We start from the raw sequence: 119,504 nt of genomic DNA, 5'->3' as shown, positions 1-119,504 counted from the left end.
GCATCATTTCATGTACCTGTTTGCAATTTGTGTATCTTCTTTGGAAAATTTCTATCCAGGTATTGCCCATTTTAATTGGATTATGTACCATCATTCTTGACGTATATGAGTTCTTTATATATTTTGGGCATTAACCCTTTATCACAGTTGACTCTTTTTCTCCCCCGCCCAAACACAGGTGACTCTTGAACAACATGGGTTTGAACAACTTATATGTGGACTTTTTTCAATAGACCTGCACAGTTCAATTGACCTGAGCTGTGCTGTTCAAGTGTCAACTCAGCAATTGGAAATCAGTGTATGCAGAGGGCTATTACCAGGGGATTTCTGACTGTGTAGGAGGTCGATGCCCCCAAAACCTACATTGTTTAAGGGTCAACAGTACATGGTTTGCGAATACGTCTTGCCATTCTGTAGGTTGTCTTTTTGTTTATCTGATCGATTCTTTTGCTATGCCGAAGTTTGTTCTTTGGAATGGTCCCACTTGTTTTAAATTTTGTTGATTGTGTATGGGTGTCATATCCAAAAAATAACTGCCAATACCCAAGGAGCTTTTATCCTGTTTTTTGTTTTGTTTCATTTTTTCTAGGAGACTTGCTGTTTCGGGTCTAACGTTTAAGTCTTTAAGCCATTTCGAGTTAATTTTTTGAATGGTATAAGATACCCAATTTGTTCAGCAGTGTTTATTGAAGAGAACATTTCTTTTTTAAAATAAAATTTAAAAATCCTCACCCAAAGATACATTTATTGATTTTAGAGAGGAAGGGGGAGAGAGACACACACAGAGACAGAGACATCAATGTGAGAAACATCAATTGGTTGCCTCCCGAACTCGCCCCCACGGGGATCTATCCTGCAACCCGGGTATGTGCCCTGACTGGGAATTGAACCTGTGACCTTTCAGTTTATGGGATGACTCTTCAACCAACTGAGCCACACCAGCCAGGGCGAAACTATCTTATTGAGTATTCTTGCCTTTCTTATCAAATATTAGTTGACTGCATATGCATGAGTTTATTTTGGGCCTCTCAATTCTGTTCCATTGGTCTATGTGTCTTGTCATATACGAATGGCCTTTATCATATTATGTTCTTTCTATACTGAATCTGTTGAGTGTTTATCATGAAGAGATGTTCAATTTTGTCAAATGCTTTTCCTATATCTACAGTGATCATGATATTTTCTTTTATTCTATTAATGTGATTACCACATTGACTGACTTGCATATGCTGAAATATCCTTGTATTCCAGGGATAAATCCCACTTCTTCATGGGGAATGATGCTTTTAATGTGCAGCTGAATGTGGTATCAGTTATAATGTCTTTTTCATTTATTATGTTGTTGATTTGGGTGTCCTCTCCCTTTTTTCCTTGGTTAGTGTAGTTAAAAGTTTGTCAATTTTGTTAATCTTTTCCAAAAACCAGTCCTAGACCCTGGAAAAGGCAAGGATATGGATTTTCCCCAGATCTTCTGGATGGAGTCCCCTGCCAAAACCTTGATTTTGGTCCAGAAAAATTGATTTTGGACTTCTGATCTCCAAAAGTGTAGAATAAATGCATGCTGTTTTAAGCCACCAAATCTATGATGATTTATTACAGCAGCCACTGAACACTAATACAGACTAAAGAGTCTTGTACTTATTAGAAGGACGTGTTCTGTCTGAAATTGCATCTAGTTTTATTCAATTTCCATTTCTGATATTCTAGTAATCTTGATCCTACGCACCTAGCAACTGAAAAAGAGGGATGTGGCCTTTGAGCTTAAAGGTAAGCCTTTTCATTAAAAAATCCTTTACTGGCCTCCTATGTTCCTCACTTGCCATCTCTTCTTCATTTACTTGTCACTGTACCCGTTGCCATACCTTTAATTATGACCGTACCGCCAGTGTTCCTGGCCTGCAGGCTAGGTTCCAGACGCACATGTCCAGTCGTCTGCTGTGAATTTTCAGCTGGGTAGCTCACTGGCATCTTGCAGTCAATAAAACTAGAAATGAATTCATCTTCCCATGCATAGACTTATAAACAGAAAACCAAATCACACCAGAAAATGAATGCTTCATCCAATAAGGTATGGTAAGAATTTTGTTGTGTTTTGTTTTACACAATAATGGAAAACTAGAAAAGTACCTTATTATTTTTTGGGGTTTTACAAATGTCAATTTTGAGTAATATTTCTTTTCCAACATTTCTTCACTTTGCCTTGTTCCACATGGACCATCCTAGTCATGTCACAAATGACTGCAGGAATGGAAAATATGACTTTTAAACTATTCTGTATATGAATGCTAACAAACAATCTTCTCAACAAGTATCAAAAACTTTATAGTTATTTGTCTATTTATCCATTATATGCCATACCAAACGCTCATTAATCCTGCACATTAGAAAGTGCTGCTTTGACACAACATTGAGGTTTTTTAAATATTTACATCAATTTTCTTGACATATATCCATACACTAAAATGTACCAATTAAAATTTTTAAAATTTCAATTCAGTTGACATGTGAGTGAAATACTATGGCATTTGTCTTGCCTGACTTATTTCACTTGGTATAAAGCCCTCTAGGTCTATCCATGTTGTCACAATTGGCAAGATTTCGTTCTTTTTAATACTCGAGTAACATTCCATTGTACACACGTACCGCTTCTCTATCCGTTTGTCTGTCGAACACCTCGCTTGCCTCCATAGCTTGGCCATTATAAATAACACAGCCCTGAACACAGGGCTGCATATATATTTTCAAATCAGTGTTTTGGATTTCTTCAGGTAAATACCAACCAGCGGAACTGCTGAGTCATGTGGTAGCTTTTAAATTTTCAAGGAACCTCTGAGCTGCTTCCACAGCGGCCCCGCCGCCGCCCAGTCCCACCAGCAGTGCCCAGGGTTGTCTTTTCCCCACACCCTCCGGCACCTGCTGTGTGTCGCTATATGGTGGCCATTCCGGCAGGTGGGAGGTGGTGTCTCACTGCGGTTTTAACTCGCATTTCCCTGCTGATCAGCCACGGTGAACATCCTCATGTCTACTTCCACCTGCAGGTACTCTCTGGTGAAATGTTCAGGTCCTCAGCCCATTTTTATTTGGATTTGGTTTTGGGTTTTTTTTTTGGGGGGGGGGGTTATGTTGTATGAATTCTTTATATATTTTAGAAATTTACCCCCTATCGAATGTATCGTTGGCGAACTATCTTCTACCATTCAGTAGGTTTTCATTTTCTTGATGGTTTCCTTGCTGTGTAAAACCTGCTTAGTTTTACTTAGTTCCATTTGTTTACCTTTTCTTTTGTTTCCTTTGCCCGAGAAAACATACCCCAAAATACTAAGAGTGACGTCAAAGAGTTTACTGCCTACGCATTCTTCTAGGTTTACGGTTTCAGGTCTTACATTTAAATCTTTCATCCATTTGAGTTTATTTTTTATAATGTGTGAGAAAGTGGTCTAGTTACATTTAAAGATGTTAATTCTTCCAACCCATGAACGTGGTATAGCTTTCCATTTATTTGTATCTTCTATGTTTTGTAGTTTTCTGAGAACAGGTCTTTTACCTCTGGCTAAATTTATTCTTAGGTATTTTATTTGATGGAATTGTAAATGGGATTTTCTTAATTTCTCTGATAGTTTGTTATTGGAGCATAAAAATGCAACCAATTTCTGAATATTACTTTTGTGCTACTTTATTAAATTCATTTATTAGTTCTAATAGTTTTTCTTTAGGGTTCTCTTTATATTGTATCATGTCATTGGCAAATGAAAGTTTCACTTCCTTTCCAATTCGAATACTGTCTTTTTCTTCTCTGATTGCTGTGGCTAAGACTTCCAATACTATGTTGGATAAAAGTGAGGAAAGCAGACATCCTTGTCTTGTTTCTGTTTATAAAGAAAAAGCACTCAGCTTTTCACAGGTGAGTGTGATGTTAGCTGTGGGTTTGACATATACAGCCTTTATAATGTTGATATATTACAGCCTTTATGATGTTGATATATTACAGCCTTTATGATGTTGATATATTACAGCCTTTATGATGTTGATATATTACAGCCTTTATGATGTTGACATATATTTCTACTTTGATGAGAGTTTTTAATCAAGAATAGATGTTGGACTTTGCCAAATGCATTTTCTGCATCTACTGATACCATGATTTTTATTTTTTTAATGTGGTGTATTGCGTTGATTTGCAGATGTACCAACCTTGCATCCCAGGAAAAAAAATCCCACTTGATCATGGTGTATCATCTTTTTAAGGTTTTGCTAGATCTGGTTTGCTAATATTTTGTTGAGGATTTTTGTATCTATGTTCATCAGGGATACTGTGCTACAATTTTCTTTTTTGTAGTGTCTTTGTTTGGTTTTGATATGAGGGTAATGCTGGGCTTATAAAATGAGTTTCAGAGCCTTCCCTCCTCAAGTTTTTGACATTTTTTTGAGGATAGGTAGTAATTCCTCATTGACTGTTTGGCAAAATTCACCTGTGAAGCCATCTACCTGGTCCAGGGCTCTTATTTGTTGGAAGTTTCTGATTATTGTTTCGATTTCATTAGTAATTATGTTCACACTTTCTGTTTCTTCCTGATTCAGCCTTGGAAGATTGTATGTTTCTAGGAATTGATCCATTTCTTCCAGGTTGCCCAGTTTGTTTGCATTTAATTTTTCATAGTATTTCCTGATAATCCTTTGTACTTCTGTGATATGGGTTGTCTGTTCTCTTTTGAGTTCCATGTGCACTTGAGAAAATTAAGTCCATCTGGTCTAATGTGTCATTTCAGGCCACTGTTTCCTTGATGATTTTGTCTGATCTATCCATTGACATCAGTAGGGTGTTCAAGTCCCCTACTATGACCATATTACTGTCAATCTCTGCCTTTATATATTTGCTTTATATGCTTAGGTGCTCCGATGTTGGGTACACAGATGTTTACAAGAGTTACATCCTCTTGTTGGACTGACCCCTTTACTATTATGAAATGCCCTTCTTTGTCCCTTGTTATAGCTGTTGCCTTAAGTCCATTTTGTCTGATATGTTTTGCCACCCCAGCTTTATTTTTGTTTCCATTGGCATGAATCCCTTCACTTTCAGTCTGTGTGCCTTTCAATCTGAAATGACCTTCTTGTAGGCAGCATATGGGCAGGTCTTTTATTTATTCGTTTAGCCACTCTCTGTCTTTCTATTGGAGCATTTAGTCCATTTACATTCAAAGTAATTACTGATGCAGATGTAGCTATTGCCATTTTATTAACTGCTTTCTGATAGGTTTTTCAGTTTTTCTCTTACCCTCTCCTATTGCACGTTGATGGCTCTTAATTTCATGTCTGAATTCTTTTCTCTTTATTTCTTGTATGTCTCTGGTAGATTGATTTAGGCTCAGAGAAGTTTAGAGAATATAAAGTTCTCATTCAAGAAGAGAACTCCAACAATAAGATTTGGATTTAGGTTCATCAGATTGCAATGCCATCAAGAATTTCTCTAACCATGACAAAACACAAGAATTCCCAGGACAGCATTTTAACAATGATGGCTGGTAGTTTATAAACACTACTGACTTGAGAACGGCTAATCCAAGCAAGGGCGAAACTTCAGTGTGGCAGCTGACCTCAAGCAATCCTTCTCAACAGATTTTAAGTACTTACATCTCCTAGAGGTATAACCACCTCAAATGTGATTATAATCACCTCTCTTCTCTCTATAGGAAACTGTTAACATGTTCAATTTGAGATATCAAAAAACATTTAAAATAAGCACCACGAAATGCACCTGTAGTTTAAAGATTGAGTTTATTAGGCGAGTAAGTGGTGTGCTATGCGTGGACTGTAAAAACCGCGCAGCTGACTCTGCTCATGGTCAGGTGCAGAGAAGCAGGCGGTGCCAGTCTATTTTGTGGACACTCTTGTTCTTTTGTTCCAAGAAAAGTTGGCGCCATAAGACTTGGACTTGGGTTTCGGAACCTTCCTCTCTTCAACGTCATAGCTCCACCCTACAAAACAAACACAGACTCACAGGACCAGAACTGCACAGTACACCCTAAGAACACAGTGAGCAGAGCTCATGTGCATAAATTTAATGTTCATTTATCATCAGGAGTACATGTCGACACATCTGAAATATAAATACTTACTTAGTAATTTGTTCCCTTGTAATCCTGTGACAAGAGGATTCATTGTCTGAGAATGATTTGCCATCTCTTAAATTAAAGGTGTAACTCACAGCTCGATTTCTCCCTGCTCAATATTCTTTGCTCAACTACTGATGGTTATGTATTATATAAAAATTTCCACTCCTCTGTGTGGTTTAACATGTGACTTTAATAACTGCACTGAGAAGCACTGACCAATATAAACTGTCCCACTGTTTTCTAAAAGCAGGAGCCTTTACACCAGTTTGGAGCTCACTCAAAGAGACACAGAAAAACATGTACATACCTATCGGTATAAGTCACAAGGTTGGAGGAGATTCCTGGTGCAGCTCCCTGGACTTTGATAGGCTACTGATTAAACTCAAAATGTTTTACCACATTTGTTGTGAGGGCTATCAACACTGGAATCCCATGGAAGCACTTGACAATGCCCATTCTTAGGCCTGACCTAAGCCCATTGGATCAGAAACTGGTGGGAGCCCGGGACTCTGCACTGTAACTACTGACCCCAGGAGACTTCTATGCTCAGAAGTTTGAGAACCATTGGTCTAAACTTCTTTCCTCTTCTGAGAGGCCCTGTGCAGTGTTTTATAATTTTGAGAACTAGGTTATTTATGTCTATGTCTTCTGCTTTAAGTCCAGTTTTTCTGTTTTCTTAAGATATGGAGAACCACCAACCCTCCGCCTTGAACTCTGATTCAGTGACTCCTCCATCCCTAGTCCACGCAACCTCTGTAATTTCCAAGTTTGCGCATAAGACGTGGACTTGGGTTATGAGCACTCTGTAAGACCCATTCTCCATCCCTGCAGTTCATCCTTCTTTGTAGAACTTTCTTCAAACACTCATCCTGAGACAGCTGACTCATGGCTGAATGATGCAGTCATGTGCAAAGTGTCCGAAATGAACACTAGGTGGTCTGATTAAAAAGCTCCTTCATCTCGTGAACTGTCATGAGGTCTAGCGCTTCATGGAGACTCTAGCATTTGCTGCCATGAAGCTTGCGTTTCAACAGCCCCTCAGAATTCAATTTTGCCACAAACGTGAAGTCTGTGAAACTCAGATCATCAAAGCACACTGCCCATCTCAGTGTCCAAATGGGAAAGAATCGATAATGCCACTGCTAGCACTCCTCTCCACTTGCTGCAGGAAATGGGTAAGCAGGAACGCAAATGAAACAAATTACTAAAAAATACAAATTAAACATCAGAATCTAGGAGAGAAAATAGTGACTTAACTCACTTGGTTAACATAACCTTATTTTCAGAGTAGAGAAGATGCTCTCAGTACCCGCTGACCCATGAAAACAAACAAAATCACAAAGCTGTATCTTGCGTTAGGAGGATCGGAATAAAGTAAGTACACTGACAAGTGGTTATTAGCACTTCAAAAAATTTACTAAAGGGCCTAAGAAAAGTACCTGCTCCTCCGGCTGCCAGGAGGGTTAAACGGCTAATTCCTGTGAAGTGCTTGGGGAGCCCCCGCACTTGGCCCACTCAGGTCTGTGGGAAAGGTGCTGGCCCACAGCTTCAGGAGCTCGCACGGCTCCCTTCCCACGCCCGAGGAAGCAGGGCAGCAGGGGTGCGGGGAGGGGCACTGAGCCCGATGCGGGGCGGGCCCCCCACTCCCTGAGCCCGGTAAGCCGGCGGAGATGCCGAGCTACGGTTTCTCCCTCAGGTCTGACTTGTGACTTCCTCACAACACACCTGCACGTGAAGCGTTAGTGTCGACAGCACCGGGTCACCCTGGAAGCCATGCGCCTGAATCTGTGACGCTTCGGGTCTAGCGAGGTGCGCTGGGCGCAGGTGTTAACTATGCGGGGCGTCGGTGAGCACGTCAGCACAGCGAACGGGCCTGACGCCCTGGCTCGGGCATGAACTTCTCGGGCGCTCCGTCAACAGCGATGCCAGCCGCGGGAGCGCCCCTCCAGGGCCGGTAAGCTGCAGCAGCGTGTAAGCGCATTCACCGAGCGAACAGACCGTGCTGACCCCGCCCCGCCGGGGCGCCGGAGGGAGACGCGGGCAAAGCAGAACATCCCACCGCGGGCGGCCGGGAGGGAAACCGGCGAGGGTGGGCTACAGCCGCGGGGAGCCACGCCCACGGCTGAGCACCGGCGCTCAGGCTGCGGCGACCCGGACACCCCGCGGGCCGGAGCCTGCCCCGGGGCGCTGCGGGGCTGCGCGGGGCTCGGCGGGCCCGTCCCTGCCCCCCGGCCTGCGCTGCGCTGAGCGCTCCGCGGCTTCGCCGGCTCTGCAGCTGGCGTCCCGGCGGCCGCGCTGTGCAGACCCGTCTCCCGCTCCGTCGGGGGAACCGCGCCGAGGGAGACGAGCACGCAGCCCGCAGCCCGCGGGGCCGGGCCGGCCGGGTCCGAGCCGGGCGCCCTGGGGCCTGGCGCCGGCCCCTGGAAGAGACCCGCCCGCCCGGCGGCCGCCTCCCCCGCTCCTGTTCCCCTGACACCTGCGGGCGGCTGGCGGCCGCCGGGCCCGGGCGGGAGGGGCGGCGGGCAGGGCGTGTCCGGGGCACGGCCGCGCTGGGCTGCCCGACCCGGGCTCCGGCGGCCTGTGTCCTGCTGCAGCCCGGCCTCGCCCGACAGACACCGCGGACGGACGGGGGAGCGCGGGCGCCCGCGCGTCTCGCACACGCACCGAGGCCACGTTCTCGGCGCAGGGCTCCCCGTCCTTCAGCCCCGGGGGGGGCTGTCTTCCCGAGCGGGGCGCGGCCCCACCAGCCCCGGCTCCGCGCAGCCCCGCGGCCTCCCCGCGCGTCGGGGGACCGGCCGGAGCCGACAGAGGCCCCGCCAGGCCCAGCACCGCGAGGGGGGCGCGGGCAGCCTCCGCAGGGGCGCTCCCGGCCCGACCCCACACGCAGCGCGGCCCGGGGCGGGGGGTCCTGCCCGAGCGCCCGGAGCCCTCCCCTGGGCTCCGTGCTGGCGGCCCCGCTCGGCGCCAGTCCCACGAAGAGCACGCGGCCCACGGGCGCCGGCCTGCCCGAGCTGCGGACCCACGGCGGGCCCGGGGGCCGGACCTCAGGGCGGCCTCCTCGGCACGGAGGGATGCCTGCCGCTGTCCCCGCGCGCGCCGCTGTCCCCTCGCGGGCGCCCCTGTCCCCTCGCGCGCGCCGCTGTCCCCTCACGGGCGCCGCTGTCCCCTCGCGGGCGCCGCCGTCCCCTCGCGCGCGCCGCCGTCCCCTCGCGGGCGCCGCCGTCCCCTCGCGCGCGCCGCCGTCCCCTCGCGCGCGCCGCCGTCCCCTCGCGGGCGCCGCTGTCCCCTCGCGGGCGCCCCTGTCCCCTCGCGCGCGCCGCTGTCCCCTCGCGCGCGCCGCTGTCCCCTCGCGGGCGCCGCTGTCCCCTCGCGGGCGCCGCTGTCCCCTCGCGGGCGCCGCTGTCCCCTCGCGGGCGCCCCTGTCCCCTCGCGCGCGCCGCTGTCCCCTCACGGGAGCCGCTGTCCCCTCGCGGGCGCCGCTGTCCCCTCGCGGGCGCCGCTGTCCCCTCGCGCGCGCCGCTGTCCCCTCGCGCGCGCCGCTGTCCCCTCGCGGGCGCCGCTGTCCCCTCGCGGGAGCCGCTGTCCCCTCGCGCGCGCCGCTGTCCCCTCGTGGGCGCTGCTGTCCCTCGCGCGCCGGCCGGGGGCGGGCCGGGGCCAGGCGGCGGCGCAGGCGGGACCCCACTGCCCTCCAGCTGCACGCGGGGCACACGCTCAAAACGCCATGGGGGGGGCAGGACAGCAGCCTTTCAGGAACTTCACTTCAAAACCCCTCTACTCTGAAGTTCCCACGTATCTAACTAATATCTGGGGTGCGGCAGGGTGCGGTTCAGAAAGCCCTAAAAGTATCTTAGATCTTGTTTTAGAAAACAAATGGAGAGAGACTGCTCTGGATGCACTGGCAAAGCCACTCTTTCCACAACAATTACGTGAAATGATTCAGACAAGCAAGGAGCTGATCATAACACCTCACAGGAGCCGCGGCCGCCACACCTCGCACAGGCGTCTTTGATGGGACAGTTACCATCCACCTTAAATTCAATCTTTCCCAGTGCAGCTGCAAAACGAGATTAATATTATTTCCAAATCAGTAATTAGAACCACGTTACTCAGAATTTGCCACAAAACAAACTGGTTTGTGTTCCAAAAGTACATCTGCAATGCAGTCAACAGAAATTCGAAACACATTTTTGTAGAGAAAAAACTATACAACACGGATGGGTGTCCAAAACCCACAGACGGGCCTGGGTGTGGTGTGTACATGGCCCGGACCTGCTACCCAGAGCACAGCCGGGGCCTCACCGAGCACCATGGAGAACACGGTCCCCACCAGATTTCCTGGTCGCCCAGCAGTGAACCCCAGGAGCTCCCCCTCCCCCAGGAGCCCTAGCGGTCAAGGTGAACGTTTCCCTGGCCACGGGCTGGCAGAAACTTCTGGAGGAAAGCCTGGTGCCTCCACAGGAGACAAGGCGCTCTGCAGCACACCCGGCCTCAGCCCTGTTCCTTGTTACTCCGCAGCTCTGTGAGCTGTGGGCACACGTACAGCAATCTTCACTATTTGCAGAGTTGGTATCTCTGAATCCAACCACTCACTAAAATTTATTTGCAAGCCCAAATATTTACTATGCTTCCGTGGTCCTTCAGACATGGAGAGATCAGGGACAATTTGTCACCCAGCACATGTCCCCAGCCGAGGTCAAGCAAGGTCGCGCTCTGCCTCTGTCTCACCTCTCCTACTGTAAACAAGGGTCTTTTCATGGTCTACTTTTGGCCACATTGTGTCATTTCTGTGCTTCTTGCTGGGGATGGCGCTGTTTAAATGGCCCCCAGGTGTAGTGCTTTCTAGTGTCCTGAGAGCAGGAGGGCTGGGACGTGCTCCTGTGTGTCAGATACGCTTCATTCCCACACAAGTTACAGGCTGCTGGCTGTGAGTTCAGAAACAGAAACACATAAAAAAGCGTACTGATGGTTGGACAAAATATTGTGATCCAAGGCTCACAGGCATGTAACCGTGTATTTTCCTACGAGCAGTATTTCAGCATTCACTACCTTAGTGTTTATGGTGCTTTTACACAATATAACTATTATGAATGACAGGAATTGATAGATGCATAAATTCTAATTGATAGAAGTATAAATTCTGCCCTGTCTGGTAACTCTCCCCTCCCCAAACCCCAAAAAACCAGTTTTGTTTCCATTTGTAACTCATCTAAACATTTCTTTAAGTCTATATAAATTTGGGCTGTACTGACTTTCCCTATGAACTGGTTATAACATCTGTCTGGCTCCCTCATTTCATGTATTAGTCCTGATTTTATCTTGGGAAACACTTTTAGAATGGTTGTGGTGGCTCCACTGAGAGGCCTCTAACAGGCCACCAGCCAGCGCCAGGCGACCTCCACAGAAGTGGTGCCCTGGTTCTGAGGCCCAGGCACGTCTTCTCTTGGCTCCCAGAGGTAAGCACACGAGGACTTTGCTGACTGTTTTTCTAATTTTAATTCTGCTCTCCACTACTCTTGGGAATTGGTTTTACAGTCTGATTATTTGATGATTCCTTTAAATAGACTAATGGTTTTAGAGACTCATTCTCTGTTGGGTGAGGGAAAAAACAGAACATCTGGTTTGTTCATCTTTTCTATTTGAGCCCAAATAAATGAGGAATTTCACTCACTGAGAGGAGAAGGTTCTCTAGCATGGACCAGTGGGTTTCATAAGTCTGCTTACTCATCAGTCCATGGCTAAAATCTTGGAATTAAAGTTACAAGCTCTATGTGACTATATGTCCATCTATAGGTCTGTTAATTCGGAAAGGACTTTGCCTCTTACTATGTGTGTAGGTAATATTTTGCTACCTCCAGATGTTACTAATGAATTATATTATAAAATCTCTTTAAGGGGCTCTGTTCTGTGCTTAAATAAATGGATTATTCCTAAAATTCTCTAAAAACAAGGAAACTGAATTTCTAATACTTCTAATGTTCTGTAATTAGAAAGTATCCTTATAGGACCTAAGAAACATTTAAGAATTCAAGTTCAGGTGACACAGGTAAATCTTTGGCAAACATGACAAATTCAATAATTTTGGTTTAATAAAAATAGCTACATTTTCTCTAATGTATCAGTTTAAATATAATACAAGCATTGATTTTTATTCTACTTATATATATTCCTTCTAAACTTATACAAGTCTACTGATCAAACAAGCTAGCATTACTTCTGTTTAATGTTTACAGTCCTGAAAAATATAAATTTGTGTTTATCCAAAATGATTCATTATTCTGACAGTTGTATTTTGACAGAATTATGATTTGTAGTATGTCACCATGAAACTGATTTCCAAGATTTTGGGTCATTTAAAACCTTAGCTATTAATGGATAGTATCAGATATATAAGACTATAGAGCACTGATGACTAAGCAAGATGTTAAGGTTATGTACTTTGCTTCCCATCTTTATATGCCACAGAGAGGCTGCATCTTTGGGTTTGCTGACGGACACGTTCATTTTCCCATGTGGAGAAGCTGGACTATAAAGAATGCACGAGGCTGCAGATAGTGTGTCTCGTGTACTTACGAGTTTTGCTGATCTACTAAAATGCTGGTATGTAAATTTTCAATGATCTCTGTTTTCTCTATGAAATCAAAGTAACCTTGGTTAAAAGACATAACTAATCTAATTAATCTATATAAATCGGACTCTACCAGCAACAGCAATGGCAAGGGGGGATAACGTCACATGTAAGGGAATGGAATGTGTTTTGTCTACGAAGGAAAAATAGCAAGGTCGTCAAGTAAAATGACTGCCTCTCCCAGAGTGAGACAGACTCACGAAGGACAAATCCTGAAAGGATAGAGAAAGTTACGTCTGATTTGCAAAGAGGAAATTTTATTTGTCTTAGATTACAGAAAAGTCTGAAAAGCTATGAAATATGTTAAAATCTTAGCAAAGTTGGGTCAGTTTTGATGGGCTTGTTTCACTAGCTGACTGCTGGTTGCTTTCACCTACATGAAGGATTGCTCTGTCTGTCTGTCTGCCTAGACTGAAGGTCCTGAGGCCTATTGGAACAGCCCTATGTCCTGCATGCTAACTGTAAGTCCTTGGTGACTTATGTAAGAGTTGAGGTTCTGCCCTGGCCGGGCAGCTCAGTTGGTTAGGGAATGGCCCCCATATGTCAAGGTTTCAGGTTCGATCCCTGGTCAGGGCACATACAAGAATCAACCAATGATGTGTAAATAAGTGGAACAACACATCAATGTTTCTCGCTGTCTCTCAAATCAATTATTTTAAAAGAGAGCTCAGGTTCTTAACAGTCATAATACCATCAAGGTTTATGTGTAAGTTTCACTGTCACTTGACGTGAGCAGCCGCACCGTTTCTTGGACATCTATGACCCTGTTCCTACCCCAACTATTCAAATCTGCTGACAGCTTTTCATGTCTGTCTCCCCCAATCACACCCTAAAGGTAAAATAAAACATTCAGAATATCTTTGCACCTAAAACTATCTTTGAGATTCCCCAGAGGGTCTCTGGAAAGCCACAGGGATGGACTCCTTCAACCTTATAAAGAGGGGGGTGCTAGAAGTAATCAACTTACTGGACACATGGCTGATAAGCTTCATGGGAGGAGCTGTCCAGTCGGAAGGGAGGCCTCACCGTCCCGAGGTTAACTCCGTGGGTAAAATGCTAACACAAGTGTTTCGGAAACTGGGTGCTATGTGCTAAGTACAAGGATGTATCAGTGCCCTACTGTCCATGACACATTTTAGATGTCAGAGCCGTGGTGCCGCTGTGCCTGGCATTAGACAACAGGGTAGGCTATCAGTCACTTTTTCAGTTATTTTAAAAAATATTAACTTGGCTGCATCTTTACTTCTTTAGTTTGGATCCTATATCTTCTAGGCCAGTACATGTTAATAAGGGGAATAATCATCACTTATTGATGCAGTTTCACTTTTATTTAAGTATAGTTAGTATACAATATTATATTAGCTTTATTAGTTTCAAGTGTATGATACTGTGATTAAAAATATTTATATCTTACAATGTGATAACCCCACTAATTCTAGTCATCTATCACCAAGTAAACTTACCACATATTATGGACTACATTCCCCTTCACCTTTTCCCCCCTTTCCCCAATACCCCTCCCCGCCGGCAGCCATCCCTTTGGTCTCTGTTTTTGTTTGTTTGCTTTGTTTGTTTTTAGCTCCCACATATAAATGAAACAGATAATTGTCTTTCTCTGACTCATTTCACTTAACATAATATCCTCTAGGTTCATCCACGTTGTCTCAGATGGCAAGGTTTCGTTCTTTTTTAGTGCTGGGTAACGTTCCACTGTATACATATACCACATCTTTTTGTTAATCCCCACCCAAGGATATTTTTCCATTGAAACTTTCAGAGAGCATGGAAGGGAGGGGTGGAGGGAGGGAAGGAGGGGAAAAGGGAGAGAGGGAGAGCGAGAGAGAGGAGCATCGATGAGAGAGACACATTGATTGGTTGCTCCCTGCACACACCCTGACTGGGGCTGGGGATCAAACCTGCAACCCAAGTAAGTGCCCTTGACCAGGAATTGAACCTGAGAACCTTCGGTGCACAGGCTGGCACGCTAACCACTGAGCCCACCAGCCAGGGCTATATAGCATCTTCTTTATCCATTAACCTATCAACAGATACCTAGGTTACTTTCCTATCTTGGCTGCTATAAAAATGCTGCAGTGGACACGGTGCATACATCTTTTTGAGTTAGTGTTTTCATTTTCTTCAGATAAATGCCCAGAAGTGAAGTAGATCTAGTTTTCTGAGGCATTTCCACACTGGTTGCACCAATTTACACCCTCCAACACTTGTTGTTTGTTGACTTTTTGATAGCAGCCTTCTGACTGGGGCGAGGTTACGAGTTTTACTAACACACAGGTGTTCAGGACCTACTCACACTTACCGAGTCTCTTCTCTCGGTCCTCGATATGCTTTTGGAATTGCAATACTACATGTTTGGCACATTCATGGTACATTATGTCTCAGGGTTATCATGTCACATCTCAAGATTTTTTTCTCTGTAAAGATTATGTTCATCCATTTTTGTAAATTAGACGACATCCACTGTCTTCTCTGAATAGGCTTAAAGGACTGTTTACAGATATCCTGTCTGCGTTTTGGAATGACTTGCATTATTACGCTCATATGCATTTCACTTCCGAAGTCTATTATTAATGTCAACTGTAGCCATTGTTAGTCTTCTCTCCTTCATGGACAGGTCTGCTTTCCTCTGACGCTTTCCTGAAAGCTCCTGCAATTAGCTGCAGGTGAGAGCTCTGTCTTACAAAGGAGCCCTCGGGGAGCCCCAGGGGAGGACTTCATTAGGGACCTTGATACAGGCTCCTAGGGCCCACAGTGAGGGTCTGGACTTTCAGACTGCGGCTGCGAAGCAGTCAGACATCCAGTGGGACCGGAATGAACTACACAGGACGGAATGACTGACCAGGGATGACTGTGGTTTTTGTTTGGAATATTTTTGATATGGTTTTAAAGTTCTATTTTCTGGACATATAATAAAGTCCTTCATCTTTCTTCTTGGGGTAGTTATAATTCATTACAACTTAGTAAAATCTGCTTTGTAAACTAAGATTTATATAATCTGTAAATGATACCTCACTTTCCCTGCACCTCAGCTACCTATTTTAGCAACATTGTTGAATATTCCTACTTTTATGGTAACACAGTTATTTGTAAGTGTTTGGTAACGGTGTGTACACCATTTTATTAGAGCATAACTGGGAACAAGAGTTATGCAACCAGAGCCCTAACAGAAGGACATATTTTGAGAATGATGCTCATTTAATCAGAGAGGAACTAAAGCTGGCCTCCCAGAGCCAAAGCGTACAAAGTCCTTCTAGGGGAAAGTGGCCTGGCACCGGGCTTATAAAGTCCCCTCAGGCAGTAAGGAACCTCAGGATATTGGGGGACTCTGAGGGAGAAGGAATTTGCCCAAATTTGCATGTACCACAGGGGAAATCTAGTGGCAAGTTATAGGCTTGGTTTTCTAGTCTCAAGAGGCATTGAAAAGTCCAATTTGAGATTCCTTATGAAAATTTTCAGCCAAGCAAACTTAAGAAAACCTATGTGGTAAAGGGGAGCAGAATATGTCACCCCAAAATATGCCCCTTTGGCCTAAGGATTGCCTTGGGCTGCTTTTTTTTTAAAAAATATATTTTTATTGATTTGAGAGAGAGGAAAGGAGAGGGAGAGAGAGAGATAGAAACATCAATGATGAGAGAGTCATTGACCAGCCGCCTAGCCTGCAACCCGGGCATGTGCCCTGACTGGGAATCGAACCCCGATCGCCTGGATCTTAGGTCGGCGCTCAACCACTGAGCCACGCCCGGCCGGGCAGGGCTGCTTATTTTTAAGAAACAGTGAACAGAGAAAAACCTCTGGGAGCTGAGTGAACGTGGCCCTTTTGTGAGACATCGAAGTCTGCATTTGTGAGGGTTGCACACGCTGAACCAGAAGACCAGAGGCAGACTAGATCTCTAGAAATCTCAGCCAGGACTGAAATCTGCACAACCTCGTGCCTGTTTACAGTGCCCAGGACCTCCCTTAACTCACCCCCCCACACACCACCTTTTGTCTTCAGCTGGAGACAGATGAGGGCCAGGGCCATTCTACGGAGTTACTCAGGTTCCCCGTCTCCCACTTAAACGGGGCGTACGTGTTACCACACTTCTGTCTGTTACCTCACGTTGTGCTTTTTATTGCGGCGGCATGGGGATCTGTCTCGGCAAAGAACCCAGAATGGTAGAAGGAAAATTACTTTGCCTCCCCTGCAGTGGGATGGGGGAGGGAAAAATTTCCCAGTTCTTCTGAGTTCCTCTGGCTAGTTTAAGAATTAAATGGACATGAGACAGATTCACAGGAGGAAATGGCTGGAGCTACCACTTAAATAGCATCTTTAGCTAAGACAGTAGAAGATCTGGGGGGGGTCAGTCAGGGGAGGTGACAGTAAACGAGGGTAAGGTTGTTGCTCAGGTTTAAGTCGTTTCTCAAGAGTGGGCCTCGTCCAGTTACAGAGAGGGACACGCCCTTACAAAGGTAAATGTCTGAAAGGAAAACTTCCACGTGGTCTCCAGAGCTGCTCCCATATTTGATGTTTCTTAATGTTAACCAACCCAAAATAATTCTTATGGCAGAAAGACATATTTGGGGGTGACAAAATACAGTGGCAAATTAGCACTCTTGCCACATCTACATAAATCATCGGGCCAAACAGTAGCCCAATCTTATTTTGGGATCATGGATTTCTGAGGTTTTTTTAATCAAAAAGGGAGGAGGGACACAGAACAAATTTTGTCTCCATGGAAAACTGATCTTCTCCAACCTGACCTTACCTGTTACCAGGTCGTAGCTTAATTCCCTGTCTTTTGGCTCTTCCATAACTTTCTAAGTTGTACAACCGACAGATATGCAAGTATGCCCGGTGCCTTACTGGTTAGCGATTTAATTGCCTCCCTCTCCAACCCCAATTCTGTCTCCATGTGCGTTTCTTTTTTCTACATTCAGCATTCCTTTTTCCACGTAAATCTGTGCTGTTTTGACTTATACTTTGTACTGGCTGTGCCATCTACCCAGTTACTTTACAACAAACGAGTAAACTAAATCCTTCCACACAGATGTTGTATCTGTAGGAGAGTCATGACTCTTATCTTCATTTAAAAGTTGTCTTGCCCGGCCGGGCATGGCTCAGCGGTTGAGCGTCGACCTGGGATCTAGGCGATAGGGGTTCGATTCCCGGTCAGGGCACATGCCCGGCTGCGGGCTCGATCAATGACTCTCTCATCATTGATGTTTCTGTCTCTCTCTCCCTCTTTCCTCTCTCTGAAAGCAATAAAAATATATTTAAAAAAAAAAGAAAAAAAAAAGTTGTCTTAACATATACATGGGTGTGAGGTACCCTCATTCAAAGGTGTAAGTTAGGTGGAAGCCCAGGCCTTGCTGGGGAGTCCACCTCTGGGTACCTGTAAATCCTGCCTGCAACCCCAATGATCTGCTCATCTCCCTGGATCAGGCCTGGCCAGTCTACTTCCCCCTCCGGTGACTGCGAGGTGGGTCCGCCCTACAGACTGCTGGAACAGAGTGCGGTTTCATAGCTATCCTCGGTCCTGCTATTCTTGAAAGAAACTCTCCATTTTGAGGATTTCAAAGAGTTTTAACAGCTTACAATGAAAAAACTGGGGGGGGGGGGGTGTAAAAGAGAATACCTGAGAAAATCACAAGGTTTCTGATCGGATCAAACAGGGAGGGGTGGGGAGGCGTTTCTGGTTCATGAGCATGTAAATGGTATGGGTCCTAGCCTTTTACCACTGAAATTCTCTACGGTTATCTCCCAGCTCCTCTCTCAAACATGCAGCACCCCACCCTGGACCCCATCTTCAAACAGCAGAAAAAACCAAGTGGTGAGAAAGGTGGGTCTTTTCATTCCACAAAGATCTAAAAGTAAGATGCATCTACAGTTCAGGGGACAACACTTCTTTTTAAAATATGTTTTAATAACTTTTTCAGAGAGAGAGTGAGAGGGGGACAGAGGGAAACATTGATGGGTTGCCTCCGGTACGCACCCGACCCGGGATCGATGGAACCTGCCACCTGTTTCCTTGAACTGCAGCATGGGGTAACGGCTCCTGCTTCATGCAGTAGTGGTAACGGTTAAAGGAGAGGGCAAGTACTCAGCACATGTCTAGCTCATAACTCCGCACTTACGAATTCGGCTTTTGTGGTGACGATGTTCACTACCTGGGTCTGAACGTGATGAGAATGTTGTCAGGGGAGAGCCTGAGTCTGAAGGCTCGTGCTGTAGAGAGCAACACACCCTCACATCGAGGGAAATGGTCCCCACCTTTTTTATTTCTTGGCCATTTACAAGTAAGGGAAACGAAAGGTAGGGTTTTCATTTTCACAACAGTCCCCAAGTAAACAATTCTTTTTGTGTGTGTGGCAGTTTTACCCTAACCTCCTGTTTCAAGATGCTACTGAAAGGCAAACATTTAATGCTCATAAATGGATACCCGTTGCCAAATTTTACTATCCAACACAGAGTCCTCTATATCAACAATCCCCCCAAATACATATGAATAAGGCACTGGGCTAGACAGGGGCCAAGAAATAAAGATATATATGCGCTGGTCCACAGGCTGTGCACCACGGTTACTGAGCATTACGGACTCCACTCCTCATTTCGAAGCAGGGAGTATGTTTATCAAAGGCTGAGCACAGCGGAGCACCAGCGGGCCAGCTCCCTGTGAGGCAGACAGTAGTGGAGGAGCACCCAGGTACCGGCCTCTTCCCCCACGAGTCTAATATACTAGTGCTTCTGGAAACTTCCTGAGGCCTTAGCTGACAGACACTGGTTCACCCAACATTCAACAGCACCACCACCGCAATATGGTGTGGGACGTGAGGGTTGGAGAGATCTATGCACATGCCCTTCCATTAGCCACTTATACCAGAGAGCCAATCAGAGCGGAAGGGATGCCAGGCAACGAAAAGACCCCCTGCCCCACGATTCTGTGTCATTCGCTGGTGTTTGTTTAGAATTACCGCTGCCATAACTACAGAAACAGGACTTGGCTGCTTAAGGATACATAATGCTAAACACTAGATAAATGTGGCAGAGCACATGCACTAGAGTGAGTGCAAGCAAGGGTGAAATAGTCACAGAGGACTTGCCCAGGAGATGAGAGTGGCTCCCATTCTTGAGGAGAGAAATACACTTTAGAAGGTCAGTACTTTCACCAGATGTGAGTGTCCATTACACAGGCTCTGTGCTCAGTCCTGGGGACAAAGTGGTGGCTTAGACAGATACGACTCCTGCTGCCTTGGACAGTGAAACTCCTGATACACTGCTAGGCTGGAGTTGTGTAAGGTACAGTCCACTCTGCTTTTCCAAGTTACACTGTCCATCGGCTGTGAGAATGTTCCTCAATTTTCTCTCCTGGGGATACAGACACCGGACTGGAAAAGCACCTGGTTTGAAAAGCGGCAGAGGCTAGTTCACACCACAACTCATATGACAACTGCCGCCATGTGCCCCTATGACCACTCAGGGAGACACTGACCAGAGATTTAACAGTTCAATTAGATTTCCTGTTATTAAACTCACAGACTGCAAATGAAGACTTTTAAAGGAGTCCCACATAAAATATGGCAGCCTACAAATATGGCCAACATCATGGATGAGCTCTAGTCAGTGAAGGGACATCATCACAGGGCCCCAATATTCCACTTGAGCCTGTAGGTGGCTCTAAGCTGAAGGCCACCCTCCCCGGCAGAGACAGAAACACGTCCACCTCTCCCTCAGCCACCTAAAGACTCCAGACAGGTGGCTCAATGCAGAAAAAGAGCTGCCTACCCGCAGAAATAACTTTTATCTGAATGACCTCCCTACAGGGCACAAAGAACACCTGCTCTTGGCGTCCTGTCACCCGCCCCCACCCCCCCAGCCCCAGCCCTGCCCCGGGCCCCAAGCCTGCAGCCGTGTACGACGTTTGAGCTAGTTTTCCTCCTGTTACTCTTTTCTTATGTCTGTTTTATTATTAGGACCTGCAAAGGCAGACACAATATTTTTCTCCCCAGCAACAGTTTAATAAAGAGAACAATGTTAAATTTAAATCAAAGTAATGTTTAAAGACTATGAGCATTTCTGAGAACAGTTACGCAAGTAAAGAAACTTCAGCCTGGCTGGTGTGTTTGGTGGGTAGTGTCGGGCTGTGGACTGAAGGGTCCCAGGTTCAGTTCGGCTGCAGGCTCAATTCCCGGCCCTGGTCTGGGGACCCGCAGGAGGCAACTAACCAACATGTCTCTCTCACAGCCATGTCTCTCTCTCCCTTCCACTCTCTGAAAATCAAGGGAAACAATATCCTCAGGTGAGGATTAAAGTAAATTAATTAATTAATTAATTAAATATTTTCACATTTGCCAAAAATAGTTCTATTGAGGAATTCCACTTATGTAATTTTTTAAAGTTTTTGTAAGTCCCCTACTGATAGGATAAATGGATGTACTGCTATATAGCTACTTAACTATGTTCTAAGCACTTTATTTACTTCTACTTAACTCATTTAGTCCTCTCAGCAGTTCCCACCGTATAAAAGATGTCGGGCGCTCACCACAAATGGAGCTGACAGGACTGGGAGATGCTCTGGGTGGATGGGTGCGTGAGAGGCTCGGACATACTGGCCACTACTGTGGACTTTATAACACTGTGCACTTAGACTAAAGTTACAGAACAGCCTGCGAGACGATCGAGTGGGAACACGGCAATGAAAACTATTTTGAAATAACTGAAGAGCTATTAGGTAGAATAACAGACATGGGGGGCTTTGACTCAAAATAATAAAGAAAATAATAAAGGGGTGTCAAAACGGGAAGGTTCAATGAGAGTTTAACACCAAATGTTAGAGATTTTGCAGAGGGGCTCATAAGCAGGGCAGGAGTTGGACAACTAGGTTTATTTCCTGCCTTACTTCAGATCAGAGCAGTCTAGCTGTCCCATGCTTTGTGGGAACTCTGTTTTAGATTTTTTTTGGTGGTAAAATTCTTTTTTTTTTAAAATATATCTTTATTGATTTCAGAGAGAGGAAGGGAGAGGGAAAGAGAGATAGACAGAAACATCAATGATGAGAAGGTCATTGGTCGGCTGCCTCCTGCACGCCCCCGACTGGGGATCGAGCCCACAACCCGGGCATGTGCCCTGACCGGGAATCAAACCCTGATCGCCTGGATCCTAGGTCGACGCTCAACCACTGAGTCACGCCCGACCAGGCTTGGTGGTAAAATTCTTAAAACCACTGGACTAGGTACACTGAAAAATTTCTCTCAACTCAAACTCTATATCCTGACTGGTTTTGATTAATATTAAGAACATAAACTCATTTTATTTGTTAAAGCCAAACAGAAACAGACCAAACATACCATTTTTTTCTGCGAAGGCAACTGCGTCTTCTTTAGTACTAAAGGTTAGAACCAAGTTGGACAAGGGATCAGCCCTGTAAAAAACAATTTTTTTTACAGGATTTAACATTAAGTTTTGGCTGGAAAAACAATATTTAAAATAACGTAAAATATTTAGACTATAAACAGTTGCTATAATATCAAACAAGTACAGTACTGATGAAGTATCTTATTTCAAGTAAACCATTTAAAACTGTTAACTGTTTGACATCAGATTGCTAACTCCTCTAAGTGTAACCTGTATGTTTTGAAGGGGACCAAAAAGTTTCACCACCCCTGAAACCATGCCTTTTGGGATATTGATTTTAAGCTGGTTATTATAAAACAATGACTCAGAAAGCAGCTCTGACCCTCTTCCTGCTCTGCCCAGGAGAAAGGTGGAAAGGCCTGCCGCAGGGAGGACATTCTGGACATCTGCATTAGCCCAATTCAACGAGGGTGGCAGATGAGGGGCTCTATATAGGCCCCGGTGGCTCACTCCTTCTGGGCCACCTGAAGGAACTTGCCTGCCATGTTTGGTTCACTCTTCCTGTAAATTATCCATTTTCACAGCTGAAATCTACGGTCCTGTTCTCCCTTTTCTCATTTGTCCAAAATGACATATGTGCCCTATCTTGTCTCACTGTCTTTGGAATTTTCATGCTTACATGAATTCCTCGTGTGCACGTATTAAAATTTGACTTTCTCCTATGAATCTGACTCTGTTAATCTGATTATTAGCCCAGCTGGAGGAACTTGGAAAGTGGGAAAAAAGAAAGTTTTTTAAGTCCCCACATCTCTCCCGAGCTTCACCTGTTCCTCCCACTTGGGAAGCAGAGGGAGAGCAAGGCCTCAGCACCCAGAGGTCCCCCCAGCTGCACCTCACGGTGCACCGTGAGTGCCGATCTTTTCCAGAAGTCTTCTGTACCCTACCCTCCAACTGTACACCTCTCTCTTCCCAGTCTGTACTCAACACAGTTTGTGCCTATATTTTTAGATTTTATTTGTTGAATTCTTTTACTGAGATTCCAATTTGGGTAATGGCAGATTCACCTGCCTAATGATAAGTTCTGGACAAAACAACTGCAGGAGTCAGAGAGTGACCAAAAACAGGGAAGAACGGAGGATTCAACCTTGGAAAGAAGAAACCACCCTGGAGTAGATCAAAGTTTATATACTTTCCCCTAAAGGTGTTCTCCAGTCCAGATGGCTAGGAGCACAAAGAACTCAAGCAGAAGAAAAGCCAGTCCTATCAGGTCTGGGATGGTGTTTAGGATTGCCAGAGCAGCTGGAAATGTAGGGATAAAGCAGTGAGAAAGAGGGGTGCACAGGGCAGGGAGCTCCCCACCTGCACAGGAATAAGCAAGGCTCTAAAACAACTGCTGAGAAGGCTGAAAGAACCAAGCAGAGATTTCAGCAGCTGTCTCCCTGCTCCAGGGGAGAGTGAATCTGGAGTCCCAGTTAGAAGCGGGACTTGGGAAACACCTGAGCTTTCCATCAGAGCCTCAGGAAGGCCATGCCTTCTTATTTTTACCACTACGCTCCAGGACTAAGACCAAGGGTAAGACTGGGGCAGACCCACCCTCAGAATGCAAAAAAACACATCCTCTACCATTGCCATCAATAATTTAACTGTCTGCTAGAACAAAACTCATCACATTGCCACTGCTATCCACTGGATAAGCATAAGGACTAGAGAATCAACAGGTTATTGCTACTTTTTAATATAAACGGGTTTCATTATTAACTGATAACTGATGTTTCGGGATTTACTGGCATATTAACAAGCCGTGCATTCACCAAAAGATCTTTACAAGAACCTCCATTTTAGTATTATGCATAGCAGCCCCAACTGAAAACTAACCAAATGCCATCAGGAAATAGTGCAATGGATGAATCCTGCGTAAAGATGGGCACGTTAAAATCTCACGCAACTTAAGAAAAGGTCGTCATAACATTCCAACCACTGCACATTGACAAACTGTTCCTTATAAATTTCGTTAGTCTTACAAATGTGATTTACAACAACACTCCATATATTACATAAAATATAAAATATAAAGATGCAAAATACCTAAAAAATTGTCTATACGTCATCTTGCCAAGTAAAATGTAATTCTATTTAAATTGCAATGCAGAAGATGTTTTTAACAAAAATTCTCCCAGGTACATCAACAGGAAAGAATGTTCTGTATCACACTTTTCTAAAATGAGACAATTTAAACCAGTAACTCTTTACCTGGAGACTGGACACATGTAATATTCTAGGAATCTTAGTGAGAACGACGCTTTCCAGCTTACCTGGCTGTATCTCTGGCAGCAGCTTCTTTTACTCAGCTAGAGGCAGTCCTGCTACCTAACCTGTGGGCCACATTCCACAGTGGAGACTTAGGTCACTGATTTCACTGGCCCACAGAATTTATAACTACTTCATCCCAGTGCACTGCACATTTATTAATCACAAATCCAGGAGCCTACAAGCTTCCTTCAAAACCTCTAATATATCATCTCATCTAGCCACCTCCTCTGACAAACAAAAACATACTTTATGAAGTTTTATTTTAATTTAAAAATAAGTGAAGTGTTAGTGATTATTAACACTACTTACATAGTGTACCTTAATGTGCACAGCTTGGGGACATACTAACAGTGCTCACATGTCAGCCGTTTTTATCCAATAAACTACTCTGAGAACGACTGTTCCTATGGTGGATTTTGCTGGGCCAACCTTACATGAATGTTAAATATGTATATTATATATAAATATATGACCATGTCATAGAACGCAGTGATGCCTACACAAAAAGCACTGTACATGAAGAAGTTTTAAAATCAGCATGTCTAGAAGGAAAATCTAGATGGAAAAAGAGCTGGGAAGCTATTCAGATGAAACCCAGGTACTCACGTGGATGCCCAGCCCATCAGAGGGTTTTCCCAACGCTCCCTGGTGTCGAACTCCAGCTTCCACTTCTTGGTGTTGTTCACCCCAGACTGCATGTTGTTGCGAGCCGGGACAAAGATCCTGACCTTCCTGGTTTTGATGTGCTCCTCGGGGACGCCAGTTAAAGTGGTGATGTCCTGCAGAAAAGAGAGCAGACACATTCCAGCAACCAACAGACGCTTGAATGCTGCTTTCTGTGTTCACACAACTCTGTTTGGATTCATTTGTACACTGAGTTTTGTTTAAAGCTTCCTGGCTTATTTCACTACTCTGCTATTTTACACTATAAACTGCTGCCTTCATTTACAAAAGAAATACTGGGGGATATAGGGTACAGTGGAAAAGGATCCATAAAACATTTTTAGGTAACTTCTGAAGAGTGTGCTGGTGGAAGAGCCCATAGTCAGCAGACTCTTATTTCATGAGTGGTGCAACTGGTCAGCACAGAAAGAATGTGAAGGTATATCAACAGTAAGGGCTATTGAAAATGACTAAATTTTAAATAAAAAACTCTATTACCTATGGTTTCTCTATCAAACTGACTACAACAAGGCATTCCATTCAGAGGAAGGCTTCAACCTTTTTGCAAAGAATTAAAATCAATTAACAATTCTAATTAGCATTTTGATTTATCTGCCTTTGGTGAAACCTGCTAAAAAGTAAATGATATATCCAATCTATTTCCAAAGGTAAGCTAAAAAAGTGTACAATTTTGTAGAAATGTGATATAAAAACAATGGTAACATACTTGGCTCTTTTTTATAATTCTATCCAGTATCGAATGCTCAACTAATGAGTGCATACAATTCTGATGCCCCAGGTTAGATATATTTATGAAATTACAGTAGCAGAGAGGACACAAAACAATAACATAATTCAGACGGTAGGTCTCCATTTAGTAATAAACACTTCGGTTTATCAAAGTTCACAGCAGAGCCAACCACATCATTGAAGCATTTTAAGTCATGCTTTGCTTGCTGATGTACGTGTTAAATACCTGGTTAAGACTTCCAGTCAGTATGCTGGAGTAGGAAAACGCAACACTCACTTCCTCCACAAATGCATCAAAATTACAACGAAATTACAGAACAGCTGTCGCTGAGAACCACCTGAAAGCTGGCTGAACAGAAACCCTTTAATAGGGCTACACAGAAGCCACGTGGAGATGGGTAGGAGGGGCGGAGAGGCGGAACAGGCAGGTCCCACAGGCACAGTGTGGTGATTAAGAATTGGGAGGGTTCTCTTGGCTGCAGAGATTCCCTGAGGAGGGAGGGACGCCAGGAATTCTACTTCTGGGTGTTTATCCGAAGAAACCCAAAACAGCAATTCAACAAGATATATGCAGCCCTGTGTGTCCATCGCAGCATTATTTACAACAGCCAAGATATGGAAGTAACCTAAGTGTCCATCAATAGACGGGTAAGGAAGAAGTGGTATATATAATGTAGTATTACTTGGCCATAAAAAAAATGAAATCTTGCTATTTGTGACAACATAGATAGACCTAGAGGATATTTTCCAAAATGAAATAAGTCAGACATAGACAAACACCATATGATTCATATGATTTCACTTATATGTGGAATCTAAAATACAAAATAAACAAAACAGAAAAAACTCATAAATACAGAGAACAAACTGATGGTAGCCAGATGGGAGAGAGTTTAGGGGAAGAGGTGAAGACAGTAAAGGGATTGAGAAGTTACAGGCTGGTACTTGTAAAAAGAGTGACGGGGCTATGAAGTACAGCTAAGGAATATAGTCAATAATATTGTAATAACTATGTACAGTATCAAAAGGGTACTAGACTTATTGGGGTGATCACTTTGTAAGATATATAAATGTATAATCACTATGTTGTACGCCTGAAACTATAATAATTATGTCAACTGTAATTGAAAAATTGAAAAATATTTTAAAAAAGAAATTGGTAAACATGTAGATAAACAGAATGTTGCCTGTAAAAAATTATTATAATAATGTCTAATTCATGGGGTTTTAAAACAATTAAGATGCTGTACAGCAGTAGTAAAATGAATGAATGAATGAATGAATGAATGAATGAAGTGAATGGTTAAAAAGAACAGTTTACATGAAAATGATTATACCAAACTTGTGAAAACCAGAAAATTGAATCCATTTTGCAAGTTTTAATTTCATTGTAATATAGCCTCTAATTCTAAAGGCGAATGCTTATTTGTAGTAGCACCCTAATCGATGCTACGGACCACAGAATTAGTATAAATGCCTAGCGCTGCAACATGTACTGGGAAAACAGTAAGGGTACTTCTGACTCAACTAGTCTTTCTACCCACAGCCTAACAACACAATTCTCTGAAGTTATTTTAGCTGATAGCCAATCCTCTGCTTAGCACAGTACCTTTCTACCTGCACCAATAATTAGGTGTGCTTTGTCAAAACTTGTCTGTTTGAGAAACTATCAAAATGATCCACATACACACTTACAGAAACATGCATTCATAGTACTTGGCTACATTTTTAAAAAGTTTCTTTGCCCAGCCGGGTGTGGCTTAGCAGTTGAGCGTCGACCTAGGATCCAGGCGATCGGGGTTCGATTCCCGGTCAGGGCACATGCCCGGGTTGTGGGCTCGATCAATGACTCTCATCACTGATGTTTCTGTCTCTCTCTCCCTCTCCCTTCCTCATTCTCAAATCAATAAAGATATATTTTTAAAAAATAGTTTCTTTTATAGAGGATGGAATAAAAGCAAAATGAGTGCAACTGGTGCATACTTGTGAAGATATGAGTACGTTTTCATTGTCTTGGTTTTAAATTGATTTTTAGAGAGAGAGGAAGGGGGAGGGAAAGAGAGAGAAACATTGATGGGAGAGCAGAACACTGATCGCTGCCTCCTGCACATCCCTCACCAGGGATGGAGCCTGAAGCCCGGGCATGTGCCCTGACCTGCAATCAAACCAGCAGCCCTTTGGTGCACAGGGTGATGCTCAACCAACTGAGCCTCACAGGTCAGGGCCTAATTGGTAATTTTTAATGGTCAAGTTCAACTTCAAAGAAAAGTAATTACCAGTATTGACCTTCTAAAACATATTCCTCAAGAGCTTGAAAAGGACTCAGCTCCTGGGGAGTCCTCAATACTTATTTCCCTTTTTAATTCAGTATAGTTTTGTAATCTGTCATGCTAACTTCTTATTTAACATGTTGTATCTTTATATTAACATGTACTGTTTCCTCAGCTATAGTTTAAGTGGGTATAAAGAGATAATATGTGTGTTACAAAATTATGGGGTGAGGATTCGTTTCCAAATTACACAGTAGTCCTTCTATTATGAGCTGAATTTATAAGAGCGGGAACTATACATTGGCTACTCTGTAAATTAAGATCTATAGGAAAGGAAACATATTATACTCTTAACACTAGTTACCTCAGGAAGGTAGGACCATAGGAAACAGGCTTTTTCTTCATAAACCTCAGTAAGTATGTTATCTATATGCCAAAGTAATTAAGAAACAAATAAAGCTTTAAAAAAATGGAAATAGTATTTCTTGATTTAGGATGGAAAACCCCTTTAAAGTAAGAAGCTACCAAATGTTGCTAAGCTCTTTATATTTTGCACCCCTAACTACCAGCTTCCAAAAATTATGGCAGTTCTTTATTGATACCTTCCCCTGCTTTAAAGCTGGCATTTGAACAAATGAGTTTCCGAGTTTTGCAGCCCAGGTTTCTGACATACAGTCCCTGCGTGTGGGTGGTGCCGCTGGACAGAGCTGCTGGGGGACAGGATGGAAGGCTGGCAAGCTCACGTATCTGACACAGAGAGGGCACCGAGCTCTGAAACTCCTAGTCCCTGCAGACACACTCTCAGTCTAGACAGACTGATCTCTCACACTTTAAAAAGCATTACGACACTCTATTGTTATCACTTCATCCACGCAGCTTCAGCCGGTGACAGAAGAACCTATCCTTTCAGGACATTTCAATGGGCCAGAGCTCCCACTCCAAGATGCCCATGACACAATGTAACACTTGACAAGAACCATGAGGCACTGTGGTGACTGCTTCCTGTGTCATCAATGCTTTGCTTTACCTCAAAGTTCTCACCGATCTACCTGGGACTCAACCCTTGCAAAAAATAAACAAATAAACAAATAGACAAATAAATAAATAGAATCTACAAGTGATTTAAGCTATACTGAACTAATGATATCCTCTCTTGATTCCTACTTCTGTATTGCACTAGGGATCATGGGTCATTTTTTTTTTAAACCTGCTTACAAGGATAGAAATGCTCTGAACATGTCAATATTGCCTTGTACAGACTTCTCACTTTTTAGGTATAATAGAAAACTTGTAAATAATACTTCCTAAGTTTTCTATGATTACAAAACATTAAATCAGATAAGGTATGAGAAGCCTTCAAGTTGGCACTGTAAGAACCTTAAGACTCACCAGTTATAATTACCTGAAAATTCGAAAAAAGCCAGTAACTTTATAGATAATATACAGAGGTTTATTGAATTTTAAAACTTTTACTTTTTAAGTGGTTGGGTCAAACATGAAACCTATATTCCCTTTATTAAGGAATGTCTCCATCTTAATAAAGTTTCAGAAACACAATCTCATGTAAATATGCCCTTTTTAGGACAGTGATGAATCCTGACTCAGAGACTAAAGGGCACTCAGACAGAATTACTACTGAAAAGATGCACATCACAGCCCCAAAGCTCTCCTCTCTCAGAGCCCCTCCCACAGTGCTAACTGCAGAGCTCAAGGCTGACCTTCCATGCTGCTAGTGAATCTGTGGAAGAGAAACTTTAAAAACCACTCAGAAAGTATATGCCAGTCTATGCAAATGAACTTCATTCTTTTATATACCAATTTTCATGAAAGAATATTAGTTTTCTACATAGAAATTGTATGACTCGCTTATCAACTGTTCCCATTTATCTTGTGTGAATTCGACTTTTTTTTTTAAACAAAAGAAGCTAGGAACAAGCAATGGGAAGTTGGTGTCGAAATGCAGACAAACCTCCCAGCAAGCTTCTCGCAACCCCCAGGATCTGAGCCTTGCTGGCCGCTCTCTTTTCAATACCAGAATTTCACACATTTCATGACTATTATGACTTCAAAGCATCAAATTTTCATCATTGTCCGTCATCTGCCAGCTGATTTGTATACGGGAGTTCTTCTGCGTGCTCTCCGAACAAAAGCCTCCTTACTTCGGTGGCTGTAGATCAAGTTTAAAGTTCTGTTTGTGACAGTGTGTCTCTGGTAAATTAGGGGAACACTGAAGGAGTGCAGCTGCTCGGCAGGAACCTCCTCTTTGGCACCATTTCACTAAATAAAAACTGAATAATTGGCTTCTGCCTTTATTAAACCACAAAAATGCCACTGGCCTTAGTAATTACTTCCGGTTGCCCCACCCACTTAACCTTAATAGTTTATGCTTGTCATAGAGAAAAATAAATGAAAAAGTGTTTTGCCAAGGGTAAATTTTTGATAGGTCTCTCAGTATACTCAAAAGAACCAACATTTTTACCAGGCTTTTTTTGGTAGTAAGTGCACTAAATTGCTTGTTATTACAGATCAATGTTGAAAAGTTTTAATAGAGCACACATATCGAACACTGCAAATGTTGCTTACAGAAACTTGTTCTGTTGGGGGCTATTGGGTACCAATTATGTGTTTAAATTTATTTTAGAACTGAACTGATCTAAATTTGGTGACTGCATTTATATTCTACCTCAACCATAAAACATGTTAAAAGGAAAAACCATCTTAGGTCTGCAATAAAATCTTAAGTACCCTACAGATACCTAACCCAAGAAACACTAAATGATTGCATAAACAATGAAGGACATTTTAGAAAGTACATTTTAGCTTAAAAAATACAAAAAGTTCACAGCACACCTGTGTACTTACTTACCCTCCACACAAGAACTTTAAACACCTCTAAAGAGTCAGTGGACACAGTGACTCAGATACACTGAAGACAGATGCACGCTGAAGTGGGAGCCCCACCAGCCAGGGAAACGAGGGCTGGAATGTGGCTTCCACTATACTCTGCATGCTGAGAACCTCCACGGAGCCAAAAGTTACATTTTAAATGGGATGTTGTTAAGATAGAAACAGATCGTACAAGTGATACTGCTAATCATATAATGAGTAAAAAATTAAGTAGTGAGAGCCTTTACTCCCAGGTGATCCTTCTGCGCAGGACAGGGCACAGCAATGGCTAAAGGCAGGGTCGAGCAGAAACTGGGCCAGAATCCCAACTCGCAACTGCGGGCAAGGAGGGCTTCTCCTCATTCCTCCCCGTGAGTGAGCCACACGAGGCAGAAGGACCAGGTAATGTAAGTGAAGTGCTCACCGTGCTCAATAAAAAGCACGTGTCTCGTTAATTCAACATATTTTTCAGCACCTAAGTATTGGACGTTGGACTCAATGCTCAACAGTATAGACAAGCCTCTGGTCTCATGAACATTACTTCTGCACTTCTGAAAAAGGAGTGAGCAAGCAATAAAAAGCTGGAGTCAGATGCAGAAAATCTTCCTTGAAAAATATGAGTTAGTTGTTAAAGCTCAACAAAGGATTCTGCAATTAGACTCGGTAAGTTGCTTCAAGTCTGGAGGAGAGAAAAACCTAGATTTTCTGCTTAAATAAGGGCTGAATGTAATATTCCATTTCTTGTATATGTCAGAAGCACTGAGTACAATATACGTTAAGTGAATTTGTTTAAGCAGCTACACAACCACATGCTGAAAAGCCTATGACAGGCACAACAGTGCAGGAAGTGGGTGTAATTTACCTGTGTTCATTTCAATTCAAATGGAAAGACGCTGCTATGCCAAGAGATCCACGCCAGGGCTGCAGAGGATAGAGAGGCTTTACTCCTCAATTTAAGAGGCTTATAATCTGTGCACCCACAGGAGGGGAAGTGGGGGTAACCACATAATCGTACTATGAAATACGATATTGGCTGACTGAGGAATTATGATTCAGACAAATATGGAGGAACCCAAGCTCCACCACTTGTCACTGTGTGGTACTGAGGAGGGTCACTGCCCTCCTTTAACAGTGTACAGCCTGGCCAGTGTGGCTCAGTGGCTGATTGTCGACCCATGAACCTGGAGGTCACAGTTCGATTCTGGGTCAGGGCACATGCCAGGGTTTTGGGCTTAATCCCCGGTAGGGGGCATGCAGGAGGAAGCTGATGGATGCTTCTCTCTCATCACTGATGTTTCTCTCTCTCTCGCCCTTTCCCTTCCTCTCTCTGAAATCAACAAAAACATATATATTTTTTAAGTGTACAACAAAACCTACACTATGGCACTGTTTGGAAGGACCAAGTCAGGACACGAAGTAAAATACAATAAACGCCACGGGAGTCAAATAAGAAACTGCATTTGGTTTTAAAAGTGAAAAACTTCAAAAACACCAGACCAAAGAGGGGGGCAGAGATGGCTCTTTCAGGGCCTTATTGTTTTATAAAAATAATATGGAAACATTTTAACAATACTAGAGACAAATTAAAAAAATATATATCCATGTGCTTAACACCCTAGCAACTGTTTCCTTAGCCCATTACTCGCCCATGACTATGCAGGGACATGTCCAATCAAGTTACTGTGCACTGACTATTTTCAAGTATCATATCACAACTTTTCTCCATGTAGTTACCCAGTCTTCATATGTCCTGTTTTAATGGCCTCATTAATAATCAATTAGGTTGATGTGTCACAATTTCTTAGCCCATTCCTTTTTATTGAAAAATCAAGTTACTCTGTTGTTACTGCTTTTTAAGTATAGACTGCTGCAACAAGTCTCAGTGACCTGAATCCTCTAAGGTTGGTCACTGCGGATAGAACTAACCGCGTCAAAGGTTGTAAGAATTCCCATGGTCCCTGACATGTTAGTAAACCGCTTTCCAAATGGGTGGAAAGTTCTATATTGCCGCCCACAGTGCAGGCCAATTTCCCTGGGTCCTCTCAAGGCACAAGAAACAGGCATATACTACCTTGGCTTGAATTTGTTTAGTGTGGATTCTTCCAGACAAAACTATAAAGGAGAAAATGAGCTTGAGTTTTTACTAGTAAAAACACAAAAAAATGTACGAATTTCCTCAAAATTGGCCCAAAATGATATAATGTTACTTTATAAAGGCTCCTAGTAACACATAAAACCTGTCAGAATATACCTCCAGAACACCATTCGGATGCACAATCTCTTTATAACAGGAGGGAATGGCAAGTACTTTCAGATTTTTACTATACGTGGCTGTGGAGCCCCAGGACAAGCCACCCCAGGGTGGTTCTTTCAGGACAGGTTTTATTTTAAAAAGATGCTGTGAAAACATTATAATAATATTAAAGAGAAATTTTAATCTGGTATACAGATTACTTAAACTGAAGGTAATTTTAGCTACAGGCTGAAGAGAAACTTCTCCCCTCCCTTAAACCTTGGAGAAGAATTTCCGTTGGAGGCTTTGCCCATAAGACTATCAGAAATAACTTCCTCTGACCTATTGGGCAGGACAGACCTCTATCTACTGAAGGTCTGCTCTCCTTATCACCCTGCAGTAACCTTCTGAAGCCCGGAAAGCACCTTACTCCGCCCTAGCTCAGGAGGTCTTACATGCCTCAATCCCTCTGTCTATCAGAGCCGCTCAGGTATGCAGGGTCTCTGATTTCTCATGCATGGGGGGTTCCCGTGCATACAGCATTAACTCTGATTTTCTCTGGTCATCTGCCTCCTGTTGATTGGACTATCCAGCCAGCCAAGAGAACCAGCAGAAGGAAAGGGGAATAAATATCTAGAAGAGATATCTGTACATCCATGTTCATAGCAGCTTATTTACAACAGCCAAAAGGAAGAAACAATACATGCACCCGGTAGGTGAATGGACTGACAAAGTCTGGCATATACACAGAATATTATATAGGCTTAAAAAGGAATAAAATCCTGACACATACTGCGACATGGATGAACCTTGGAAATATTATGCTAAATGAAGTACACCAGTCACAAAAGGCCAAATACAGTATTATTCTGCTTATATAAGGTACCTATAGGCAAATTCAGAGAGAGAGAAGGTATAATACAGGTTACCAGGGACTGGAGAAGGTAATGGGGAGTTTCTGTTTGGTGGGCCCAGAGTTTCTGTTTGGGTAATGAAAAAGTTCTGGAATGGGTGGTGGTGAAGGTTGGACATTATGAATGTGCTTAATGCATTTTAATACCACTGAATTATACACTTAAAAATGGTTAACATTGTAAATTCTGCATTATGTATATTTACAATTTTTAAAAAAGAAAATGGAATGACAGCTTTCAAAATAAAAACTTTCAACCTAGAATTCTACATCCAATAAAAAGGTTGTTATAGATTAAATGTCCATAACATGTAGTGCTCCCTACCCCCCCATCCTCAAATTCATATACTAAAGACTTAACCCCCAGTATAATGGTATTTGGAGATGGGCCCTTCGGGAAGCAACTGGGGTCAGGTAGGTCATGATGTGGGCTCCTTTCAACAGGATTAGTAACTTTATTAGAACAGACACTAGAGTGCTTGTCCACCCCACCCCCACCATGCGAGGACACAACCTTAAGGCAGCTGTCTACAAGCCAGGGAGACAGTCCTGACCAGACACCAACCTGCTGGTATCTGGAGCTTGAACTTCCAGCCTCCAGAATGAAGAGAAAACATATGTCTGTTAAGTCACTCAGTTTATGGCATTTTGTTACAGCAGCTGAGCTAAGTCAAGGTCTTTCAAACACAGAGGCAAAAATCAAAGCATTTACAGATTAAAAAAAGCTCAGAGACTTTGCTCCAATAGACCTGCACTACAAGAAACGCTAATGAAGTTCTCAGGATGAAGTGAAGAGATACCAAACAGGAATCTGTGTCTATACGGAGGAATTAAAGCATCAAAAATGGTAAATTTGTGGGTAAATAAAAAAATGTTTCTTGTTTCTTAATTTCTTTAAAAGATAACATTGTTTATCGCAAGATTAATAATTTACTATAAGGTGTGTAACGTAGAATAAAACGTGTTTCAACATTAACACAAAACATAACCTGTTTTAAGATTCTATGTCACATGTGAGGTGACATATTACTAGTTCATGGTGGACTGTGCAAACTTCAGGATGTATATTGTAATCCCTCCCTAACAGAACCGCTAAAAAAGGTACAGCTAAAACATCAGTAGAGATGAAATGGGTTCTAAAAATGTACTCAACCCAAAATTAATATGTGAAAGAAATCAGAGGGATGAACAGGCACTGATTGTCACACTAGATAAAATACAAGCCAGAGGCAAAGACATGTGCAAGGGACAGGCTTTAAATATAGGCTCACAGACAGGTTAAAAGTAAAAGGGTGGCACCAGGGTGGAGGGACTGGGTGAAAAAGGTGAAGGGATTAAGAAGCAAACAAACAAAACAAAATAAAAACACACCTCACAGACAACAGATGGTGAAGACCAGAGGGAAGGGGGTGGGGAGGCAGGAGAGGGTAAAGTAGGGATAAATGGTAATGGAAGGAGACTGGACTCGGGGTGGTGAACGCACCATACAATACGCAGACGATGGGTGTATTATAGAATTGTACCCTGAACTATAATTTTGTTAATCAATGTCACCCCAATAAATCCCATAAACAAATAAATAACTTTTTAAAAAGGAAAAACATTAGTGGAAAAACTGAATATACTTTGTAGTTTATGATGTACCAATATTAGTTTCTAAATTTTGACAAACGTAACATGGCAGTGTAAGGTGTTAATATGCGGGGAAACGGTGATGGGTATATGGAAATTCTCTATCCTATGTCTGCAGCTTTTCTGTGAATCTAAAATTATTCCAAAACAAAAAGTTATAATGAAATGAAAAGCAAAAGGGTGGAATAAGGCGTCCATGCAAAGCTAAGATTAAGACGACACGGACAGCTATACCGACGTGGCTGACGCGGACTCTGAATAGGTCAGGCCCGGGAGAGGAGGGCTGCTCCACGAGGGTGGACATCGACTCGCTCAGAACACCGAAGGTCCTCAACGCTCATACGCCTGAGTGGAGCAGCAAAACAAGCGAAGTGAGGACATGATGCCACCAAGGAAGAAACTAGGGATAGCTGGAGATGCTGACACGTCTCTCTCGGCAACTGACAGAAGACGGAGGCAAAAATACAGGGGTAAGAAAATTCGAATGACACTATTAACAACCTAAAGCTTACCTGAAGTTTACAGAACAAAACCCAAACTAGAAAAGGCACGTTCTTCTAAGTGCACATGGAACACTAATCAAGACAGGCCACATTCTGAGCACTGAAAAAAGCCTTGCCCTGGCCAGTGGCTCAGCTGGTTAGCGCATCGTCCTGACACACCATGGTTGTGGGTTTGATCCCTGGTCAGGGCACCTACAAGAAGCAACCAATGATGCATACGTATGCAGAACAACAAATGGACGATTCTCTCTCCCTTTTTCTTTCTGTCTCTAAAATCAATCAATAAACAAAAAAGAGGTATATCTTTCCATTTAAAGAAATATTCACAATATAATGCAAAGAAAGTAAAAAAACAGGACATCAAACTATAAAGCGTGATTTGTGTTATATACAAATACGCTGGAAGCTAGTGTGTTTAAATATTCATATAATAAGTAAATTCACCAAGACTATGAGATAAAAGGTGATTTTAATTTTCTTTATACTTTAACATTTCCATGTCAATGTTTCTACAATGTGCATGTTTTACTATTAAAGTCAATAAATAAAACTTTTAAATTATATACAGTTTAATGACCAAATGTAATATGAATAAGACCTTCAGAAACTCCTTTGGAGTCATACAGTTTAAAATTCCCACCATTAAAAGTAGGTGGTAAGTGACCAAAAAAATTCTCATTGGAATGATAGTTACATAGCAATATGTCTACATAGTTGTCAGAATCTAAGTAGAGTACTATCATAAATGATTTAGTAAAATGCTGTTAGAAAAGGCAAGTCACATGACAGAAACTGCTAAATACCAACTATACATACACAAATATACACAAATAAAAACACCTAATATAAGACCATTGCAATTAGGGCCAATAGTTTGCTCCAAGATCCCCTAGAACTCAGCACCTGAATAGCAAATGTGAATGAGAACAGTATTCAATTCATTCAGATTTAAAGATAATTACAATATAATGTTTAAATCATATCATTTCTTTTTCCAGTCAGTAAATGTCTTTGAAAGTCCTGTATATTCCCAAGGGGGGAAACAAGACCTAAGGGAAACAAGCCCTTGGCAGGCAGGCAGCTCTCCCTCCTCCCTAGACCTGCTGCGCCTCCCCCACCGTTCCGGGAGAGAGGAAGGAGAAGGAAAGGGAAGAAGGAGGGATGAGCTTCACAAGAATGGAGAGGAGGAGGGAGGAGGGACAGAGAGGAGAAGAGTGAGAACCGTCAAAAACCTGGCCGGGCGCAGACAGAGGGAGGAGGGAGAGAAGGAGCCGGCTGCTGGAAGGGCCCGTGAAGGGGGTGGAGGACAGCATGCAGCCAGAAAAGGAAGGACAGAGACTGTCCCCTATGCTGTTGGCAAAAGGGGAAGAGCCACAGAGACAACTTCCAAGCCCCAGGGAGAACGAGGGAGAAAGGGGCATGGAGAGCCACAGTTACGGCGGGCCCGCCATCACCACCTCCGGGACACCAGCTGAATTCGGGCAGGCGCTTAGACAGGTCTGTGCCTTGTCAGCACCAACCTTGTGGACAGCAGCTGGGCATCTCCACCTACTCCCCCCTTTTTGGGTGGGGGTCACGGTGGTGTGGAGGGCTGTGGAGCGTGGGGGATTCTATGAAGGAGATGAATTCAGTATTCCAGGTCCCAACATGACCTTTATCAGGACACCATTTCAAAATCAGAAGTTTCATAGAAGAATCACTGAATTGTATGTATGTACGTATGTATACCATATGTAAAATCTAAAATACAAAGACAGCCCTGGCCAGTGTGGCTCAGTGGTTAGAGTGTCAGAATGAGCACCGAAGGTTTTTCAGGTTCGATTCCCGGTCAAGGGCACATACCTGGATTGCAAGTTCTATCCCTGTGCATGTGGGAGGCAACCAGCCAATTGACTGGTTGGTCTCTCTCACATTGGTGTTTCTCTCTCTCTCTCTCTAGCTCTATTTACCTATCTACCCTTCTCTCTCTAAAATAAAAAATAAAATAAAAAAATCAATGGAAAAAATATCCTCAGGTGAGAATTAACAACAACAAAAATGAGCACTTACAGCCCAACATTTTAGTACATCTGTGTCTGCATGTTCAGAGAAAGCCAAGATCATTTTTAATACCTATTTCATTGGTGGCATTAAAATAAAAGACCCTCATTAACTAATATGTAATATACTCAAAACTGAGAGAAGTAAAGTGTTACACATGACATAGAACTGAGCGAAAAGCCTCCTCAACATCACTTCTCAGGTGCCTGGTGAAGAGGCAGCTCTGTGGAGGCCCAGCACACTGCGCACAGCGAAGCTCACTGTCACCACCCTGCTTTCTACATGCCCTCCTTTTGTAGGACATGAGTGACACCTGCAAGCTTGAAAGTGGTATTGTGAGGAGTAGACTCAGAGCACAGGTCAAGCCCTCTCAGATGAGAGTCGACGTTTGCTGGCCACAAATTCTGCAACCGGCATTCTCCTGGCCTTGGCTCTAACATTTCCCACAGACACACGATATAAAGAGAAAACTAATCGTCACCAAAAGACAGTACTTCCTCTCACCCCTGCTTTTGTTAAGGCTGGACATGAGGTTTTAACAAGTTCAAGGTAGGTATTTGGATGAATTCTTGAGTTTTGAAATTATCTGGCAAATTGGCCAATTAAAAAAAGCTATATAACCAAAAACAAATACTCTCTTTCTCCTACCAAAGAAAGAAACAACAACATAAAAACCAACCTCCATTCAAACACAGTATAAAAGAAAGCACCAGGTATCTAGTACTCTGAGATACATCCTGATGCTCTGATTATAATTATATTCCGTTAAATGAATGAAATTACACAACCAATTTCCAAGGAGATAATATACAGCACATGTACTTTGAGTTAAAGAAAAATATGTGTCTTCATATATAAATTGGATAATCACTAAAAGAACAAAAAATATAACATTCAAACAAATATTATCAATTCTACTTAATGAGAGCCAAAGCTCCTATATAACAACAGGCACAAATTTTAAACTCTTGAAAGTGAGTGCCCAGTCTCTACACAATTTCCATACACAGCAGGTGGCAAAGCGGGAAAAGAAGTGACCGAGGGACTGTCCTCAGAGGAGGCACAATGGGAACTGTGGCACAGCACCAGCTTAAACACACCGAGGCGGAAGATGCTGTGGCTGTTAACAGTTAAACCTTTACTACACTTTGCTAATTGGTACACAGAACTTTAAAGCTTCTGAAAGATAAAGCATTCAGTCAGTGCAACTCTCCAGCACTGCTCACGTTGGATGCAGAACAAAGGGGGAAAAATTGCCTTTAATTGCTGAAGAATCACAAATAATGGAGGTGGCTGATCACTGTGGAGCAAGAGCTTTTGTTCCTTAAACAACTTTAATATAGAAAGACCTTTCTCTATTTTAGGTCTCATTGGTCCTTGTCTACATATAAAACCTAACATTACCATTCATTTCCTCTGTAAGTATTTAATAAGTACAAGTTTTATACAGCGTGATGATATGTGAAAATTAGAAAACAAAGTTCTGTATTATCAATATATTTTATTTCAAATAATTGTATATAATAAATGATCTGATGTGCTTTAATTAATGTTAAATGCAAGAGTTATCTGAAGTTGTTTTAATACTAAGGATATGTCATCAATGAGTACAAATATTTCTATTTTAAATGATCAATTAATTCTATTTAGATACATTTTCAGTAATTTTAAGAGTATGTTTACCCATAAACATAAAAATCAGCTATTTTAATATTAGTTCATATGGTTAGGTATACATGTCATGTGATATGTCATGTGTATGAAATACAATTTAATCTTCTAAACATGTAAGCAATCATATACTGTGTGATTAAATTTACTGGTTCATAATACATTTATTAACCTATCCTGAAGGTGTGGAAAGAACATTTACTTCTAATACTAAGTCTTAACATTTTCAATTATTTGCGTTTGTGTTACTTTTCAAAATGAGTATCTCCCCCACCCTCTCAGACTCCCACCTCTAGTACTTGAAAAAAAGCCAATAAAACAATGGCCATTTCACTGTAAAATTCACACGTCCAAAATCATCAGTCATTACTTCTTCCTTAGAATTTTAAACAATAGTATTGCTACAATCTTAAAGGCTAGTCACCAATTTTTTTCCCCTTGGTAGCTTGTAGGTAGTGTAAAAAAAAAAGAGAGAAAAGTACACATTGTGTTTCAAAAATAAAATTCTACTTCAAACTAACATTTGCAATCAGTGCTTTTTCTCTGTTTACTTTAATAGTCTCATCTAAATAAAAGAATATAAATAAGCATCTGTAGACTGAAAAACACGCAGAACATTATCCCATATTTAGTGCAAGTCTTGGGAAAAAGTACCTCCCATGCTAAACTGCCACCATGGAAGGTCCTCAAAAGCTGCTATTCTTTGATGTAAAATGAAATACTACTTAGTGAATAAAACATAAAAACTCCTGTCTACCCTTCAAAGAGACATATCCTTTGACCCAGTGCTCCAGACTAAAGCCTTGAAATTTTTGCACAAGAATGCTGCACTAGCAAAGTCCAGACAAAACAGACACTTGAGATGCGAGGAGGCTGGATAACCCCAATCACAGACACTACGCCTTCCAATAATCTCGCAGAGATAGCGCTGCCATACACCAAAAGAAAGTAATCTCACCAAAAGAAAACTGACCCCTTAAAAAAAAAAAAATAAAGCAACCAGTCAAAGCAAATGTAAGCCTTTTAACTTAGGTTTATCTTTGTGTGCAGGTCACCTCTTAATGACCAATTTTTAATTCAAGTTTGCAGACTTATAAAAAGTTTTCATCTACAAACTTTTAGTGTGTTAGGCGGTAAAAACAGCACAAAACCAATACCTGTGTAGCAAACATAATTGTTTTATTTTGGAAGGCTTGCAAAAAAATCATTCATTTTTACAAATTTCTTACAGCAAGTTCAAGCAAGCAATGCAAAAATGTAAAACCTATTAAAGTGACCAAAAAGTTCTATTAAATGACTTGTTGCTACTTGCAGACATTCTAAAACAGCAATATTATCACCCAGTTGGCAAAGTGTGCTGATACCACGTGCTTAATCAAATAGCAATTACTTATTGCAAGTATCAACACGTAACAAAGCTTTAACTGCTGTGTTGCTGCTATTCGGAAGAAATTGTCAAGCAGTAAAACAAATTGGCAACATTCAAAACACCGACTATTTATTTTAGATGCACATCTAATTTTTAAATAAAGATATTAATATAGACTATTTTAAATCCTCTTAGGATTTTACATTAAAGGGCTTATTACTATAAAGTAATTTCTCAAAACAACTTAGAAACGACAGCTATCCTTCCCCATCCCACAGATTTGAGATTTACAGATTGCTAAACAAAGTTTCCTTTTTCATATGCATTTATATTAAGGATGCATGTATGGCTACAGTTAATTTAAAACAACTAGCGCTTAATAGTTTTTAAACAAAATAACTAGGAACCTAACTGAAAACAAACCATTGAAAGTGCTGATATAAACACTGAAGCATAGTGCCTGGCACACATTAGGTGCTCAACATGTATTTATAGAATAAGTAAAGAATGAAGGATAGCTGGCAGCCAACTTATTTTACAAAAGTAATATATTAATGTCCAAACTATTAAGGCTTATTTCACATTATTTTTACTAATAAACTGAAATAATTCTTACATTTTGAGGGGATTCTTGTATCTTTTGTATTTAAATTTTAACTATAGTAGTAGATAGTTAATCTAAGGTAATTTTGACAAACAGGAATCAGTATTTTAAAAATGAATAATAAAAATGATGACAAAGCATTTCAAAATCATACCTATGTAGGTCTACTCTATTCATGCTTTGGTTGTTTTGTGGGGAGTGCCTACTCCAAATCTTTAAAGAATACGGAAAATTTAACTCCTCTGTCTCATCAAACGTACTGAAAGGAGACCGGGGTGGGGGTGGGCAGCAAAGGGAGAAAAGTCTCTCCCTTAATGAAGCACAAAGGCGAAGCCGCTCTGCACCCACCCTCACAGCAGAGTGGCCCCCGCAGACGCCGGCAGAGCAGGCCCTCGCAGGCGCCCCTCATTACCCGCAGGAAGTATCACGGATTTGGAAATAATGGTGCAAACACAAAAAGGGTTTTCTGAACATTGTGCTTCTACATCAATTGACAAGATTATTTTAAGATGCTGTCATCTACTCTTTTGATACTTAGTTTTTTATTCATTACTACAGTAAATGAAAAGGGTATGGCAGTTTACACACAGCAAACGGGACATTTCTTAAAGTTGACTAATTAGAAATTTACCATGTGCTCTGCTACAAAATTCATTAGCAGTAATCTAGGAAATACTACAATTTTATTCTCTGAAGATTTGTCCTCTAACAATGTCAACACTGTATAGAGTTCAAAAATGATAAGCCCTGGCAGGGTAGCTCAGGTGGTTAGAGCACCTCCAGATGCACTAAGGTTGAGGGTCTGATCCCCGGTCAGGACACACACAAGAATCAACCAATGATGCATCAATAAGTGGGGCAACAAATCATGTTTCTGTTTCCCTCCCTCCCTCCCTCCCTCCCTCCCTCCCTCCCTCCCTCCCTCCCTCCCTCCCTCCCTCCCTCCCTCCCATCAATAATAAAAAAAAAAAGGAAATGCAAAAATATAATAAAATGAAAGAATAGATTCTTAACACTGGAAAATGCTAGGCAGATTTCTCCCCTTTACATTCTCTGCCTAAAAAAGATAAAGCACCTGTTCTGTTAATATACACTTGATACCCAAAATAAAACATCTTCTTCTTTGTACTTATAATGGTACTGACATCCATGAAACACTGTGAAAATTCCTTTAATTTCTTATGTTCTATATATTAAATTCTGCCTGTCAAATGTAACATTAAAAAAAAAATTAAACTTTACTTGGTAATATGCCCTCTGAGCTAATCAGAGAATAAGAGTTACCATAATAAACGGGGTGTTCGTAAGATGGAAGAAATGAAACATGACTTGATAACGGTACAGATAAAAATGGTCTGGGGCTTTAGTTCTCCATGGAGTCCCCATAAGGAAGAGGAATGAGAACCTCAGTTTAAGCTGCCTTCCTAGGACTGCTGAGATGAGCAGGGATGGAGGTCGTAATCCCCAGCACGCCCTGCTCCACACATCTGGAGAACCACGAGAAATCCTGGCAGCAACAGTTTAAAAGGGATGCCATCAAACTGCAAGCTAATCAGGATGATGAATTAACTAGAATTCATCTAGAATTAACTAGAATTAACTGAATCAAAGCCCTGGGGATATTTAACCCAAAAAAGAGAAGTCTTGGCAGAATGATTCTCAAACATTTTGGTCTCAGGACTCCTTTACACTCCTAAAAATTACTGGGTGGTAGGCATACAGTGCAATATACAGATGATGTATTGCAGAATTGTTCACCTGAAACCTGTATAAGCTGATTAACCAATGTCACCCCAATAAAGTTAAGTAAAAAATACATGAAATAAAAATAAAAATTACTGGGACCCAAAAGAGGTTTTGTTTTATATAGATAATCTGCATGTATTTGTCATATAAGAAATTAAAGCCCTGGCCGGTTTATCTTAGTGGATAGAGGGTAGGCCTGCAGAATGAAGGGTCCCAGGTTCAATTCCAGCCAAGGGCACGTGCCTGGGTTGCAGGTTTGACCCCTGGCCCCGGTTGAGGCATGTGCAAGAGGCAACCCATTGATGTGTCTCTCTCACATCCATGTTTCTCTTTCTCTCTCTCCCATTCTCTCTGAAAAGCAATGGGAAGAATATCCTCGGGTGAGGGTTAAAAAAAAAGAAAGAAATTAAAATGGAGAAAAATTTAAATATATACTTAGTTTAAAATGATAAACCAATTATATATTAACATCGCATTATTCTGAAAAATAATATTTTCAAAAACTAAAAAGTTTAGTGAGGAGAGTTACACTGATGAGCTTTTGAAAATCTCTAATGAAAGCTTAGAAGGCAGGTTAATTCTAACATCTGCTCGTGTTCAAACTGTGGTACTAAGTTGTCTTGGATGAAATAAATGAAGAAAATTCATCCTCACAGATACGTAATTAGAAAAGAGAGCAATATTTTAACGCTCGCACTGGTCTCTCTTGCCCTTTCAAGTTCTGCCCATGCATGACTCTGTAACATCACACACTGGCCACAGATGCTGGCATGTTCCCTCACACACTATCCTACATTGTATTCATGAGCGTTGCCACCGGTCCATCAGAGCAGTCTCCACTGGGAAGTTGTCAAGCCCATCAGGTCGGTGGCAGAATCAAGTTCTAAAAATTCTCACTTTTACTTGGAAGCTTGACATTCATCACAGGTAGCACTTCCTTGAAGTAACAGGCTTATTTTCTAGAAAATGTCTGCCATGGACTGAAAACTGAATAAGCATAGCTTGTCATCTGTTATTGTTTTTTCAATTAGAAAGTGCACCATGAAAAGAGTGGCCAGGTTTGGTGTGCACCAGCCACTCAGCAACACACGTGGCTGCCCTGAGACACCCATGGGACGCGGAGGCAGCAGCAGGCGTGTTTTATGCACAGTACTTCTGTTTGGCCACATGGGGAAAAAAGATGAATATGCAGGGTGGAGATTTTTAAACATTAATAATTTGTATTGCTTCATCAAGGGTGTTAAGTGAAACTGGCTTTAATAGTCTTTGTATGATTATGAAAATGGTTTGCCTTTGTAGACCTTCTACACGGGGCCTTGGGCTCCTGCCCAGGCCACTCTGAGAACCACTGTCCTGGGGAAGGCTTGCAAGTCTCCCCTCATGCTCCCGGCCTTCACCCTGCAGCAAATCCAGCTTTTATCAAGTTGATTACTTGTGAGAGTCCCACATAAGATTTCTCTTGAATGAAAAGCTAAACAATTTTTTAAATGAAAAATAGATTTAATAATATAACTAGGTAACATCTAAAGTTATCCTCTGGTTTTAAATTCCTAGCATCCAAAATAAACACTAAAACTGATCCCCAACTAAGTTTAGTCCCCATACTTACAACCTAGATTTTAACAGGCATCATCTGTATTAATTTTTAAAGTCCATTACTTAAGATGTCCAATAGGAATCATGAGAATGGCTAATTCCCTTACCACACAATTAAAATTCTAGCTTCTATGCAATTTCAGGTACAAATATAACTAGTGTTGAGTGGTTAACAAAAACAGTATCCTAAGTTAATAAACTGATTTACACTATATAATAGTGACATTAAAATGCTGTTTCCACATCTTCTTTTAGAACACTCACAAGGAATTACTTCACATTTTGAAATATTTTCATCCTTAATACTGATACACACCTTTAGAATCATTTTTGTTCAAAATGCAAATATAATCAATTCCAGGTGCTCGACATTTCTGCAAGTACCACCAGCCCTGGCCTTGTCATTACGCTACTTACTGAGCCCTCCATCTGGCAGCATGTGAAAACAAGGCCTGAAACCCCTACTAGCATTATGGTACCTATGTGATTATTTAACACTTTTGTCTTAATATAAACCTAAATGAATGGCTGTGGGTTTCAGTTATCCATATTAAATATTACTTCAATAACTATGAGTAATTAATTATACATAAGACTTCAATGGGTTTTAGCTGGAATACCACACCTACACTTTGACTAGCACACACTTCAAGAAAGACATAACAAAGCTGGAGAAAATCTATACAGGGCAACTAAGTTCATTGGAAGTATGCAACTGATTTGCGAGACGATTAAAAACACAGCACTCAAACGACAGGTGCTGGCGAGGGTGTGGAGAAAGGGGAACCCTAGTGCACTGCTGGTGGGAATACTGACTGGTACAACCACTATGGAAAGCAGTATGGAGGTTCCTCAAAGAATTAAAAATGGAGCTGCCTTTTGACCCATGATCCCACTTCTAGGACTATATCCTAAGAATCCTGAAACACTAATTTGAAAGAATATATGCACCCCTATGTTCATAGAAGCACAATTTACAACAGCTAAGATCTGGAAACAGCCCAAGAGCCCATCAGTAGATGAGTGGATAAAAAAGCTGTGGGACATTTACACCATGGAATACTACGCAGCTGTAAAGAAGAAAAATCTCATACCCTTTGGCACACTATGGATGGACCTGGAGAAAATTATGCTAAGTGAAATAAGCCAGGCAGAGAAAGAAAAACATCACATGATTTCGTTTATATGTGGAATCTAAAGAACTTAATAAACAGATGAACAGAATAGATTCAATGATATGGAAGCACGAATCAGACTGACGAATGTCAGAGGGATGGAGGAGGGAGTGGGTGGAGGGGGAGAGAGTAACCAAAGAATTTATACGCATATATGCACAACCCAAGGACACGGACAATGGTAGGGAGAGGGACTGGGGAGGGGGATGGGATGGGGTGGAACGGGTCATTGGGGAGAAAAAGGGGCATCTGTAATATTTTAAACAAACAAACAAAAATTTAGCCTGGCTGGGCGTGGCTCAGCCGTTGAGCGTCGACCTGGGATCCAGGAGATCGGGGTTCGATTCCCAGTCAGGGCACATGCCCAGGTTGCGGGCTGCAGCTGATCAATGACTCTCTCATCATTGATGTTTCTCTCTCTCTCTCTCTCCCCCTCTCCTTTCCTCTCTCTGAAATCAATAAAGATATATATTTTTAAAAATTTTTTAATTAAAAATAAATAAATTTAAAAAACAAAACTAAACAAAAAAACCCAGCTGTAGGACCATGGAATACTACGCAGCTATAAAGAAGAAAGAACTCTTACCCTTTGGGACAGTATGGATGGACCTGGAGGATATTATGCTAAGTGAAATAAGCCAGGCAGAGAAAGACAAACATCACATGATCTCACTTATATATGGAATCTAAAGAACTTAATAAACTGATGAGCAGAATAGATTCAATGACATGGAAGCACGGATCAGACTGACGAATCTCAGGGGGGTGGGGGGGGAGGGCGAGAGATTAACCAAAGAACTTATATGCACATAGGCACAACCCAAGGACAAGGACAATGGTGGGGAGAGGGACTGGGGAGGGGGGTGGGAGGGGTGGAAGGGATCACTGGGGAGGAAAATGAGACATCTGTAATATTTTGAACAAAGAAATTTTCAAAAACATTAAAAAAAACAAAAAACCCCAGCACTCAAGGCAGCCTGCATACCTCTCCGGTGTGCTTCACAGCACCTGGTCGGACTGCTGCCCGACTTATGTATTCTTTGAACGGGAGAGAACAGAACTTAGAGGTATTACTTGTAAACTCCACAACATTTGAAAGCTTTATAGAAAGTGAACCCCACAATACTGAAACAAGAAGGTAATCTCTTGAGGCTTAAAAGAGACAGCCGCTGGGAAAATGAAGACTGTGTCCTCATTAATTATTGGATACGCAGCATGCGCCAGTCCTCCTCCCGCCCCACCCCGGCCTCAGCTCTCGGACCTGAGGAAACACGCCGCTCTGGTGAAGAACAAGGACATGGCACTGAACGCGAACTCGGGACTGGTGACAAGCAGCCAGGCAGAGTGACCCAGGGCCCGGAGGCCCTGCAGCAGAAAAAAGAACAGCAAGGTATAGGCACCGTTTAGCTGGAGCTAAGGGGGCAGAGACAGTGCTACAAGACAAACCGGGAGAGGAAGACCTCGAAGCCCATGGCAGGACTTTAACGTTTACTCCCAGGTCAGCAAGAAACATAGAAAGGTCTTTCACAGGAGGGTGGCAAACCTGCATTTTAGTAAGACTGTTTTGGTTATGCTTTGGCTCCAAAGTTAAAATCAACCAGCCTTAAATATGAGATATTTAAGAGACTTCCTTATCTGTTCACTTATCAATTTACTTTCCTATTTGGATCCTTAATGGTGCAAGAAGAAATTTAAGTGTGACCTATTATTTAAATTATGCTCAATTATCAAAATTGAGTGATAAAAGAATATACGAGGACTAGGGAGGGAGTAGTTAAGAAACAGACCCATATATCTGACAATGGTAAACCAGATAAAAATGAGAGTACAACTACACATTTTTACTACAAGTCTTAGAACATTTACAAAATGTATGCTATTGTACAATATAAGCATCGATAACAAGTTGCATCTAAAATAACACCACACACCGAAAAATTTCATGTCATGGTTACCAAAATTCTGTCCGCTGGGATTAACAGAATGTTACTTATTCGTTGCTAGTTGTAATCTCTCGTGCATAATGTGAAATGGGACATGACACACAAAAACAACTGATTCCAGAAAAACTCAATATACTTAATTTTAGATGGTACTGATACCTTACAATTTAATTAAATAGGAGTAGAGCTGACAAAATAAAAAACAATGCATGCATTACAAAAATAAAAATGTTCTAACTGCTACTTATAAACACCACAAAAATGGAAGCCTTTTGTAATTTTAATTTCTTAATACTTGTATGACTTAATATTTGTGTATAATGTTTAACACAAGTTTCCATTATCTTTCTGTGACAAATATTTCTTAAAATAAATTTCTTAAAATTTACATACAATCCAGAAAGTCAAATTCACGTCACTTTCCTAGAAGAACCCATGACACCCCTTAAAATCTACTGTACAAGAACCCTGAAGGCAGAATCCCAGCAATGTATATAAGAAAGTTCTTACCAATTTTTCATCAACTGTTATGAGCTGCGTGTCTCGAGTTTGGTCCTGCGCCAGCCTCCACGTGGAAGTGCTCAGCAACCTGCAATGCAAGATTTTAAATTAAAAATGATCCATGAACGGGGAAAAGAGAGGCAGGCAAATGTTGCACAGACAAGCTACTTGAACAGTATCTGTCCTATGAAACAAAAAGAAGAGGGAGAGATGAGGTCACAGAAGTGCTTATCCCCCATCAGCTGTGTCTGCTGTTTCTCAGGCTCACTGGAGAGCTCACCGCAGGCCGCACTGCATGTCAGTCCCAGGTTCCCGTCACAGAAAGGCCACCAGGGACAAGCACTGTCCTGCTCCCTGCGAGTGTGCAGCGAGTTGGCATGACCAGGAAGAAAAATGCAGCTTTACCAACCCTTCTGGAAAGCTGATTCCTAAATGAAGGCATCAGAATGAAAAAGAAAAATCTCAATCACATTCTTTTTAAAATTTATTTATTTTAGAGAGAAAAGGAGGAGGGAAGGAGGGAGCCTTGATCGGCTGCCTCCTGTGCACGCCCCTGACCAGGAATCGAACCAGCAGCCTTTTGGGAGACGGTGCCCAACCCGCTCAGCCACACCGGCCAGGGCTCACTCATACTCCCAGTGGTCTAACGTAAAAGTTATAGAAGTAATGATAACAGTAGAGTTTCTTCACTCTAATTTCAAAATGAAAGTAGTTTACATAGAAATGATTTATATGACTGCTTTTATTAATGTTACTAACTTGGTCCTGAATCCCTCACAGAATGGAAGAAAGTCTGAATGGTTAAAATAGAATATTAAGTCAGAAATAAGGGGCACACTGAAACCTCTATGATCCTATTAACCAATGTCACCCCAATATAGTGTTTAAAATACTAAAACAAAGAAATAAAAGGGGCACAGAATCTAGCTCCTTTATATTAGCATCTTCCCACAATCACCCCAAAGAAATTAAAGCTAACAATTTTTTTTATGTCATGTATACATTACATTCTGTACTAGTGAACTGTCATAGCTATTACTATTTGTGACAATATACATTTTAGAGTTTTCCAAAATATTAAGCAATCCTATGTAGATTTCTCTTTCAAAAGTAAGAGAGTATATACAAGTATAACTCAATATTCCAAAGCAACTGAATATATAGTATTCAGCTCTGCAATATAATCACTATCATTATTTTGATGCAACACAGTCAACAATAACTAATACAAAATTTCAACAGGTACAATGTACAGCAGCCCCTCCTTATCCACAACCTTCCTTTCCATGGCATCAGCTCCCTGCTGTCAACCCCAGTCCAAAATTATTAAGTGGAAAATTCCAGAAATAAACAATTCATAAGTTTGAAATTATACACCATTCTGAGTAGCATGATGAACCCTAGCCTTCCTGCCCAGGACATGAGTCATCCCTTCGCCCAGCATAGCGAGCCCCCTTCGTCTGTCACACAGGCACGGGTGTCACCTCACATCATCACAAGAAGAAAGGCGAGTCCAGCACAGTAAGATATGTTGAGAGAGAGAGAGAAACCACACTCACATAACTTTCATCACAGTATATTGTAATGGTTCTATTTTATTAATAGTTATTGTTGTTCATTTCTTACTTTGCCTAATTTATAAAGTAAACTTTATCATAGATATGTATTAATAGCAAAAAACAGGGGACCTCCTTGTGGATCAGAGGGGGGACTACTGTACAGAGCTCTACAGAATATCTATTTACTAATAACATCACTTAAAGATAATTCATAATACAAAAGGCTTTTTGCTTTATGAACACATTATTTTTTTGAAATCTGTCACTTATTTCCCAAAATTAATATAATTCTTTATCACTGCAAATATGCTGCTCAGAAATACCAAATACACTAACATAAAAATTACTTTTAATTACTTATACAGAGAGTTAAAATACATGTTCTGGTTGTTATAATACTTTTTTAAAAGTATAAATAAGCACCTTTTAAAATCCCTTTGCTATGGAAATCATTAAGAACAATAACATGACAATAAAAGCATTTTGAATACTTTTAACCAAATCCATATAGTTCAAGAAAAAAAATTAGGTAATAAGAAAACCCCAGAGAACTTGAAATATTAGAAATATTAGAAAATATAGCTACATTTTAAGAAAATAAAGCCACATAATTCCTCTAATGAAGTGTTAGATCAAAATAGTGCAAATTATTAGATCAAAGTTCTATAATCCAGCCCTGGCCAGGTTAGCTCAGTTGGTTGGAGAGTTCGTCCTGATAAGCCAAGGTTATGGGTTCGATCCTCCATCAGGGCTCATACAAGAAGCAACCAATGAATGCATAAATAAGTGGAACAACAAATTGATGTTTCTCTTGCTCTCCCCCTTCTCTCCCTCTCTAAAATGAATAAAAATTAAAAAACAAAAAACCTCTATAATCCAAGAACTGTGCAATTTTGGACTACACATCGGATTTAAACAATTTTCTCTTAAATTATATAATAAAATCTTATTGTATATTAGTCATAGCCCAAAATAAACATATACTTTAAGAATATTTTTTATAATTTTAGATTAACCTCCAACTAATCATAAAATAAAGCTACTATATCATTTTCTATAAACAGACATTATAAACAAATACACAGACAAAATACTCTCATATTTTTATCAGACTATATTTGAAAGGTAACACAATAAAAGATATAAGATGTTAAGTAAAGTAATACTAGCAGAAAGAATTTAAAAGCACAATTAAAACTTTTTATAGGGAAAAACTTTTAAGATAGGCTAGGTTACAAAGAGATCATAGATAGGAATTTTTGACAATATATTCATATAATTTATTTCAGGAAAAAACTGCCTAAGTAAAAAAGCACACATAATATATGTGTGTATATATGCATTTATGTAGGGCAAAGGGGAGGGGTCACTTAAGTAACTGCTCCCTAAACACAGGGACAGCAATTATTTTTTAAAAATCAAATCTCAGATGTGGAAAAAAATTTTCCTCCAACTGTAGATAGTTAAGGTAGCAAGGATCCAGAGTTCATTACGAACATAGCATTTAATTTGTTATACCTACAAAATATCATCTACACTTAAATTTATATTAAATGTAAATTATATAGCAAATATCTACTTGCTGATTAGCTTATAAAAAGTCTTTTCAATGAAATGGTAGGAGTAAAGGCAACATTTTAAATAATATTAGAGTATAAAAACATTATTAAACAAGATACAAAACCCAGAAAGTATAAAGGAAAAATGACAGAAGCTACTACATAAAAACTTCTATACCTAAGAAGCTGTAAATGGAGAAAAGACATTAGAAAATATTTTCAAAATAAGAAAGAAAAGGCTCAATACCCAAAATAGGTAAAAGAGCTTCTACAAATCAGTAAGTAGGGATAATTCTTAAGTTTCAAAAGATGGAGTCAAACAATGAGAAAGCAAACCACCTAATTAAAAATGGGAAGAATACTTGAAAAGACATTTATCCAAAGATCTACAAATAGCCAATAACACAGGAAGACATGGTCAACATTACTAAGCACTAGGGAAATGCAAATCAAAACCACAATGAGACACTGCTTCATATATATTACTAAAAAAAATTAGTGTTGGTGGGATATAAAGAAATTAGAACCTTCATACATTACTGATGGGAATATAAAATCATGCAGTTGCCATGAAAAACAGTATGGTGGTTCTTAAAAAAATTAAACAGAATTACCATATGATCCAGCATTCCACTTCTGGGTATATACCCAGAAGAACTGAAAGGAGTACTGGGATATCTGTACACCAATTTCATTGTAGCATTATTCACAGTAGCCAAAAGCAAGCATTGCCAAAATATTAGTAATCAGATTTTACTGGGCAATGTATCATAACACTAGAAAGTTAAGTGCATACGTAGAGGTGACTAATCTTCAGTCATTAGTAAACAAATGGTAATTTTACTTCACTACTTAGTACCCATTTTTGAGAAACTCAGAAATTTTATTTGCCTCAGGAGTTTACCTATCCACTCATTTGTTTTGTTAGCTGGCCTGTTCACATTTCTAGGTCTCTTAAGTGTCAACATTAATTCTAAGCCCATAGGATAAACTCTAAGGGCTGTGACTGTTATTATCAATTATCATTATTACAGTGTACAAGTCTTTTATTATATTTACTTTTTCTGTAAAGTTTCCTGTAAGAAAATGATATGGATATCAAGAGATCTTATTTCTAACTCTGGTTTTACTACCTACTAGTTGTGTCTATGAGCAAATCACTTAACCTCTCTGCATTTCAATTTCACTCTTTGTAAATTTGTAAAATGAGAACTTGTTGCTCTCAAGTTTCATTTAGTGATGAGTTTGTGATTCTAATAAGTGGAACTGAGTACAGTTCTAGTTTAATAATCCCCTATGGAAATGCTACATAATAATTTCTCAACTCATCATCTGTTTTTCTGTAAAAACCTAAGGAGTTACAACTTTCAAGAACATACACACTGCATTTGTTTATCCCGTCATCTGCTGGTGGACAGTTGGGCTGTTTCTGCTGAAGACGCTCATGTGCATGTTTTTGCAACTCATTTGGGTAAATAAATCCCTAAGAACACAATTGCTGGACTGTATGTTCTAATGAACAAAATGAACTAACAAGCAAAATAGAGACAAACTGACAGCTGTTGGGGGGGAGGCTGGGGGGTAGGGATTGAGCAAAAAGAAAAAGGCGAGAACTCATGGACACTGATGGCAGTGTGGTGACTGCTGGGGGAGGGGGAGGAGGGAATGGGGCGATGGGAGGAGGCAACACAGTGTACAGATGATGTGTTGTGGAACTGCACACCTGAAACCTACATAATTTTGTTAACCAGCGTCACCCCAATACATTCAATAAAACGGAGAAAAAAAAGACTTTGTTTAGCTTTGTAAGAAACTGACAAACTGTCTTCAAAAGTGGTCGCACATTGTGCACTCCCACCAGCATTACAAGACTTACTGGTCATCTCATTCCTACCAGTGTTTGGTGTTGTCACTGTTTGGGATTTTACCTGTTTTAATAGGTGTGTAGTGGCATCTCAGTGTTTTAATTTTCAATTCCCTGATGACTTACAATGTTAAGGCACCTTTTCATATGCTTATCTGCCATCTTCATATCTTCTTTGGTGAGGTGTTCGTTCAGACCTTTTGCCTATTTTTTAATTAAGTTGTTTATTTTCTTATTGTTGAATTTTAAGAGTTCTTTGTATATTGTGGATACAAGTTCTTTATCAGATATGTGGCAAATATTCTCTCTGCAGGTCTTTCCATTCTCTTAAAATGCCTTTCACTGAGAAGTTTATCATTTCAATAAAGTGCACTCATCTGTTTTTTCTTTCATGGATTGTGTGTTTGGTGTTGTAGCTAGAATCTCAGCAGCAAACCAGTTACCTAGATTTTCTGTTATGTCATCTTCTACAAGTCTGGTAGTTTTGTTTCTTACATTTAGGCCTATGATCCATTTTGAGCTAATTTTTATGGAGGTGCAAGGTCCAGTTCCACTTGTTATTGAAGAGGTTATCTTTCCTCCACTGGACTGCCTCTGCACCTTTCCCAAAGCTCTGTATTTGACTGTGTACGAGTCTATTTCTTGGCTACCCATTCTGCCCACTGCTGTGTTTGCTCCTTCGCTCATTCCACACTGTCTTGTCGCCGTGGCTCTGCGCTAAGGCTGATGTGTCAGTCCTCTGGCTTTGCCATTCTTCACAATTATGTTCATATTTGGGGCCTTTTGACTTTCTATATATACTCAGAATATGTTTCTTATTATCTACAGAGTAGCCTCTGGGGTTTTGCCTGGGCCTGCACTGAATCCTTCGATCAAGCCGGGAAGAACTGACCTCTTACGAATACTGAGTCTTCCCATCCATGTACATTTATTAGGATCTTTTTATATTTTTTCATCAGTGTTTTCTACATATACATCTTGCAAATACTGTTTTTAACCCTTCAAATATACTCTTCAAGAGACTTAATAGTGAAAAAATAAAAATAAACCATGTGTACTGGAAAACAGTATCTGAATAAAAATAATATTCCTGTCTCAAAGTTTCAACACTATCTCCCTTTGAAGCAAAGTAACCTTATCAATACGAATAGCAAAACTCTAGCATCATTATAGCAGTCTGAAAACACGACTCCAAATCTTTTGACAACCCCCTCCCTCCCTCCCAGCAAGAGCCAGAGGTCTCTGTTCCCCTCTCCTACAATCTGACCTCTGGGACTGCTGAACCAATACACTACAAAAGTGAGGCAATGCATGTTTCCAGGCACAGGCATTAAACACCGGCAGCTTGCACTTCCTGTCTCTGAGAACATTGTTTCCTGGGACATTCACTCCTGTAAACCAGCCACCACATCATGAGGATATCCAAACTGCCCCACAGGGAGACCCATCTGAAGAGGAAGCAGCAGCCACACCACTTGGCCAGCTGTGTCAGTGAGCTGCAGGATCTCTAGCCCAAGCTAAGCCATCCCAGCAGACATCATATGGAGCAGAGATAAGCTTCCCTGCCAAACCTGGCCCAAACTGCCGATATGTGAGCAAAACAAGTGATTGCTGTTGTTTCAAGCAAGGGAGTGCTGGGGTAGTCTGTGTCTAACTATAGATAGCAAAAACGTTCCTGTAAATAATTGAATATGGCTTTATAAACATTAAAACTGAACCAGAAACTTCAAAGAACCAGAAATGATCTGCTGGACTTCTAGACAAAGTAAAATTTCTAATCCAATAGAAATTATCAATTAATCCTCGGCCTTTCATTAAAGCCAATTATGTTTGTTGTCAATTTATTGCAAATTGAATTAACCCAAATTCACATTAAGTCAGCAAGTGTTCAGTTCCATACTAAACCATAAGAAAATATGAATAAGACTTCTAACTGGAATAATAAAATAATAATATATATGTAGTCTCTACGTCACAGTAACTATCTCAGACTTAAATTGTGTAGATATCTGGGCGCTGGCCAGAAGTTCAGTTGGTTAGAGCATTGTCCCAATGCCCCAAGGCTGTGGGTTTGCTCTCTGGTCAGGGCACGTCTAAGAATCAACCAACGATGCAACCACAAATCCATGTTTCTCTCTCTCTCTCTCTCTCTCTCTCTCTCTCTCTCCCCCTTCCTCTTTCTCTCTCTAAAATCAACCAATAAATTAAAATTTCAAAAAATGCTTATATTGCCCTGGCTGGTGTGGCTCACTTGGTTGAGCCACCATGCACCAAGACATTGCAGGTTCAATTCCCAGATGGGGCACGTGCCCAGGTTGCAAGCTCAATCCCTGGTACGGGGTGTGCAGGAGGCAGCCAATAGATATTTCTCCCTCATCGACGTTTCTCTTTCCCTCTCTCTCTCAAATCAATAAAAATATATATTTTTAAAAAATGTTGATATTGGGTCAAGCACCTTCAAGCTGGTCTTGAAACTTTTCAGTATCTTGAAACAACAGAGAAAATTTAAAATGCCTTTAACATACTGTACTCGCTAGAGAGAAACGGGAAAGAACGAACTGTTACTGGGAAAAATAAAGCTGAGGGATCAAGGGTCTACTTTAATATTCTGGAAATTATGTGAAGTAAAAGGAAAGAGATCCTACAAATGCTTCAAGTTCAATGGAAATAACTGAAGAAACTTTATATCCACTCACAAATAAGTTCTCTGATTCTAATTCAGACTTATCGCAATAATTTCTAATCTTTATGTACAGTACTTAACAATATCTTTAAATGTGCAACTGGTCAAGTCAATAAAAAGCAATAATCTCCTGCTCACAGATGTCCTTTCCCCCATTCTTCTGAGCCAGGTGGGACTTGCAGCGGGACCTAAGAGCAACTGTGCCTCTGGACACAACTCAAGCCAAAACCTTAAACTAACCCTTTGAGAGTCATCCAACAGACGAAGGAAGGATTTGTGCAAGAGCGTAGGGTCATTACGCTCACATCCCCGACTCTGAAGCGATCCTGAGGAGCAACACGGAGGAGACAGTTGGCAAGGCTTACAAGTGTGGTACCAGAGGAACGGAGAGTGTGATGGAAAATGTCAAGGACAGGAGGAAACACCCCAGTTAGAGACTAGGTGTCGAAATAAACAGAATAGGTGAAATAAAGGGAATAAGGGATACAAATCCCTGGCAATGATAATATCTGTATTACAAACCACCACAGAGTACGAGCAGCCCCCTCCAGCACAGGCTGAATTACGGGGCCCTGGAGGGGGCGCCTTCAGGGAGGAGCTGACTTACTTGTTCTCTGGCATGTCTTGTAAATAACTGGAAGCAAATTTTCCACAAAGATGTCAATTATTAATCTACAAATTAAATATAATAATTAAAAATTCCAACAGAATTTTTATAAAATTAAATGATTGTCACAGGGAAGAAAAAATTCACAAAAATAACCAAGAAAATCTGAAAAACAATTACAAGGAAGGATCTGCCTTGCCAGCTAATATGATACAGTAATTAAAATATGGTATTAGCACAGGCACAGATAGACAGATCAAATACACGGTAGAGGTCAGAATATAAAACCAGACTCTACAGATCTATAAATGCATTAAATAATAAAATTGCAGCTTCAAATCAGTGGTGAAAGGCTAGACTATTCAACAAATGATACTGAGACAACTGGCTGCCCTTTCGTAGAAGAAAAATGTTTGAATCTTCAAAAAATATTTACGTCATATACCAAAGAACTCTAGATGGATCGATACACACACAAGCACATTGTGCTGCACATGCAAATCACTGGAATAAAACATAAGACTTCTTTATAAGTTTCAAAAAGAAAAGTTGTCTTAATCAAGACATAAAACCCACAAGCTATGAAAGAAAAACAACTTCTGGATCACAAAAGGCACTGTAAACTAAGTAAGGAAACATCAGAGGCAACAGGTACAGTATGCATGGCGGATAAGACTAATATCTAAAATATACTAAAGAACTTAGAAACCAGGACAGAAATCACCCAAAAAAGGGGGAAGAGTAGATACAAACTGGGTAGATATTAATACCAACTACATCAATAATCACTTTAAAGGACCATGGTCTAAATATACTAACTGAAGAGAGGATGTGTCAATATGGATTAAAAAACCAGGACCCAACTTTATGTTACCTAAAAGAAGCTCACGTTAAATATAAAGACACAGACAGAGTAAAAGTAAAGAGGAGAGAAAGATACACCAGGCTAAGAGTAATCAAATCTTACTGCAGTAGTTATTTTATTCTCAGACAAAGTGCACTTCAAAACAAAAGCAAAAATTATCAGGAATAACAAACAGCATTGCATGGAGAAAAAGGGGTCAATTTTCCAAGAAGACATGAACAATCCTTGAGGTACGTAAGCCAAACAAGAGAATGTTAAAATATGTGAGGCAGAAGCTGAAAGAACTCTCTGCAAGGAGAAACAAACAAATCCATCAGGAGAGCTGGAGACGCAACACTCCTCTAACAGTAACTGACAGAGCCAGCGGGCGGGGTGTCAGGGAGGACATAGTTGAACGGAGCAGCCCCATCCATTAACTGGACTTAACTGACACTTATGGAATACTTCATCCAACAACAGCAAAAGACAGATTCTTAAGCTCGCATGGAACATTCACCACGCTAGGCCACATCCTGGGCTGTAGAACACACCTTAACAATGTAAAAGAACAGAAATCATACAATGCATGCTCCCAGTCAACAGCAGAATTAAGCTAGAAATCAGTAACAGAGAACTGGAAGATTCCCAATTACTTGGAGATTTAAAAACATACTTCTAAATAACTTCTGAGTCAAAGAAGAAACCTCAAGAGAAATTAAAAAATATTTTTAACTAAAAATAAAAGTACAACTTTTAAAAATGTGTGAGGTACAGCAAATGTTAGTAAAGTCCAAATTAATAATCTAAGTTTCCATCACGGGAAACTATAGAAAGAGAGCAATATAAACCTAAGGCAAACAAGAAAAAAGAAAATTACAGCACACACACACACAGCAGTTCTATACACACACACATAAAGCACCCAGACTCGTCAAATTCACAGAGACGGAAAGGAGAGTGCTGGGTGGGAGGATAATGGAGAGCTATTGTGTAGCAGTCAGAGGTTCAATTTTGGAGGAGGGAAAAAGTTCTGAAGATACATGGTGGTGACGGCTGCGCAACAATATGAATATGCTTAATGTTACTGAACTACACCTCAAAATGATTAAACGGTACCTTTTTATTATGTCTATTTTACAATTAAAATTAAAAAGAATATGCCCCGTGAAAAAACTGCTGAATGCTGGTTTACACCACCAATAAAGAGGAACACACACAAGCTGGTCAGAGCTGAAGAAGAGCCACACTGTGCTCAGAGAAAGCCTCTTCACGTACGCACACAGGATTGCTGTGTGTGTGTCGCTCTTCATGAACTTTTAGAAGACCAAACTGAAGCTGTTGAACTTCAATATGATTATTTATTTGTATACTCACATAGCATATTTTCCCAAATTATACACTTTTTAAAAAATGTCTAGTGCCTATGTGATGTAAAATAAGTGATACTTTGTTACCACACTTAACACCAATTACCCATCACTGCATTGGCACCATTATTCAACACATTTTGCATAAAAATAGTTGAGAATTTTGAATCTTCACTAATAGACTTGTTACAAATAAGCACGAAGAGCATATCTTCACTATATTTATGAAAATGTAATGCACAAAACAAAAGGAAAAGCAAGCCCAGATGAACCCATCCACTCCTTTGGTCAAATAAGAAACTACTGGACACTTCCAATTATCCATCCAGTCCACTTTTCAGCATCAAGATCCTCAATTTAATCGCAGTAGGATTACTTCAGAGCTATCTAGTTAGCATCTTGTCAGAAAATGATTCTACTAATTAACATTCTCTATGTTCCCCTCAAGGTGTCAGTCATTTTGGCTGTGCACCAATATTCCAGCTTCCCCACCAACCACGTGGTGAGATTACAGCCACCGCTCTCTCAAGTCCAGTGTGGGCACATGACTTACGTCAGCCAATGAAATATCAGAGGAAGTGACACTAGCAGAAGCATTAAGAGTCACTGCACAATTATCTGTAGCTTTTCCTCTGTCCGAGCAGTCTGGGTCCCCGGGAGAGGACAAGTGGAGGGCCAGAGCTCCCAGCAAGGGACATGCAGCAGGAACAAGAAATAAATGTTTGTTGTTTTAAGCCACAGATATTTTGGGGTTTACATCTTGACTGATACAGCTTAATAAGCAATTCTCGATCTGTGTACTTTTCTAGGGAATGCCATACAAGGCCTTAAGCTGTACAATGTCTGTTTCACATTGATTGTTTGAGGTCGGGAGTATTATAGATTGAGTTTACTATTTTCAAGTGAATCAAGATGTCACTCGTAAAAAGCTACATTTTTGGTCTTTAAGGGCAACATAATTTATTTTCTTATGCCTTCAAAGCTTAGGTGTCAAAATCCATTAGATAATTGCTTCACACCAGCTTAATACCATGTTTTGCCTTGGACAGCTCACCTCATTTTTTAAGAAGGCTGCGCATTTTACCTTCACCTCGAAGCATCTCAACTCGTTGCTTATTTGCTTCAATTTAGGAATCTTTTCCTTTAAAACTTCTAACTGCCATAAAACCACTGGAATCATGTTTGTATCATAAATATATTTAAAATGAAATAAACAATACATTTGATCACACACAAAAAATGCTGAATTTATAGGACATGAGAGCTAAACAGGCCAGCATCCACCATCTGGCAATGTTACATGCGAGAGAAAGCTAGCTGGTAGGTGTTTACTCTTCAGTTCAAAGACGGTATGTCCGTCGGCAAACCTGGCACTCTTGGGCAAACTATTTTTTAAAGGCTGATGATTACACGATTAAAAATATATTTAGAAGAAAAAAATCACCAGCATACATAGATGTTTTTTAACTTCATGAAACAATTTGGAAACAGCAGACCCATGTTAAAATTCTGGATCTGCCACTTAAGAGCAATGCGATCTTGAACAAATTACTTCACAACGCTGCACTTCAATTTCCTTGTCTGCAAAAATGAGGATAATAATACCTCCTAGAATGACGGGGAGAATTAAATAACATGCTAAGTAATTGGCATGGAGGGTTCATTTCGTTTCCTCTAGTAATACACATGACCAGTTTGCTTAGTGGCAACAGAGGAAAGGGAACCCTGAAAACACTAACAAACACTTCTTTTCCAGATTTTCTCTAAAAAATGTGCACAGCCAACTTTTCCTTTTCTGTCCAGTTAACCACAAAGTGCTCTCAAACCCACTGTTCTACTTCTGTCAACCCCTCTTCCCTGTTCTATGTAACAGTCCCCTAACTGGCCTCCGCTTCCACACAGCCAAGAAATTACAACCAAGCACGCCGCTCCTCTGCCTAAAATCCTTCACTGGCTATCGGGAACTTATCTCAAGAAATGAAAGTATTTAGGGAGCAAGTACCATATTTATAATTTACTTTCAAATAGCTTAGGAAAAAAATATGTTTATATGTGCATTTTGCTCATATACACACATGTGCGTATACACTCCCACACCTGCATTTTGCTCATCTTTTACACACGCGACGCATAAAGGCAAAAGTAGCAAACCCAGCCAAATAGTAACAACGTCCACTCTAAGTGGTGGGTTTATGGATTCCCTGTACTCATTTTTGCATGTGTGAATATTTAAGTAAGTTGTAAAATTAAAAGCAAAATGAAAAATATGATGATCTGCTTCATTTGCAGAAAATGGGAAAGAATAAGAATGTATTTGCTTGAATGTGCACAAACTCCAAGCATAAGAAACTAGTAGCAAGAATTCCTTGGGGGTGGGGCGAGCAGTGGTCAACGAGCAGATGGGGTCAAAGATGAGAGGAGGACCCGTGCACATAATTCACCTACATACACAGAACTCTACGACTATGTTATCTATTCAAAATAGTACACTGAAAAGTGATGTTGACCACATTTTTACTCACTGCATATGGTTACCATGATGATTAAATGAGACAACATATATAAAGCTTTTGTAAGTACTTGGCACTTGGTCAAGGCTCAATAAATGTCAGCTAGTCCAGCTGTTGAAGTAAGAAAAAACATCTTCAGTATTAATAGTACCATCTAATGTGTACAAGTTAATTTTAATCTATACCTTTTGGGGATGGTCAGTTATGGTCTCCAGAAGAGGCTACTTACAGACATAAACTTCAAATACTGTTATCAAAATTTGTATCATAAGATTCTTTTTATTGGCATAAATCAAGACTGAAATTATTTTTCCTTGATAAATGAGTGGTATCTGAAAAACTGCATGGACACCACTGAACAAGGCCACAACACAGCAGGCTCAACTGCTAGAGCCTTAGACCAGCCCTCAAGGTCTAAAGCTCGGGCTGGGCCCGAGAACTCCCACTTCAAGAAAGACACCGCTGCCTGCCTTCACCAGTCCTGTCGTCTGCCTCCTGCTACTGTTTACCATCGGTGTGCCAGCATTCTCATCACAGGGCCTGTGACCACCTGGTCAGGGAGGCCCCTGGTGTCTGACCTGACCACAGACCATTCCTCTCACCAAAATTTATCACTAGCCTTTATAGTTTACCAATGTCTCAGCTCATGGGACAACTGAGAAGATGAAATGGGATATGAATGATGAGCTCCTGATATATTCCAGGTAAAATTATTAGCAATCATTATTATTTTTGAGAAAGGAATGTTGTTAAACTAACAATAAGATTCTATTTAGATGTTTTAAGTTTTTATTAACTTAACCCAGAAATTGATGCCAATTCTAAGACATGGATTCAACTACAAAAAAATGTTCAGATTAAAAATAACTAAACAATAATTAATTTCCCTAAATAGCTACAGTATTTGTTTGCTATCTCTGACCTATTTTAGAGCAACCAGCTTTTGAAATAAGGAACAAATCAAAGAAAGATTCAGCAATAAATTAATGTAACTATAGGTGAGTTCTTAATAAAAGGAAAACTGAAAATACTAGTTAGCAAAGCAGTGTCCCTTTGAAATACAATATTTTAAAAAAATAATTCATGCCTATAAACTGGAGAGACCTATTAATTTGTTTAAATCAATTCAAAATAATTTTAAAAATAAGTGTAAAATACAGTCTAGACTTCATCACCTCATAAATGTAGCACAACAAAATATACACATACAAGGACACAAAAGGCCAGGTAAGTGTGAAGACACACCCTGCACCTCCTGGGGGTTAGCCGGATGAAGACAACAGCCACCTGTGGTCAGTGGACAGCTTCACGGGCCTTCACACCACTGAAGAGAAGCTCAACTAGCACTACGAGGCTTAGCCACATAAAGTCCCAAACTGGACTGCTCAACCTGAACAGGGTCATTAAAACTCCCACTGGCGTCCCTAAGCAAAGTGCTTAACCAAAACACCTAAGTCTACCACTGTAGATAAATATTGTCAGAATTATAAACACAATTTGATTTCAATCGCAAAACTAACACAATCAGTAAGACAATGAGATATGTAACCAGTACTTTTTCCAGTGACTTTCCAAAACATTCCACCTTTTAAAATATATTCACCTAAAGATTTGTTTTAGAAATTAAAGTATAATTGACACATAACAGTACATTAATTTCAAGTGTATAAGATAAGGATTCCACATTTGTAGCTACTGTGAAATGATTACCACACTAAGTCTAGTTACCATCCATCACCATACAGTTACAATTTTTTTTCTTGTGATGAGAACTTTTAAGATCTTCTCTCTTAGCAATATGTTATACAGTATTATTAACTATAATCACTATGCTGTACCTAAAGATGTTGTTACCCTTAAGATATTTTGGCTATGCTGATGAATATCCAACCAGTCAATAAAATACTCTTTGAAGAGATGTTTGAAAAATCTAGAAGAGTTAATACTTATTGACTACAAAATAATGTATCTATGTTCAAAGGTCCAGGTGGACTCTGCTGACCATATACATTTAAGAATGTATACCAAGATTCTAATTCCTATTCTCAATTCACCAATCATCTATTAAAACATCTATGTCTTCTGCATAATGCTACACCCAGTAGCTGGCTTTAAAGACTTCACTGGGGGAAGGCAGACACACAAGCAATAATTCAATGTCACTGCTCTGAATGCTAGTGGTAATTTCTATAATAATGGTATACAACAAGGTGTTTTGCTATTTGAGGAGGAACAACTGTGCACTGGGGAGAGAGGGGTGTGGTGGGATGCACAGGATGGTCAGGAAAAACTTCCTTATCAACGTGGCCTGTGCTGTCCACTTTGTTTCCATTGAGTATCCACTGTTACAGGATTGAGAAGGGAATTTTAAAAACATATGGCATATTAATTCACATCTAGTGCCTATTATGTGTGGTACAGTCTTGACAAACATGTTCATAGTTTATTTTTAAATTAGGTATAACACCACAAAGCCAGTAGTTTAGATTTTGGTTTAAAAGTCATGAATTCTTTATTTTTTAAAAAATGTTTATTTTTCCACCAATGCTTCCTATTGTGTCTCCTCTCAACTCCCTTCCAGTAAATTAAACAAAATGGGAAAATTTAACAGTATTTACAATATTCCAAAATGCCTTAAACCCTAATAGATTCCATTTTTATTTGCTTTTATTTCTAAAATAAATAAAATTAAACAAATTTTACTAGTTAAGTACAATCATTTGGTTTAATGTGGACTACAACAGCAGAATGTTAATCCTCGATCTCAAAGTCAGGGTTTATTCTGTGTATCGAGCACTTTGCCATTCCAACATCCACAGCGTAATAGCCACATAACTATCTATTACAGAAAAAAAGTTACTTTACCCATGGCAATTACTTAAATTTACAATACATTTCCATCTTTCCTATTATTTCTTTGATGGAAAACTTTAAAGTCCTAGTAAAATCCCAAACTGCACAAAAACCTTCCTGACAGAATCCCACTCAGTTTTACTCCGTAAGACAGAGTCTGCAACACTATGATCTGATAAAAGGCAGAGGCAGGGAAAAGCATGAACCTGTAAGTCATCATTTTTCAGTGACCTATGACAGCGCTGTGCATGGCAGCTACATTTAAAACCCACGTAGTATATAACAAGGAAAACAAATATCTCAAATGCTATCCAGCTTAAGAAGATGCTGTGAAATATTTTTATTTCTGTATTATTTCTATGTTATTTCAAAATTTCTATATTATTTCATAATCAAATGAGCACCCAGCTATTTACTGAGTACCAGCTTCATGCTAATTGCTGTGTTACACTATGAAAACACAGAGGTGAAGAAGAAACAGGTCCTGCTCTCAAAGATCTTAAGTCTGGTGGGAAACAGAGAAGGGAACAGGCCATCACAATGGAACCTAAGTACTGGCAAGAGGTAAGCACAGGGGGCTCTAAGATCACATCCTAAGCTGTGAATTCAAATAAGGATCCTTAGAGAAAGTGGTGCTTAAAGTGCCACCTAAAGGCTGAAAAGAACTTAAGGAGGCAAAGGGTGTGGAGGTATGTGGGGGCAGGGAAGACAGCGGGAAGGCAAAATTAACTGTCCACTCGGACAGAACCTGAATTATAAGAGAGCAAGCGAGCATGTGAGTGTGAGTGAGCGTCAGGATCGCAAGTAGTCCAGATCCCTAAGACACAGTCTTGTATGGCTGGAGACTGAGCCAGAGGGACTGATGCGAGGATGAACGGGTAGAAGGTGTGAGGCGGAGAATACGCAGGCACACTGGTGGGAAGCTCGGGCTCTAACCCACAGGCTAAGGAACTACAGTTGCAGTAAGGATGGAAACTGAATGATTCAGGAAAAAGAGTACTAGGATTGAATGGCTCATTGACAGAAGGCTGAGAGAGGAGACAACAGTGATCCACAGGTTCCTGGCTGAGATAACTGGTGGGGGGGGAGGGGGAAGAGTGTAGCAGAGGAGATAACCACCAAACTGTGTCAGACGCAATGTGATCGACATGCCCGTGGGGACCCCGAGTGGAGGTCCCAGTTAGTTCTAAGGGTATAAAATTCAAAAAAAAGGTACAGTCACATCTTACATGAAGAGCAGGTCCTCAAGTCAGTGTGCTAGGCAAAAACTGCAAATAGTAAAATTATCCTTGGAAATCCTTTAGGAAGCCCCACTGACCCCCCGCCCTGTGGAGACCCACATACCGTCTCGTAATAACCCAAACCTCTAGCGCTGGAACACACTGCCTTTTCTTTGGTTGAGTACTAAACGATCACTAAGTAGAATAACGAGAGAATGAACTTGAATTTCTAAATGTTTTAAAAATATTTTCTACTCTTTTAGTTGCCATGTATATGTGCTGACTTCCTTGAGTGAGAGGTGTGTATGATGCAGATGAACTATACACGCGCAGGCTTTAGTGTAAACAGACGGCAGCTAAAGCCATGGTAGATGGCGATACAGAGAGAGTGCTCAGGTTCCTATTGCGGCCATAGCAAGTCACCACAGGGCTGGAGGGACGAAACAGTAGGGCTTATTCTCTTAAGAGTTCTGGAGGTCCTCGATGCAGAACAAGTCTCCCAGGGCTCATATCAATGCGTCCTCCAGGCTGTCCTTCTGCAGGCTCCAGGGAGAATCTGCTCCTGCCTTTTCCAGTTTTGGGAGGCTGCTGGCACCCCTGAGCACATGGGCACAGCACTGTCTCTGCTTCCATGCATTTCCCTCTCCTCGGACTCCTCCCACATGCTTCTCAGAGGAACCATTGTGATTACCTGGGGCCCACTGGGATCATGCAGGAAAACCTCTCAAGAGGCTCAACTTCATATCTGCAAAGTCCCCAGGTTTCGGAGATTAGGGTGAACATATTGGGGTGCAGATAGTCAACACAGACAGTATGCAAAGAATAAGATATTGGTAATTCTCTAGCTCTTAAATTGGATGGTGGGTCCACAAAAATTCACTTTGCCGTCATCCTTCTTAACATGCACAGAGGTTACATATACTCATGTGTATGTAAGCTTTATGTAACATAAAACATTTAAAAAAAATAAAGAGCTATATATCAAACTCAGAAACACTGACAGTTCAAGGAATGGGCAAACGATGATGGGTGTTCAAAGAGAACTGAGAAGGAGGAAAAATAAAACAGAAATCAAAGGAAGTATCTTTCAAGAACGAGAGTCGTCGTTTTGGACTGCCAAGGTCACGTAAGATAAGGACTGAGAAGCGTCTATTCATTTAGCAGCAGGGTCACTGTCAACCTTGATGAAAGCTATTTCAGTGGGATGACGGGTGCTGAAAATAGGCTGCATGGAGCTGCGAGGGCATGGGAGGTCACAATCTGGAAAAAGCCAGGTGCAGGCCATACTTTTATAGACTCATGAGTAAAATACTGTTAATAAACAGAGAAAAATCCAAGATGCTCTGGTAATCCAGAAAGGGGAGCTAGAATCTAGGAAAGATTTATGAAGTGAATAAAAAAGGTGGGGAAGGAAGAAAGGAACAAAAAGAAAGAGGAAGGTAAAAAAGGAGCCACAGAAGAAGTGGTGGTGGTGGTGATGATGATGATGATGATGGTGACGACAATGGTGTTGTTATTGCTACAATTTATGAGGCACTTAATGTATGCCAGGCACTGCCCTAAGGACTTCATAGACTTTACGAAACAGATTACTATGTCCATGTTATAAAACAGAAAACAGACACAGAATAGGCAGAGAGAGAGGATACGTCAGAGCTAGGACTCCAATGCTGGTAAAGCCAACTTCAAATGTGTGCTCCTAACTACTACGTTACACTGATGTGTTGGATCCAAGAGAGCAGTTCAAGTACGACAAAGCTAATACAGTCAAAGCTAATAACAGGAGTTAATAGAAAATCTCCAGAAAATAGTTTTTCCCAAAGCTAAAGTTAAAGACAATAGTTAGAGATTATTAAGGGAACTGGCCTCATCAACAGTTTGAACTCAAAGCCAAAAGATTATATTTGGGACCAAAATTAAAACGTGAGCCCTAAGGAGGGGTGGCCTACAAGCAGTACCTAAGATGTACTTAAATCATGAACTTCATCAGCAACTGAGGGAAGAGGAAGCTGGAATCTGTGAAATAACCTCAGATACATGTTGTGTCCATCCAGGTGCTAACTATGCACTAAAGTGGCTGAAATATGAATAAGACGGAAGACAAGGCTGCACCACAGCAATCAGCCAGAGATGTGGGGCAGGGGCAAGAGCCTAAAAGTCAACTGTGGAAAAAGTCTCTGTTTTGAGTCATTGAGGCAGTATTAGTGAAGAGAAAATGTACACTCACTCAAAGAGCATCATCCAGGTTACTGGCCACTAGCTGTATTGTTACATTCTCAAAGAAAGCTCTGTAGGTATATCTTTGTTTGCTGGGGTGTTACACACATACACAAAGCCCATCCACAAGTAAAAGGTACTGTTAAAAGAATGAAAAGATAAAACAAAGTGAGAGAAAATATTTGCAAACCATAGATCTTTAACAAAGGACTTGTATTGAGAATATTTTAAGAACTCATGAAGCTCAACAAGAAAATAACACATATAGTTCAAAGAAAAATACTGGCAAATGGAATATATTCTAAGGACTCCCGAGAGGGAGTAAAACACTGAGAAATGTGGGCATTAACAAAGGGTGAGCAAGCTGGACGCGCCAAGGCTGGAGCAGGCCTGGGGAGAAATGAGTGAGGGAGGGCTGGTATCTTCCACGGTCTGAAGGGCTGACATGTGCATGGGCATGAGTGGGTCAGAATTTCTTTATATAGCATAAAAAGGAAATATCATTTGCAACAAGTCTAAAAGTATAGAGGGTTTTCTTGGGCTACCAGAAATTCACCATATATTCCTCAACTGCTAGATAATCAAGAAGCAGGAGTTTCTAGAGATTCTTGCATTAAATAAAGGTGGAACAGGAGGATCCTAGAATTTTGTTCCAACTCCAACATTATATGAATCGATCAACTCTAACTTCTAGTTAACCTATCAAAGAAGAAGGCACCAAACATCATAAAAGGTATCCCTTCCTGCCAAAATATCACCTTTCATTGTGCAAAAGTAAATATTATAAAGTACTTTAAGTTCCAAATTTTAAAAGAGACTAAATAAATAATAAAATCTTAACAAAAAACATATTGAGACCTATTTAAATCTATAAATCTCATTTGTACTAAGGATATTAAAATTAAATTTAAATTACTAATGTCTAATTAAATCTCATTCCATTAGAATTAAATGACAAAAGATATAAAAGTAAATTTCATGCAAATTTATATAAGTATTTTAAAGAAATCTCTTGAAAAAGAAGTGCTCTTTCACACAAAGGGTGGTAGCCCTCAAAAGAGCCAAAACATCTGCATTCACTTTAAAGCTCGTCAAGACAGACTGACGTTTTTAGGAGAAGCATATGGCTTGCTGAACAGTCATCTAGAACAGAATCTTTTGTCTGGTAAGCCCTATTCAAGGTCCATTTACTTATGTATGGAGTGACTGAATAAAGGGAAAAACATATTTTTGAGTCCTAGAAAATACAAAGAAATAAACTCTTCATCTAGCTTTGTTAAGGATACGGCAAAACATGTTACAAAGGCAGCCAGGTCTTTCCTTTCAAAGGCACTGCTCTCAACATCTGAACAATCCTAAGAAATCAATGAAAGAAAAGAACTCTAGAAAAGCATGAAACTTTCTCAGAGAACTACATCCACCAAGACCACCTCCCTAAAAGAAGTATTTCCATTTTAAAGGGTGAAACACTTTCTTCTCAAAACTTCGAAGGGCAGAGTTCAACAGCTGCGCTGTATTAAACCTGAGCCCTTCCAAAAGGAAGAACCCGGGTCTCTGGAGAGCAGCAACTCGGCCTGCTGTCTCCAAAATTCTCAAAATGCCTGCTCTGCCTCAAAGGAAAGTTTCTCCAAGAAAAAGCCTCTATCCAGTCCATGTGCGAAAAGCATAAAACTTACTTTAGATGAGGAAAATATGCAAAGATGGATGCATTTTTGTTTGTTTCTGGAAATTTCCACCCCTCCCCCAAGGAAAAATGCATTTTGAAGTTGTTCAAGATATAGGATGGAAACTTTTTTTTTTAAAAGTAGTTTTCAGCCCTAGCTTCCCATTAGAATCACCAATAAAGCTAAGCCTCAACCTAAACTTACTGAACCAATATATATCGGGACCAAGGCATCTGCATTTTGTATGCACACAACAGGTGATTCTGAAGCACAGCAGGGTTTAAAAACCACTGAAACAGATGGAGCACGATCCCATAAGGAAAAACCAAGTCTAATGAGTAAAGGCGGGAAGAAAAGGTCACATCTGAGCAACTAACTGGTTCTAAAGAACCTAAGGTTTTATTCACATATCAAAACACTCATACCAGACAACAGAAGGGGATGCAAATAGAACTCTGAGCTGCTCTCGTGCCACCACTTAAAGGACAGAAGATCTAAAACACTTTCCTAAATATCATCCAGATATTTAGATGAGAGTTGCTTTGAAAAATGTGGCCACTGAGTAATTCAGGTACAAGAAAGTTCCATGAGAATCCCGGGTAACGAAAGAAGAAACGTCATAATAAGAGCTCATGTGCTAACGTAATTATCCATCAGCCTTAAAAAAGCTCAAGGCTTTAACCAAAAAGCAAACTTCAGCCATCAGCAGAGCTTCATTACCCCGGCTTCATTTTACACACAATTCCAACAGGTCTACTTGCTTGATACTCAAACCCATGATAAACCCAAAGGGTAGTGAAACTGCTAGAAGAGAAGCAGACCCGTCCAGGAAGGACCCAAAACATTATTAAACAGCAGGCCCAAGAAGTCAGAAAGCTAAAGACACCTGATAGTTTTCAGGCAGCAGAACACAGCAACTGTTTTTCCTAATGACCACTGGAGCAAGACAATGAAAAACTATGTTCAGTTTTCCTGTAATGCATACATTACAAGTATTTTGTTTAAGACAGTAAGAAAGTATAAAAATCAAGTCACCTACAGAAAGTCTCTCACCAAAAATAATTACAAAATTTACAGGAAAAAATCCTAACTGAAAAACAAACAAAAGGAAAATACCTAATTTCTCAATTGGAGACTCACTGTATAAAAGGAACAGTGGAGCGAAAGTCCAGAGCATCAGATAGTCTCTCAAATAAAGAACATACTTTATACTAAAAAGGAAAAGAAATCAGGGAAAATACTGATTTACCACTATCAGACATAGTATTTCTCACTGCAAAAGTCACCATACCCTTTAGACTGCTAACCCAGGCTATTTCCTAGTTAACGAGGAATGCCTCGGAGACGTTGCGGGCCAGGTCCAGACCACCACCGCAACAACGCAGGTAGTAATCTTTCTGCTGGTGGAGGGTCTTGCCTTCAATTTGTAAAAAGCACATCTGTGAAGCACAATAAAGCCATGCCCAATAAAACGAGGTATGCCTGTAAACTGAAAAATCTGTTTCCTCACCAATATGTGTCCTCACCTGAAAAAACTGAGAATAAGAACACCTGAGTCCACAGGATTATTATGAAAAATACAGGAGATAATGTAGGTAAAGGCCTTGGCACAGTGGCTAGTATACAGTAAGAAATAAATGTTAGATGCTATTATTAATTTGTGCTCAGAATAAATACCATAAAAATGAGTCTCAACTTTCACCAAGGGATAGGATATATTTTAGAAGCTCTTCCACTTGAACTGTCTTACTCTGTCTCTGCTGACGTGTGTTACCTGGGAACAGAGATGCTCTGTTTTTCTCCACTAGGCCCCATGGCTTATAAACTTCTAAAAACTCCATGTAAAGTAACTTGCAGAGAGCAAGTCTAATAATCAAATTTAGTTACTACTATTCCAAAAAGCTCTCATGTTTCATGAGTACCCTTTTCCAAATAAATTCATTTCCACCTCTTTTAATTTGAATACAAAAGAGGAGTCAGGACTCTTGCCAAGGAAATGTATGAGTACAAAAAATATATATTTATAAGACAACTTTAATCCAGAAGTAAACAGCTTTGGGTATTTGAATATCCTAAACTCAGACCATCACAAATAATTAGAAAAGAGTAGGTGTAGATATTTCAGACCCACATTTATGGAGGTTAGCACCTACTTGGCCTTCACGGATGTGTCTGTTCATAGAAATACTGCTGTGGCTTCCTCCTTTTCCTCATAACCACCCATCTCTAAATATGTACTTAGTCATCTTCATAAGCACTTACCTGGCAAGTGTGAGCCATTACACTAGGTGCCATTTAGTACAAAAAATAAATAAAAACTGTTTTCCAGCCTTCTGAAAGCCTGTGACCTCACTACTGATACATCAGCCCACGTGTTAATACCTGCTCATATACGTGTGTGTGCATGCATGTGTGTGCGTACAGAGTCAGTACAGGTTGTCATGCTGGTGTGTGTGTGTGCGTACAGAGTCAGTACAGGTTTTCATGCTGGTGTGTGTGTGTGTACAGAGTCAGTACAGGTTTTCATGCTGGTGTGTGTGTGTGTACAGAGTCAGTACAGGTTGTCATGCTGGTGTGTGTGTGTGCGTACAGAGTCAGTACAGGTTGTCATGCTGGTGTGTGTGTGTGTGCAGAGTCAGTACAGGTTGTCATGCTGAGGCAGCCAACAATCCGAACACCTTCGTGACATACCCCACACAGAGGCTTATTTCTCAGTCATTTTATATATTTTACGCAGCCTACGAGAATCAGCTTCTCTCTGCTGCATGCTACCTTCACCCCAGGACCTAGGCTAGAGACCTGACTCAGGATGCATCCATCTCACAGCAGAGGAAAAGGAGAGACCCGGTGAAACAGGGACCGCTCCTCAGGCTGTTGCTAGACAAGTCACTACATTTCCAGTAACATTTCACTGGCCAAAGAAGTGACTTGGCCAAGGGGCAGTGACATATAATCCTGTCCTAGGAAATGGAAGCCAGTATTTTAAACAGTAATTCCATCCATCACCAAGATTAAAGAACAATGCTCAGGCTTGAATTAACATAAATTCACATTTACTTAGGTAAGGTTTACTATGTGCCAGACACTATTCTAATATTTATTAGTATTAAAACATTTACTTCTCCTAAGAATTATTCAACAAAGATACTGCTACTGATGAAACAGGCCAACTAATTATGGGTATTTTTTAATGAGGGAAATAAGCCAAACAATGAAATGGATTAGAAGGCACTTAAGAAACACTTCAAGCTCACAATACTTGGCTTTGATATGTTCCAAAGGCAGCAAAAGTAGCTGCCCTTCAGAGAGGAATTTGTTTATCCAGCTTACCTGAAGTAAAGCCAATCTACTGGTTTTAAATGTCCTAAACGTTTCCCAAATTTGGGCTGAGACACTTTCTCAGCAAGGTGTAATATACAGAGAACTCTTGTCAACCTTAGGACCTCTTCCTCATTGGGGGTTCCTGCAGCCTCATAATTTCATACTGGCTTATCTAATGCAGAAAACAAATAAACAAAAAACCAGAAACAGCAACAGGGCAGAGCTATAGGTTGGAGCACAAAACAGGCCTGAAAATATACCTAGTAACCACCACAGTCATTCACACCTGCTGCAGACCCTAAGGAGCTGTGAGGTGAACACAAGACTCAGTCCAAATTCAGAAGTGATGAGACAGGGCAGGATGAGATAAGTATACATGAATAGGTTAAAGAAAACAAAACAAAAACCGCTGCATCAGATGTCTGCCAGGAGTCCTAAGTATTGCTATTTTGAAACAGGGTGCCATTTTATCTGGCTTTCAGGTTAACATCTTCAATAGTCAAACTTACCCTGGACAATCCCTTAGGAAAGTCAGGGAAAGGAAGGATCCCTGCAGGCCATTTATCAGGGTTTCCCCCGCTCTCTTCAGTCCAGGGAAACGAGAGGCAGGAGGAAACTGAGACTCGCTCTAGAGCAGGACTCAGCTACTAGATCAGCTGAATCACCTGCTTTGTTCAAGTAATTTTTCTCTCTCATGTGTATGTTTTGGAATTTTTGGTTTGCTTTTTAAATTTTTTACTGATATAGTATCATTAAATTTATAAGTTAACCGTTAACTGTTTCTTTCCTTCTACTGATAGCTCCTTTCTCCAATGTTTATATTTTTTCACTACTCTCCTTACCAAGTGCCTTACTCCCTTCATCTGAAACGTCATATCATTTGCAACTGTTTTCCACACATTATTGGTTCTCTTTCCACATTCAGTCTTTTCAGATCATTATTCTCAAAGCACAAGGAAGGACAGTGCTTAAGGACGAACAGCAAATAACACGTAAGGGAAAAGGCCACACATTTTCCTTGAAATGAGATGAACAGCATAAACTCTTTGGGTAAAAAAAGTGGTACAGAAAGCAAATAAATGTGTCATTTGACTTGTGTTTAAAATTTGTTTTCCTTGGCTTTTAAGTTTTTTACAGTGTGAAACAAAAGTCATCTTATGTGACCTAAATTTTTATTTTCTTTCCAAATCTCTTCTAAGACGTTTGCAAGCAGGAACTCTTTAAATCTGGGTAAGTAGTATTAACTATCGTCAAAGTTTCCAAAATGTAATAACTTAACTTCAACTACTTTCCTGGCTGGCATACGGCCATGTTTTGATGAGCCATGCACCAGTGGACCCTTCAAATCTGTTGAAGGGCAACTGTGGATACCTTATTATTTGGGAATGCAAAGTGAATATACATAATGTCTAGGAGAGCAAGCACTAAATTGAGTCACCTCTAGTCTAGCCCTACGTCACCCATGAGGCACCTGACCTTAGAGAAATACTTTCCTTTCTTCAAGTCCCCCATAGGCAGAAGTTAACTGCAAACTTATTCCCCTTTCCCCAATCTTAGCACCCTTATTTTTCAATGACCCCGTTATACATATAACTCTGACGACCACCTTCAGGCCTTCCCATAACCCACTGACCTTGCCCAAAACCCACATTTAAAACCTTCATAAAAATTACCTCCAAAAATCCTTTCTAACTCCAGTTCTAACCCTCTGCATTCCCTGTTTATTTACTACAACACTGAATTAATTAGCATCTTAACCACTCCCATTAGTCCCACGCCCCTCACATCAGTCCACCCAGTCCTTCGGTCACTGTTCCTATCATATAATCTCTATAGAAGTCCTGGTTTGTGTTTATACTAACAAGCTGTGAAACAGCAATAAGACACCAATTATTCACAGACAAGAATGTGTATGTGTGTGTGCTGTCGTGTTAGGGCTGCAAAAAATTGGGAAAATAGGGAAATCGAGGATTAAGTAATGTAGTCTGTAGACATACACACAAAAAAATCACCATCACAAAAATGCTTCAAGACAAAACAATAACAACAAAAACTTCTGAATTACTGCAAGGCTTCAATAAAATTCTGGATGGGGACACCCCCCAGCATAACGACCAGCCTTCAAAAAATTAACTTCCAATATTTTCACCAACATTGATTTCCCACCAAGTGTCCTTCCCAAGCAGTCGGATGCGTAAATCAATGTTTCAGTTCAGAAACCTAATCAACACCACTGAAAGCAAAGAGGACTTCACCCCCCGGTAAGGACCGGAGTGACAGGCCAACAGGTGACTTCACTGCCCAGGTAAGGACTAGAGTGATGGACATGCAGGTGCATTCACCCCCAAGTAAGGATGGCAGTGACAGGCCGGCAGGTGCATTCACCCCAGGTAAGGATGGGAGTGATGGGACAGCAGGTGAATTCACCCCTCACCCCAAGTAAGAATGGGAATAGTGGGACAGCAGGTGACTTCACCCCCAGCTAAGGTCAGGAGTGACAGCCAGCAGGTGCTTTCACCCTCAGGTAAGGATGGGAGTAACAGGACAGCAGGTGCTTTCACCCCCAGGTAAGAATGGGGATGATGGGACAGCAGGTGACTTCACCCCCAGGTAAGGTCAGGAGTGATGGGACAGCAGGTGACTTCACCCCCAGGTAAGGGTGGGGGTGACGACCAGCAGGTGACTTCACCCCCAGGTAAGGATGGGGGTGACGGCCGGCAGGTGACTTCACCCCCAGGTAAGGTCGGGGGTGACGGCCGGCAGGTGACTTCACCCCCAGGTAAGGTCGGGGGTGACGGCCGGCAGGTGACTTCACCCCCAGGTAAGGAGGGGGTGACGGCCGGCAGGTGACTTCACCCCCAGGTAAGGTCAGGGGTGACGGCCGGCAGGTGCCCTCCCCCAGGTAAGGAGGGGGTGACGGCCGGCAGGTGACTTCACCCCCAGGTAAGGAGGGGGTGACGGCCGGCAGGTGACTTCACCCCCAGGTAAGGTCAGGGGTGACGGCCGGCAGGTGACTTCACCCCCAGGTAAGGTCAGGGGTGACGGCCGGCAGGTGACTTCACCCCCAGGTAAGGAGGGGGTGACGGCCGGCAGGTGACTTCACCCCCAGGTAAGGAGGGGGTGACGGCCGGCAGGTGACTTCACCCCCAGGTAAGGAGGGGGTGACGGCCGGCAGGTGACTTCACCCCCAGGTAAGGAGGGGGTGACGGCCGGCAGGTGCCCTCCCTCCCCCAGGTAAGGCCGGGAGCGGCCGCGGGCAGGGAGACCCGGAGGGTGCGGGCCGGGGAGCCGGGGAGACTCCGCCCCTCCCCTGGGTCCCGCAGCCGCTCGGGGACGCCCGCCGCAGACCTGCCCGCGGCGCAGGACGAACGCCCCGGAAACCTGGCGCCCCCGCCTCGCCGCGCGCCCGGCTCCCCGCGGCCTCCCCGCAGCGCCGCCCGCGGCCGCCCCGGGCCCGCCGCTCAGGCCCCGCAGGAGCGGAGGAGGCGCCGGGAGCCTGAGGAGGACGCCGGGCAGGCCCGTTACCTGCTCGGGACGCGGAGGACGGCGGCCGCGGCCCCCCGGCCCCACAGCGCGCGCCGCAGCGCCTCTGACATTGAGACCGCCGCCATCTTGCCGCCCGCGCCGGACGGCGCCGCGCGAGGGACAAACCTCCTCGGCCGCGGCCGCGGCGCCGGGGGCGGGGCCGGGGGCGGGGCCTGGGGCGGGGGCGGGCTCCGGCTGAGCTCCGCGCGGCGTGTGCAGAAGAGGGCGAGGCCCGGGTGCAGGAACGTGCAGGGCCGCCTTCGGTGCAGAGTGTCCCCGAAAAAGCAGCGTTTTTTGTTGTTATGACTGCTGATTTAATGAAAAGGCCGAAAGAAAAGCCTTGAAAATTTACACACCTGCAACTCATAATTGTTTCAAAGGGCTCCGGGTACTGAGGGCCGAGCCCACTGGAAGGGCCGGGGGGCCTCTGGCTCTTGAGAACCTAAAGCAGTATTTTTGCAAAGTGTTGCCAGATTGAGGGCGCAGGACCCCGGCAGGGCCGGGCCCCAGTGCTGTGCGGTCCCTGCACCATCCCAGCTTCCAAGCGGAGGCTCTGCCCCGCGGCCTGGCACAGGGTGCTCATGATTACTATTATTTTTCATGTGTGGATCTATAGGAGAGACTCATGGAGCATGATTTTTAATGTCCCTGTATTCCCAGTAATTGCTGAACCTGTGATCATTATGCGCAGACACCAAGAATATTATGAACGCTCCATCCATGTGAAGCAAGAAACTATCTTCCGAGACATGTGTCGGAAACATGTTTGTCATGTGGGCTGCTGACCCAAAGAACAGTGATTATATAAAATACAAAGCAGGTTGGCTTGTGGTTTGTTTGTTGGTGTTTTTAAAAGAGATTTTTTAAAAGACACACAGAACGCTGCTGCTTTTAGAATTAAGCACCCAGAAGCATAACCTTTATTAAAATAATAGGATTCACAGGAGGATGGGGAATGACTCGCCTTCAGTTGTGGCCAATTGAAAGAAAACTTAATACGTAAGGAAAGGGGGCAAAGAAAGAGATTCAGCAACGTAGCACCTAACACCAAAGAGAGAAAGCCATGTCCTGGGGAAGACAAAATGCACAGAAAGAGCCCGGCCTGCGCGGCTCAGTGGTTGAGCCTCGACCTCTGAGCCAGGAGGTCACGGTTGGATTCCCCGTAGGGAGCCAGCAGGAGGCGGCTGATCAATGACCCTCTCATCATTGCTGTTTCTGTCTCTCCCTCTCTCTGAAATAAATTAAAAATTTTTTTTTAAATGCACATAAAAGAAGTCCAGGGATAAATGTTTCAGGGACTTTTCTTTAAAACTTTTTATTTTGAAATAAATGATAGATTTCATAGGAAATTGCGAAACTAGTACAGAGAGGTCTGTGAACCCTGCGCCCAGTTTCTCCCGTTGATTACATCTTAAGTAACTCTAATAGGGTATCAAAGCTGGGAATAAAGTCAACTACTCTGTTTCCTTTTTTATGCAAGTGCGATTTCTAGACTATTATGTCAATGGGCTCATGCAGCATCTGACTTTTTGAGATTGGCTTCCGTCATTCAGCATAATGCACTTGAGATCCACCCAAGTTAACGGCATGCATCAATAGCTCATTTGTTTTTACTGCCGAATAGCATTCCATGGTGTGTTCATCAGGATTTTCCAGAAAAACAAAACCAGTAAGATAAAGACAAAGTCCCCTCACCTGATTTGACAGGCTCTATGTGGTCTGTCCCCCACCTTCCTCCCTAGCCACAGACCGTCTTTCTTTCCTGCCTAGAGCCTTCCATAAGCTGATGCCTACTGGAATGACCTTCAGTGTGTCTCATCTAGTCAGCCTCCCTGCCTTTAGGATCACAGCTGGGCCAGGCTGGTGTTGCTCAGTGGTTGAGCCTCGACCTCTGAGCCAGGAGGTCGCGGTTGGATTCCCAGTCAGGGCACATGCCCGGGCTGCAGGCTCAATCCCCAGTAAGGGGCATGCAGAAGGCAGCCGATCAACGACTCTCTCTCATCATTGATGTTTCTCTCTCTCTCCCTCTCCCTGACTCTCTCTGAAATCAATAAAAAAACCATTAAAAAAATACTGATCACGGCTAAGAGTCACTCCCTGTGGCAGAATTTGTAGGTATCTTATAGGCATTTCCCACTTACCCTTCCTTGCTGACTGACTCCTACTATAGTTACTAAAAAATATCCTACACTTGCTTTCCCTGCAGCTAGGACATGGCCAAGGGGATGCGAAATTCCTTCCGGGAAAACTGTCTTCTGGAAAAAAATGGACACACAAAGAGAAATGGCTCTTTTCCTGACTTTCGATGCAGTTGTATGAGCCCACAGTGCCCAGAGCTGTGGCGTCCTCTCAGCGTGAAGGGACAAAGCGTAAGAGCCCAGCCAGCAGGAAAGGCAGAGAGAGCAGAGAGAGGGAAAGAGCCCAGGCCTCCAGTGGTGGTGCTGAGCTTCTGAATCAACCCTGACCAAAATATCTCCAGACCTTGTTATAGGAAATAAGCGGCTTAATTGTCTAACTCTGATTGTTAGATATCCTGCAGCAAAAACATCCTTACCGATGCTCTTACACAAGGAATACTTCTCTGGCTTCCCTGCCCCACCGGCCCTGTCTCTCTCCTTCAGAGCACCTCCCATGCTGCAGTTTTAATGCAGTGTCATCACCTCTTTCTCCAAAATGCAAGGTAAGTTCTCTGAAGACAGAGATCATGTATGTTTTTGATGATCATTTTCCCACTTCCTAGCCTGACACATAATAGGCTACAAAGAAGGTATGGAATGAATGAATGAATGAATGAATGAATGAATCCAACTGAAAAATTTTAAAGGGTTAAAAATAAGTTGGTGAAAGTGCCTTTTCTTTGGTTATTTTTGCTTAGAAAAAGCTTGTACACATTTTTTTTCAATTACAGTTGACATTCAATATTATATTAGTTTCAGGCATACAGTATAGAGGTTAGACATTTTATATAACTTACAAAGTGATCCTCCCAATAAGTCTAGTGTCTGCCTGACACCATACATAGTTATTACAATATTATTACCTATATTCCCCATGCTGTGCTTTACACCCCATGACTATTTTGTAACTGCCAATTTGTTGTACAAATTATTTTTAATGTGATTGTCTGCTCAGGTCTACAGATCCTATTGGTTTCTAATATTTCATCTTTGGTCAAGTGCCATTTTCTGAAGATCTCGGTGGGATGCTGGGGCTAGGGGCCCAGTGTTGCTGGCAAGAGACCTGAAACCATGAATCTGCCTTTTATTAGGCTTGCATTTTAGAAAAAAATTTAATAACCCCTTTCATTTCCTTATTTCTCACATTTCAAATACAGGATATAGGCCTTTCAGGAACAGCAATGATTTGCTATGTGCATTTATTGTTTTTTACAATTTCACTGAAATCATAGATTCTACCACTAGGCTTAGTAGATGTCTAGGTCTAAGTACCATTTTAATATTTCAAATAGGGGTATTAAAATGTGAATCAATTTTACTTTTTGTTTGTGTTTCAAGCATGGTGGCCAAAAGAAACATTTAGTTTCGTCTTTCTGATGGCATGTGAAATTTACAGTGGATCTGAAGTTGTCTGGTTTTAATAAATTTTTCCCGTTGCACATGGGTCTTCAATAAAGCATCCAGAAGAAAATAAATTAGAACCAGACATTTCTATCAGAAGTTTCACATGCAATCGCTAAAGGCATGAAAAAATTTCACCATCTCTTATTGGCTACGAACTAATATTTTAAATCACATTTTATTTTTTGCTGCTAATTTAATTGAAAACCTTGAATTAATACATTATCATCTTATAAAATTATTATTTTATTTGGCATGGCTGCTGAGTCTTTGGCAACAAGTGGAATAAGTTCTACCTATAGTGAAGACCTGTCACTTGAAATTATTTCTGGAAACTAAAGGGGACAAGCAACCAGAGTTCACATGCCCCTCACAGCCTGGCATCCCAATCCTAACTTCTCAAACTTCATGTGGAGAAAACCAAACTAATTATATTCCTTCCTTTTCTCTTACCCAAAGCAAATCTGTTCCTCCCATCCAGAATTCTCTATCTTGGCAAAACACTACAATCTTTCTTCCAATATAAGATGTCGTCAACTGTAAAATGCATCGTTATTTTCTGTACTGTTAAATAAACTAAAAAATGAAACAAACCATTACACAACCTACTATATATTGTGTATCCTGGTTTCAGAGAGGTAAAATGTGGGGAAATGCACATTTTTAGCAGCAAAGAATATAGTAATTGCCTAACCCAATGTATTTTTCTTCCCTTTTTTCTTATTTATTATTTGTTGGTCTCTCTGGAATAAAGCTTTTATTTTTCAGCCTCTCTCTGGGTAGGAATAGCCATATTACCAGTTCATTTTCTTACAGTGAAATGTAAGAAAAAAGTATCGTGACAACCAGAAGCCCCCTTTAAACATAGACGGCAGCTGCACCCCCTTTCCCTCCCCCTTCTGTCCATTTCCTCTGTCATCCTGCTCCCTAGGTGTAAAGGCGAAGACCCAGACCATGAAGACGCGACGTCGGCGATGAGCAAATAACGAGGTGGGGGGGGCCTGGATCCGCCAGCCATCCTTGCATTCCCAAGGACGGCCAGCCCTCTGACTCTCCATTTCCCTGCTTTGCACTCTCTTGATGAGGATTTCCCCCCCTTATCCAGATTAAATTCCACGGCCAGTGATTACCATCATTTTTTTGCTTACACTCACAACCCCCTACCCCTCTCACTTTCTTATGCTCAGGGAAACTGCCAGCTCAGTCAGATCCAACTCTTCTATCCTGCACCTGCACCCATGCGGCTGAGCACAACTGGAGAAAAGCACCGAAGCACACTGATTTGGCTCACTGGGCCATGAACCTCAAGTTGGTCCTCAAATTGGCCATGGTGTTAAACTTTCCTACGTTCTCTATTCATATTTTCTCCCCCGGTTCGTTTCCTCACTTCATCAGGCGACTCACTCACACTTCCTTCTCACTCCGCAATCCGCTGTTACCTCCCGTCCTACCCTCACTTCTCGCCGAGGACTTTCACGCATCGCTGAGGAAATTAAATGAATCCAAAGAACACTTCTTCAGACAACTGTGCTCGCATACTGTCTTCCCCGGGTCACCGTAGGTGGGCCAGTCACGCCCCCATTGAAAGGGAATCCGGCCACCTGTACACTGGGTCCATCCTGAACCACCTGCCTGAGAGCCACCTGCCTGAGAGCATTGTTCCAGCACATCAACCTCTTCTTTCCTCCATCATAAATCTCCCACTGGTTCCCAGGACATTCTTCTCAGTTCACAAGCATGTGGTCACTCCTCCCGTTCATTTATTTATTCATTATTTTTTAAAAGATTTTTTTAATTGACTTTTTTAGAGAGAGAGAAAGGGAGAGAGAAACATCGATAGGAGAGTGAAACATCGATGTGACAGTGAAACATCAATCCAGCCCCGGCGTGTGTCCTGACCGGGAATCAAACCTGCAACTTTTTTGTGAGCGGGATGACGCCCAACCAACTGAGCCACACCGGCCAGGGTGGTTTATCCCATTTTAAAAACACAACTTGCTGGCATGGCTCAGTTGGTTGGAGTGCTGTCCCATGCACCAAAAGGTGGTGGGTTTGATTCCTGGTCAGGACACATGCTCAGGTTTCAGGTTCGATCCCCAGTTGAGGTGTGTGTGGGAGGCAACTGATTAATGTTTCTCTCTCACATGGGTGTTTCACCCCCCACCTCTCTGTCTCTCTCTCTCTTTTCCTCTCTCTAAAAAAAAAAAAAAATCAATAAAACTTAAAAACACACAAAACCTTATTATCTTGACTCAATTTATCCCACCATCTACTGCCCCATCTCTTTGCAATCACAATCCTCTAAAGCACTGTCGACGTACACTGTCTCCAGCTCCCCCATCTCTCCCGCCACGCCACTGAAACTCTTCTTTCAGGGACACCAGTACCCTCCCTATTGCTAAACCCAATGACCAGCTCACAGACTTTATGTCATCTGACCTATCATTTGCTACAACTGATTCCTCGGTTCTCAAAACACTTGCTCCCCTTGGTCTCCTGGTCGCCTTGCTTCTCTGGCTTCCCTCCCACTCCATCTCTCAGGGCCTCGGCAGGCTCCACGCCGGTGCCTCCTCTCCCCAAACGCGAGTTCATGTCCGAGTGCCCGGGACTCGCCCTCGGGCCGCTTCTCTTCTCCCTTGACAGCCCCGATCCGATCCGTCCCATGGCTCTTAAAGCTCGTCTCTTTACCAACACTTTCTTAAAGCTCATCTCTTTACCAACACTTTCTTAAAGCTCGTCTCTTTACCAACACTTTATCTCCAGCTCTTTCTCTTCTAATGAATTCAAGGCCTCTCTTTCCACTTGTTACTCAATTCCTCACTTGGAATCTCTTTAATAGACACCACACACCTGCCAAGGCCAAAACGGAATTCCCGGTCTCCTTATGATCCATGATCTGCTCAACCCCAGCCTTCCCCGCCTCAGCCAGCGGCAACTGGATTCTGTGCGTTGTTCAGGCTTTGGAGTCAGGCCTGACTCCCTCTCTTGGGTGTACTGGCTCTGAACCACGTTGGGATGTTTCTGAAAAATGGTTCCACGCTACAGAGTTCCCGAAGTCCCTGCGCATGAGATTAGGCAACTAACGAGCTCAATACAGGTACCAGAAACCACTCTAATGACTTTCAACCATGAACCCTGGAAGACGTCCAGAAGAAGAAAATAAGAGAAAAACAAAATTTGTGCAGATATGAGAGAAGCACATACAGGTAACTTCTCCGTTAGGATTACAGGGCAGTATAATCCCTAACGGCCGTTTGCAGGCTTCCAGCCACAGGAGGACGACCAGGAAGACCTGCTGGACACCAGGAATCGGGCCATATAAGGAATTAAAACTGCCCTCAAAACACCTGATCGCACACCGCTTTCCATCCGCAGTCCAAGCCCACCGACCCAGCCCCGAGACCCGCTGACCACAAGAGCTCCCCACCAGAGACTGCCTGTAAGGACGAGACCCCAGCCCCTGGGGCCCGGGATCCCCTTGTCTGGGTGCTGTGTAGCCCTTCCCTTTGGACCCCCCACCCCCGATCCCCTTTCCTTAAATAAGTTCAGTTTGTCTTAACTACCATCTGAGGTGGCTGTTTAGCTGCCCGAGCTCCGCCGCCGACCTTAACCTCTCATGCTCGATGCCACGCCTGAAGACTCTCGGCTGCGTTGCACATCCCTAGTCAGATATTCTTAACACCACTGGAGAGCTCTCACCCAATAAGCTCCTTAGGCTCTACCTTCAAGCCATAGCTCTCCCAGGGCTGTATTACTACTCACGGGCCAAAGCTACCACCACCTCCTGCCTAGAACACTGCCAGAGACGTTCACAGCCTTTCTTTTCTCATTTTTGCCCCTGGAGTATATTTTAACACAGCCGCCACAATAGTCCTTTTAGAATATCAGGCAATTCGTGCCATCCCCTTGCTCAAACCCTCCAGGAGGTCCTCGCATCCGAGATAACCTGGCTGTCTTGCCTTATCTGTCTCCTTCCTCACCCCTGCTTGTCTTCAACAAGCCAGGCCTTTTCTCACCGGAGGGCCTTTGCAGGGATTTTCCCTCCGCCTGGAATACACTTTCCCCCAGATAGCCACACAACTGACTCCCTCCTCTCTTAAGCCTCTGATCAAAGGTCACCTTTTCCACGACGCTTTCCCAAAGTAAGTCCCACATACTTGCCTATCAGTCAATGTCCTTCCAGGAAAACAGAAACCACTTTAGATATTTCAAACGGAGGAAATTTAATTCAGGGCGTTGTTTACACAGGTGATGGAACTGCCGAGGAGCCAAACAAGGGAGCTCAGGAGACAACTCAGATAACAGGCTCAGCAGGAGCTGCCGTCACCCCTAGGGCTGAGCGCCACAGGGGATACCTGGTGTTGGGGGGGCAAAGCTGGGGTCTCCCAGTGGGATCTGAAACCAGAGCAAAGGATGCTGAGTGGGGGCTGGGACCAGGGAGGGGCAAACAAGTAGCATAGACTCAGGGGAATGTGCCAGAGACCACCCCCGAGGCGGAGAACGGGAGCAGGGAACTACCACTCTAAGAAACATACGTTTTATTTTTCTCCTGAACCCATAAAAGAAAAGAAAAACTTTAAAATACCTACTGACAAGGAACAAAATTAGATTTATTGGTCATAAACAAGACTAACCCAATAGTAATTAGTAAGTAAGATCATGTTTATCTCCAGTAATTTGGCACCATGGACACAAATCTACAGGGGATCATCTTTCAGGTCTTCTTTGGAGCTCCATGTGCTATTTCAATAAACTTGCGTGTTGCTTCGCAGGCTAAAGGTAGAATAAGACGTGATAAAACGGGTAACTAGTCAATACAGAGTTCACTTTCTTTACTTTTCACATTTGCTTGGTGCTTGTTCTGCTCCCTATGGGGCTGGCAGGTCGTAAACGTGAAAAATGTTTTTAAGAAATGCAAAAGGAATATCAGTGCTGGGTAATCAAGAGCTGACTGTACACACACACACACACACACACACACACAATTTACTATAAACATTTTTATAGTTCATTCAATTTTGAAAAACTGCTTTCCAAACGTGATGGTCGCCATGCTTTGTGGAATTTATTGAAATGAAGACCATGATAAAAGCTGTCAACAGTTTTTCCAAACAGATTTTGACTTGATTTTTAGAACTCTTCAAACCTAATCAGGAGAGAAGCTAGCTGGGCCTCTCCTTTCTCATTGCTCAGGAGTTTTGCTAAAGCTCTACTTCTTTTCCGGCACTAAAGGGCTGAGCAAGAGGAGCCACAGCATTATATCCCCGGGAGGAACATTAATTTCTGGAAGACATCAAGACTCCAAAGCTTGCCTTGAAATCATCAGGCAGCCTCATGGCCCAGTTGCAATAATTGGCAGCGATCGGGATGGAGCTACCCCAGGCCGCGGCAGGGCTTAGCATACTAATGGCCCTTTGACACCAGGAGCCATTCAGAAATCAGACTTTGTCAGGCCCAAGAATAGACCACTCACCCCCGGCAGGAAGCACTGGGCAGGCAGACGTGACAGTAATTCCCCGTCAGATAAAACTGAGGAGTTGTTTGGGTTCCATTGTCCGTGAAAAGAATTCCCCAGCCTCACGCCTACGACATTCTTTCTTCACCTGCTCGACCCTCCTCCGCGTTGGAGTGACGTGTTTGGGACAGGCTGAGGTTAGGGATTTTGAGAGCCCGGGTGGTTCTGAGCAGGTCCTAGAAATGGGGAGCGGCCCCTTGCTCCGTCTGCAGAACCCGTGAGCATCACTAAAGGTTGCAGGCGCAATGTGGGCGGAGCGCGAATGGAGACTCGGGCCTTTCCCGCCCTCCCTCGGCTGGTAGGGGACAGAGACAGCGACGAAATACAGCGGGGGTCACCTGCTTCGGAGTCGTTTTCCTCTGTGCTTACAGGGCTTTCAGTGACCTGGTGCAACGTGCGAAACACAATGAGCGCGTCAGGGGAAGGCGGCCCGTGAAAGCGCGGGAGCAGGGAACTCACACGTTAACACACCAAAACTAGTTTGAAGGGGTTTCATGGGCCGGCGGGCCGGCCAGGAAGCCCCTGGCTCCTAAATTACAAGTGGCCCTCAGCTCATTCCCTTTTTTTCTTTTTAAAACAGAGGACAGAGAGAATCTCAGGGTTCTACGTTTATGGCTACTCATTCCCCAACTTCGCTATGTACTCGGTCCCTTATTTTGCCCAAATATCTTTTGTTTGTATCATTCCTCACAGGGGGGAATATTTATTTCAGGGGGATTATCTCTCGTTCTGTGGGAGAGGGAAACCAGGTTCGAATCTGGAGGCGTCGTCAGGGGGCCATGTGGTCCCCGTCATGTCTGCGTCCAGAGGACGCGACAGGTGTCTCTGTGGGTCCAGCACCGGCGTCCACTTTTTCAGGCTCCAACAACGTAAACGTGGTACAAAAATAGGATATTCAGATACAATAATTTACTACCATGTAAATTTTAAGGTAAAAAACCCCTTGCCACTCTTTCTTAAAACACCCCTTTCTGCTAGAAGTCGATTCGTTTCTTTTCCTGTAACTTTTATTTTATAACACTATGGTTTATGGTGAAAAGAAAAATAAAATAAGATCATTCTTTGTGACCCAACACGTCTCGCTGGACCCAAGAAATGAACAACTGCAGAAGAAAAAGACTCCTTTAAAGTTCCATTTAGTCCTGAAAACTTTCCCCAGATGGCCAGCTCCAGTTTCACTCTCTTGCAGGAAGATATTATTATTTTAGAGCTTTTGAGCAGTAACTGATTCACAACAACCCAGAATTTATTTTTCCTGATTGCTCGGTTACCAAAAATTCAAAAAAAGATTAATTTTTAAATTGTAATTGGGTTGTTCTGATCCCCCTGCCAAGTTCCCGCCTGGCTTTAATCTGTCGCTGGTCCCGGGATCTTTATTAGCCACGCCCTCCTCGCATTGGGATCTACTGGTAATTACACGCTCCCTTTTGAACGAGGCGAGTGAGAGAGCCCAGAGTGATTAAATGCTTTATTAGAAGTTATTTTTCGTAATCTCGAGGATCGTGAGAAGAGTTTTCTTAGCAGAGAAAAATTCATGTTTGAAGGGACATCATCTGGAGGGTTTATATGTATCATAAGTTTTGTTTTGTGGTCCTGCAAGAGGAGGGACCTATACTTTGTTTTAAAATTAAATTTGATATTGTGGGCAAGTTATGAACATCTGGGGCTTATTCGCCTTCTAACAAACATCTGTAAACATTTTAAATTTTACAAAACATCTGCAGTAAAGGTGTAATTGTATCAGAATACCAGTAAGATTTCTGCAGACACAAAGTCCTCCAAAACAAAAAAACTATATCAGTTTTGTACCTGATTTGTGGATGTGCTGAAACGGATACTTGGGAGCTCTGTCTCACTCACCTTCCCAGTCCATAGTTTACTTTTAAGTACCATTTTGACTTTTAGGACCTGAATGTTGAAGACACCTGGTAACACAGCTAGTCTGTCGGGGACACTGATTTTGCTCCCTGTGTTTCCCAGACCAGCTCTTTTCTTTCCTCAGTGAGCCACCCACCCCGCAGCCCACCAGGCGCTCGCGCCAACCGCGAGGAGCTGTGCCCAGCGTCCCCCTGGCGCATCAGTTCTACTCTAGGATAGACAGACGCACACCCAGTTTTGTGTTACGATTACACGTATATGATGAGACGCAATGCAAAGTTCTCATAGTTTTTTAGATTAAACATAAGACTTTAAAGAAATGTCAAGATTGTGGAGACCTTCCAGATTCTCCTCTCCAGAGTCAGGGTGCCCAAGTAGAAAAGTGTCAGAAATGCCGAATTAACACACAGAAATGTGCAATCTCCCCCCCCCATTACTAACTTAATGGTAGTTCATATATCCGCCATTATCTTCGATGAGTTTTCCTCCAGATTCTAGCTCTGAAAAACCCGGGCGCTCACGCTGGGGCTTTTGAACAGGACGAGACCTGAGATGCAGAGTGAATTCCCTGAAACCCAAACGGAGCGGTGAGGGATATTTCTAGGATGTTGTTCCTGAGTCACGTGTAGAGAAGTAATAATGGTATTATTTCTTTTCTGTCTTTTATTTCCCTTTAAAAAAAACTAAAAATGTTTTCCTACTTCTAAATATATATATATTTTAATTTGGGGGGGGAAACAATATAGAAAAAGAAGAAACTAAAATTCACTCAGGTCTTACTCCCCTGAGATTAATCCTGTTTGTTGAACGGAATATTAATTTGATGCTAACTGTAGGAGCGACATCCTCACACACACACACACACACACACACACACAGTACTTGCTGTGCTTGCTGTCTTATTACTTTCTTCTCTATAATAATGTTACAGACAACAAATATGTCTCTATTGTCTTCTTTGATAGCGGTCCACTATTTCTTGATGCAGTGCTAGGCTATTTACTTAATTTCTTACCCCCCACACCAGTCTCTTGAGACTGAAGCTTTTTCAAGTTTACTCTAAAAATGACTATTTCTGTCACTTCATGATTTTTTGACTGAAGAATGCAAAAGACAGCCCTCGCCCATGCTCAGGAGTTTTTTATATCCAGACGCGTATGTGTGTTTGAAACATGCGTGTATCCTCGACGTAATACATGCATTTATTTTTGCCTCACTGTCCATTTAAAATGGCCCCGTCCACAGATGATGTTAACAAAACACAAATACCTTTACCAAGCAAATGCATCAAATAATAGGCTATTTGCAAACCAAGGCTGCCTGTGGGCCCTGCTCATACACAGTCACTTCCCCAATGACGTCCTTGGGAGCCGCGCCCTCCGCCTGCAGGAAGCAGGCCGGGCCCGGGTCCCGAGCGGCAGCGCAGTTGCTGGGCGTCGGGGGCCTCCCTCGGTTTACTGCCCCGGCTCTTTGTGCTTCGTCTGCTCATGGAGTTAGTCATCTGAGCTGAACTCCCCCTGGGGAAACAACATGCAGTTTTCTGCATAATCTCTTGAGGTTAAAGGCTTGGAGGTATCTGTCCATAATGGAAGGGGAGAGTCCTTTGACTACAGTTGTCTTAATCCTGACGGTGTCTTGTGCGTGGTGAAAGGGAAAGCCATCATTTCTTGGGAGGCTCGCGAGACAGGATCTGTAAGAGGTTTGCTTCTCGGTGGTTATGGAGTAAGGCTCTGAATAGACGGAGTTAATAATTACTAAATAAGCACAGGCTAGATTCCCTTTGACTCTATTCTAAGGCTAATTGGTGCCCTCAGGTTATATCTAACCATATGTGATAGCATTTCGTAATAAAAAAGGCATTTGTCCCGTTGAACCACAAGATGTCTTCAGTTATGTGGGCTGAGCACACGACTCTTAGCTGGATTTGGCACATTTAAAAAATATCTTACTGTAGGGGGAATTTTTTTCTTCACATTATTTTATATAGAGATAGCCTTTTGCTCAAAAGGCTATATTTTGTTACCAGTATCTTGATGTTAAACTAGAGTTCATACAGGGCTTCATTATAAAGGGAATCATAAAATAATTTTGTGCTGTATGTAGCTGGGTTTAACACAGAATCAAAGGAACACTTTCTTCTTTGTTCCTCTAATGGTTCCCCAAAGAAAATCCACAGGCTCACGTCTCTCCTTCAATTACCTAATGTGCAGAACATTGTCAAATATAATTGATATTTTTAAGAACATAGAAGCCAATGGAGATACTGGATTTCTCTCTCTAGAACGCTTTTTAAAGAAAAAGAGGCTTTTGCATTGCTCTAGAGTGCAGCTGCTTGACTTTAGGTAATAAAATGAGCCAAGTGACTTCTTGGGTCCCCTTTAGCCTCATAACAGGGTGATCTTAGCTGGCCCTACAAGCTTCACTTATCTCTCTCTTACTTTTAATTTTCTCCGGAGATAGATGGATCCTGGCAAACATAGGGGTTTAATCGCAAATCTCAGAAGTTTAATTTCCAGAGTCTAGTTTTGTATTCTGTCTTGCTTTGGCTCTGGAGATATAGCCAAGCAGGATTGTAAATATTTTGGAAAGTTTATTAGAAACTCTTCTCTGACTAGTCATTTATTCTTTCATTGTGAATCAAACTCCAATCCACAACTCATATGATTACACTTGAAAACAGACTTAACTGATTATTAAAGTAATGCATGTTCATCAAAAAATATTCAAAAACCATCAACAAGTATAAATAAGAATATCCATGTCCTCTCAGCGATAACCATGATAGGCATTTCGATACATTTTTTCTAGCCTTTTCTCCATATGTATAAGTTTTCATACATCTATAAGGTGAATCTCCTGTTTGTCCATATTTAAACATATTTGTCTAAGATGGATTTCTAGAAGTGAGATTGCTAGATGAGAGCTGGAATATTCTGAATGGTTTTAATTCACACAACCACATTGTTCTGAGAGTTGTACCAATTTATACCCTCACTAGCTGTGGATGCGATGCATCTGTTTTTTCGGCTCTCTTGCCTGCACTGAATATTTGTTGTATTCGCTTTGCTAATTTGATAGCTGTAGTGGGCTGAATGGTGGCCCTCAAAAAAGATAAATCAACATCCCAGTATCTAGAGCCTGTGAGTATCACCTTACATGGAAAAGATGTGATTATGTGAGACATTTGAGAGCAGGGTTTATCCTGGATTAAGGTGGGCCCTGAATGCAATCACATGTGTTTTCATAAGAGAGAGGCAGAGGAAGTTTTGAGACAGACATACAGACGAGACAATCTGAAGACGGAAACAGAGGCTGGAGTGATGGGGCCACAAGCCCAGGGATGCTGGCTGGCAGTCCCTGGAAGATGGAAGATGGAAGATGGAAGACACAGATTTGCCTTGAAGCCTCCAGAGGGGAATGTGGCCCCGTCAACACCTTGATTTCAGACTTCAGGTCTCCAGAACTGTGAGAAAACACACCTACTATTTTAAGCTCCCAAGTTGTCATTATAACAGCCACAGGAAACAAATGCAACAGGTAAAAATTATATTTCAGTGTTGCTTTAATCTGCGTTTCCTTCACCAGAGACACGGTTTTTTTAAATTTCATTTATTTAATGGATAATAAGGGTGAATGGAAATAGGGCACAAAGCAGAAAGAAGAGAAACCAGTTTGGAGGCTGCTACAATATTTTAGAGGAGGAAAGTACCATGACTTGAAACAAGATAGGGGAGCCAGGACGCAGAGAACAGATCGGGAGCCCGCGGAGGTCTACAAAGGCAAGGGTCTGTGATGAGCTGCACAAGACTGGGGAGAGCGAGGAGGCGGGTGGCTGTGCCGCTTACTCAGGGAGAAAACACTGAAGGGGACGGAGCAGGCGTGGGGGGAAACAGAGCATCCAGTCAGGGTAAGTTAAGGTGTCGGTGAGACACGTACCCGCAACGTCTACAGCGCTGTTTGCCCTAGTGTCTGGGGCTTAGGACAGAGACCTTGGCCTGAGCCAGGCAGCGTAAGTCACCAGCATTTCGAAGCTATCAACATCTGAGACTTTTCTAGATGTGGTGTTGAAAGTACAGAATGAACAAGGCTGGGACAGAACCCCGGGCGGGGAACAGCGTAAGTTGGTCTAGATAAAGAGAGTCTTTGAAATTCGATTGAGAAGATGCTGAAGGAGTAATAGGGGAGAACCAGAGAAGAATGGGTTTTTTTTTAAATGATTTTTAAATCCTCACCTGAGGATATTTTTCCCATTGCTTTTGAGAGAGTGGAAGGGGGAGAGAGAGAGAAACATCGATTGGTTGCTTCCTGCATGGGGATCGGGCCTGCAACCAAGGTATGTGCCCTTGGCCAGAATCAAGCCCAAGACCCTTCAGTCCACAGGCCGACCCGCTAACCACTGAGCCAGACCGGCCAGGGCTGAGTGCTTTTTAAGTGCAGAGTGGTCAGCAGCGTGGAGCCCACAGCGTCCAGCTCGTGGTGCCTCCGCAAGGCGCCTGGGCTCTCAGGCTGAGGACCGATCTTCCCGCGCAGCCCGCAGCCGGAGATGGAGCGTGACCCGGGCGTGGAGCAAAGTAAGGACTCGCCTGCCCAACACGGGCCCCGTTAACGAGCCACTTTTGCCCCAGAGTTTCCTGTTGGGCGCCAGTAACCATTCACGTCTGCATCACCATCGGAAGGCTTTTCATGCCCAAACCCTGCTTCTTCCTGGGAGGGAGGGGAAATTTCCCCTTTTTTCCCTCCCTTAGTTCCTCTGGCTGGTCTAACAATCAAATCGACATGAGAGAGATTAACTGGAGAAAATAGCCAAATTTAATTACATCTGTGCATATGGGGGTTCCCCAAGAATAGGAAACTAAGGACAGTTCAGGGCAGCTGTGGCTCCCGGGCCATCCGGAGCTAAGGAGACGTGGGCAGTGGTTTGGGACTTCAAAGGGGAGGGAGCCAATTCACATGGAAATAGAAAAGCACATGTTTGGTAAATAAACGTTTGCTGGGCCATCTGTAACAATGGGACACAGAGAGGACTTTGATCAAACGGGCCTGGCGAGGTTCCTCCCTGTCTCTGACACACGAGTTCATATTAAACTATAGTTATCTGTGATGATAGCTCCCTGGAGCTGGTCCTCTATCTAAATTCTTTTAAGCAATGCTGGGGAAGATCAAAGGTTTTTCCTGAGTCTTTCATTTCTTAAAAAATAACCAGCTTAAAATAATCAATATCTCAAAGAGGCGTATTTTGGGGTGGCCAACTCTGTTTCCCTTCTCTCTTGCTTTCATATTTCATAGGTGCTATTTCCAAAGAAACCTGGTGCGCTCTCCCATCTGCCCACCTCTGACACAGCGATCTCGCAGGAAAAGTTTCCATAGCATGAGAGCAGTTAGAGGAAGTTGGAAAGTAAATGCACAGGACAGTTCAAGGCTTTTTAAAAAATTTATCTTTATTGGTGAAAGTATTACAGATGTCCCCCTCTGCCCCCATTGACCTCTCCACCCTGCTCTTACCCCCTCCCCAGGCCTTCACCACACTATTGCCTGTGTCCATGGGTTATACATATATGCATATAAATTCTTTGGTTAATCTCTTCCCACCCCCACCCCCTTCCCTCTGAGACCCCTCAGCCTGCTGCACTCTTCAATGTCTCTGGGTCTATTTTGTTCCTCAGTTTATTTTGTTCATTAGCTTCTTCTTAAAGAAGACCCTTCAACATTGCATGTAATACTGGTCTGGTGGTGATGAACTCCTTTAGCTTTTCCTGGTCTGTGAAGCTCCATATCTGACCTTCAATCCTAGATGACAGCTTAGCTGGGTAGAGCAATCTTGGCTGTAGGTGCTTGTTTAATGATGAGAGGAAGAGAGGCTAGAAGCTGGAGGGGACCCCGGCCAATGAGTGCTTCTCCTTAAGATGGCACAGGCATGTGATGTTTCAGTCTGGTAACTGGACGTGGGTAGAAAGAAAGGATGACAGCCCGAGGCCCCCAAGAAAAGTCATGGGGTGAAATCCTGAGCACAGGCGGGGGAGTGAAGCTGGGGCAGGAGAGCTCCCTCCTCCACGACGAGAGGAGGGCCGGAAGGAAGGGCGTGCAGGTAGCTGGCAGATGTAGCAGCAGGTGAGGCCATCTGCTGAGAGGGAGGGCAGAGGTGCCCAAGGAGCGCAGGGATGGTTAGGGGCAGCTTCGGTGCAGGATGGGCAACGGCGAGCCCGGGGAGCTCTCCCGCGGAAGCCAGGGCTGGTGGAAGCATTCGCTCTTGTCGCTCGAGCCTGTGAGATCTGCCCAGCTACAGACAGATGACACACCAAGTTTGGATCGGGAGAGGAGAGGGTAACAAAGGGACTATTTATATAGGTTTGGGTGGCAAATGAGGGAAATTGGGAGATTTAGTGCAACAGCCCAGGACTGGTAACTCTGGGCACTGTTATCACCCCCAGGAGTGAAGTAGGAAAAAGAGTGAACAGTTACCGGGACTCAGAAAGTTAGGAAGCTGGGCGAGAAGCCTGGCTTTTAGGGGCAGGGACTTCTGACAGGGTGAGAGACACGGCCATTCACAGGGCCTCACAAGTGGGAGCTGGTGGGATAAATACTTGGACCGCACTATGCTTAATGTCTTCTATCTCTTTGCTGGCTAACCCCTACCAGGAGCCAGAGAGCAAAAGAGTCTGTGTTGTGATTCACCTCAGGGTGAGTTTGAAGGATTATGATGTGCCCCACCATCTATTGAAAAGTACTATAAAGATACTAATAAAAAAACACACACGCAGTGTTTTTTTATTGGCTCAGAAATAGGTTTATAGAAAAAGCTGGTGAGTCTAGCAGTAGGACCAAATTTATACATGGGCATTTATTATATGGTAAAGGTATATTAAAACCAGTAGAATAAAAGATGATATTTAAACAGTTAGCTAGTGATTTAGAAATGATAATTAAATGTAAAGAAAAACCTTGAAAAAAATATGTGTATATATTTATATTTAATTGTTTCGAAATTATCACAGAAACTAGAAACTGCATTAAATTATAAAACATCTTTATGGAAAAGAATACAACTAACAAGGTGAAAGATGAATAAAAATTAGGAAAAATTCACAACACACGTTCAAAGATTAATAGACCTAGTGTGCAAATGAATAAATCTATAAAAAAATAGCAATTCAATATAAAAAAATCAGTGATAAGTTTTAACAGCACAGTGATACATGAAGAAATACATTTGGTAAATAAATATGAAAATACATTCAGCTTCATATTAATAACCAAAGATATGTAATAGAAAACAACTGTGAGACATAATTTCTACATCTATATAAAGTTATTTATTTATTTTTTACTTTTTAAATTTATCTTTATTGTTGAGAGCATTACAGGTATATCATTTTCCCCCGCAACTGACCCCTCCACTTTGCTCCCACCCCCTCCCCAGGCCTTCACCCTGTTATTGACTGTGTCCATGGGTTATGCATATATGCATATAACTTCTTTGGTTAATCTCTTCCCACCCTCCACCCCCCTTCCCTCTTTCCTCTGAAATATGATTGTCTGTTGCATATGTCAATGTCTCTGGATCTATTTAGTTCATCAGATTCTTTTGTTCATAGCTTCTTCTTAAAGAAGACCCTTCAACTTTTCCTGTAGTGCTGGTCTGGGGGTGATGAACTCCTTTAGCTCTTCCTTGTCTGAGATGCTCTTTATCTGACCTTCAGTTCTAAATCATAGCTTTGCTGGGTAGAGCAATCTTGGTTGTAGTTCCATGTTTTTCATCACTTTGAATATTTCTTGCCACTCCCTTCTGGCCTGCAAGGTTTCTGTTGAGAAATCAGCTGACAGTCCTATGGGAGCTCCCTTGTAGGTAACTAACTGCTTTTCTCTTGCTGCTTTTAAGATCCTCTCTTTGTGTTTAACTTTTGGCATTTTAATTACGATGTGTCTTGCTGTGGGCCTCTTTGGGTTCCTCTTGTTTGGGACCCTCTGTGCTTCCTGGACTTGAAAGTTGATTTCTTTCCCCAGGTAGGGGAAGTTTTCTACAATTTTTTTTTCAAATAGGTTTTCAATTCCTTGGGCTCTTTCTGCCTCTTCTGGCACCCCAATAATACAAATGTTGGGTCTCTTGAAGTTGTCCCAGAGGCTCCTTATACTATTTTCATATTTCTGGATTCTTTTTTCTTTTTGCTCTTCTGGTTGGGTGTTTTTTGTTTCCTCATGTCCCAAATTGCTGATTTGATTCTCAGCATCCTCTACTCTACTGTTGATTCCCTGTAAATTATTCTTCATTTCAGTTCCTGTAGCCTTCATTTCTGATTGGTACTTCATTATGTTATCGATTTTCTCAGTTATTTCCCTAACCATCTGCTTAAACATCTTTATAACAAAAATTCTGAACTCTGTATCTGTTAGCTTGCCTGGATCTATTTCATTTAGTTCCTCTTCTAGAGATTTCTTCTGTTCTTTCCTTTGTGACATGTTTCTTTGCCTCCACATTTTGGCTGCTTCCAGGTGTTTGTTTGTATGTATTAGGTAGAGCTGCTATGTCTCCTGGAATATGTAGAGTGGCTTTGTGTAGTAGGTGTCCTGTAGGGTCCAGTGGCTCAGCCTCCCCCGTCACCTGAGCTGGGCCTTCCAGGTGGTCCCCTGTGTGGGCTGTGTGCACTGTCCTGTTGTAGTTGAGCCTTGGTTGCTGTTGGCCTCACTGGGAGGAATTGACCCCCAGGCCAATCGGCTGTGAGGACCAGCTGCAGCTACAGCCAGAGAGCTGCTGTGCTGGAGACACCCCTGTGGAGCAGGATTTACTTCAGTGGAGCTTTGGTGTTCACCAAGTGCGCCCCTTGAGTGTCACTTGTGGATGTGGTAGGGTTGTAATCCAGCGTGGTTGAGTCTGACCACCAGGTGCACTGTCTCTGGGGCCTCCGGGGAGGTGCAAAGTCAGCCTCTGCCAGTGCCTTGCCCAGGGCCACCCAGCATGAGCTACACAGCAGACCGTAGCTGGCTGCTCCTTGTGCTGGGCTTGGAGGTGCCCAGGAGAGGCCCAGCTATGAGCCAGTGCAGCTGCCGCTAGTGCCAGGCCTGGGCCGCTTATCAAGCCGTATGGGGCAGCTGCTGCTTGTTTGAGAGATTTTAGGAAAGTCCTAAGCATGGGGCTCGAGAGGCCACTTGCACGGAAAAGCCCCTGGAAATGGCCCGGATGAGCTGCAGGTGGGGAGGGGCGGGGCCTCCGGGAATCACGGGGCGGGGCCAGCGGTGAGTCACGTGCTGGCGACTCAAACATGGCGTCCGCCTGCCGGCTGTGCGGGGAGGACTCGCCACAGGAGCCACGGCCTCCGCCAGCCCTTCTGCCCGGGAGGAAGCCGCCCTCCGCCTCCCGCCCGGATCTCAGGCAGGTCAGTTCCTCCCCGAGTGTCCCGGGTCCTTTCTGGCTGCTCCCGGCGCTGGGCTCAGAGGGAGCGTCCGAGTGAGTCCGCGCCGGGCCCTTTAGAGGAGCTGCTGGGGCTCCCGCGGCCTCCGCGACCCTCAGGGACAGTCCCCGCTGGGTTCACAGCCGGGAGGTGTGGGGGCGTCTCTTCCTGGCCTGGAGCCCTGGGCTGGGGCCTGCTGTGGGGCTGGGCCCCCTCGCTCCTCTGGGAAACCCCCGTCGCTGAGATGTCCTCCCAGGTTTACCCGCCACACGGGGTGTGGGCCCGCGGCCGCGTCTCCGATTCAGCCCGGACCCGCCCGCGTCCCCGCCCCTCCTGCCGGTCTCGGTGCTTCCTCAGCTCCCTGGCTGTGGGGCTTCTGTGCAGCCAGATTTCAGGAGCTTTTGAGTGACGGTGGTTCTGTATTTTAGTTGTAATTTTGATGTGGTTGCGGGAGGCGGCGGGGCAGCTGTTTCCTACGCCGCCAGCTTGTTTCCCCTACATCTATAAAGTTTTAAAAGGTTGAAGTGACCCATTGTTATAGGAAGTAAAGGAAAAAAACCCACCTTTCTACAAGGCAATTGACACAATGTATGAAAATATAATATGTACATAGCTTTACCCACCATCTCTCTTCCAGAATTTATTCCCAGGGGCAGTTGCACACATGCAAAATGATGTATCTGTTAGGGTGCGCATCCTGGCTCTGTTTATTTTAGGTCCCTCCCACTCCATTCCTGTGGGACTAGACAAGAAAATTAGGGTACAATCCTACAGTGGAGTACTTGGTGGCCATTAAAATTAATATATGTTTCTATATCAATTCATGTGAAAATGCATCCACAAGACTGTATCAGTGAAAAAGACAGCATGTATAGAGTAATCCTATTTATTTAAAATTGATTACTAAGCGCAGTCATCTGGAACCTTAGTATTTGGAAAGATTCACACAATTGTTAGCAGTTATCAATTGGATGTTGGTATTTGGGGTGCTTTTTCTTATTTGGCTTTTTCTGTCTTGTTGGAATTTTTTTAATGAATATGTTTTTAAAAATATATATATTATTTAACATATATTAAAGGAAGGGATGAAACCCTTTAGGTGAAGACTAGAAGCGATTGTTCTGTAGAGAATGACAGGATTTCAGGAACTACTGACGGTCCCAGGAAAATTGAAAATGATGTCACCGTTAGCGATGACGATTCTCCAGGGGTGCTCAGTGGCCCTGTAGTCTGTCTTCCAAGCTCTCTTTTGAATATCAAGAGGAAATCTCATGACCCGGGCTATAGAGTGCTCCCGTAAGTCACAGAGTGTGAAGACGATGGACGGGAAATACCCATCAGACAGGAGGAGGGGACAAAGTTTTCTATGATGGAAGCAAAGGAGACAGACAGGCAGGAATGCAGCCAAAGAGATGATAGAACTGAATTCCTCGACAGGAATTTGGTGAGCAGTCATCCTGGGCCTTGGGCAAGGGAGGGTGTGGCAAGAGGACAGTCACCCCGGGTGGCGTGAGGGGACTCTGAGAACACGGGGGCTGGTCTGCCTCCTTGCTTGACCTTCAGAGCTCTGGAATGGCCAACCAGCAGGGCAGTGGGGGATTTCAGAGCCACGGGCCTGCATGTCAGCCTCAGCCTCTGACCTCCACAGGCTGCTTTGTGGTGGGAAACAGAGGCTCGGCAGGAATGTGAGACTCCTACACCCAGGCCCAGTGCGGGCCGAGCGGGCTCCCACGCTACCCAGCAGCAAGTCTCAGACACCAGCTGGATGGGTTACAATGTGACTTGAGTCTGATGCTATTTCCTATAATGTCCTGCAAGATTGTCCCCCTCTCCCTGCCCACTTCAGATGCCAGTCGCAAGTCCGGGCTGTCACCTGTGCTTGTGACCCACTGACTATACATCAGAGGTCTCCATGACCCCCTCCTTGAGTTCAGAGAAACATTTTACTCACTAGATCACGGGTTTATTATAAAATAATAAACTCGGCAACAGCCAGTTGGAAGAGATGCATAGGGCGTGAGGAAGGGTTTGAAGCTTCAATGCCCTCTCCAAGCAGGCCACTCTCCCAAATCTTCATGTGTTCACCAACCCAGAGACTCTCTGAACCCTGTTTTTTGGGGGTTTTGTGGAGGCTTCATTACCTAGGCACAATTGATTAAGTCATTGGCCACTGGTGATTCATTCAACCTCCAGGCCCTGTCCACTGGAGGTCAGAGCCTTGCGACAGAAAATTCCAATCCTCTAATCACCGGTTAGTTCTCCTGGCAACCAGCCCCCATCCTTAGGTGTGTTCCCAAAGTCACTTATTAGCATAACAAGAGAAGCCTTTATCTGCTCCCATCACAGGAAATTCCAAGGGTTTTAGGAGCTCTGGGCCAGAAAAGGGAAGACCAAATACTGTATGTGCTTCTTGTAAATCACCACGTCACAGCTAACAGATGGAAGTGGCCGAGGCTGGGGCAGGAAGCTGAGGCTGGTGGAGAATTTATAGCTGGAGGCCAGTCGTCATCAGTACGGTCATCTCAGCCATCACCGTCATCATGGTCATCAGGCAGGACCCTGTGAAGGGGACAGGCCCTGCTCTGTGCAGGTGACAAAAGGTAAAAAATTAAAAGGCTAACACATTTTATTTTACCCAGGATATTCAAAATATTTAATAGTTAACATATTTTATTTAAGCCAGTATATTCAAAATATTTTCATTTTGCCTTGTAATCAATATAAAATATGCATTATATAGATATTTTACTAAACCTTTGAAAGTCAATGTGTAGTTCATATTTGCAAGACATCTTAATTTGGCCCAGCCACATTTCAAGGGCTCAGAGGTCATGTGTGGCTGAGGGACTACAGTACTGGACCCCACACATCAAGGGAAGAGTAGATAGAAGGGAGGCCTCTCTCCTTCCCACCAGCATATACATCACAGAAGTTTCCCTCTCTAACTCAGAAACAACCTTGACAAAGAAGAGGGGGAGAGGAGACCCTCCAGCCGCAAGAAAAGTCTAGCAGTAAGACAAAGAGTTGAAATGATCTATTGAGTAAGAGACTTTTAACTCCAGGGGACAGTTAATTTTAACTAGGCTCTCTCCCCTCCTCCTGTTTTCCTTCGATTATCACTGGCAGTGGGGACTCAAGGACGGGAAGAGATTATTTAAAATAAATAAAGGTATAATATTTTGCATAGCTAAGTAACAGTGGATACATTTCAACTCGTGTTACCAAAGCTTGGCGAGTTGTTTTGACTGTGAGGGAACCTAGCAGTCGTGAAGCACGTTGATAAAGTAGGTCACCGTTCATCTGCTTGGAGGCACATTTCTCCAGGACTCCGGGCAGCGTCGCCCGGACCCTCCCGTTGCTGTAACCTAAAGCCAAGACTGCCAGCCACTCGCTTCTACAAATAGGTCATGCTTGCTGGAAGCGGGGTGTCTTGAGGGAAAGGAGCTTCCTAACTAATTTGATTTCAAATCTGCTGTTAGCATCCAGGCAGGGCTTTAGAGAAACTCTTCTCTGAGCTGTTTCCGTGGCTGTGTTGTACCCACCAGGCTGGCCCTCACTTCTTGGCCTTCACTTTGGGGGTTCCTCTATTGAAAATACCTTCACCCTCCTTTCTGGAACCCAGTTCTATCCATACTTCACAAACCAATATTCAGTCCTACGCTGGCTATGAACTGGGCCTGGACTTGTTCAATTTACATAGAACGTACTGTGCCCTGGCCAGTGGCTCAGTTGGTTAAGGCATCACCCAGATACGCCAAGGCTGCAGGTTCGATCCCCAGTCAGGGCACATACTAGATTCAACCAATGCTGCATAAATAAGTGGAGCAACTAATCTCTCTCTCTCTCTCTTTTCTCTCCCTTCCCCTCTCTCTAAAAGTCAGTAAGTAAAAGATAAAAAAATACTCTAAAAAAATTAAAATAAATAAATAGAACTGATTGTGTGGTTCACATCAAATGGCTCAGCTCCCAATAATATACTCTTTTTTACTTTTTTAAAATTTGTCTTTATTGTTGAAAGTATCACAAGTCCCCCATTTCCCCCGATTACCCCCTCCACCCAGCTCCCTCTCCTCCCCAGGCCTTCACTGCACTATTATCTGTGTCCATGGGTTATGCCTATAAGCATATAAATTCTCTGCTTAATCTCTTTCCGTCCCATTACCCCTTCCCTCTGAGATTAGCCAGTCTGTTTCCAGGCTTCCATGTCTCTGGACCTATTTTGTTTCATCAATTTATTTTGTTCATTAGATTCCACAGATAAGTGAGATCATGTGATACTTGTCTTTCTCTGGCTTATTTCACTCAGCGTAATTCTCTCCAGCTCCATCTGTGCTGTCCCAAAGGGTAAGAGTTCCTTTTTTCCCTACAGCTGCGTAGTACTCCATGGTGTGAATGTCCCACAGCTTTTCTCTCCACTCATTTACTGATGGGCACTTGGGCTGTTTCCAGATCTGAGCTATTGTAAATAATGCTGCTGTGAACATAGGGGAGCATAAATTCTTTCTGATTGGTGTTTCACAGGCCAATATCCCTGATGATCATAGATGCTAAAATCCTCAACAAAATATTAGTAAATTGGATCCAGCAATATATTAAAAAGATTATACACCATGACCAAGTGGAATTTGTTCCAGGGATGCAAGGCTGGTACAATATTTATAAATCAACTGATCTATTCAGGTTTTCTGATTCTTCCTAATTGAGTTTTGGAAGATTGTATGTTTCTAGGAATTTGTTCATTTCACCCAGGTTGTCAAATTTGTCGGCATATAGTTGTTCATAGTATTTTCTTATAATCTTTTGTATTTTTGTTGGGTCAGTTGTTATTTTACCTCTTTAATTTCTGATTTTTTGGGGGTCCTCTCTCTGTTTCTTGATGAGTCTAGTTAAAAGTTCGTCAGTCTTGTTTATGTTTTCAAAGAACCAGCTCTTGGTTTTATTGATGTTTTGTATTTTTTTTTTAGCCTCGATGTCATTTATTTCTGCTCTGATCTTTATTATTTCCTTCCTTCTATTTACTCTGGGCCTTTCTTGTCATTCTCTCTAATTATATACTCTTTAGTATTATTTCCAGTTGCATTCTTTGTGAGTTTCTTATCTCGCCAGTGAACCTGTGCTTTATTCATGGAAGGAAACTTTTATTTGTTTTATAAACCTGACGCATTCAGCAAAGTGCTGGACTTGAGTGTAAGTCTCATAAAATACTGCTGCTTGAGTTGAATCAACTAAGTAGTCTGTGATGATGCAGTTTGAAAACTAAAATAGTCAAATGTAATCATTTTAATGTGTGCACACTCTGTTAGCACAGAGATGCACTCACAGAGAGGGGAGCGCTCACATTCTGGGCATCGAATTGACAGTTTTGAGTCTACCTGCTTTGAGCAACCTGAGTCGAGAAATGCTCCTGATCGCTTGTTCTTCCAGCCACTGGTTCGTACAACTGCTGGTCGTGTTCTCTCAGGTGCAGTGAGAACAAACGGTGATCACTCCTCTAAATGGCTCTGCTCTTTACCTCGTATTTTTTCCGTCCAAAGTGGTTCTGGAGCTTGGCCCTGCTGAAGAACCTCCAGTTCTGCAATGGCTGCATTGCTCCTCAGGGACCGTGGGCTGAAATGACCCCCCAAAACACGCAATCAGGGCTCGCTCCCACCTTTCTTGCCTTTCCTTTTACCATGTCCACGTAAAGACACAGATTGGCCTCAAGCGGAGGCGAAGCCACCGTGGTGTGTGACGATGTCCTGTTGCTAACCGGCTCACTGGGGGAAAGTGCCTGACAAAGCAGGCCCCGCGTGTCCCTCTGCAGCGCACTCGCGCAGTTTTAACGTGAGGTGGTTCAGCGCAGCAGCCTGGGATCGGTCGGCGGCTGGGAGCGGCGCTCAGAGAAGGATGCCCGAGTCCTCCGGGGAGTCCTTAGCCCTGCTGGCGCATTGTAAGCTAATGAAGACATCTCCATGGGGCTACAGCCTCAGTTTTTATTTTGGATGACTTTACAGAACCTTGAGTTTATCATTTGTTTTTAATCAGAGCCCTTGAACATTTGTCAGGCATGTGACGCTTTCCCCCATCTCTATCTGGAGAGTTTTGATTATGATATGTTATCATTTAGGCTGTCTTTACGCTCTTCATTTTTGTGCGTGTGCTGAAATAAGAATTCCTTAACCAGGAAGGCTTCTACATTTGTGCTGAGGAATCCCCTTCAAAGGGCATTGTAATTGGTCACAGAAATAGACAGTTTAGTCATTGTGAATTCCATAGATCCACAAATTTAATAGAGGACTTCCCAGAGGTTTTGAGGAGTGATGTGAGCTCAGTCATTTCTTTATGTGGGTCCAACGATGGAGAATAGTGTAGGATAGTAGATTAGGCAGCTGCATGGAATTCTCTGGAGTAAAGAATTATGGACAAAACCTGCGTGATGATGGATTATGTTATAACTGAGTGCAGCTCTTCATTCTGAAAATATTTATTGAGGGCTCACTATGTGCCGGGCACTGTCTTAGGTGATGGGTGAGCTGCCGTGAGCTGGACAGACTCTGTTCCCGAATTTGGGGGTTTAGAATCCAGCTGATTCTAATATATTGATGATGGAATGGGTGAGTTGAAGAGATTCTGACTCTTATCTCAGGCGACTGGAAGGTTGCTGGTGCACACAGTGTTCCTTAGGGTGACAGCAAAGAAAGCATCAATTTAGACTCCTTTCTCTTTTTCTTAGTACAGGAATGTCAAGGTTTGGGTCAGATGTATTAAAACCCAGAATATTTAGCTTCACAGCAAAGAAAGCATAAAACCTCAAGTTCGTGGCTGATTTGGGTGTTTCAAGTGCAGAGTGATGGCTTAAAGTTTTGCTTGGATTTTTCCCCCCCCCAGTCTAAACAACGTTTTGTAACAGATGCTCTTTTTAAAGCTGTCACGGTTAAGCTTGGGGAGAGTGCATGCTCTTCGGACTGTCTCGTCCTTCACACATTTCCTGCGTGACCTGGCCTCTCCTCTCCGACGTCATTTTCTGCCTTCCTCCGTCTGCCTTACTGAGCTGCAAACTCAGCGGCCTCCCTGAGGTCCCTCAGATGCACCAAGCTCTGTGACCCCTCGAGTCTTAGCACACGCTGTGCCTGCCGGTCTGGGAAAGTCTTCACCCACCCACCCCACCCCCAGGTCACTGCTGTCTGCTGCTCCCCCTCAGCTTCTACACCTCAGCTCCAGTGACCCTCTAGTCTAGTTACATATCATCATAGTATTCCACCCGCCACCTTTACACATAGGACTTGTATAAGTAAATTACTTGTATAAGTAAAAACCAACAGTCATCTAAACAGAAGTGTGATGAGTTTATTAGAGTCTGTCTCTCTCACTAGATTTTAAGCTCCGGGAGGGCAGGGACTGTGTCTGTCTTGTTTATCACCGAATTTTACACGCCTGGCATTGTGCCTGGCTCACAGCTGGCGCTTAATAAATGTCCGTGGAATAGATAAAGGTGTAATGTGCATGCGACAGGGCTCGATGGGACACCTTGTCCCTGCCTTCGTGTGTACCTTGAACAGACTCAGCTCTTTGTTCCATCCAAAAACTTCAAATCTAAATCACCTGAGAAAGCAAATGATGCAGAGTTTAGTGAATACTGTTTGGGGAGCTAGAGAATGACAGCACCTGCCAACAGGAAAGCTTAATGGAAAATTCCTACGCGAGCCCGGGTGGCTCAGCGGCTGAGCATCCAGGGGGTCATGGCTCGATTCCCGGTCGGGGCACAGGCCCGGGTTGCGGGCTGGATCCCCAGCAGGGGAGCAGGAGGCAGCCGATCAGTGACTCTCATCATGGATGTTTCTCTCTCTCCCTCCCTCTCCCTTCCTCTCTCTGAAATCAATAAAAACATGTTAAAAAAATTCCTATTAGACATTTCTGTGTTCCCCCTTCATGTTCCTTTTCAGCCGCCCGTCTTCCCCTTGGCCTTCCTAGCAACCTGTCCAGCTTCGCAGAGCCCTGGCCTCACCAGTCTGATGTCACCGCGCCAACGGGGGTCTCTCTCTACTCTTTCTTTAACAGGGACTATTTCGGCTTTCCTCTTCGCATCTGCTAGCTTCCTAGAGCAAAGTCCCGCAAACCGAGTGGCTCTAAGAATAGAAAGTCATCGTCTCACGGTTCTAGAGGCTACAATACAAGGCGAAGGCCTCGCAGGACGGGGTCGTTCTCAGGGCTGTGAGGGAGGTCTGTCCGTGCGTCCCGTCCAGCTTCTGGAGGCGGGCTGGTGGCCTCCCAAGCAGGGTAGGATCCTGGGAGGATGGGGAACACGTCCTGTTCATGGTGTCATCCTCACAAGGCCAAGTACACGCCGCTGCTCTACAGGTGTCAACCAGCAAGACTTTAATTAGTGTTTTTTTTTAAAATTAAATGCAGCTGACTTTGGCTTGTTCCCCTACGTTGGCTTTTTCATTTGTTTTCTAGTATTAGCACTCCTTTGTCATCGTATATTTTGACTTTCCTGAAAAACTGTACAATGATGAAAAGTGACTATAAATTCAATGATATTTTAAAATAAGTTTGTGTTGCATTTATCACCAAAGCATCTGCAGACAAAGAAAAAACTTGGATATTCACACGTTACCAGACGTATTACAGTGCTTGGCACGAATGTGGATGTGTGGACCCTTTGGAGACTCAGTAAGTTACAAATTGCAAACACTTTTCCAGGAAATAAGGGCACATTAGAGGCGTTTCACTGGGTAAAGACACAGGAAAGTTAAATCCTATAAAAAAGAAGGTAGCGCCTTTTCAAAACAGCCTGCCTTGCCTTCAGACCTTTATCCATTCAGTGGCTGTTTGTTCAGTATCTGGCATGTGCCAGGCAGCATCCCAGGTGCCAGGCACACAGCGGGCACAGGGTTGTGCTGGGGAGGTGGTGAGAGGCGGTTGGATTCTGGACGTGTTTTGAAAGAGAGACAACGGGATTTGTGAACAGAGTAGATGGCCTGTATGTAAGAAAAGAAGGGGAGAGGCTCTAGGACGGGGTGATCAGGATGTGGGCATGGAGCCGTGAAATTCGAGCTGATTATTAGTCAAGAGGAGACGCCTGTAGGTAAGGTGGTAAGGTGGGCACTTTGGAGGTAAGTACAGTCGGGGCGGGCGAGCTGCCTCGCACCTGCTCCTGAGCACCAACCCTTCGTCTTCAGGGCTTTTGTGAGCCGGTTGTTAAAAATTAACAAACTCTTACTCAAAAATAAGCTATAAAAATGCGTACATCTAATCACTGTGTTGTACGTCTGAAACTAATACAGTACTGTTTGTCAGCTGTAAGTGAAAAAAAAATTTTTAAATAGAAAATAAAAATTATAGAAAACATATGAAGTGTATTAAATAAATGACACCACAGCGAAAGTAGTACACATTGAAAAATGAACGACTCCCTCGTTATTTCACTGTCTCCTCCGATGACACGGCGAGGGCTGTACTTGGGCGGCGTGAACACCGCGGGCTCCTGGCTCGGGACCTCACACCGGCAGCTTGAAACGGACTCTGCTACTGTCACCAGCGAACGCACAAGCCTCCTCCCTGGGGAGCTGGTGGCTAAGTCACGCTCCCCAGCCCACCGCTGAGAAATCCTCCGTGGACGCAAACTGTGTCTTCACACCCTTCTATCTGTGTATCACCATTACTACCACCACCACCACCACCACCATCAGCATCACCATCGCTGTCGCCACCACCACCACCATCAGCATCACCACCACCACCACCATCACCATCACCACCACCACCACCACCACCACCACCATCACCATCACCACCATCACCACCACCACCACCACCCCACCATCACCATCATCACCATCACCATCACCACCACCATCATCACCATCACCACCACCACCATCACCATCATCACCATCACCACCACCACCATCATCACCATCACCACCACCACCACCACCATCACCACCACCATCATCACCATCACCACCATCACCACCACCATCACCACCATCATCACCATCACCACCATCACCACCACCACCACCACCATCGCCATCACCACCATCACCACCACCACCACCACCACCATCGCCATCACCACCATCACCACCACCACCACCACCGCCATCACCATCACCACCACCACCACCACCACCACCATCGCCATCACCACCATCACCACCACCATCACCACCATCACCACCACCATCACCACCATCACCACCACCACCATCACCACCACCATCACCACCACCACCACCACCATCACCATCACCACCATCACCACCACCATCACCACCATCACCACCACCATCACCACCATCACCACCATCATCACCATCACCACCATCACCACCACCACCACCACCACCATCACCACCACCACCACCATCACCACCACCACCACCACCACCATCACCACCATCACCACCACCACCATCACCATCACCACCACCACCACCACCATCATCACCACCACCACCACCACCATCACCACCACCATCACCACCACCACCACCCCACCATCACCATCATCACCACCACCACCACCCCACCATCACCATCATCATCATCACCATCACCACCACCACCACCACCATCACCACCACCACCACCACCACCATCACCACCACCACCACCACCACCACCATCGCCACCATCACCACCACCACCACCACCACCACCACCATCACCACCATCACCACCACCATCACCACCATCATCACCATCATCACCATCACCACCACCACTACCACCACCATCACCATCACCACCACCACCACCATCACCACCACCACCACCACCACCACCATCATCACCACCATCACCACCACCATCACCACCATCACCACTACCACCACCTTCGCTTTATTTTTCCTTGGGATGTACGTAAAAACGAACAAACGGAGAAAAGGACCACGGAGAATCAGAAGCCAGGGAGGAATAGAGGGTTGCGAGGGGCCAGTGCAGGGCACCCAAAGCAAGGAAGGTCTTGTAAAGGAGGCTAAGTTGTTTACATCTATGCAATTTAACACTGTTTTTCTAATCCTTACCTGAGGATATTTTTTCCATTGCTTTTCAGAGAGTGGAAAAGAGAGAGAGAGAGAGGAACATCACTATGAGGGAGACATCGATTGGCTGTCTCCCACACCCGCCTCGACCAGGGCCCGGGATCGAGTCTACATCCCTGGGCTGGAATCGAACCCGGGACCCTTCAGTATGTGGGCCAATGCTCCGACCACTGAGCAAACCGGCCAGGGTGCAATTTAACACCTAAAAAGAAAAACCAGCCAGCTCCATATTGATGTGGAACAAACTGTAAGATACAGCAAATGGACAAAGCAAACTGCACAGAAGAATTTCTAGTAGGCTACCATTTATGTGAAACAAAACAAAACAGAAACGCAGGCATGTGCTTGCTCATGCACCGAACATTCCTGAAAAATACACAGGAAGCTCGTGACCTTGGTGACTTCAGGGAAGGGGCACCCGGTGACGGTGGCACGGCGGCGAGAGACGGCTTTCCTTAGATGCCCGTTTGTTCTTTGGCTTTTACGGCATGCGTGGGCGTTTCCTATTCCGAGCAAGCTAACGTGGCCCTCTTATTTTTAACTGCTTACGGAGTTTGAAGAATAGGACACATAAAAAACTCTCAGCCTGGGGTGTGAGGGGGGCAGAGCTCTTGCACTTTAACTTTGCACACATTTTTTCTCTTTTATACACAATTATGATTCCATATAAACGTCTGTTAATGTTTATAAGGAGTCTTCTAGGACGTGCAGCTTTCAAATAGAAAGGGTTTTCGGTTAACAATTGTAACCGATGAACTTATCTCAAAGCATGTCATATGGTATGCTTACTACAAGAAACTACGTATTTAAATATTTGTTACATGAAATTACAGTTACTCACTAACGTCATCTTCGGGATTTGAGTTTATTCACCTACTTGTGACCATGAGAGCACCGACTGGGATTTCCAGGTCTCATTGTTACCGGCTCTGTTGTGCACATAGAATAAGGCCCCTTGTTAATTCCCAAACTCAGCAGATTCGGAGTCTAGACTTTTCTCCTCTGTGTGCAAGAAAATGAAAGAGCGCTCGTGGCAGACGCACTGTCCGAAACACAGTGGAGACGCGAGCTTCCGAGCCGGTGGGCCCCGGGGCCCCGGGGCCGAGTCTCAGTGGAGGGTGGCCGGCTAGATGGCCTGCCCTCCGCCCAGGGCCCCCGTGGGAGCCGCCTGTCAGTGCTGCCCAGTCCACGTCTGAGCGCACGAAACTGCTGTATTCACTAAATTAGGTTCCAAAATGAATGCCTGCCTTCAGGTGTGCTGGGTAAGGATGGGAAGTTTGGGAGACGTGTGGACAGTAGTGGTGTCTTGATGGTGCGAGAGGAGATGGGGCAAACTGAGGGGCGGTCACGTCAGGCTGCGGTGGAGAAACTATTCTGTCCCTGGGTGTTTTCTCCCTCCCTTTCCTGTGTGAGTTAAGGACTAATAAGCCCAAATCAGGCCTGAATAGGAAGTCTCGTGCTCCTGGGTCAGTCAGGGTTCTTTGCAGAAAGAGGGAACTCGCCCCAGACAATCTGTGGGAAGCCACTTTCAGGACAGGACTATCTGCAGTGCGGTGGGTGTGGGCAGGTCTGGGAGTAAGAGGTGAGGTGAGGAACCTGGACCCGCACAGGAGGAAGGAAGCCCTTACAGCCTCCACAGGAGAAACGATGGGGGGGGGGGGAGGAAATCGAGTTTCTGGAGCTCAAAGTGAGCTGGAAATGGGTAGTAGGGCCTCCTGGCTTCTCCTGGATGGTCTCCGAGGGAAGAAGCAGCTACTGCCCAGGAGCTGGAGCTGAGACAGGGAGGGAGCAGGGAGAAAATACCTCCCCCTCTCTCCTCCCGTCCTCTGCTCTCTTCTCGGGAGCCTGGCCAGCCCTAGAGGGAAACCAGCCCCCATGGGGGCCCAGGAGACGCAGTTTGTAGGGCTCAACCTTCCAGGGCACAGAGCAGGAGAGGAAGATGGAGAATGAACAGGAATGGAGAATAGACAGAATCAGCAGCACACTCAACTTGACGTGCTTTGAAACCCTCTGGGCAAATGCCAGGGTGGAGCAGAGTGTATGTGTTTCCCTGGCAGGTACACTCTCAGGAACCTCTGTCTGTCTGAACCCCAACTAGCTTTGGGTGGTTATGGAAGCACTCTGTGAACTGAGGTTTAAGGAGAGATTCCCATTGGATCTCTCTATCTATCCATCCATCATCCATCCATCATCTATCCATCCATCATCTATCCATCCATCATCCATCCATCCATTCATCCATCCATCATCCATCCATCATCCATCCATCCATCCATCCATCCATCCATCCATCCATCATCCATCCATCACCCATTCATCCATTCATCCATTCATCCATCATCCATCCGTCCATCCATCATCCATCCATCCATCCATCATCCATCCATCATCCATCCATCCATCATCCATCCATCATCCATCCATCCATCATCTATCCATCCATCCATCCATCCATCCATCCATCCATCCATCATCCATCCATCATCCATCCATCCATCCATCCATCCATCCATCATCCATCCATCCATCCATCCATCCATCCATCCATAGGCATATGCATCGTTGCCACTGTACATTGCATATTGTATCTTGAGATATATAGTTAGTAAACAACAAAGTATTTGCATAAATTCTCAAGTTTTTTCCACCTAGAGGGATTGAATTATCAATTTAAAATCTGAAAGAAAAACCCCCAAACAGTGAACATCCAACTCTAGGGAATCAGAACCTGAGCAAGGTTAGAGGGTTCTGCCACAGATCCTGTTGAGGAGAAAAGGCATGGTCGACTCTTTCCTTCTTCCACATATTAAGGGAAATCTGCAATTTTCAAACTGCAACTTGTGGAAAATAGTGTCGGTTATAGAAAATCAGCATTTAGATGGTAGGGCTTAATTTTCTACTCAGTTTCTAAGTGGAAGGTAAAGTGTATTTGGGGCGTGAAAATTTTGCTTAGAGAAGGAATATTTTGCTCTTATGGGAAAGTGTGAGAATGCATAAATATATTTGCCAAAAGGAACTGCAAATTTTCATTTCCTAGACGAAGCATAACAAGAAAACCTAAAATATTGTAAGATTAAAGTGTTCTATATGTACTAATAATTCTCTTTCTAGCATCATTTTACACCAAAAAGGGAAAAAATTTAAGTTCTGTGCTGACAGAAATTGGCGGCAGACCATGAAAAACATCATAACGTAATTTCCTTAAGACTGTTCGGCTGTCTTAATAGACAGGTGGGACCACAGTTATTCCCCCTCTTTTGATAAAGGTTTTATATGAATGTGGCTGTTGTTCTTTTAATTGTATGTGCAATGCTTTTAGGGCAAAAGTAATATATGATAAGGTGGGATTTTAATCATTTCCTAGCCTGAGAATTTTCTTAGTAATTTTAAAAGAAATGTGCATTGATAAATTAAGTCTTTTTAAGTAGAATTCTGAGTCCTTTCCCAACCATCTCTGTGGTAATAATGCAGTTGCTACACTAATAATACTGGGGAAAAATATGGCATATTTTTAAACTGAATTTATTGGAGTGACATTGGTTTGCAAAATCATATGGGTTTCTAGTGTATGACTCAGCAAAATGTCATCTGCACGCTGCATTGTGGGCCCATTGCTCCAAGCAAGGTTTCTTTCGGTCCCCATTTCCCTTCTGCCCACCTCCAGCTCGCCCTCACCCCCTTTCCCTCTGGCCATCACCACACTATTGTCTGTCTCTATGCATTATATATATATGTGTGTGTATGTATATACAATATTTATATGATTTTTGTCTAATTCCTTCACCTTCTTTCATCCAGCCCAGCTCCCCTCCCCTCTGACAGCTGTCAGTCTGTTCCATGCATCCAGGCCTCTGGTTCTATTTTGTTTGTTCGTTTATTTTGGTCATTAGATTCCACATATAAGTGAGATCCGATGGTATTTGTCTTTCTCTGACTGGCTTATTTTGCTGAGCATGATAATCTCCAGGTCCATGCTGTCACGAAAGGAAAGAGATCCTTCTTTTCTACAGCTGCGTAGTATTCCACGGTGTGAATGTCCCACGGCTGTTCCACTCATCTACTGATGGGCGCTTGGGCTGTTTCCAGATCTTGGTGATTGTAAATAGTGCTGCGGTGAACATAGGGGAGCATATATTATTTCAAATCAGTGCTTCAGGTTTCTTAGGATACATTCCCAGAGATGGGACCACTGGGTCCAAAGGCAGCTTCGTGTTTGATGTTTGAGGGAAGCCCACGCTGTGGCCCACGGCGGCCGCACCCGGCGCATTCCCCCAGCAGCGCCCTCTAATCGGACGAGCACTCGGCTAGCGGTAGATGGTGACCGGCTCCCGGGTGGGGGAGCGCTTCCGAGACAACGCCCTTGCCGCCTGCTCCTGAAGACTTCTGCACCGTCCTCCTGGCTGCGGCCACCTGCAGGTCCAGCTTTCACACTTTATTCCCATCTTGTTTGGATTTTCTGGGGCTCTCCACCTGTCTTTGTGGCTGCCAAGATCTTTTCTATGCTGAATTCTACTTCCCCAATTTAGAACTCAACCCTGTACTTCCCAGCTCCCCGGCTCGGGCCTTGGCTTCGCCAATCACATGTACCCCTGCAAGACTCTGCTTTGGAAGGAACCTACGTGAGGAAACAAGAAGGGTGAGGGGTTTGTGACAGAGGGGCAGCCTCTTCTTCCTAGAAGACGAGCTGTGATCCGAAGCTCAACGCAATGTCAGGGCTGGCCGTTGAGCCTGCAGCCACTGACCTCCACGATATTGGGGTAAGACTGTGCGCAGGCGGTCAGGCCATGTGGACGAGTGAAAGGAAGCGGGTGAAGGACGGGAGATAAGGCGGATGCAGTGAGCTCAGGAGACACGTACCCCGTCCAAGCGAGAGAGCTGCTGGCTGTCCCCCCTGCTTCCCCGATTGTGCCCACAGGGACTCAGAGACCCAGTGACATCTGGTTTTCAGATTTTTCAAGAGAACATAGAAATCCAGATTTTTTGGTGGAATTCCCCACATTTTAAATATTGTCAACTAATTCAAAGTTATTTTACAGGTTTGTGTGATCAAATAAACTGTAAGTCAGACCCAGTCTGTGGATCGCCAGCCTTTGGTCCCTGCTTCCCGGGTAAGAAGACATGAGTCATGCAGAAGCCACCTCAGGAAGGTGAGACAGGAGGGGGTGGGGATACACAGGCAGAGGGAGTCCCAAGAGCCTGGTCAACAGGCTGCAAATCAAAGAGAGGTCCACGAGATAGGCAGGATTATGTCTATTGTATTGGGAGCTGGAAAGTCGCCAATGACCTTTGACAGGCCTCCTCAGGTGACTAATAATTGGAGGTAAGTCCAAGTGGCCTGAGGAGTGAGGGTTAGTGAGGCGGCTGAGACGGAGCGGAGATTACTCCACAGGTTGTGTGTAGATGGAGTCACAAGAAGGCTTTTTTAAATTTTTTATGGGCTTGCAAAAGCTGAAGCATGTGTGTGCTGAGTGTGTGTGTGCCTTTGTTAGGAGAATTTTACTAATTGTATTATTTCAATTTTAGATAACCTTATTTTAAAAATTTTAACAAAGCATACATAGCTATAGGCTCAAGTTAGAACCACTACAGAGGGAGAAATTAAAAATGATGGAGGGAGCCCGGCCAGCGTGGCTCAGTGGTTGATTGTTGACCCGGGAACTAGGAGGTCACCATTCGATTCCGAGTCAGGGCACAGGCCCGGGTTTCGGGTTCGATCCCCAGTCGGGGGCGTGCAGGAGGCAGCGGGTTGATGGCTCTCTCTCATCACTGATGTTTCTCTCTCTCTCCCTCTCCCTTCCTCTGTCTGAAATCAATAAAAACATTAAAAAAAATGATGGAGGGAAAACTGCTGATTGAGTAAATTTCTGGAGGAGATGGGAGGGGGTGCAGTGAAAAACAGATACACAAACGAGATTCTCTGTGATTGGAGGGAAGGCAATTAGAAATGGTTGGGGCCGGGCCCGGCCAGGCGTGGCTCAGCAGTTGAGCGTCGACCTAGGATCCAGGCGATTGGGGTTCGACTCCCGGTCAGGGCACATGCCTGGCTGTGGGCTTGATCAATGACTCTCTCATCATTGATGTTTCTGTCTCTCTCTTTCCCTCTCCTTTCCTCTCTCTGAAAATCAATAAAGATATTAAAAAGAAAAAAAAAGAAAAAGTTGGGGACTGGGCAAACTTACGGCGAAAGCTGGCGGTGGAGGGAGCTGAGGCCACTCTTTCCCGATGTCCACCATTCCCCAGCTGAGTAGATGAGATCGAGTTCACTGAAAGTGGGGAGAGCGGGAGGGGATACGCTGCTTGAGAGGGTGGGGAGGTTTGGGGAGGCCAGAGAGGGGACTGGGAAAGAGAGACGCATATAAAATATCGCTCAGGAGGTCAAAAGACCCAGCCGAGATTAATCTCATACTCACGCAGGGGCACCGGCTGGCCATGTCTGAGGACCTCCTTCTTGCTCAGCAACATTGGTGTAGGTGGAGTTCGCTGATCCAAAGTTAGAATTTTGGCCAGGAGTTGTAGGGAAATAAATGGACAGTAATTTACAGAAACAAGGTTCTGGTGAGAGAACCGGTGGTGATTCTCTCACTCGGAGAGGTGATGAGTAGGAAATGATAGGAGGCCGTGAGAGGTGAACCGGCAGAACATCGAGAGCGGCCCTCCACCCTCGGTTCAGGCATGGCCCCTGGACGTTGCTGCGTCTGGGCGCACCTCGGAGGAGATCACTCCCGAGTGTTTGGAGCCTGCGCGCCGAGTGCACCCGGTTGCTTAGGTCCCCTGCTCTTGGAAGAAGCGGGTCAGGCGAGCAGCAGTGCCGCTGCCCCCGGGGACAGAGCCCAGGCGCTCCTCTAGGTGGACGGGGCAGGTCTCCTGGAAGAAGTTCAGGCATGTTTCCGGGAGCAGAAGTGAACCAAATGTCAGCTCAAGAGAGGGCCGGGGCTGGAATGTCACTACCCTTCATTCAAAATTCAAGTCTCTTCTTGAGAAACGTAGGGCTGGATGCGTATGGCTGGAAGGGGTGGGAGGCGAGCCCGCTCCTAGCCCGCTCCGCTTGCCTCATTGGGAAGGTCTCCCTGAAGATAACAGAGGGCGGGGACGTTCTTGGGAAAGACGTGCTTTGTGGGGCCTATGGCCGAGTGCCTTTCAGCCAGGCCCGGGTCAGGCCATGTGCGGGAATCCTGGCCAGGTCAGGCGGGGAACAAGGCTGAACACGGCTCCCTTGGAGCGGGACCAGAGACCCACGCATAGGTATTCTGGCTGCCTTTGGGACATCCGATAGCTAAGCCTCACTCGGAGCTTGAAATGATTCTAGGGCAGCTTGAAATGATTCTAGGGCAGCAGGCCTCAAACTTCAGCTTTCGTAAGAATTACCAGGAGCGCTCGTTAAAACAGATCTTTGGACCTACCCTCGGTGAGTTTGGTTCAGAGGTCTTGGGGCAGTGCTTGAGAACTTGTATTTCGAACAAGCTCCCAGGTAATGCCAATGACGCTGGTCCGGGCACTACGCTTGACTAATAACATTCATATCTGGGAATTTTAGTGACTGGGTCCTGGTTCCACCTGCCCCACAAATAAATTGCCCTAAGTCCATGTTGATAACTTCTCCTGGGGCACTGATCCCACAAAAGACTCTACCTCGGGCATTCCAAGTATTGCTGGCCTTTTGAGTAATCCAATCCCTCTGTTGTTACTTGTTGTCCTTGGGCCATCAGCCCACAACAGTCTCAGGAAACTGTAGTGACTGGCCTCGCTCTTTCCCCGACAGCGCTGAGTACGGGATGCCTCCTGGCCATAAGATCATCCCAGCACTTTTTTTGGTGCCAGAAAAGATAGAGATCTATGAAGCTCTCTTCTGGGAACCAGAACAGATACAGGGCCCCCTCTTTCTCACCAGCGTTGTAACTTTGTTCCTAATTTCTTGCTTGCCCCAAATTCTTGAGAAAAGCTTATGCTCGGTCTTTAGCCAGAGACCTGAGTCCTCAGCGAATGGATACAAGAGACTTTGGGCGGGAGTGTGTCTGGCTCCCAACAGTACCAGTTGGTTCCCGGGCCATATTCTTAAAATAGAAAAATGACAAATTGCAGCTCTGCCAGGGCTACATTTGGTGTAATCCAGAGAATATGTTTTGAAGTGTCTGAAGGACTCAGCCACAGGAATCTTGATGGTACCAGCCAAGACATCTGAGGTCCAAGGAGGCTACAGCCCAGGGACCATCCAGTCCTCATGGGGGGGATTCCAGCTAAATAGAAGCTGGGGTTTGGACATGTCTGGGCAGGTCTGCTGAGTACGCAGGGCAGGCCTGCCCGGAGTCTATTTACATGACAACTTTTGGCTGAAGAAGGACTGTATGCTGATCTGAGTGGAAAGTGGCATGGGGAAAACACATTAGGACCCAGGTTTTGGAAAGTGCTTCTTGATAAACAAGTTTATTAATTAAATAATGTATCACTTTTATATCTGGCACTTGTATACTTTACATCAGGATTTTTGATAGTTTGGAAATAGCTTATTACTATCTTTAGGAATCTACGGTCCCTGTGCAGGAAATCATGTGAACATTAAAGGAGATTGATTTAATTGCGTTTACTACCGGGGACTGTGTGGGGTGTGTGAATAAATGGACAAAAGGCATATTTTGTGGCTTTGGGAATGTTGGTGGGTGAGCGAATTTTTTCTAAGTTTCTAAGGGAAACAATGTATCTAAACCTGTCATTTTGAACTGTGCCCTTTTGCTAGCACCCAGCACTTCCTGACATTTTGTTAAATATTAGCACAGCTAAAATACTTTCCAATTGTGTGTGCCTTGCGTTAGGAGTGTTGTTTACCTGTGTGCTTCTGGCCTCACTGCCTCGTTCATCGCGCTTTCAAGGTAGAGTCTGGCCGATGAGCCACCATTCTATCTTTCCCCCCTTTAATTAATAACAATTATAATCCTAGAAGACACTTATTTACTGACTTTTTTATGTGCCAGACACTGATCTAAGCGCTTTACACATCTGATTTCTTTTAATCCTCATGACATTGTTATGAGGCGGACACTCCCATTGCCCTGGTACTACACGGGAAACCGGCACAGAGAGGTCCAGTTACTGGTCCAAATAGTAGACAGCAAGCAGTGCGGAGAAACATTTTTTGTTTGTTTGCTTTTGTTTTGATGTGTCAAGTGTTTTAGCAAAGCTACTAATAATTCTAAATTTTAAGATGATTACAGAAAAGGCTATTTTCTCAGTTCGGGTATGGTTTTGGTGTCAGGAATTCTCATTGCCAATTTGGATTCTTCAAGTAGCCTTGGTAAAGTCACTGGAATTAGTCTCTAGAGTGTTTTGGTCATTCAAACTTGAGATTTTTTTAAATGACTGATATGTCACTTGCTTTTCTAGAGAATGAGACAGGCAGTCTACCGTGTGCCTCTCCTTCCTGAGAATGACTTTTAAAAATTTTAAACTTTTTATTTGAATATAATTTCAAACTTAGGGAAAAGTTGCAACAATATGGTATTAAAAATACCCCTATACCTTTTATCCAAATTCACTTGTTACATTTCACTCTACTTCTTTTAACATTCATGTGTCTTCCTTTGAGTACACGTGGGGGAAAAGCTATATAAAGCTACTTTTTTTTTTTTTTTTCTAAATCATTTCAGAGTAAGTTATATACATTTTGGCTATTTTCCCTAAATACATACTTCAGTGTGTAAGTACAAGAATATTCTCTTACATGACCACACCACAGTAATCAGTTTCAGTAAATTTGACATTGACCCATGAACGGTATTCTAATTTTGTCAATATATAGCATTTCCCCTGGGGTACAGAATCCGGTTAAGGCCAGCCACTGCCTTTAGTTGTCTTGTTTGGGAAAGATTCTAATTACGCCCGATTTTATTTTTGCCCAACTCTAGGAACCACATCCACTTAACATATAGAAATCTTAAGTGGACATCTGATGAAAATGAGACTTTTGCTATTTCTCACTATTACTTGATACTTTGGCAGTTCCTGGTCATTAGGATGTAGTCATTCCAATGAAAACCAGTTACTAGAACGGTTTCTATTAATTACATTATGTGTCTAAGTGAGTTACTTCTTTGAGTCATAGCTGAAATTTTAACAATAGCCTAATGATATTAATGTAATTTGAATTTTACAAGAGACTTCTATTTTTCAATCCTAATTAGCCTAATGCAGGATTACTGGCAAAGGAGGAAACGTCAGGAAGGAACATGAGATATTTTTTGCTTGAGAGACATGATTGATGCTGACAAATATGAAATAAAAATTTTAAATAATCTGAACATTGTTTTAAAGCAAGCTGATGATTTTATCACTCTCTTGCCAAGACATACACTGGTGCCTGCTACATTTGATGTTTTTACTCTCATTGTCCATAGCTGCCTTTAGCGTGTCTGTAGCATCCCAGGACAGTCAGAAATCCACCCAAGGGCTGTGACACCGTGTCTGCCAGCTGTCTTTCCTTCCCCGAGAGCCTGTCCCCAGGGGCAGCAAGGAGCTCTGGGCACCATCATGACCCTCGTCTCTTCGGTTAATGGCAGCCTGTTTGTCCTCGGTACCTCCCTTCTCTTTGGGAACCAGGCTGCAGGCTAACAAACCCTACAGGCTCCCGACCATTATCCAATCTCTGCCTCCCAGAAGGCCCCTCTGTCTCCACATTTCTCATTTGGTGACCACAGTTGAGAGTCAAGTCTTCTACTGTCATTATTATTTATTGTTAATGAAAGAAAAACTTTTTACTTTCTGGAATCAGACCTAGAGTCATTTTTAATAATTCTTGTTTAGCCATGTTGGCCATACTGACTGCTCTTGGCTTTCCCTCCCAGTCCCAATCCTCACTTCTTTGCATCTTGCTTTCAATATCCTGAGAGTCAAGGAATCAGCACCAATGAATTGGAAACTCTTGTTGATCATCTAGTTGTTACTTTGTAGCACCAATGAATTGGAAACTCTTGTTGGTCATCTAGTTGTTACTGTGTAGCACCAATGAATTGGAAACTCTTTTTGGTCATCTAGTTGTTACTACATAGCACCAATGAATGGGAAACCCTTGTTGGTCATCTAGTTGTTACTTTTTTTTTTTTTTAATATATCTTTATTGATTTCAAAGAGAGGAAAGGAGAGGGAGAGAGAGAGAAAGAAACATCAGTGATGAGAGAGCCATTGATCGAGCCCGCAACCTGGGCATGTGCCCTGACCGGGAATCGAACCCCGATCGCCTGGATCCTAGGTCGATGCTCAACCTCTGAGCCACGCCCGGCCAGGCTAGTTACTTTGTAGCACCAATGAATTGGAAACTCTTGTTGGTCATCGAGTTGTTACTATGTAGCACCATGTGTTGCAGGGACCTCCAGTGCCCCAAAAACCAATCCGAGGTTCTAATAGTGTGCCTTGGTTGCCTAAGGTTATCTGCAAAATACTGCCATCCT

General features: G+C 43.2%; 1 protein-coding gene across 1 annotated transcript; it reads right to left on the bottom strand.

Moving 5' to 3' along the window:
• Positions 1-5,755: 5,755 nt before the first annotated feature.
• On the bottom strand, positions 5,756-76,826 carry NDUFS4 (NADH:ubiquinone oxidoreductase subunit S4). Its single transcript, XM_081133254.1, has 5 exons — positions 76,683-76,826; positions 48,899-48,977; positions 25,001-25,173; positions 22,078-22,151; positions 5,756-5,972 (listed from the first exon to the last, which is right to left on the bottom strand). The coding sequence occupies exons 1-5, from the start codon at positions 76,766-76,768 to the stop codon at positions 5,869-5,871; spliced, it is 516 nt and encodes a 171-aa protein (XP_080989380.1). The 5' UTR covers positions 76,769-76,826; the 3' UTR covers positions 5,756-5,868.
• Between the last annotated feature and the right edge of the window lie 42,678 nt (positions 76,827-119,504).

The sequence above is a fragment of the Miniopterus schreibersii genome, assembly GCF_964146895.1.
Source record: "Miniopterus schreibersii genome assembly, chromosome: 3".
Taxonomy (NCBI): Eukaryota; Metazoa; Chordata; class Mammalia; order Chiroptera; family Miniopteridae; genus Miniopterus; species Miniopterus schreibersii.
The sequence above is the reverse complement of the archived record's forward strand: the minus strand, read 5'-3'. Positions and strand labels throughout refer to the sequence as shown.

Excerpts from the sequence above, each read along its gene's own strand:
- NDUFS4 (XM_081133254.1), bottom strand. The coding sequence starts at position 76,768 with ATGGCGGCGGTCTCAATGTCAGAGGCGCTGCGGCGCGCGCTGTGGGGC. Across the intron at positions 22,152-25,000 it reads CTGATGGGCTGGGCATCCAC|GGCTGATCCCTTGTCCAACT; the intron begins GTGAGTACCTGG and ends TGTTTTTTACAG. Across the intron at positions 5,973-22,077 it reads TGCCTTCGCAGAAAAAAATG|GGTGGAGCTATGACGTTGAA; the intron begins GTATGTTTGGTC and ends TTTGTTTTGTAG.